Source organism: Triturus cristatus, chromosome 4_2 (genome assembly GCF_964204655.1).
Source record: "Triturus cristatus chromosome 4_2, aTriCri1.1, whole genome shotgun sequence".
NCBI lineage: Eukaryota > Metazoa > Chordata > Amphibia > Caudata > Salamandridae > Triturus > Triturus cristatus.
The window spans coordinates 897,586,242-897,730,420 of NC_140586.1; the positions used below are offsets into that span (position 1 = coordinate 897,586,242).

General features: G+C 46.7%; 1 long non-coding RNA gene across 1 annotated transcript; it reads left to right on the forward strand.

Moving 5' to 3' along the window:
• Positions 1–14,628: 14,628 nt before the first annotated feature.
• LOC146835371 (uncharacterized) lies at positions 14,629–99,305 on the forward strand. Its single transcript, XR_014960428.1, has 4 exons — positions 14,629–14,690; positions 98,434–98,518; positions 98,603–98,683; positions 98,960–99,305. It is a non-coding gene; the product is annotated as an uncharacterized LOC146835371 (long non-coding RNA).
• Positions 99,306–144,179: the final 44,874 nt, after the last annotated feature.

Consider the following 144,179-nt stretch of genomic DNA (forward strand, 5'->3'; position numbering starts at 1 on the left):
CTGGCACAGCTGGACCACAGGACCCGTACCGTGAGATCTCCAGACTCAGGAAGAGACAAAGAGGAACCCGAAGAAAGATCTGGCACAGCTGGACCACAGGACCCGTACCCGTGAGATCTCCAGACTCAGGAAGAGACAAAGAGGAACTTGAATAAAGATCTGGCACAGCTGGACCACAGGACCCATACATTGAGATTGCCAGACTCCGGAAGAGACAAAGAGGAACTCCAAAAAAGATCTGACACAGCTGGATCACAGGAACCGTACCGTGAGATCTCCAGACTCAGGAAGAGACAAAGAGGAACTCGAATAAAGATCTGGCACAGCTGGACCACAGGACCCGTACCGTGAGATCTCCAGACTCAGGAAGAGACAAAGAGGAACTTGAATAAAGATCTCGCACAGTGGGATCACAGGAACCCTACCATGAGATCTCCAGACTCAGGAAGAGAAAAAGATGAACCCGAAGAAAGATCTAGCACAGCTGGACCACAGGACTCGTACTGTTAGATCTCCAGATTCAGGAAGAAAGATAGAGGAACCCAAAGAAAGATCTGGCACAGCTGGACCACTAGCCTGTACCATGAGATCTCCAGACTCAGGAAGAGACAAAGAGGAACTCGAATAGAGATCTGGCACAGCTGGACCACTGGACCCGGATTGTGAGATCTCCAGACTCAGGAAGAGACAAAGAGGAACCCGAAGAAAGATCTGGCACAGCTGGACCACAGGACCCGTACCGTGAGAGCTCCAAACTCAGGAAGAGACAAAGATGAACTTGAATAAAGATCTCGCACAGCGGGATCACAGGAACCCTACCATGAGATCTCCAGACTCAGGAAGAGAAAAAGATGAACCCGAAGAAAGATCTAGCACAGCTGGACCACAGGACTCGTACTGTTAGATCTCCAGACTCAGGAAGAGAGATAGAGGAACCCAAAGAAAGATCTGGCACAGCTGGACCACTAGCCTGTACCGTGAGATCTCCAGACTCAGGAAGAGACAAAGAGGAACTCGAATAGAGATCTGGCACAGCTGGACCACTGGACCCGGATTGTGAGATCTCCAGACTCAGGAAGAGACAAAAAGGAACCCGAAGAAAGATCTGGCACAGCTGGACCACAGGACCCGTACCGTGAGTTCTCCAGACTCAGGAAGAGACAAAGATGAGCCCTGCTCTGGAATTCTAAGTGCTTGAGTAGGTGCACCTGGCGACATCACCTCACATTCAGCGAAAGAGTTGGGGTCTTCTTTTCATCACGCTTTCTGCGGGTCAGGGTTTAGCTCCCTGGAGCCACCCTTGGACCGCAGATAGCACTCTGTAATCAGGAATGACCTTAACAGAAGATACTGTAAGGTAACATAGTATGACATGTCATGAGCACCTATAGAACCAGCAAATCTTACAAGATGGGCGTCCACCCTGATCTCACCTGAGCCTTTATACACACAAATATTGTGCACACAACCATCTCCTACATGTGTGTCCCAGAGGCCTTCAGGCGCATCCTGTAGGGTAGAAATGGCAAACTGCGCCTCTTGCATAGTGAATATACAAAAATGTCAAACAGCTCCCCCCTCCCCGCCCCCGGCCACCCTGCTAGTCACCTTGTGGACGTTGATGTTCCTGACACACCAGAACGTCGGGCACATGTAATGTATAAGGTGATTGGCACAGTCAAGTGTATAAACAGTGAAGACATGTCCCCCTGCTGGCACAGGGCTCTGGTACAGCTGCTTCCAAGGCCCACAGCGAGGCTTCTCTAGGACATAATTAGCGCGGCCCAAGGTCACACCGTGTCCCTGTAAGCGAATATCTCAGTTTACACCACAGTATCCAGGCTATTGCCAAAGTCGCAGTGTGCACGGGCCGTGGGGGCCTCGTGGTCATGGCTCCAGCTGTGACACTGATGGATATCTGGCTGCTGGAAGATGTCCAGCACATCTCGCAGTAAAAGCCAGAAGATGTCTTCACACAACTGTGACAACTAGTGTATGTGACCTCTTGACATTGCCTTTGAACTTGAGAGCTCAGAACCTGGGCATGCGTGCGCCGTGCGGCTGGCGAAGGCCATGACGCGGTGTCCTGGGTGATTTGTGTGTTCAGCCTGCAGGCTCCTTTCTGCTTTCGACATCTCTCGTGCAGTTCGAACATCTGTGCGCCTAAAAGCCGTGACTCCAAGCACATTGGGGAAGACGGCGGTGCTGCAGGCGTGCCTCTGCGCAGCACTCTGTTTATAGTAGGCAAGGTCGACTTGCACAGGAGACAAATAACACGTACCCACTTTCTCTTTCCACATCTCTCTTGCACAAATCAATCCACATTTTTAACACATCACTCAAGACATAAACTGCAGTGTAAGGAGCACAAACCTACGAGAAGTGCCAGTATGTAAATTTTAAAGGGATCACCCAGTGAATGATGTCACAATACATCGCAAAAACCGGCTGACGTCATTAAACAAAGCAGCATTATAGAACGCCTGTTGTTGATGATTGTTACAGGAGAGGGTAAAGAGAGCTGTTTTTAGGTTCCGCCTGAACAGCGCACATGCGCTGTCAGGAAAATCTTTTGTCAACACAAAAGATAAAAGAAACTGGCTTAGACTGAGGCTGCCCATTACTTACCATTGGTTGGCTTCCATGTCACTCTTGTTTCCTTGCTTCCTACAGGTGACCGCCTCTTCTCACCTTCTGTTCCCTGCTGAGTCGTCAAGTGTTTATCCCTGCTGTGGCGCACGGAACAAAGGACAGTTTCCTGTCTGTGACCAGTGTTCTTCCGCGGGCTGCACGCACCTGCTGGGGCTTAAAAAAACAATTCCATGCACTTTATTTGTGTGCATGTGTCTCCATCTCTTCCTCCTCTCACCATCTGTGCTCTTGTTCCACCAACCGCCCCCTCTACATTGTGCTGCTAGTTCTTCCTTCCTCCCCCTCACCGCCCTCATGTTGCTTGCACCTCCTGCGCTCCCCTGCCCTCCATTGTGTTGCTGCTTCCTCCCTCCTCCCCCACACCTCCCCGGTGTTGCTTGAACCTCATGCACTCCCCCGCCCTCCATTGTGTTGCTGCTCCCTCCCGCCTCCCTTACACCTCCCTCGTGTTGCTTGCCCCTGCCCCCAGTTCCGCTTGCCCCTCCATTCCTCCCGTTCCTCACAAAAAACATTAAACAAAGTTAAATAGTTCTTGCGAATGTGAACGCTATTTGGCTTTGTAGACATATTGCACAGCAGCGCTGGCTGCTGTGCAACATGACTTCATGAATTATACCGTGGTCAGCAATGGCTGCATCATTGCGCTTTTTCTTTTTAGGTCTCGCCTAGCAAAAGCAGCGCATGCGCTGCCGTCGCTGCTCTCGCTATTGCGAGTACCTTTTGTAATCGATTCTCCGAAAGCCTTACATGCACGTGCAGGGATGGACAAAGATGGCTGCTCTTGCCATTTGTCCAAACCTAACAGCATGCGCGTGCATGTAAGGACAGTGGACAGCCCGCCACCATCTTGTTGAACATGCGTGCTTTCACTTTAAACGCAGTTTAAAGTGAAAGCACGCAGCCATGCACGCGCGTGCACTGCACGCCAGCCCGGCCGTCCTCCCTTGTTTTCTTGTTTTACTAGCATCAGCTCCGGTTGTCATGGTAACAAAGCACCAGCTTTGAAATGTTTCTAGTTCACATTTGCCTTGGCTCCCTGCGCGCCTTGGCAATCTCTGGAGTACTCCCAGGACCTGTCATCAGATGAGGGGCAGGCAGCCGGAAGAGGGGGTGGGGGCTGCATCTGCAGAATAGCAAAACTATGCCTAAAATTCAGAGCTAGAAGGGTCTGCTTAGACCATCATGCCCTCCGCCCGCATTGATGCAAGAAAGCATGTACCTCCGGCTCCATCTTTGGAGAAATGCTACATAAAGCATCCACGCCCGATTAAAATGCAGAGAGATGAGGCTTCCGGACCCATCGCATCTAACAATCTTACTGCCTGCACTGCAGACGTTTCACTAGTGTTAGATTTGACACTGTGATGTGCTGATTGCGATGGACAGCACAGCAGCCTAGTTGCATTGACGGCGAGGACAGCATGGACCAGTCTGTGCTACAGGAACTAATGCTATAACGTGATCAGGTCTCTGGTGATGGAAGCCACAGACCGTGTGATGCACTTACAGGGAGGGTACCATGGACAAGTCTGCCGAACCCCAGGCGGATCTGCAGGAACCAATGCCAGAATATGGTCATTGCCCGATAAAGGTATAGTACAGAACCAAGGTAGATGCAAAAGAGTGAGTAATCTACAGCACTGCAAGAAAAGCTCCTGTGCTACATTCAGGGTCAAAGGAGAGATGACTTACAATCCTTTCTCGCACTGATGGAGGAGGTTGCTAGACCGCTGCCTGCGTCTACTCCCTAGTTCTGTAGGAGCAGTTCAGATACTGGGTTGCTTCTCAGCTGAGAGGCATCACATGGACCTGTTCTTTCTGATAGGTAGACTGACGTGCACCACTATTCTCAACAACAGTCCTACACCGCTGCTCGCCTCGCTTGAGTCAGAGCGATCAGAAGACTATGGAGCCAAGAGGCAGAGGCAGGCTTGCAAGCAGCTGGAATGAAGATCTGTGCAGCTCTAGGGGCCTGAACAGAGCTGGGTTCAATAACTGGACTGCGCTCCTAGTGGGAGTACAAGGAAAGACAAGCGGCGCAAAGGCTGTGGATGCCTCTCCCAGCTCAGTGCATTGGAGGAACCAGCCTGGGAACCTGCAAAATGTTTGGAAGGGGATACAAGGGAGATATCAGCGTGCTCACCCAATCAGTGAGGAAGGTGCCTTTGGGGCCGTCCTGAAAATTCGTGCCTGTTTCATGCCTTACTCACTCCTCCTCTGGTTTGATGAACATGCAGAAAGGGTTCGCTGAAGCCACCTCTTTTCTTCATTCATCTATTCATTTATTTATTATCCTTCGCGTTTTTCCTCTCCTATGCACAAATGGGGCAAAGATACTACGCTCTGGCTTGTTAAACAGAACACCAATTGCTTAACTACTTGAACAAGTTGTGAACTCTTGAACAAAACTCTTTATTCCCTGTGTGCCTGTTAATTGTCATGAGTGCCAGAAAAACTGAGATCGAGAAACACAAATGGCCTCTTTCTCAGCTGTTTAGTTTGGGGGGAAAAAAATTGAGAAATTGTGCTTGCACCTAATTTTGCAATCAAGGGTTTCTTGAAAGCTGCTCACTCACAGGATTTTCCACACACAAATTCATCCTGGAGGAAAGTGGGCAGGCAATATTGTGCAGTATGTTGGGACATTGTGTTGAAAACACAGACACAAAGACCGTTTCTGTAGTTTAGCCCCTATTTGAGCGTGAAAACTTGCAAGAAGGCGCAAAATCTTTCCCAATACCATGCATGGATTTCCCTGGGTTTTATAGCGCCTGTCTCAATTGTTGCACTCAGGAAGAGGCCAATAGCATTTCGCAACAAAACTGCTCTTACTACCTTCTGTTATCTCACAATTGTGTGCGCTTAACTTTGGTAAAACACCTATGCATATGGTTTTTATAAGTAGTAATGGTGTTTGTCTGTCCTCCCTCGTTAGAATACTTCGATAGAATTGAAAGTTTCACTATTTCGATCAAACCTTGTGCTTAATTAAAAACCACAATAGTAAGAGCAAGAACCGAAACATGTTCTTAGGAGCCTGACACTGAGATTTCTGAATACTAGCCCAGGTGTGAATCCAACCCATGCCTCTTTCTCCCATCTCCCTACACGTCCTGTCTCTTTTTCTCACTCTTGCAGGTTTTTTCCATCTCTGCTTTCTCCCTTTACTACTGTTCTTTAGTTTTTAGGTTGAGCATTCGGGACCTCTTGTATATACTTTAGTATATACTTATATGTGTATGTACTTTGTGGGCTCTGGAGATCAGCACTAGGACATATCTGCTTCCGCTTAGGGACTTTTTTGTTGTTGTTCAATTACCTCTATTTAACTGTCTTGATAGAAAACGACCAGTAGAGGTCAGTAAAATACCAGAATTGTGTCCTCCTTGTTCAACTGCCTCTATTTAACTGTCTTGATAAAAAGCACCAGTAGAGGTCGGTAAAATACCAGAATTGCTTTCTGCTGAGGGACTTTCTTTTTCTTTCTTTTTCTGGCAACTGCCCCTATTTAACTTTCTTGATAGAAAACGACCAGCAGAGGTCAGTAAAATACCAGAATCACTTTAGCATTCTCTAGATTCCAGTCCATTGAAATTGTCTTCCATGAGCACCCAGAGACAATAATGTTTTCAAATCTTGTATTTTCAGTGATATGACCATCCAAGACACTGGTTTTATATTAAAAACAGAGCTTTGAACTATACCATTTCCCGTTGAAAGGCAATATTTCTCTCCAGGTGTTCCCATGCCTGGCATGTCATGCAGTTTGATGATTACTTTCCCTTCATGTTGAAGAGCCGTAGATGTTTCAGCATCCAGGCTAATGTGCTGCATAGCTAAATACATATAAGGTCCCAAAGGCGAGACCGATTGCATTGCAAATGCTTGTGTACTTTAAGCCATGTTGTACAGCAGCCCACACTGCTGTGCAACATGTGTGAAAAAACATTGACAAAGCCAATAGATCTTGCATAGGCAAAACATCAATGCTTGTTTTCTTTACAATGGAAGGGCCCTTTAAAGCAGTCTGTTGTGGTGTCATCACCAGAGAGCAACTGCCCACCCCATGCTGGAGACACATTTGTTGAATCCTGTGAACAGCCTTGGGTTTTAAGGGTGACCATGGGCTGTAATCCGAGGCAAGGCAGAGAGCACGCAAAGATTATTCACTGGTCACAGTATAACACGCACAGCAGAAAGTGAGGCCTACATGGAGACAGGGGCAGTAGCAAGCATGCTTGCCCTACTAACAATGGGTGATTACCCCATCACGGGCCATGAAACACGCAGGCAGTCATTGTGAAACCAGATGGGGTTCTTGGGGGTTGTTTTGGGGTCGTGGGTTGCTTGAGGGTGTTTGTGAGCTGTACTGTACCCAAGCCATGCACATTCTATGGAACAATCGGGGCTTATGCAATGGTGCACAGCAAAGTATGAAATGAGAACCCCATGTGGTGAAACCCCCACTCCACAGACTCTCCCAAGATCGACATAAAGACACATCAGGAAGACAAGTCCATTGACGAACCCTAATTTGGACTTTTCATGAACTCAGCCAGGGTCTGGAAGCCAAACTGCAGGTCTGGAGCAGGACCAGTACACCTGCCAGGTGGAGAGCACAGCAGGTGCAGGTAGAAACTCACACCCCATGACTTCAGTGCACAGCATCCTCAGAGGATGACTAGAACAGATGGAGAACCTGAGAGACACATCCTAAAAAGGAAGGGCCTAGTGACAGCATAGTGACTTATGTCAGGAGCAGAACGGACAGAGAGGTGGCAGCTTCTTTCAGAAGTGTGCCAGGGGCTCGCGGATCTAAGGGCGGGTGGAAGACCAACCTAGCGCAAGGGAATATGGCGAGAGAAATCCTGGGGAGATGTTTTCAAGGATTTTATGCAGCAAACCAACAGTAGCTGTTATATAGCTGGATTGAGACGCGCCATACTTTCTGCTAGATAGTGACTCAGCAGACTTTATTTTACTTACTGACTCACCATACTCTCATCCGAGGCATGATGTACCATACATTCTTCTGGAGAGTGACTTACTCAGATTTTTTCTTCATTTTATATTAAGTGCAAAAACCCATGAAGACCAGCCCTGTGCAAACGAAGGTCCTCACAGTGATACCACCCCACCCCGCGTGGAATAAGGGGCCGTTTTGCACTGTTCCTAGCAAGTGCAGAGTAGTTCCTTAATAAGATGCCAAACTTCTTGGTTTCCTTCTTTGGCAATCTTTTCACATTCATTCATTGAGCGACAGAAACTGCTCAGTACATCCATGGCCTTCACCACTCTGACAGGTGAGTCCTGATTCATTCTAGAAACTGTCAACTGTGCAAGTAACTGGTGTTTTGTGCTCTCACTATAAGAAGACGACGGAGTGTGAAAAGGAACATGTCATTGCTGGCGGCAGCAAGTGGGATCAGAGTCTGTCTATAAAGAGAACTCTGAGCCACCTTCAGCCTGGCCATCTTTCAAGATCATACAGAACACATACATCTTTCAAGATCTTGAATTAGTTGGGGGCCAGAGAGTGATCCAGAACACGGATCACTTTCAAGATCTTGAATTAGTTGGGGGCCAGAGAGTGGTCCAGAACACGGATCACTTTCAAGATCTTGAATTAGTTGGGGGCCAGAGAGTGATCCAGAACACAGATCACTTTCAAGATCTTGAATTAGTTGTGGGCCAGAGAGTCATCCAGAACACGGATCACTTTCAAGATCTTGAATTAGTTGTGGGCCAGAGAGTCATCCAGAACACAGATCACTTTCAAGATCTTGAATTAGTTGGGGGCCAGAGAGTCATCCAGAACACGGATCACTTTCAAGATCTTGAATTAGTGGTGAACAAAAGAGTTGTCAGGAACACAGACGCCTTCAAGATCTTGACTCAGCAGGGAGGCAAAAACATATCCAGAACACTGATTTCTTCCAGGATGTTGAATTAGTGAACAACAAGGGGAGTTGTCCAGAACACTATTGTCTGTCAAGATCTTGAATTAGTGGGGGGCAGAGAGTCGTCCAGGACACTGACATCTTTTAAGATCTTGAATAAGTGGGGTACTAGAGAGTAGTCCACACCACTGATGTCTTTCAAGATCTTGAATCAATGTGGAGCCAAAGGGTCATCAGGACACTGATATCTTTCAAGATGTTGAATTAGTGGGAACAAGAAAGCAATCAAGAACACAGATGTCCTTCAAGATTTTTGAATTAGAAGGAAACCAATGAGTCATCCAAAACATTGATGACTTTCGAGATCTTAAATTTGTGGAGAGCCAGCGAGTCATCCGAATAGTAGTGTTTTTCGAGATCTTGAATTAGTGGGAGCCAGAGAGTAGTCCACAACACTAACATCTTTCAAGATCTTGGATTGGGAGCGTACCAGAAAGTCGTCCAGAAGACTGATGTATTTCAAGATTTTAAATTAGTATGGAGGCAGAGGAGCGTCCAAAGCATTGACATGTTTCAAGAGGTTGAATTAGTGGGGAACAAAAGAGCCCTCAAGAACACTGTCATCTTACAAGAACTTGAATTAGTGAGCAACCAAGGAGTTGTCCAGAACACTAACGCCTTTCAAGATGTTCAATTAGCGGGGTACCAGAGAGTCATCACGAAAACTAAAATCTTACAAGATTTTGAATTAGTTGGGAAATACAGAATCATCCAGAGCACTGATGACTTTCAAGATCTTGAATTATCTGGGTAACAGAAAGTCACCTAGAAAACTGATGTCTTTTAAGTATATGAATTAGCGTGGAGCCAGAGGGTCGTCCAGAAGACTAACATTTTTCAAGATCTTGAATTTGTGGGAGACAAGAGAATCAGCAAGAACACTGACCTCTTTCAAGATCTTGAATTAGCAGGGAGGTAGAGAGTCATCCATAAAACTGCCATCTTTCAGGATCTTGTACTAGTGGGTAACCATGGAGCTGTCCAAAGCCCTGATGTCTTACAAGAATTTGAATTAGCGGGGAGCTAGAGAGCAATCCAGAGCACTGATAACTTTCAAGATTTTGAATTAGTTGGGAATCAGAGTCATACAGAAAACTGACAGCTTTCAAATTGTTGACATTTTTGGGAACCAGAGAATCGTCCAGATCACTGATGCCTTACAAGATCTTGCATTAGTGGGCAACCGGGGAGACATAAAAAACACTGACCTTTTTGAAGATGTTGAATTAGTGGGCAACCAGGAAGTCATGCAGAACACTGATGCCTTTGTTTTGAGGATTTGATTTAGTGGAGAATAAGAAAGTAATCCAGAGCAGTGATGACTTTCAAGATCTTGAATTAATGTAGAGCCAGTGTGCCGTCCAGAACATTGATGACTTTCAAGATCTTGAATTCGGGGGGACCCAGTGAGTCGTCCAGATCACTGATGGTGCAGAATGGGCATCAGTGCATTAATTGTCTACACTAAAACTCTTTTTTGTCTACAAAGTTGGAAAGATTGTGAATTCTACTCTGTCAGAATTGCGGCAGACAAGGTCTGGAAAAATTATTTTCCTAAAAAGAGAATAAATATTTTTCCCGCTCGGTTCACTATGGAAAACCCTATTGTTAAATTTAAAAATGAAAAATTACCATGGAAATCATGGATTAATAAAGGTATGTTAAAAAAAATAATGGTCACATGTGGCTACTGTCGAATTTGCTGGACTTCCATAAAAAACAAGATGATGGTAGAGTGAGCCCACCGTGTGTTGTACCATGGAAGTCCACATATACTGGGAATATTTTGTGAACAAAGATCCTACCCTCGTGATGCTGTGGTCTGCCTCTGTGCGCTATTCTTGTACACATGGACCGTGGCCTTCATCTGTGTTGACCCCATCAGCTCATCTTGTGCAGACTCTGGTTTCTGGTAGCATTAGTTGGTGTCTGATGGAACAAGGTGGGAGACATGGACTGCAGTGATGTTTTGTGGTACTCCTACACTACACCGTACACATAATATACATGTCCTCATAGCAGTCCTGTATTCTTGCAGGCCTGACACTAAGGCCTCCTCTGCTCAGTGCATGCACTAGTGTGGCATCCAAACACTGGGTATCTGTGTGTCATCCACCCTTAGGTTATCCCAATTTACCTCCACATGGGCACATTTTCCCATACCAACAGCAATCACGGATGTTTCCCAACCAGCCTTTTGTTAGGGTATGGCCCGAGGCAGATCCAGAGGAAAGCGGCGAAACCAACAAGACTAAGTGCATTAGTCCAATTCTCCGACAGTACGAACAACACGGAGCATGACGGAAGCCCAAGCAGGGACTAGCAACTAGACGACTTAGTCATCAACCTAAGCATGCGGCAACTGAACATGGAAGAATATGCCCTCTTGAACAAGAGATTGGGCTTTGTTCCCTCTCACAGAGGGGATACCTTCGTGATTAAGCAAGAACATGCCTGTTTCTTTTGCAAAATTTGTCTCAATTTATTTTTCAGAGATAAGATACAAGAGATCCATGAGGAGACTGACATCAATACAGGGTTAAATAACAAATCCACGTTCAATCCACCCCTACATCAGATTCCCCCCAAGTCCTGACCTTTGAAAAAGCGGTCACAACTCGAGTAACCACTATCTGTGAGGGGTCTGACAGACAGTACCGGAATCTGACGAAGAAGGAACGTCAAGCTATGAAATCACTGGCCAGTGACGACTCAATCACAATCAAACCAGCAGACAAGGGTGGTGCCATTGTGGTAATGGACACCTCTGCCTACCGTACTGAGTGTTTAAGGCAACTCGGCAATACCCTTTACTACACACCCCTAAAAGAGGACCCGACGAAGAGGTTAGAGAATGAGACACTGGTGAATGAGGCACGTTTAAATGGTTGGATAACCACACAAGAAGCCTCTTTTTTGATCAAAGCTCACCCTGTTATTCCATACTTTTATGCACTGCCCAAAGTGCATAAAGAACAGAGACCGCCTCCAGGCCGCCCCATTATCTCCGGTCTGGGATCCCTGCTAGAATCTCTTTCCACTTTTATGGACCATTTCCTTAGACCTTTGGTCATGGAAATGCCGACATACTTGAAAGACACTAAAGATGTTTTGTGGCTGGTGGAAGACACACAATTTGACATCGACAGCGACTTCCTGGTATCTTTTGACGTGAAATCTTTATACACATGTATTCCCCAGGATGAGACCCTAGCTGCCATACAAACTCTCTTGACAAACAGAGTTTTGGATACCATCACTCCGGTGCAATTTATTATCAACTGTGCCCGTTTGGCAATGAAAGAAAAAAAATCAAGTTTGAAGACCAGCTTTTCCTCCAAATCTTCGGCACTTCGATGGGGAGTGTTTTTGCCCCAAGCCTGGCAAACCTCTATGTACATATCTTTGAACAAGATCACATCTTCGGTAGTAACAATCCATACAAAGATCACATGCGTCTATGGAAGCGCTACATCGATGATGTGTTGGTTGTTTGGAGAGGTACTCCTGGTACCATCATCGAATTTAAGGCATGGTTGAACAGCAGGAATGACTTCCTGAAATTTACCTGTGAATACAGCAATATCAGCTTACCGTTTCTAGATGTTTGGATTTTTCCTTCAGAGGGTGGATTGGGAACTGAACTATACAAGAAACCTATGTCCAGGAACTCGCCTTTGTCATACGAGAGCCTTCATCCCAAAACTCTTCGTGATAATTTGCCGTTCGGACAATTCTTACGAATCAGGAGGAACTACTCCTCGACCTCCAAGTATCAAGAACATGCTCAGAACCTGGCGGTTCAGTTAAATGCTAAGCATTACCCTAGGAAGCTGGTGAAGAGATCAATGAAACGCGCAGTTAACAACAATAGGTAAGTTCTCATTGAACCTAACGTACCTAAAGAAGCCAATACCAGACTCACCTGTGTGAATACTTTTTGTAGCTTCTCTAACAAAATCAAAAAAAGTATTCTTTCTAACTGAAGACACTGAACATTTGCAGCACTCCTTTGCCGCGCCCGCTTTTTGCCTTCAAACGTAGCGCCAACATTAAAGATCAGCTAGTGCACACACGTCAACGTATGACTAAGACAGGACATCAAAATACTCTTTGGGATTTACCTCCCATGAAAGGCCATTTTCCTTGTGGCACGTGTGCAGCCTGCCCACAAACAGTACACACAACTGCAATAGATATTGGGTCGACCAGACCGTTGATATTGTCCAATCACACAAATTGTAACAGTGACAGGTTAATTTACCTGATCACGTGCCCTTGCACCTTGCATTACGTGGGCATGACTACATGTAAAGTTAAGACTAGCATTTTAGAACATAAAAGCACCATCCGGTGCAAAAAAACTTCCACCAAGCTGACAAGTCACTTTTTAGAAGTCAACCACTCTCCAGAAGATCTTAAATGGACGGTTTTGGAGAAACCATTTATCCCAACTCATGCCACTGATATTGCCAGATACCTATTTAGGCGTGAACAACGGTGGGTGCACAGACTAAATAGTGACAATATAGGACTGAATGACGAGATCCCATGGGTCTCTCTATGAGTATTGAATCTGGTGAGGCCATACTGTGCCGTCATGTCAATAAATGAATGGGTTCTAATAGGAGCCAACTCTAATAAATTCCTTCTCTGTGTACATTCAATGATTTGAATATTGATACAACGTCCCATCTAAATAATACAAAGCAGAGGCAGTATGCTTTACTATGATGAAACCATTGAGTCATGACAGTATATACTACAATTGCCGTCAGGATTTTTGAATGTATTCTAGCGCAACTATTCATTCCAGCGCGATTTTTTAACACTTTTCCAATAGCAGCGAACATATCGAGTTTTTTGCTGGTGCAATTGGTTTATACGCGCATACAACGCGCTCCTTTTGATACTAAAACTCCGTCAGGATTTTTTTCTGTATTCCAGCGCGACCATTTATTCTAGCGCGACTTTTTGAAGTTAGGAACACTTGTGCAATAGCATCGAGCACATCGAGTGGTCTTGGTTTTCTTGGTGTAATTAGTTTACACGCGCATCCAACGTGCTCCTCTTGATTTCCGTTCACGGTTGTGCACTGCAATTCCCGTTATGCTATCTTGCGTTTGCGGATGCGCTGTGGAATAGCAGTATTTCCTGACGCATGCGCGTTGCGGACTGAGGGATGGTTTTCACACACCGGCTCCGTGTTTCCCAATTGATTCAGTCGCATATTAGAGTGCCCCTCATGTCCAGTCACAGGCTCATTCCAGTGCGGAGTACCGACGGAGAGGTGAGTGTCGAGGGCGGGGCTCTGTAAACCTGTAATTTCCTGACATACGTACCGTTTTGGCGATTTTGCTAACATGGGGCCAGGGAAAGTTCTGCCGTGCGTTTACCTAGAAATAGTGGATAAAACAAATGGTAGCAACTAGTCAAGATTCCATGCGAGAACGCTTTATTTCCTGAAGCCATGTTATGGTCCCAGCATCTTTCACGGTGAAACTCAGGCTAGAGCAGAAAATCTGTGCCTGTGCTTCACCTTACTTTTTACTCAACAGTGTCTAGAATGGACTATTTTGCTATGACCACGCTACGATTACCATATGCATGGCGTGTAAAAAGATTGACATTATCTAGATATTGTTGTAATAAAGCATAAAGCCTAGAGCGAACTTTGAAGATGGGACTTTGCTTCCTGTGCTCAGGGTTGATAGCAGGACATTTTACCAAAGAGTGGCATAACTATTTTAATATCAGCGGTTTTGTCACTATCTCATTGTAACATTTGCTAAGTACAGCTATTCAGTCACTTCCATGCATCGTCACGATGTATGCTTGCGGGGTACACTTTTATTATCGCGTTAGCCCCTTTTTTGAACAATGTGTTCTCTTTCTCACACATTCTCTTGTACCTGTGCCTACCACGGTCAGTTCACTTAGAAGTATCTGTAATGATTTGTGGGTAGTATATAAATGTGCGATTGACACAGGCACCGCCAATGGTTTTCTTTGTAGAGCGGTGCCCCCTTCCTGAGCCGTTGCCAGGTTGAGGTGGAGTTCCTTACCCAGCAGTTGCGGGTAAGAGTCTCTCTTTATCTTTTTCTTTGATTTCTCTTGATCTATGTTTGTATATCAACACAGTCAATAGAGTTATTGTTTGTCTAAAATTAAAGGCCACTAGTTATATATCACTCACCTATGGTTCTGTTCCTATTAGGTACAAGAACCACAAGTAATATTGGTTCCGTATTTCTTACTTCACTAAGACACTTTAGCAGCAGCATCACAATAAGTCCTGACAAAAGCCTTGCCCGAGCTTGGGGTATTATGGCTGAAACATGTTGACCATGACATTCCATTAACACACATGCAGTTTAAATCCATACCGCAGGTGCACTGTTTTCAATCCTGGCAGGGAATACATCGAAATAAACCTTGCATTTTGTCCTCTCTAGCTAGTTTTATTATCACATCCCTCACATTTATTTTTCTTTGCGCTGCACCCTCTCTCATACTCCAGTTCTCATTGCTTGTGGATTTAGAATATCCCGGTAGAATGGACACAAAAACATCCCTGAGCTCCTCCCTTTCAGAGATGGGGTTGTAACCCTCAAAGGTACTAGGTTTTTCCTTTGAGAGTAAATCCCAAATGATGAAGCATGTCACCTCTGGTGAGTGGGATTTCGTCCTGAAAAGGGAATTTCCCACAGCTAGGTCTGTGTGATATAGTCCGTGGCTTTTGTGCTTTCTCCCCTCTCAATACCGCCCCCTTTTTTTTTTATAAGACCCAAGGATTTCAACACTTTTTTGTCATTCACGTTCTCACCAGTTGGAGTCGCAATTACTACACATCCGTTTGTTGTTCACAGCACTCTGTACGATCCCTTAACACTCTCATGAGGTGGCCTCACATCCACTGCGCTTCCTCTTGTAACTCACAGCACTCTGTACAATCCATTCACACTCTCATGAGGTGGCCTGCATCCACTGAGCATCAGTCTGTATCACACAGCACTTTGTACAATCCATGCATATTCATACTAGGCAGCCTCACATCCTCTGTGCATCCACTTGTGACACAAAGCACTCAGTAAGATTCATGAGCGCTCTCACCAGGCGGCCTCGCATCCGCTACACATCAGGGTGCAGAATACGACTGTCGTTTGAGTGATGCCTCCCCAGATGTTTGCCCTCTCGGGGTTGCTGGCTACAGAGCTCTTCACACTTTACTCTTGCTAACCAGTAGTGAAGCGAAAGTGCTCCACCCTTTAAAGATGGCTGAATAGGCCTATTCCTAATTGGCAAATGTAATTTGTCCATAAGTCCTCAGTATATGGTGTACAAAGTGTCCCCAGGGCCTATAAGTTAAGTGCCTCTAGTGGACTGCAGCTCCTATTGAGCCATCCACTACAGTGGCAAAACAAAAATGGCCTCAGGCCTACCCTGTGTAGCCTGACTTGTGCAGTGCAACCTGTTAAAATAACCCTTTTTCACAGGTAAATACCTCTCTTTTAAATATTAGCAAGTCACCCCTATGTAAGTATGGTGCATGGTATGTCAAAGTGGGACATGTACAAACTTAATATTTCCATGTCCCTGCAGTGATATGTAAATGTAAATGTTGTAGTGCTTATATAGCGCACGTAGCACCCCCAAGGGGTATCAAGGCGCTGTACACATACCGCTGTGGAACCCTAGGGTCTTAAACGTTATCTTCACTGAGTCAGGCCTAGCTGTTCTACGTAGAAACACAGAGTACAGATTACTAAACTAATACTGTAACTCAAGGAAGGGACCAGCTAGAAAAATAATGAAACAACTATTTTTAACAGTTATTAAACATCCAATTCAATGGCAAAGTTGGATTTTTAATAAATATTAAGGGAAAGTACCTTTTAGAAAGTTACCCTTTACCTGCCTCAGCTGTCAGATGGCTAATTAGCATAAGCCTCTGCCAGCACTAAGCCTGAGTTCAGCACTGAACTGGTGTGAAGAAGGTGTGAAATTCCTTCTAAGAGCAAATTATCCGCTGACCTGAAATGGCAGAGATGACTCCTCTGAACTCCACAGAATATTCAGAGTGGAAGCTATGAGCATCCGTGTAGACACTACAGTGGCAAATCTGCTCAAGTCTGTTGAGCCACATGTAACATTTGGGGCACACTTGAAAGGGAGAGAACATGATGCCAAGACGATTCTTGTGTAACCACTGCCTGGCTGCTGAAGGCCCCTGCTTTTGTCCTACTAGACTACTATCTCTGGATTTCTTGTGGGTACAATGCCCTCCTCAAACTGGATTTTAGTATTAGATGTGAGAGGGTGCTAGGATTACCATAGTACACTCCTCACACACACGCTCACTCACACACACTCACACTTAACCCTCAGAGCCCAAGTTTAGTGTGGTTGAAGACTTTCGTCATCTTTGAAATGACCTGACACATGGCTTTTGAGTTAGTTTGCAATAAGGCAAACAGGAAGTCTGAAAATTGGGTAGGATTGCCCCTGGGAACTTCTCCCCAGTTGGTTAGGGTGTCTCCAGGAGTCATTCCGACCCACTAACTAGCATCAGGCATAAATGTGGACCTCCAAGCACCCACTGCAAAACACTTTCTGGTCCTGCAGAAGATCAGAAGAAGACTGGACCTGCGAGGAGCCCTGAAGGACTGGACCTGCTCCCTTTTGTACCCTGGACAAAGAAGTGGACTCCAAGGTTCAGCTGGCTGACCTCCTGTGTGGCTACAGGGAGACACAAAGCTGACTTTTCCTGGAAGTACGCAGTAGGCCTGGGCAGAATTTGCGGAACTCTGCGAAGTGACCAAAAAACTCCTCTGCACTACGTGGAGTTCCGCAAATGACAGAGTGTGTTAGGTCGCGCTGTTCACGCTGATTTTTAGTGCTGGGTGTTTGTCCCGTGCTGGAAAATCAGCACAAATGGCACTATGCTCAGCGCAAGAGGGTGCTGCTTCTTTCAACTGCTCAAGTTGATTTTTTACTCGAGCGGCAGCTTCCTCAACGGATGGTTTCTCAACGCGAGCGGTCGCGACCATCCACGACCGCCCACGTTGAGAAATATCGCTGGAAGGTGGTCCAGCATTGGATTTTCCTCACTCGCGTTTGCCAACTTAACATTGGCGCTCGAGGAAAAAACTCTGATCCACATGGTTTCGGAACTCTGCGTGCTCCGCAGAGTGCAGAAAACTCCGTGAATGGAGCGTATTTACCAACCCAGGCCTAGTACCCAGTTGACTAGCAGCAACTGGACCTGGCTGGACCCTGTTTCGGCCTCTGCCTGTTACTCTGTCAGTCTCTGTGCATCCGCTGAGGTACTAGTGGGCTTTAGAAGAGTACTCCTGCATCAGATTGGGACCTAAAAGAATATGTTTGAAGATAAAACATTTGACCAGGATGGGTCTGGGTGGTGTATACGACTCATGCTTCATCGTGCTCAGTCTGAAATTACGCCTAGATCCCAGTCTACTGTGACCAAGGACTATCATTGGTGTTTTGGGTGGTATTTTCGGTTAAATGTAAAAATTCATATTTCCATTTCTCTTTATTGGATTTTTGTCATTTTATTTATTAAACTGCCCACTATTATTCTAAATCAGTTTGGTATTCATATTGTTTTGCATGTTGTCTTTATTACTGTTTTGCTACGTACTTTACACATTGCACTAAGTTAAGCCTGTCTGCTTTGTGCCATAGCTACCATGGTTTGAGCTCATGTTAATTTAGTGACCTGAGGGTTCTCCCTGACAAAGGTTGTGATTATTCCTTGAGCTGTTAAGTCACCCACCCCAAATAATAATCCAGTTTCTTACACAGGGCACTCTCTACAAGCCAGGCATGCTCTCACCAGGTGGACTGGCATCCATTGCGCATCTAGTTGTAATGCACAATACTCCATGATCCATCCATGCTCTCACCAGAAAGCCTCACACCCGTTGCCCATCTGCATGCAACACGCGGCACTCTGTATGATCTATGCACAGTCTCAACAGGCATTATCTTACCTGTTGCGAATACTATTGTAATGTACAACACTCTCTCTGTACCATCCATGCATGCTTTCACCAGGCGGTCTCACATCCTCTACGCATCCGCTTCTGCCTCATGGCATTCTGTATGATCCATGCACGCGTGCCACACTTCTATCGCATAACATTCTATACGACTCATCAGGGGCGCAACACAGACCCCCGCATCCCCCGCGGTGCAGGAAGGCCAGAGCTGCAGGGGGCCCCCTCAGCACAGTATTTAAACCTGAGCGCTCCGCATTCAATTAGGAGCGGGGGGGGGCTCCGTGTAGATTGCAGGGGGCCCCTTAAACTTTTGTTAAGCCACTGCGACGCATGCATGCTTGCACAAGGCTTTACCACAGATGTGCTCTATGTACATACCGTACACAGGTACTGACTGATACTCTGCCCTAAGCCCTTCACCAATGCTTTGACCTGTCTCCTTTAGGAGTACACAATTGTTTTCTTGTTTCAAATGTAGTTTATGACATGACCATTCAAAAGCATTGCAACAACACACATCTCAATCAACGCACAAACATTGAATACAATTGCATATTACCCATAGCCCTACAATATAGAAACTAAAATAATGGTTGTAAAGTAAAAGTGCCAATACTTGTTTATATATTACACAGGGCCACTGGAACTATGCGGCAGAGGAGGGTCAAATTAAGCAGCAGAGTTGAGTAAATTATGCAGCAAGAAAAGGCAGTTGTGCAGTGGAATGCGGCACATTTTGTGATAGTAATACTTCATTTTTTTTGTCATTTTTACACTTGTTAAAACTGTCAGGGCATTGATTGCATCTCATTAGTACCAGTTTAACAGGCAAAAATATCAGTAAGCAACCGAAAGGTGGACAGTCAATCTATGCACAGGGCCTTCCACTGATCTTCAACACGTCACCCCCTTTTTAGTAACTTTTGAACCGTTTGAGCTAAAAACATTTTTTATTTTAATCTGCAGATTATGCAGGAGATCATAGATTATGGGGCAAATGCGGCACATCTTTAATGATGGGAAAAGCACAGCGCCCGCACAATCGGATAATTCCATAGGGCCTGAAAATATATTATTTAAGTCTATGCTCAACACCGTCCATGAGTTAAAAAAAAAAACATTGGCAAGGCCAATACAATTGGCTTTAAAGGAATGCTGTATGGTAATGTGAAGCATTACAAGTAAATAGCATGGGAATAGATATGTATTTGTATGGAAGCAAAGAACTGCAAAAAATATTGGTGTAGGTTAATAAGCCCGGTGACAGTTGCACTGTAAAGCCAGACCACAAAATTCATGCAGGCTAATGACTGCCATCCTCTCATCTGTGCTGCTGCCACACAATAGGAACATAAATTATAAGATACCTAATAGCATTACAATGTCATGTGTTTGTGAAAGTTTAAGCTCGGGCAGCTGAATAAATAAAGCAAATGATCACAGCCGTGTAGAGGGCAAGCACTTTTTTTCTAGAAGCATACAACTTCTGCCCAATTGAAACATGTACTCCTGGGTGCCAACATGTGGGTGGCGCCAAAGCCCCTCTCCTGGTGGTGCTCACATAATTGTCTGGCGACAGCTGGCCTCTCAGACGAGAACATAAAAACGGCTGGTTAGTTGAGGCTCAGTAGTGCTGAAGCAGAGAACGAATGCTTCACTGCAGCACTGTATAAGCCCTAAGCAGCTAGAAATGGGTTTCAGTGAGCGTTTCCAATCTTCAACCAGTATAAGACTGATGTAGAGGCATAACACATTTCCCTACAGCCCCTGTGGTACAGGGGAGGCCCACCCCTCTGGGGTCATTCAGCCCAAGGCAATGAATATATAGGAGATATGGAATCAATCAATCACTATTTCTATAGCGCAGCTTATCACCTGCGAGGATTTCTTTGTGCGGGGCTGTAGGTCTCTGTAGAAGAGCCAGGTCTTAAGTCCCTTCCTGAACTCTATCAACGAGGGTGATGTTCGAAGGTGGAGGGGAACTGCGTTCCAGGATTTGGCAGCAAGGTGGAAGAAGAATAGTCCTTGGGTGCAGCAGCGGTGGATGCGTGGTATCCATGCGGGGGTGAGGTAAGGGGAGTGGAGGTTTACGGAAGAGTGGTGGAGGTTCAGGCAGTGATTAATGAATGCCGGTCCTTGTTTGTGGCGGGCTTTGTAGGCGTGGATCAGAAGCTTCAATTGCCAATCTTTTCTAGATGGGGAGCCAGTGGAGATCTCTCAGGTGCTGGGTGATGTGGGTGCTTTTGGGCAGGTTGAGGATCAGTTTGGCTGCTGCATTCTGGATCATTTGGAGTCTTCTAAACAGTTTGCTGGTGGTGCCTGCATAGAGTATGTTGCCGTATTCCAGACGGCTGGTGATGAGGGCCTGCATCACTGGTTTCCTGGTGGTGATGGGAAGCCATTTGAAGATTCTGACGAGCATGTGGAGAGTGTGGAAGCAAGTCGAGGAGATGGCGTTGACCTGCCATTCATGTAGAGTTCGCTGTCCAGGATGATGCCGAGGTAACGTGCGTGGTCTTTCGGAGTGAGGGTAGGTATGAGTTCTACTGGCCACTAGGAGTCTTTCCAGAGTGAGCAATGGCTGCCAAAAATCAGCACTTCAGTCTTGTTCATGTTGAGCTTCAGGCAGTTGTCTTTCATCCAGGCTGAGACGTTCTTCATGCAGTTGTGGAAGGTGGTTTTCATCATGGTGGGGTCTGCTGAGAGTAAGAGGATGAGCTGGGTGTCGTCGACGTAGGAAATGGTGTTGGTGTTGTCGGTTCTGACGATGTCTACTAGCAGCATCTTGTAGATGTTGAAGAGGATAGGACTGAGGGCTGAATCTTGCAGGATGCCACAGATGGTACTCTTTGGCTGTGCCGTGAAGGGTGGGAGACAGATTCTCCGGGTGTGTCCTGTATGGAAAGATGCCTTTCATCTAAGAGCGTCGTCTTTGATTCCGATCTTGCTCAGTCGGTTGATGAGAGTATGGTGGGAGACGGAGTCAAAGACTGCGGAGTACTCGAGAAGGATCAGGACATCTGATTCACCTCTTTTGAGTAGGGTGCAGATGTTGTCTGTCACAGCGATAAGGGCCTTCTCAGGGCAGTGGCTGGCTCTGAATCCTGATTGGGAGGGGTCTAGCAGGTTGTTTGCCTCCAGGTGTTTGGTGAATTGGAGGTTGACATCCTTCTCAGGACTTTGGTGGGAAACGGGAGCAACAAGATGGGGCAGTAGTTTTGGAGGTCGCTGGGGTTTGCGGAAAGTTAATTGAGGAGGGGTCTGACCTCTGCTTGTTTCCGCTCCAGGGAGGACCTGGCCTGGCAGTTGGGTCTGGACTGTTCCCATGGGGCACAGGGTCAAGACTGATTTGCATATGGCTGGGTCCAAACTGGGGTGGCGTAGTGGCAAAAAAATTATGGATTTAACCCAGATCTTTTGACTAGGGGAGAATGTTCGCATTGTCAGCATTCCATCCATCATTTGTTTGCTGTAACACATTTGATTTGGTGGTGGTAATTGCTGAGGGCCGACTTGAAGGTGGCTCGATCAGTGTTATTTCTGCTGGTGCACCAACTTCTTTCCAGTTGTTTGCATCTGTACTTAGCCTCACTGAGTTCTGGGGTGTACCAGCTGGCTTGTTTGGTGGGTCCATGTGTTCTCAATGGTTTAGTGTGGGTGACTCGCTCGGCAGCGCTGGTGATCCAGGCGCTGAAGTTCTCTACTGCCGGTTGGTGGAGACATCGGCTGGGTGATGCTGAGAGTGTCGGTCCATTGGTTCTGAGTGACCTTGGTCCAGCTGTGGAAGGGGGCACTGTGGTGGTTGGGGGTGGTGCTCGGGGTCCAGCGATGCTGATGTGTACGATAGAATGGTCGGACCAGGTGAGTGCTGTGGTGTGGCGGTATCTGATTCTGTTGCTGGACGTAAGGATGGGGTCCAGCGTGTGTCCTGTTCTGTGTGTCGGGTCAAAGATCAGCTGCATAAGGCCAATGTTGTCCATTCATTCTAGAAGTAGCGTTCAGATTCAATAGCGGGCAGGGTGATGAATTCTGTGATGGTGTCGCCAAGGCAGTGCATGGTCCTGGGTGTCTATATGTGAGTGTACCTTTGGTGGTGGTTTTGTCATCGGTGTGGAGTTGGAAGTTCAGGTATTCCATGATTGGTGTGGTGTCATCTTCGGTAGTCGTACAGATGATTGATTCCTTGCGTACGATGGCAATGCAACCTCCGTGTCTGTTGGTGCGCTCGTGGTGTTTCATTTTGTAGCCAATGGGAGTTGCAATGGTGATGTCTGGTGGCGATGAGGGGGTGAGGCAGGTTTCTGTGATGAAGGTTATGTCAGTCGAGACGGTGGAGATGGTGTCCCAGATTTCTGTGGCATGTTTGCACAGTGATCTGGCGTTGATCAGAAGGCATCTGAGTTTTTTCGGGGAGGTCTCGACTGGCGGGGACGGCATGATGCAGGTTCTCATGAGGGCGGTTGTACTGTGAATGCGGAAGAGGGGTTGGTTCACTCATCTCACCACATATTTGACAATCGGGGTCACTGCTTGTGCATTCCTGCAGCGGAAAAAGGCAAAACTCGACCTTGTGAATTTAGGCCTTTTTGCGAATGACATGAGAAAATTGAAATATTTCTAATTTTTGTTTTGCTTTCGTCTCTGCGATCATCCAGGCATGTTTTCTTTTCCAGGAGGTCTCAGTGTCCTCCTTAAAGAGATCAGTCTTTGTTTCTTTATATGAGTTTTTTAATTGAGCGGGGGGGGGCAAGGGGGAAGGCGGGGGTTACTTATCCCACACTCTCTCGCTGAAGGTTGGGAAGAGCCTACTCCAAGCGTAGCCTGAGCGGGCCGCGCTCCTCTCTGACCAGGCTGAACTCTTCACAAACTCTTCAGTGAGCCCCGTGGGGCACTCCTGAGCTTGTGGCTGGTAGACACCAAGTTAACTTCTTAAAAGTACTTCAGCCCTCATTTGCTATATTTTTACGCGCAGCAGGCCTTCCAGCTGCACTGCTGTGCGTCAAAAGAAAAGTGCAGCAATGTACCATATCTACAAGATACTGCCCATTCCTGTCCTTTTCCCCTGCGCTGGTGCACAATGGGCTGCCATGCGCCAGTGCAGGCACGCTTGCGCCAAGGATGTCTGTGTTGCAGGGGTGATTGTTTTTGTGCGGGAAGGGACACCTTCCAGCACAAAAACAATCATGGGAGGTGTTTTCATCTTTCTATGTTTAATGCAGAATTCAGCACACATAGAAAAAGGAAAAATGAGGCGAAATAAAGGTATTTCTCCTCATTGCACCCCCCACCCCTTATGCCTCCCCTTGGGAGGCGTGGGAATCTGGCACATTCAAAGACTGACAAAACCTTGTAAATCTGGGAATGCGTCAGATTTCATGAGTGTTGTGTGGGAACACCCACAGTAACACCCATGGAACTCCCCCTTTTTCCCAGTAGTTTTATTTAGAGCATACATGACTCGAAGGTATAAGAGTGCTTTACATGAGCACCAGTTGCGTTACACGAAGGCACAGGGAGATTAAGGGATTTGCCTAGAATCACAGGATGTTGAGCTTCATTGCCGAGACTCAAACCCGATTCCCCAGATTAGAGCGTGACCTCCCTAGCCGTTAGTCTACATCCTCTCCCCTTTCACGCAGAGTAATGCGTGAAAGGGAGCCGTATTTACACGGCCACGAAAAGCCATGCACGGTGGCTTTATGTGGCTTTTTTAATATGGCCAGGCACTCTGCACCACTGGTGTGTGAAAAAAAGTGACACGCGGGCAACGCATTGGGCTTGTAAATAACTCCCTTGTTTGTACAGTCTCAATTCAAGGCGCACCTGCGCTGGATCTGGCTGTGGCCCCTGATAGCCTGAATAACATTCTAAAAGTTCTACCCTGCACCATATCCACCTACTGGAAGAATCTTCCCAGGAAAGCAGCCAGGCCGTACACCAAAGATGGCATAAGCTCAGCTGCTGCAAACTTTAACAAACAGCGGCAAAGCCAATGGGTCTCATGAGTTTGACCCATTGGCTTTGTCAATGTTTTTAGCTGGTGCGGCACTACGCTTCTTTCTCTCAGTCCACTTCTCCACATCTCTCCTTCTCATCTCTCCCCTCTGTTTCGTCTGTCTCTTTCTCTCTCGTTTTTTTCCTGCCTCCATCTCTCATCTCTCGCTTTTTTCTCTTTCTCTTGTTTCTCAATCTTTGCATGTATGCGTGTATGCATATAGTCTTTCTGTAGCACAACGTAGCCAAAGGTAGTGGTGTGCTGTACAGGGTCAGAGACAAGCACAGAGTCAACGAGTAATAGGGGAGGGTGCTGGGTTGTCAATGGTTAATGCCGTATGACCTAATGTTCTTTAAAGAGGTGAGACTTCAACTCTTCTAATCGAGTGTTGGAACAATACAGATAGACACAGGGATGTTGTTCCAGATCTTGGAGGCATAGATGGAAAAGGCCTGTGTCTTGTTTCCACTATTTTACTCTTCGTAGCCTGCAGTCTGATGGTGTCCTGCCTGTGGATGTGCCGAGAACCACCAGAGATGGTAAGCTTGTCTGCAAGATAAGCGGGTGGCACTCGTCAAGATAGCTTTGTAAATGATGCAGCTGGCTTTGAAGACGGTGCGGGCCGGCAAGGAGAGTCAATGGAGTTCCACCCGGATGAGGATGATATGATCATATTTCTTAAGGCCCTGGTTGATACGTGCTGCGGTCTATAGGCTGCCCTTAAAGGCAGCCATTGTGGAGTCTGGGAGGCCATGAAGCAGGGCATTACCACCATCCAGATGCAAGAATACAAGGGCTTCAATAGGAGGTTTGAAGTCTCTTTCTGGAGAAACAGTTTGACTTTCTTTAAAAGAGAAAGCTGGTGCCAAGGCGTCTTTGTGTTTTTTGCCAATGTGTTCCTTGAGGGTGAGATAGATATCCAGGGTGAATCCAAGTGACTTTGCATTTGGTGAAAACTGGGGTTCAAAGCTATCAAGGTACATGTCATTGAGCCAGGTTTGCACTGTTTCTTGTTTGTTGTTCTTGTCAAATAACAGGAATTCTGTTTGCAGTGGGTAGAGCTTCAGGTAGGTATTATACATCCAGGTCTGGCTGATGTGCAAGCAGTATTTGACGCGTTGGATATCTGCAACAAAAGAGACTTTCAAGTAGAGTTGTGTATCATCAGTATACTGGTGGATGTTGATGCTTTATCTGTGATTAGAGCAGCAAGCAGCTCCATGTATAGGTTGAAGATGACAGAAGGAGACAGTATGGCGCCTGAGGCGTCCGCTGGGATAGGGGTCTTTTGTGACCTGGAGGTGCCAATGAGAACAAACTGGTGTCAGATGGAAAGGTAGGAGGAGTACCAGTGAAGGACTTGGCCGATGAATTGCATTCAAGACACCAGGGTCCGTATGAGGGTGGGATGGTCGACTGTGTCACAGGCCGCTGAGAGGTCTGGCAATATCAGGAGGTCAACCTCTTCTACAGTGGAAATTACAGAAGGTCTGACAGCACATCAACAACACAATGTCTGCTTTATCCATTCCACTAAACCCTTCCCATAGAATCCTGCAATGGTCAGCATCAAAGTCCTCTCTCTCGCAGATCTCTCCAACATACTCAACCCCCTCAAAGCCACTTCTTAAGAAGATTATGTCTTACCCACGTCATTCATCAAAGATCTCTCAGGGGAAGCTCTCATATGCTTACTTCTCATTTCCAATGCCTCCTTTTCTGTGGAGTGAGGAACAGGTGTGTCCTGCAGGAGGATCATGCAGTGCTTGATTGTCTTGAATAGCATTCTGCTTCTATTGACGGTGTCATTGATGCTGTTGGTAACTTTGCCTTGGGCTGATGTGATGAACTGTCTGCGTGTTCAGTGGAAAGACTTCAGTATCAAGAGGTCATTGTGAGTTCTCTTTCTCTCCCATTGTCCTTCCTGTCTGTAGATGGATAATTTATTGTTGCTAATTTCGTTAGAGTACTAAGGTACTGAAGGCATTGGCTTGTGTTTGCATGTTGCAATTGGGACATGGATGTTCCCTTAGCTTTAACAAAGAATGTTGAAACTGTTAAGAAAGGAGTTGGCGTCCCACGTGGAGCTAGCAGTCACAGATGAGATCAAACATTGGGTTGCCCACTAAGAAGTCTTTGAAGGATCTGAAGGTTTGATCTTATCTTTTGTGTGGTTTGTTGGTAGGATGCGGAGCAGGGAGATCTGGACTGGAAAATGGTCAGGCCAGTCCAGGGTTATGGGTGGCTTGTTTTGGATTGTTGGTAATGTTGAAAAGACATGGTCGAGTATGTGAGCTTTGGCGCATGTTGTTTGTGTGACATGCGGTACCACGTTTATAAATCAATGAGGTTGAAGAGGGGATCTCTTGTTTTCTTTGAACTTATGTTGTGTGGGAGGGTAATGTCTCTGAAGATGGTGGTATGGGCATGTCAGATGGATGAGTTAGTAAAGAGGTCTGAGAACTCATCATTGAAGTCAGTGTTCTGCTCCCATAGAAGGCCCTGAAGAGTTCAGATGGATGATGGGAAATCCAGTGATGTCACTTCCTGTGCAGATGGATAGGAAATCCAGTGATGCCACTGCCTGTGCAGATGGATGATAGGAATTGAAGCCCTCTTTCTTGGTTTCTTCTTTTAAAGATGTTTGTGGCAGGAAACCAATCATGTCACTTCCTGTGCAAATGGATGATGGAAAATGCAGTGATGTCACTTCCTGTGCAGATTGATGGGGAAAATGAAAATCTTTATCATACTCTCCCTCTTTTCCTTCTTACCTGTCTTTCTCTCCCCAGCCTTGTTTCACACTTGTATCTTCGTTTCTTCCATCTCATCCTCTCTTTCTATTCCTCACCCCCTTCTCTACCTCTCCTCTTGTTCCCACTCTTCTCTCTCGCCTTGTCCCCTCATTCTATCTCTCTTGTGCTCTCACTCTCCCCTCCTTTATTTCACTTCCTCTCTAATTCTACTTCATATTAGCCTTCCTCTATGACTTCCTGTCATTCTCTCCCAATCTCTCTCTGTTACTCTTACTTCTTCTCTCTCTTTTCACCGGTCCATCATGAATAATCTATTTATGAGAGTCATAAATACACGTATGGATCTGTTACATTTAGTCGCATTTATTCATTTTTTTCTCATAAATTATTTGTTAAAATATGGTTGATTTTAAACCAAGGTAATGTGCAAAGTGTTTTGGTAAAAATGGTACTAGTTGAAATGTGCGTTAAAAATATAATATAAAAAACTCCAATACTGAATAAATCTGTCCAAGACAAAAGATTTACATAGATGCCTCTCAGACGGTGCACAACTAAGCTGACTCGGACGCTAGAGGAGGTCCCTTATTCATTGACTTCAATTTATTGATCGCATTGGCGGCTCCTTAATGATCAATTCCACCGGCTGGTGAATGCGGAAGTTATGTTTTAAACAGACCACAATCCCCGGATACGAGTCTGAGGTGTCGGCTGACACCTCCCTGAAAATTGCTGCAAGTTGAATGCCATATACAAGGACCTAAAGGTATTGGCTGTCATTGTTCTCCCCCCTGTCCTGATGAAGACCCGCTTCTGATCCATAATCCATTGCACAATTGTCAAGGGTCGAAACGTTGACGTTACTGTCTCAATTAGTCCACGCAACTTCCCTGACTTGAACAAAAAATCATAACTACTGTTCCGATTTATGCACTTTATTTTGGACCTGCAAACTAAAACATCTGTTTTCGCTATCTATGTTATTTATGTCACTTTTGTACAGCATTTTGTCACATATCACCACCAGTCACTAAATGTACAATATAACCAGTGGTTCTTTCACCGTATGTGTTTTATGTCACAGACAGCCGTTTTATTGATTTCGCATCTATACTAATATGAAGTAAAGAAAACATTTGTTGAGCATAAAAAAGTTGTTTTTCTTTGTGTGTTGCTTGGATATATGAATGAGACATATTTTTCTTTAAACGTATAAAATACCTGGTGCAAATCAGTGTATCTACCCGACAGAACCATTGTTTTCTTTAGAGTCCTAACAAGCACCGCCCAGAACCTAGGGCGGTCGATCCATGATGTCCACAGTGGTCCCTTGCAGTGTTTGTTACATTTGTTTGAGTGCCAATAAATGTAGCAATCAATCAATTCATAATCAAGCATATATATCTACACAAAGGCCAGACATTCAAACAAATCGATAAACGCAGTGATGCAACATTTAATTTCGTTATACACATGAGAAGAAAAAGGAAAATGAGGTGCACGATGCTCAGGTGACGTCATGATGTGTAGTTCAAAGGAACAAAACTCGGGTACACCGAGCATGACAGTGAACCATACATAAGCTTCAAATATTGGTACAGAAGTAATCAATGGCAGCACAAAATGTGCCGAATGAGTTAGATCAGTTTGAGTGTGTAGTTGCCAATTATGTCGACGGTGTTTCCACCCATATTGATTTAGAGGGTCTTCATCAGGTCAATCAATTATTGAGCATAAGCGGAGATAACTGAAGAGGGCCAACGCCATGTGGCGAGATAGTAATGCTCCTTGGTGTGGAACCAAAGCTCACTCTATGTATACAGCTTTGGCAACAATACACCGTCCAGTTGCACTTTCAAGCCAGACCTGAAAATTGTGATCACTGTGTTCTTTGCTCACCTAATTATGTTTCCAAGTGGAGTCTTGAGCAAGTGCACGAAACGTTCTACTTCTTGTAATAATTAACATCTTGGAATCTATCGCTGAGAGTCGAAGACATTGCGCACGTTTATTGATTGTATCTTTTTATATAGCACCGACACGTCACGTGGCTGCATCGAGGCACTGGAGCCGGAGACAGGAGGGTGGGCTGCCGGAGGGATGCGGTGCAAAGAGAGTGCAGAGCAATTAAAAAGAAATTTGGCGGAGCGATTGGAGGTGGACGCGAGTTTTCAGAAATATCATTTTCAAGCAGAAAATTTAGAACAGATGAATTTCAAAGGAACAACTGGCAACCAGATGTGGGGAGGCCGTATCTGGGAGGTGGTCATGGGGCAGCAACGTGAGGGAATATGAGTCAAGAGAAGGCCTTCAGAACACCAGAGAAGCGGAACTCTGACTTTATTTACCCATTCATAAAACCGAAAAGGTTATACACGTGAGTCAATGTATGGTCTCACCAAACCAGTCATTACCAGAGGATCCGACACTTTATTTTCCGAGGATGTCTGAGTCGTGACTGGGGGTCCCGCGTGTAGTTATTCTAGACTATTCTAGACACAAGCTTGTGTTTAATGTTGACAGGTGTTTTATCACTAAAACTTTTGTTATCGTTTATAGATTTCTTGTCCTTCCCGAACCCCAAAGTCTTCAATGCTGCTGGTATTTTCTCACTGGTATTAGGGTCGTGCAGTGAAAGGCACGTGAATGGGGTCGTGACTCGTGACGTGTCTGCGATATATTGCACATCACGACCCCATTCCCCTGCTTTTCACTGCACGACCCTAAAACTAATAAGAAAATACCAGCAGCACTGAAGACTTAGGGGTTCGGGAAGAAAAATCTAAAAACTATAACAAAAGTTTTAGAAATAAAACAGCCGGCAACATTAAATACGAGTTTGTGTCTAGAACCAGTCCTATTCTTTTAAGAATTAATCTAATCCGTGGAGGTGGGTGAGGAACAGAAAAACGTACTGAGAAATAAATGGGTCTAGAAAATACCTAGAAGGGATAAAAAAAAAAAAGCCAGGTGTGATCTACTACTTAAGAGGACTTGAAATTTTGGGACATTTCAGAATTATTCTTGATGTTTTATCAAAGAGAACTAGCTCTGGAGTGGGTGCTCCTAGTGTATGTTTGTTTTGGAAAGGAAACACATTATGTTTATAGTAAGGCCCTCACTCACCAACTCATCGGAGCATGCCTGCCCATGCACACCCAGGCAGAGGCACCCCAGCCCCTCCTGCCGCCCATCGGAGCATGCCCGCCCATGCACACCCAGGACTCACTGCTCGCCTTCCCACACCGCTGTGTAGACAGGATGTCCCACCACGTGCCGCTGCAAGCCATAAGCCCAGGGCCCGCGGACATGGCACCCTCCACACCATGCAGCCATGCTCCGCAGGCCACCAGGTCTCACGTTTGGTGCTGGGTCTTGATTACTCCATGGCATAGGACATACCAGTGCACCCGGCAACACCTCAGGCTGCACACCCACTCAGTTTTGATTTGTTCAGCATTAAGTACATCAATTGTGTGTTTTTTGCACACCCGATCAGCCCAATGGGTGCCACTAACTCTGTGAACCCGGAAGCGACACCACGTGGCGGTAGGCCCGCGCTGCCCGCTGGATCTGGCCTACACTGCGGTCCAGCAGGGCACATGAAACCTGAGTTGTCCAGACCGCCAGGATGGGGCATCATCGCAGGCTGCACACCCGCTCAGCAGCTTAAGTTGCCACTGACTCAGTGCACCCAAAGTCACCGTCCCGTGGCGGGGTGCCTGTGCCGGCCAAAATGCTCCGGGTGCGACTAACCCTGAGCAACCCCAGTCAGCACCACGTGGTGGTAGGCCCATGCCGTACGCAGACCTCGGTTGCCACTAACCCTGTGCGCAACAACTCTTGGGCCTTTTATGATTGAGAACCGTGGCGTTCGTCATCCAGTCACCGCCGGCAGAGGGGAATGTGACGTCGTCGGCCCCTTATGTTGGCGGAGTCACATGGTCTGTGACGCCTGTGCCGGATGGGTGTGGTGCGCATGCAAACCTGCACTCAGGGAGTGGCTCTAACATGCTGACAACTAGACCAGTGACCTGCACACCACCAGCGAGTTCGCCTGCAATGGATAGCAATGAGAGCCCCCCCTCGGAGCGTAAGCGGAGTAGTCTGGCCTGCCATACGCCAGACCAGCGCAGGGCTTGCAACAATGACTCGTGGGCTCTGGGCGTGGTTCAGTCCATGTCCGGACAAGGAAGTGAGTGATGTATGTGTCCCTGTTGTAGTGTCCACGGGACCCGGTACACAAAATGCAATGTAGCACCCTCTGACTGACATCCCACAGGATGAGCAACATTGACGCAAGGGAAATCACTGTCCCTACATTCATCCACACATGCATACATGACTGATGAAAGACATGACACAGCAGTTTATTGCACATCCTGTGCAGTTCTGCAGCTGGAGCGGTACAGGGCAATGCCGAGCACACTACACAATATGGGCCCGTGGAGGACCAGCCAGAGTCCACCCGGGGATGGCTAGTCCTGCGGAAGGGCAGGGTACAGTCCGCAGTCTGTCCGCCGTGTCATTGGTCATCGAACAGGATGTGGCAGTCCATGTCGCTGTCCAAGGTGAGTGCATCGGAGTGTCTCGGGGATCAGTGGAAGGTCATGAGGCCATGTGGGCACCAAGCAGAAACAGGTCAGGTGGCAGTAATGAATGCTAGTGCCTCCTGATCACAAACCCATCCACGTATTCATCCCCGGATGTGTGCTCTGCCCCACCTGTGGGTGTTGCAGTACCGCCGGCTGCACAACTGTGTGCCACTGACACATCAGGTGCCTGAGTGGATGCTCCTGCTGCGCTGGGAGGCACTGACACACCAGGGGGCGGGGATGTTGATGGTATGGGGGCAGCAGCAGTCATCAGCGCCACGTCTTGTGGCGGCAATGCCATGATGGAGGTCTGCAGGTCATGATAGATCCCAGCTACATTTCGATGATGTGCAGCGGTGGCTGCCAACCTTTCCGCCTCCATCCGCACCATGTCCTCCATGAGCTTTCGCATTTGTGCCAGCTCATGGCTGGCATCGCTGGAGCCACTCTGAGCGGACAGCTGTTCTTCTCTCTGTGTCATGACTCCAGCGATGTCAGTCAGGGCTCGTTAGAGACCATGGGGCAGACATAGACACCCAAGGATGGCATCCAGTTTGGCAGCCATGATGCCGAAGCCCATCCGCACCTGCTCAGCCATCTCCCTCTGGCCCTCCAGCACACAGCGTTAGAAGGCCATGTGTTGTTCCTGGGGGTCTTGGGAGAGTGCCGGGCTGTGGGTGCCTCCTGCTGGGTGGTTTGGGTGGTGGGTGGGGTCTCATCGATGTAGCTGGGCTGCCCTGATCCTGGAGGTGCGTAGCGGATGAAGTCAATGATGTCTTGGATGGTCTGGGTGTCGATGCTGGCGTTGTCCTCCTCGTCATCAGTGAAGAGTGGCTGGGACTGCTCTGCAGGAGGTGTTGACGATGCCCCTGCGATGTGAAGGGGAGATGGTGTATTACAATGTGTCCACATGTATGTAGCCGCATGGTACAGGTTGACATTCAGACAGCATGGCATTGTACATTGTGACAGTCTGTAGGTCTGGTCGAGGAGCCAGGGTCATTGTGGGTGTGTACTGTGCCCTGCTTGATTGTGCATGTGTGCCACTGTGCCCATCTCCACCCGTCCCCCCAGTACCTGGTGGTCACTCACCCTGTTGCGGTTGTGTTGTGTCCTGTCGAGCAGTTTTCGCTCCCCCGACTCCAGCCATAGTCTCCACACTGATGACTGTCGACTCCAGCTCCTCCATGTCATCCAGCTCCAGCTGTGGCGCTGGGCCCCGACCTCCGGTCTGCATTGCTGCCTTCTGGTTGGCGGAGAGTTTCTCCTTAGTCTTCCGCTTGATGTCATTCCTTCGCCTCTTGACCTCGTCCATTGTACGCTTGTGCTCTCCGACGACATTCACCTTGTCGACGATGTCCCACCATATTCCAGTTTTGGTGCCCAATGACACGCTGGAGGTGACAAAGAGTTATTGATGGTGTTCCATCATCTCCGTGACTGCGGACTGAACTTCGTCTTCCTCGTCTTCTTATCCTTGCCCTTCCCTGTCCCCGAGGTCCCAGGCTGGTCGTCCAGGGTGCTTGTGGGGTTGCGCTCGTCCTCTGTGCCTGCTCTGGCTGCCTCGATGGTGCTTGGGTGTAGGTCAGTTTGTGTTTGTTTGTTTTTTCTACTTTTATGGTGATTTTCCTGCCGGCTAGGTGTGTGTTGCAGGCCTGGCGGTGCTTATCGCTGATTTCCTCATCACGCTTTGGCCCATCGCTGGTTTTTTGGTGTGGTTTGTGTTTTTATCTCCATCGAGGTGGTTGTAGGGCCCTACACTTCCAGGATGATGAGACCGTGCGGAGAGAAGCACACGCTTAATAGGAAATTCATCAGGGTTTCTTACTTGGACTGGTTGGAAGCGGCCAATAATATAGACATCATATCCAACCTTATCAGGGTAGAATGCACATGTTACAGGAAGGGAGGACATCGATCTTAAATTGTAGCACGACCAGGATGGGCATAAGCAAACCGATTAGAACATTAAGAACGTGGAACATTCTTCAAAACTACCAGTCTCCGACTGTACGCGGTATCTTTGAAGATAACTTTTGTTACTCTTAACCATTCGACCGTGGATATAGCCTTAAAGAAGTCACTTTGTAAGCGTAATGTGTCAATTTTATGGCTGCAGCATTTTCTTCTTGATTATGGACTTGCTGCATTTGCCAAATACTCTATCATCTGGTTTGTAATCTGCAGATTTTAATAAAAAATACTGTCCCCAGCTCAAACGGATCAAAAGTTACTAAAATGCGGTGACACATGTTGCAAAGTGGAAAGCCCTTTGCTAAGGTTGACTGGTCACCTTTCTGTTGATTATTGCTGTATTTGGGTCTTTAACTGGTATTAATGAGTGCTATCATGTATAAAAAAGAGAAACTTCTAAAATAATACTATTGCAAAATGTGCTAAATTGCACCACGTAATTTGCCTTTTCTTGATGCATAATTTAGTCCTCCCTTGTCGCATAATACCAGCGGCCCTGGCTATGACCATAAGAAATTCAATAAAGGGGCTTGCAGAGCTACTGAAAGCGTCCATCTGACTGAAAACCATAAGCTGAGCGCCTCTCTGAGGGTTCTTTGTCCCTCACACTTCTAAGCGCTGCATCCCATAGCATGATAACCTTGGTGGCCATCACTCACAACATGACAACATGTGCCACACAGCATCAAAACTAAGGCAACACCCTTTACAACTGCACGGTGTAGTGTGCTTGTGCTTCCACGTAGGTAAGCGCTTCAGTGCCTCCTAATGTCACAATACAGCACGGCGGCCAGGGTCGGGAGCTGGCAGTGGCCTAACAATAGCCCCCGCAGTGTGGGGGGCTCCCCTCTGGCACTGTTCGTGGCGGGCGGGCCAGTGGCTTGAGAGCTCCTGACTGGGTCCAGAGTCTGTACTTTGCACGGGGCCCCCTTCAAGTTTTGTTACGCCACTGGGGGCTGGTGCAAAGGGCTTGCTGTGAAGGCGCTCTTACAAAATGGCTGCCGAGCAGAGCCTGCCTACCCACTGTCCTTTGCTTCCGGGGGGGGGGGGGGGGGGGTAGTATAATAGAATACTTGGTGAGCCCTGTGCTCATTACGTGGTTGAAACAAAAAAATAAGAGGTTGAGAGACACTCGGCCCTCCCTCCCCCAGGGCTATACTTGCCCACCCAAGAGCACATTCATACACACATATCTGCATTATCAATCCCGCACGACCTTACGCAGAACATGAACAGTTTGCTTACGTTTCACCAGAAATGCCCAGGATTCCATTCTCACACACACTATAACAACACTCCACAAGGCAGGCCGCCTAAAAACACTAGAGGGTTTGGTGGAATTGAGACATGCAACTCTCACAAAAATAGTGTTCACAAAGGATCATTTCGTTGATGCACACAGTTGCCTTTCTAAACTTGCACCAATCAGTTCATTTAGTGCACAGAATTTTAAGGCGCAAAGACATATTTTTGCTGTGCATAAGACAATTCTAAAAGGCATAGAGCCATTCTGACATTTCATAGGCACGAATACAACTGGTGCCTAAGCGTATTTTGAAAGTTACTTATTTTGAAAGCTCACTGGCTTATTTTTAAGCCCAGAGACATATTTTTAAAAATGGGCACAGGCCGGTTTCGAAAGTGGTCATAGATATCTGGAAACATTGCAGGCATATTTCGAAAGTAAGCAGGCGTATTACAAAATGCACAAGCTTATTTTGACAATGCGCTGACTGGCACGGAAATTGCGGGAACTTCACTTTAAAAGAGCCCAAAAAGAGTTCGCAATTCTGTTAAAGGAGCTGTAATATTATAAGCACACATCACCTCTCAAGGTGCTCAGATTCCCGCATTTTATGTAGTTGATTGTTGCAGTGAGGATTTCAGATGCTAAAGAGGGAGAGAATGTCAATTTCACCACCTAACATTTGGTAAATAGTTCATTGATTTGTATAAACGTAGTAAAATTAGTATATTTAACAGTTAAAAATGGAAAGCAACTACATGTATCTTTGAAAATAATAAGAGTACATACATCACAGCCACTTCATTAGTCGAACAGATTTTTTACAGCCATCCCATATCTGTCCAAACAACCAGTGCAGAATGAATCCATATATATATTGTGTAACAAATGGTGTCAACACATTTCGGCACCTTGGAATCTCTCTGGCAAACCCTCATCAGGATGGCCATACTTTTAGGTTATGTAATCTACATTTGATCACAAAAATGAGAGATTGACTTTGTGTATGGAAATATGGATGATGTCCTTTAGTAAGGCATTGAAGCTTCAGAAAGTTATGTTTTACTATTCCAGAAACAGAGGGGCATATTCTCAAGAACCTGTGATAATCATCGCATAATTAGCCTAACACACCTTTGCATATCGCAATCTAAAACAATGCCGTGTTAACGTAGTATTGTCAACCCGGTGGCACCATGCGATAGTCCCACGACAACGCATCAAATGACACCGTTAAAAACAACGCGACGCCGCAAAAATGAGAAACACGAACGCGGAAAAAGTTGCGATGAGGCCAATCGTGATACAAAAATCAGCAAAAACCAGCAAAAGGCCTGCAATTCCCACGCGTCATGCGGGAAAATGCACCATAAAAGCAGAGTGAAAAAACGGTGAGATGACAATGTACGAACACAACCACACATCCGTGACGTAGAACAAATAACCACTGTCGCGCATCAAATAGGCATCTCCTCACAGTCACAATGCACATTGACATGCAGTCTGCATGTAAACTGCGCCAATACTGAAACATGCATGGGACACGCTGTGAAACCGCATCTCCCCATCACATTGCAGAGGGACAAGCAACCCCACCTGCACACAGACGTGTCATGACCATGATCAATCAATTATGAAAGCGTGTACGAATGTAGGGGCAGTGACTCCCACTTACCTACATGTTAACCATGTTGTGGGACTTGAGTCACAGGGGGCATCCCTGCATCATGGTGGTACATATCTGACCCCAAAAGGAGCCCTGTTGTCACCTGTAAGTCACAAATGGCAGCCAAAATGGAATGATTTTGGACACATGTGAAGCGCCGAAGAGTGGGATTCCCTACGAACTGTGACATGCACTCAGGGAATGTGTTTTTGGAATGCATTTATTTGCACATGCTGTGCCTGTGGTCATTTTGTACTGTTGCATGATAGCTAAGGGCTGTCACAATGTGATGTGCTCATGTGATGATATTGTCAATGATGATGTTCCTACGGGCTATTCCTGCTGCGGCTGCAGTGGGGTTTGGTCCACCTGTCTCATCTTCATCATCATCGTCCGGTGCATCTGGCACTCGTATCCATGTGGCTTTGGTGCGTACCCATATGTTGTGCAACACACAACATGCAACGATGTTCTTGCATCATGATGTCTGGGCTGTACAGGAGCCTTCCACCTGTGAGGTCTAAGCACCTGAAACGTGACTTCAACACGCCAAATGTGCGTTCCATGATGCCCCTGGTGCGTTTGTGGGCTGCATTGTACTGCCTCTGGGGCTGTGTGTTCGGGGCTCGATCAGATGTCATCATCCAAGCGCAGAGTGCATATCATTGGTCACCTGTGACAGTGCACATGAGTCAATAGTTGGTTCTACATGATGTGTTGGCAGGCTCACTGGTTCATTGGTGTGTGATATGTGTGACTTTGTGATTCCTGTATGACATGTACTGCTTGTTGCAAATGAGCAGCATCAATGTGTATTACGCAGCCTCACTGCTGCTCCCCCTCGAGCCTATTCACTAGTGTGCGCAGCGCGGTTGCATCACTTGCACCCCTATGGCTCACCATTGTCATGCCTGTCTGCGCATGTACACAAGCCTGACAATGACACAGTGATGTTGTGCACTGAAGGTGAGCGGCCACGTGTGTGTAGGCCTATGGTAAGGACAGGGCGGACACAGATGTAGAGTTCATGCCTGGCTAAACTCGCCATGCGGTTGAGGGTAGACCTTTGGCTTATGCTGCGGGAATAGCAACACACACAACAGTTGGCATGTCTGATCCCTGACCGCGATCTGGCTTGTGCACCCTCACTTACCCCTCGGCCGAGCCCGCAATCTGGGGGCATGCTACATAGCAACATTGTATATTGCGTGACAGGTGGCACCGACACTACAACAGAGACACACACAATAGTAACTCCCTTGGCAAGGCCTAAACTCAACCATGCCCAGAGCCACGTGTTGAATGACCACACCCCTACGCCGTACTGCCGTACGCCGGTCTACTCCCTTACGCTCACAGAGGGTCCTACACAGCTACATGTCCCAGGACTACCCCACTGCCTGAGGTGACAAGGTTGTGCCCGCTGTACACGGCACAATGTAATGTGGTATGACCCGGGGCCCTCATGCATACATAATGACCACACAGACACACTGAGATAATTTGTGGAACTGGCTACGGGCACGTGCACCCGGCACCTTTTATTGCCAGGGTCACCCGTCCAGTGACGCCTGTGCTGGATGGGTGTTGGGTAGTGTAAGCCACCCCTCGGTGGTTGGTTGGTGCTGTCAACAACTACAACAGTGATCAGACAATCAGAACTTTAAAGTGCAAACAGCAAGGGTCCATGACTTGAGCTGCACAGAGTTAGTGGCCCCGCATGCACTGTGGCCGGCACAGGCACACCCGCAAGGGACGGTGACTTGCGGTGCACTGAGATAGGGCCACGTGAGCTGAGCGGGTCCTCGTTGATGTCCAAGGAGAATGTCGCGAAGTGTTACGGGGGACAGTGGAAGATGTTCATCCAGGGCATGATGCAGAGGGAAGAAGCAAGCAGAAACAGACAATGTGGAGGAGTTGATTGCTACAGTCTCCTTTTTCCCACCATGTCAGTATCAGCTACATGATGATGAAGACAACCCACAGGCCATAGACTCAGACGCCACCAAAATTCAACCAGAGAGTGTCCCTGACTCCCGTGGCACAGAGTCAGTGGCACAAGAGCTGGAAGGGGATGCAGTCTGCTATGAGGCCTGTACAATTATATGAACTCTGCCATGAAGAAATCAAGACTCAGTTCCAATTGTGTGTCCTACTCGACCGCAGTGTGTGCCGGAGGCAGCGGTCAGCAGTGTCCCACAGCCACATGTCGTTGGCTTGCGATGCACAAAGTCAGTGGCACCAGTGCAGTTGTAGGTAGTGTTCGATCACCTCTGTAACGGAGATCCTTTTGTCCTCCAGACTGAACCACTTCTTCCTCTTACTCCTCTCCTTGCGTACTGTGATATGAACTCTGCCATTGTGTAATCAAGAATCGGTTCCAAATGTGTGACCTACTTATCCGCTGTATATGCTGGTGGAGTACGTCAACGAGAAAGTAGTACTGCGCACCTTGCTCGCGGAGGCCGTTGTCCGCTGTGTTGATACCGTCAGCCTGTGGGCTATGATGTTCAGGATGCGGAGGATGGTTGTCCTTTTGAGTCTGTAGTGTGCAATGACATACTCTGTTGTTAAATCTGTGAGGCTGGTGCGTTTCCTGAAGGTCTGCTGTCTTTGTCTGCACTGCCTCTGTGATGCTCCAGGGGAAGAAGCGGGGGGTGTCCGGGGGAGGGCGGCGGGCCTAGGGGTGGTTGCGGTGGGTGTTGTGGCCCTGTTGGGGCTCCGAGCTGCATGATGAGTAGCTCCATGGCATCTGTTGTTCCTCGGGTGTGGCTGTGGGCTGGGTTCCCTTTTCTGGTGCAAGTTGTTGTCCGACTTTGCACCAGGTCAGAGCAGGTGTTAATTTCCTGCTGCTAACGCGCCTCATCGGCTGTTTTGTGTTTTTATCGCCGATCTGGCTGATCGTTGAGAATGTTAAGGTGTGGTGTTGTGGCGGCTTTTTTCTCGGGAACACGTACTCTGCATCTCATTAGCGATAGTTGCCAGGGTCATCTGTGGCGATATTTTTTGCGGCTGCTATCGGGGGTAAACTGGTGATATGGGCTGTTAGCACCAGCTTGTGAATGGGGCGATAAATTTATCGCGATTTTGGCTGCGATAAGGTGCCGATAACTTGGCGATAAGTCCTTGAGAATATGCCCGAGAGTGTCATGAAGCGGGCTCTGAAGTCCCTGTTGTGACACAGTTTACCAACGATAATCCACAAGCTCCTCTCGTTCCAGGGGAAAATTAGGGGAGAGGGAGAGAAACACTGAATAAATGACCCACGAGCTTGTTCTTTTTGGTTCGCCTCAGTTGTCCAGTAACTCCTCCTGCCCCTCCTATTGGGCAATGGATTCTCACATATATGAACTGTTAGAAATATAAATGAACATTGATTATATTGTTCAAATACTTTTAGCATGCTTCTATACATCTCTGAACACTCCTGATGCTCATAATAAGTTTGTGCACTATGAAAAACAGCTGCTGACTTTCAAAATAAGTCTAGAAAGACACCAAATGGGAGCAGAAATAATGAAATTGGGAAATCCTTTAGGGAGTTGAACTAAGGAGGAAAGAAAGAAACAGAGAGAGAGGGATGAGAAACACAACAAACATGTAGGTGAGCCCAAATGGTAAACAAACTAATTTTTCGATCAACATGGAGGAGAGTAAAGTCCATATTCATCCCAATGAGCTCTGACTCGTGGTCCAAAACCAATGGTGCAGTGTGTTCCCTGTCCTCCAAAAGTGCTTGAGCTCCTCGTCAAGAGTATAAAGCGCGATATATCTGCCATTAAAATGCAGTGGAACCCAGCACTCCCAATAACATCTCACATCTTCCCTTTACTAATCCACCTCAATTAATCTACCAGTGAATCTATCCCAATTTAAACCACTACAGCAAATCATCTTGAGAACACAAACTTCGCAAACTAACCCCAGCTAGCCCTCCAGGGGAAAAGGGAGCACATATTACTAATCTACCACCTATTTACATCTCAAATTTGGGGCCTGACTAGCGTGCTATATGCTGCAAAGCCGCGTCTGGGGTTGTAAGCCTTATATAAATGCAATCTACAATTACAACTATGTAGAGCTGTTTATTATTTGTAAATGATACTTCTAGAGGCCCAAAATGATAAACAGAGAGTAAAATCAAACCCGCAGGCAAGTCTTAAAGTATAGCTGAGCAGCTCAGATTAAAAGAGCCGCACCTTTTATTACAAGAATCGTGTGCCTGCAGGCTTCCCATATGCTGTGTGCAACATTCAGTATGCTTTAACACAGTCTTTTCAGTTGAAAATGTCAGGAATTCAGCAGGGCATGGCACATTAGACTCTGAGGGAAAGTGGCTTGTGAAAGTATCACTCGTGCTCGCACGCGGCATGTGCACAGATTCGGTACTTCCTGGGTCACGTTGAGCAGCGACTACAGAAAAGATGATCGCCGAGAACACCCAGGGCCTGATGACGTGGCGAGTGGTATCCACGGTCTCCACTATCATTGCAGTTAATACCTGCAATTTATTCCTCAAATGTATTACTTTACCCTCATCATACTCTACACCGGTGGTAATTTGAGCTTGGGGTTACAGGTGGGGCCTAGTTCCCTGGATAGACCATGCCTTCATCAAGTTCAGCATCCTGTTCTGGTCCAACACACACACACACCACCTCCATACCAGCCTGCTGAAACTGGAACAGTATTACTGAAAAGGAATGGAACACCATTTTCAACACCCGCTGGCCTGACCACAGCAACAGCCTCCCCAAAGCCATCAAGAATTTCAACAATTGGATCACCCCCTGTGCCGACTCCTTGGCCCCAATCAAACACAACAATACAACAAAATCTAGACCCCCAGGCCAGTTTGTACGTGGAGGAACTCAGACTGATGAGACAACACTTCAAACAACTGGAGCGTAAATGGAGAACGAGCCAGGACAATACAGACAGGAGCACATTCAAATCTGCCCGGAGACGCTACCACCAAATGATGCAGACCAGAAAACGTGCCAGTCTGGCGACTACATCGATGCCAGCACCAATAGAAGCAAAAGAAATCTTTGCCATTGTGAAAGATTTCACCTCACCATTGACCGCCTCCAACTAAATCACTCCCTCGCAAGATCTCTGCAATAATCTCTTTCAATGCTTCAGTAACAAAATCACCACCATTAGCAACGACTTCAGCCCACAACCTGACCCGACAGACCTCGAAAAATGCCTCGCGATCTTCTCCAAAGAAGCAATGCTAATCACAAGGCCTGTGATCACCCCAGAAGAAACCTCCACAACCATAAAATCAATCCACTCAGGGGCCCCATCAGACCCCCACCACGCCAACTTCAGAGGACTGCAGCCCATCGTCAAACTCATACCCATTCTGAATGCCTCCACCTCTTCCGTGACCTTCCCAGATGCTTGGAAACATGCAACTGTCCTTCCATTACTGAAGAAACCCTCTGTAGACCATTCAACGTTTGCCAACAGCAGACTGATCTCCTTGCCACCATTTCCATCCAAGGCCTTAGTGAAAATCATCACCAGACACCTCATAAAATACCTCAACAACCACCAACTCCTCGACACCACTCAGCCTGGTTTAACCACAGCACAGAAACTGCCCTCATCTCTGCCATGGATGACAGCTACATGACTCTGGACAAAGGAGATACAGCAACCCCCATCCTCCTGAGCTCACTGCAGCATTTGACACAATCTCCCACCCCATCCTCAACCAATGCCCACAAGACATTGGAATCCATGGACACGCACTCCGATGGATCTGCTCCTTCATGACTGGAAGGACCCAGTCAGGCATCCTGGCACCGTACACCGCAGACGCAAGGGACCTCATCTGCCAATTCTACAAGGATCCTCCCTGAGGCTGACCCTCTTCAACGCATGCTATCAACGTCCTCTCCTACGCCGATGGCACGCAACTCATTCCCCCCCTCACGGATAAGACACACAGTCCACGGGTCAAGTTCAATGCCTCCATGACTGAAATCGCCCACTGAATGAAGAGCCAGGGGCATATTTACATTATTTTGGCGCAGGGCAGTGTCCTCAGCCTTCTAGCTGCACAGCCCTACGTCAAAAGAAAAGGGCAGTAATCTGCCGTATCTACAACACACCGCACACTCCTGTCCTTTCTGCTAGCGCCGGCACTCAAAATGTAGCCAATGCAGGCACACTTGCACCATGGAGCAGGGTTGTCTGTACTGTTGGCATGGCTGTGATTGTGTAGGAAAAGACACCTTCCTGCACGAAAACAATCAAAGAAGGCATTTTTCTCATTCTAAGTGTGCTGCATAATGCAGCACACCTGGAAAGAGGAAAAATGCGGTGAAATGTAAACATTTCTCCTCGTTATGCCTGCTTTGGAAAGGCAATAGATTTGGCACTGCACCAGATTTACACTGTGGTGTAAATCCGGGGCTGTGTCAAAAACCACAGCAACACCCATGGAACTCCCCTTCCACGCATTGCCTTACTCCATATTTACAAGGCCATGAAAAGCCACTCAGGGTGGCTTTGCAGAGCCTGGCAAATATGGGCCGGCACACTGTGCATCCAAGGCGTCACAAAAGTGATACTCCGGTGGTGTAAACGTGCCACAGGGGCATTATAAATTGCCCCCCACTGTCTAAAGCTCATCACCGATAAGACTAAAATCATGATCTTCAGCAGGAAGAGCTCCATCCACCCGGTGGCCAACTGAGCTAAGAATGACTTGCACCACCCACGCCAAGATCCTTGGGATCATCAGCGACAGCAAATTTGACATGACCGCTCAAGTCAGTGCTATAACTGCCTAAAGATAGTGAAGAAGATTTTCAAGTGGCTCCCAATCAGTACCCCGAAAACCTTCATGCATGCCCTGGTCACAAGCGAGCTGGACTGTGGGAACTCCCTCTGCCGGGATCAACAAAAAGCACCAGAAGGCTGCAGACCATTCAGAACTCGGTGACCAGTATCACTTTCAACCTCCCACACCACACTCACATCGCACCGCACCTGAAGGAGCTCCACGGGCTCCCCGTTCACACTCTCCACCTCCCACACCGCACTCACATCGCACCGCACCTGAAGGAGCTCCACGGGCTCCCCGTTCACAAACAAGCACGATTCAAACTCCTCACCCACACTTTCAAGGCACTACATAACACTGGCTCAGCATACCCCAACAATCACATCCGCCCTCACAAACCTTCCAGACACCGGCACTCGTCCAGACTCCTACTTGCACAAATCCCACACATACAGAAAACCAGATCCGGCGGTCGAGCCTTCTCCTACATCGCACTTTAAACGTGAAACAACCTGCCGCTACACATAAGTGGAGGAGACAGATGGAAAAACGGACAAAGAAAAAGGGAGGGATGAAAAAGAACCTCCAAAGGAGAGGTAAAGGGGTAAGGAGTGTGTCGTGGGGGTGAAAGAGGCATGAGGTGGACTCAGGACTATTCAGCCTTGGTATTCAGCATCGTCAACATTCAGTCGCAGCAGCTGCAGGCTTTGGAGCAGAACGTTGTGCCACTGACACCACCTCCCCCCCCCCCCCCCTCCCCACTTCTGCAGCCTTGTCATTTGTAAGGCGATTCATCTGTTGCTTGACAGCCTTCCTAGTAGGCTGATTACTTCCCTGGATTCCCCTTTGAGGCCACTGGTCACTTGCCCTTCTGGACCCACATTCCATCACCTCTACCCGGGCAGCGGTTGGTTTCTCATTTTTGCTTTTGATTTACATGGATTGGTGCAGACTCTGAAATTTTCTTCCATGCTGTCTTTTCATTATAGTTATGTTGCGTCCAGAGCCAGAAGTATTTTGACGATTATTAAGAGGCTGTCCCCAGCAGTGTTTCTTCTTTTTCTCGTCTTGCACCTCCCTGGAGGTATGAGCAGATATTCGTTTCCTCTCTCAGGTTGCCTGGTGCTTTCCCAGAAGTGGGTGAGATAGCCTCAGAGTTCAGTGCTACCAGTCCATTCCCCTCAGAAAGGTCAAAAACTGTTAAAATAAGCCTTAACAAAGCAAACAGCTCTCTACTTTGAAAATAAAAGGCTGAACTATTTGCTTTGTCAATGATTTTCGCCACTTGAGTGATATCACAAGCATAAAGATACACAGGCATGCATAACTGCCAGTCTTGAAACGGGGCTTGTTATTAAAGGAAACCCAATCCAAGATGGCTGCAATTGCATATCCTTGTGAGTCATGATGCGAGCATCGTGATGTGTCCGCATGCGTGCATTGTGGCACGCGCACCATGACGCATGAGGCTAATTTTAATTTATCATTCTAACAAGGCAGGCCATGTTAGAACAGTAACTTAAAATGTTAATAATAAAAGAAAAATGTGTGAGCAAATCACTCACAAGAAAGAGAGAGACCCAGCAGCGCTTTGCAGCTGCAGTGCTCTGCAAAAATGTAATGAAATACAAAATATATCCAATAGCATGGAGAGCGGGCCTGGAAGCTACAGGGAGCTGTCGGGAAGGACTAGAGACCGTGCTAGTGCATAGATGCAGAAGATAAAAGGGGCTGGAGAAAAGAAACAAATGCATCACCATGGAGTGTACAATAGTAAATAATGAAATAGTGCACTAAGGTATGCTGTGGAAGGATACAGTCACAACACTGGAAGACCAAAATGCTCCTGAGCTGAAAATACAAGAATAGAGAGGAAAGTCATTGAATCAATAGCAGACAACTGGGCTAGAGCGCAAAGTCATCCAATCATGAGCAAGAGGTTAACCCTAGGGAGAGGAGTTGGCCTAACGGCTAGGGCGGTCAACCTCAAATCTGGGGAACCTGGTTCGAGCCTCGGCAAGAACATCCTGTGATTCTGGGCAAATCACTTAATTTTCCCGTGCCTGACAAAAAAAAAATTAATGTGTCCTCATGTAATGCAACTGGTGCTCGTGTAAAGCGCTCTTATACCTAATAACTTTGGGTCAAGTTTGTGCTACATAAAACTCTGTATAAAACAACCAAGCCCTTCTAACATCAGGTCCAGCCAAGAGGCCTCTAAAGCTGTTTGCAGTTGAGAACTAAAAATGGTTTTCCGGTCCTTAAATTGAAAACAAAACCGTTAATTGTCGGTGAATCACATTTGGAATATGATCTGATGAGTATGTATCGTTTTTATCCTTACAAACCCTATTTATTTCCTACAACAATGGGAACCCTTTTGTATCAATATGTGTTAAGGTATCCAAATAGCTGTGTATAAGTGCTACCTAACAAAATGAGGTGCATAATGTCTGTGTCTTTTAATGCGTATTGTGCTGCATAATTATCGCCGGCTATCGCTGGATTTTATCGTAGAGATAGCGTGCTATCAGCAACGCTCATCTCCCATGCGAGAAAAGATCCAGAGATAACTGCTAAATGTGCGATTATCGCTGGAAATCCAGCGATAATCGCACAGCGATAGGTGATACATTGATGACAGGGCAGGGTGGTCTCATCCTCAGAATCCACCACCCATTGGCTATAATGGCTTAGTCAGTTTAAAAGCAGGCGTAATGAAATCTGCGATAAGCACGGTTAGCGCTATTTTTTATCGTCGCTACACAGGTTAGCGATTTGCTTGATAATTGGAAAAATGTCTGTTAGCGACATTTTCCATGTTATTTTAGTAGGGTACGCCCACTTTGCATATCATTGGCGTTGCAAAGATGGGCGTTAGGGAAACCGGCGCTGAGGCATAGGAACACGCGTTAGCGTGTTCTTGCTGATAGTGCAATAGAATTATCGCCGCTTTTCGCCCGAAAACGGACGCTAAAGCGGCGATAATTATATCTCTTCCCCTTGATGATATGCCCCGAGGTTTTTACCTCGTTGTGCCTTTAGCACGCATTTTTTAGCACACATATTTTATCGCGAATATGCATTTACAACGCAGGCCAATAACACGCATTTAAGGTAAGTTGGAGGGGTTGGGAATCTAAAAACAATGCGTGGTATTGGCATGCGTTTTAAATGCATATTCGTGGTAAAACATGCGCTAAAAATGCTTGTCAAAGCCATGCAAAGTAATTGCCTGCGTTGTACTGTCGTACAACCAAAATCATTATTTACATTCAGGTGCCTACATCTGCCTGCAAGTGGCATGTGACCCCTAACAAATGCCTTGTGTTGGTGCCTGCCACTCACAGGACTGGACTGGCCTATAGGGCAATCAGGCAAAGCCGGAAGGGCTGGTCTGACAGATCAGTGCATAGGCCAGTTTTATGATCTGCAAGGCCTGTTTTCACTGTAGATTTCCCTGATATTAAAACAAGCATTGCCTACTGCAAGCTCAAATCCATGCAGTCTTCCATACCTTGCAAAGCACTTATACAGCATATCTTTGCAAGTTTAAAACTTCCCCAATATGCAAACCTGGGCCACTTTTTTAGCTATCTAATCCACTTTAATCTTGGTGCGCGGGCCTAATTTCTGTCCCAGTCCAACCCTGGCCACTCCCTCCAAACACACATCCCATAGATGTCCATTGCAATACATATACTCGCCTTGGCAGTTTATAGGGTGAGGACTGTCAGACCAGCCCTTATCAGAGGCCTTCGAGTCCTGTACGGATGGTGGAGTTTGACTTTACAGACTGGGTGTCTCTGCAGCAGAAACCACACTACTTTTTGGGGTAATAATAAATACTCATTTATGTGGGGAGGTATGTTTGCAGACACATTTAAAGCTGAGTTTTATATTGTGTACAATCCCTTGAGGGGTCTCTTCACACTATTGACACATGTCAGTCACTTGGGGTTCTGCTCCGTCACTTCAGCCCCAAGAAGCCCTTTTTTGGGCAATCAGGTGCTGTGGATAACATATTCATTCATTCATCCCGGATGTTTACTGTACTCATTTTATCAACCTCAAGAGGATGAAGAACTAAGTGGACCTTTGAGATCCGAATCTGCAACCAGCGAGTGAAATGCAGATCTCTGCATTGGGATGTTATCTCACTGAGCCACAACTAACACGCCTGCAGCACAGCAGACAAGTGTTATAAACAACCACCATTATAGCAGAAATAAAACTTGCTAATGACATTCAACTAACTCCCAAACGTTTTTCAAGAAGGGGTGAGAGAACGCGCCGCAATGCTGTTGGGGAACGACGATACAAATGCTATTTTGTGTTGTACACATTTGTGTAGCATTTATAAACATTTCCGTGGCTTCTTAGCGCCTTTTCCCTGTGCGCCATTTTGTAAGGAAATAGGCGGCTCCTATTTCTATTTGTCTAAGTGGTACTCATTTTTTCAACCTCAGAAGTATGGAAGTCAGAGTGGAGCGACACGGATTTGAACCTATGACCATGAGGTCAGGCACAGATCCCTATAGTGCACGTATTAGTCCACCAAGCCATCACAGGAATTAATGTCACAGTAGGAAGTGCTGTCACATGACCTCTGTCACCAAGGGCATTTCAGGACGCGAAAGTGAACTAGGGTGAGAAACCTAATTACAGTCCTAAGGAATATTAGCAATAATAGCAATATATTAAGACCTTACTAAAATAGACAAGCATTGAGCGCTTCATGGTCAGGTGTGTAAAGCACTATCTAGGTGCTATGTACACTACAATGCACAATGATTGTTTTTTTAATTAAATGGATATAATAAAGGGCTATTGAATAAATGTGATCATATGTGGAAGAAAAGAAAGTATATCAATCAAAAGGAAAGTAATCACCCTCCCTAAGCCCCCTCAACATCCTTTGGTGGTTGAGCCACAGATAAAAACAAGCACTGGCAACGGCAATAGGTTTCGCTTATGCGAGATCTATTGATTTTGTCAGTGTTATTTTGAAGTAAAAGCCAGCCTTGACCACGTCATAGTGCTTTTTCTTCTTTTAAGCCCTTTGCACCACAGCCTGCGTTACTCTGCAACATGTCTAAAAAACATAGAAAAAATCAATAGATGAAACCTATTGGCTTTGCCAGTGCTTCTTTCATATTGTGCTGCGGTTGTCTGCGAGGCTGCAGGCAGCGGAGACACATCAGACGTTCAAAGCAACTGGCTGGGTATGTCACATAAAAACTAATTTCAAACCCATACTGCCAGCTCGGCTGATAACTACGGTCCCTCGGGAAAGCAGCTAGTTTTTTGATTGCAGTGTAAATCAAAAACCGAGTTATTGTACATGCTTGGAATTCTACCTGCTGCAGGTATATCACAGTTGAAATGCTGCAATAACAGACGAAAGTGGAGCTGCCAAAAGAGATGATGGACGGAGCTCTGAAACTTTTCAGACACTCACCCCTAGTCACAGATCTGGGTTGAATCCTTCATTGTTCTTTAGCTCACTTCGCGAACCCAGTTCAGACCCAGCCATATGCAAATTAATCTTGACCCTGTTCGTTGTGGGAACAGTCCACCCCGAACTGCCAAGCCAGGTCTTCCCTGGACTGGAAACTAGCATCCTGGGACCGGTTTCGTGGTATAGCCCCTCATCAGCCAGGCTAGCTTGAATCAAGTGGCAAAGTGAACAAGGGACCCATGTCTGGGCATACCCTGCCAATTTAGGGCGAACAAAGCAAACACAAAGAGATGAAAGAGGGAGTACTGAAACTTTTCAAACACTCACCCCCAGTCACAGATCTGGGTTGAATCCATCATTGTTCTTTAGCTCACTTCGTCCCATCCTTCTGGGGTGCCGTCCGCTGCGCCTCCTCTAAATGGGCCTCCATGGAGGGCAAGAAACTTGTGGGCACCTCCTCTAAGCAGGCCTCTCAATATGCCACCTGTCTGTCAGACCAGGAACCTGTCCAGTCAGGAGTGCAGCACGTCCTTCCGCCTGTCCTAAAAGGGCTCATGAGACGGGCTGCTGAGGCAGGAGCAATACTACTATTACTACTACTAGACATACTACTGCTCTTGCTACTACTGCCGCAACTACTTCTGCTGCCACTACTACTGCTTCTACTACTACTGCTGCTACTACTTCTGCCACTGTGGAAATGTGCCTTTTCAGGGGCACCCCGTTGCAGGGTTCACCCTTAAGTTTGTCCACGGGTCCTTAGACTAACAAAGAAGAGATTGGCACTGAAGCTGAAATTCAAAATAACAAGTTTATTAATCACTCCTGAGTGGGACTACATCAATACAACACCCTCAGGCACTGTAAGAGGTAGTACATGGAATACAGAAACCATGGGCCTTTTATGCACAGTCTGTTGCAGAGTAAGCATGTAGTTACAAATAGCAAATACAGGCCTACACAGGAATACCTATCGACTAACATGGGCAGATGATTATCACTTAGTCAGCAAAGTGGGAGGAGAAACAGAACTGCTTACATCAGTAGGATATGAAAACTCCCTCCATGTGGCATAGTCAGCTACTAAACTGCACCTACAAATGCTTTGATAAAGCAACTTTACATGCTAAAAAGCATGTAACCAATTCACAAAAATAAATTTTGAAAATGAAAAATATGAGGCAATGAGAGAGGTGATGATTTTGGGGTATCCCTTAACCTAGGGGGAGGACCAAGTAGATGCCTTGAACACAAAGAGCATATCATGCTGAATGATTCAGTGGTGGCCCCATCCTCTTAGGACCACCCCAAGCACAGTTATGGCCAAAAATACAATCCCAACCAAAGGTCCTGCAAAGCATTGTGGGATGAGATTAGCAGTGGGCAGTGAATATTATAGTATCCAATATCAAAATAATTCTACAAAAAGCTGCAGTTAAACTAGTCGTTATTAGGCGTCCCTCACGAGTCAAATTCAAAAGCATTGAAATTATTACATCAAGCTGCAGTTCAACTAGTCGTTGCTAGGTGTCCCTCAAGTCAAATGCTTTTCAAGTCAAATGCTTTTGCATTTGACTCATGAGGTACACCTATTAACAACTAGTGGAACGGCAGCTTCATTAAAGGGTTTCAATGCTTTTGCATTTGACTCGTGAGGGACACCTAGTAACGACTAGTGGAACTGCAGCTTGCTGTAATAATTTCAAAACTTTTGCATTTGACTCGTGAGGGACACCTAGTAACGACTAGTTGAACTGCGGCTCTTTATAGAATTATTTTGATATTGGATACTATAATATTCACTGCCCACTGCTAATCTCGTCCCATAATGCTTTTCAGGGCCTTTGGTTGGGATTGTATTTTTGCCCATAACTGTGCTTGGGGTGGTCTTAAGAGGATGGGACCACCACCAAATCGTTCAGCAAGATGTGCGCTTTGTTTTCAAGGCATCTGCTTGGTTCTCTCCCTAGGTTAGGGTGGATCCCAAAATCATCACCTCTCTCACTGCTTGCTAGCTTTCATTTTCACTTTTGTGAAATAACTATGTGCATTTCAGCATGTAAAGACAGAGATACTTGTTATTTTACCAAAAGTATGTGAGGTTTCTGTTTAATTGGGAGACCAACAGAGCGAAGTTGCGGGAATTCGCAGAGTTTTTCAACTTCATGGAATTCCGTGTAGTAGTACTCCGCCATCACAAACTTTTGCATCAGTTGATTTCTTCTCCGCAGGCATGTTCATCTTGCCGTTGAACAACAGAACAGGTGGTGCCCTAAGGTCCTGGGCAGACATTGGTTTCTTTGCTGAGGTTGAGATGAGTAGCCACTAAAAGAGTACCCCCCTTTGTAACTCAGTATTTCACTACCCAGGACAGTGGCTCAATCAGTCTTTTTCAGCAACGAAGTGTCTCTCTTCCGGGGTTGCAGCTGATATCGAGATGTACCAGGGATTGTGTGGTCCAGGAAGACTCCCTCAGGTCCTTCAGGTGACGTGGCTTGTCCTTTCTCTGTGTCCAGGATGTCGCAATGATCTGCCTAAACAGTTGGGCTCACTTGGTCCTGCAACACTTCAACAGTGTGTCGCGTGAACCCAGTTATCCCGGTTGGTCACTCGAACCACAGTCCTGGTAGCCAAGAGCACCTGCTCAGGGCCACGCCAACGAGGCTCCAAGGAGCTGGTTCGCTGAAAGGACTTTGTTAGGACAAAGTCCCCAGGCCTTAGATTATGGCCCTCGCCTTGCAAGCTGTCTGGAAGAGTCTCCCGAACCTGTTGATAAATAGAAGACAAACTGTAAGTCAACTGAGACAAATAGTTGTTCATCAATACATAGGGTACATCATGTATAGGGCGTGGCTTAGGAATCCCCCAAATATTCATTGGCCTTCCAAAAACCACCTCATATGGTGTGAGGCCAGATCGTGTATGTGGTTTTGATCTAATAGATAGCAACGCAAATGGCAGTGCATCAGGCCATTTCAAAGATGTGGAAGCCTGTATTTTAGCCACTTTTAGCTTGAGGGTAGAATTGTAACGTTCCACTAGCCCTGCTGATTGTGGGTGAAAAGCAGCATGGAACTTCTGTTTAATTCCTAACCCTTTCATGAGGTAATCAACAACTTGCCCAATGTAATGGGGTCCATTGTCATTCCACAAAACTTGTCAAACGCCGAAACTGGGGAAAAACTCCTTTAGGGGCATCTTTGCTGTAGTAAGAGCTGTATTATCTTTCGTAGCGTATGCCTCCACCCATTTACTGAAGGCGCAAACCACTACTAAGACATACTTTAGGTTGTTACAACGCTCAAACTGTATGTAATCCATTTGCAGGACCTCAAAAGGTGCAGTAGGTATGGCAAACCCTCCTGCTGGAGTTCGTGTTCCCTTTCCAGGATTATATTGGAGACACATCAGACAAGACTGGACTGTCTTTTTAATTGTGCCGGCAATATCTGGATGATCCCAAACTTGCATAAGTTGCTTTGCCATTGGGGATGCTCCAACATGTGCCGGTCCATGTGCCATGTGAATCATAGGATGTAAATAGGCTGTGGGTAACTTCCATTTTGTCATTTCTTTATTCCTCCAACAGCCCTCATCATCTAATGTTCCCTCCTTAGACCATTGGTCTAATTCCTCAACAGAAGCAGTTCGTTGCAAATCCAGTACCTCTTGCCTGGCATCATGCTAACGCTCAACCTGTGACTTAACTACATACATGGGTGTAGTACTTCGCTTCATTACAGTCTCACGAGCTGTGTGATCTGCAAAGGCATTGCCTTTTCCTATTTTATCAGTCACTTTCTTGTGTGCGCTACACTTAACAATTGCCACTTTCTTAGGATATGTCAAGGCAGTAAGGAGATTGTGTACTAATTCCCCATGCACTATTTGCGTCCCATGTGAAGTAAGAAAGCCTCTTTCCTTCCAGAGTTGCCCAAAATCATGAGCCACTCCAAAAGCATATCGGCTATCGGTGTAGATTTTAACAAGTAGATCTGTACTAAGCTCACATGCTCTTGTCAGTGCTATCAACTCGGCTGCTTGAGCTGACTTCTGTGGAATGCGAGCTGTCTCAACTACTGTCTGAAGTGTTGTGATTGCATAGGCAGCGGATGTCGTGCCATCAGGCAACTTCAAGCAGGACTCATCAACCCACAGTTCCCCATCAACACTAGAAAGGGTCATATCTTGTAGTTCAACACGACCCTTTGTTTGTTCTTCAGTAAAGGATATACAATCATGTAACTCTTGTGACTGAGACTAAGTGGCTGTGAAATGGCAATAAAGTAGCAGGATTCAGAGTTGCGCATCTTTTCAGTGTGAGCCAAAAGTGTCAATTCATATCCTGTCAAGCGGGCACTAGTCAAATGTTGTGTTTTCGTTTGATTTAAAAGAGCATCAACTGAATGGGGTACTAGCACAAGCAATCTGTGTGACAATACTATTCCCTCACTTTGACGTATGGACACAGCTGTCGCCGCCACTGCTCGAAAACACCCAGGCAGCACACGGGCGACTGGATCAAGGACAGCTGAGAAATATGCACAAGGACGCTGCTTATCACCGTGTGTCTGTGTTAAAACTGAGAGAGCACAACCGTCCCTCTTGTGTACATACAGTGTGAAAGCCTTAGTGTAGTCTGGAGTTCCTAATACTGGTGCAGAACAAAGAGCTTGACTCAACTGTTGGAAAGCATGCTGGCATTTAGTAGTCCATGGGAGGGGCAACGGAGTGTCTTTAGTCAAAAGGCCCAACAAGGGTTTAACAATGTGAGAAAAGCTAGGGATCCACTACCTACAGAAAGAAGTAAGGCCAATCAGTGAACGAACATCCTTCTGAGTACGGGGCAAAGGTGTGTCTAAAATAACTTGAATGTGATCTGGTGTAAGTGCAAGTCCCTCCTTAGACAGGAGGTGACCTAAATAGGTAACCTGCTGTCTACAATATTGTAATTTCTTCCGAGAGACTTTGTGATGATGAGAGGCAAGGAATGATAACAATAACAGTGTTCCTTCTTCACACTGTTCAGGGGTATTGGCAGCCAACAAGATGTCATTGACATATTGAATAAGAGCCACCCCTTTTGGCCCAGGGAAAGAATCAAGCTGCCTTTTCAATGCCTGGCTATAAAGGCTGGGACTCTCTGTATACTCTTGTGGAGCTCTACAAAATCTGTATGATCGATTATTCAAAGTGAAGCCGAACAAATAACGGCTGTCAGGATGAATAGGTATAGAGAAGAATGCATTCTTCAAATCGATCACACTGAATGTAGTTGCAGTAGGAGGAACCATAGTAAGAAGTGTTGTGATGTCAGAGACTACCGGATATTTGGGCACTACGATCTTGTTAACTTCTCACAAGTCAATGATGAATCTATAAACTTTAGAATCATTGTCTTTTTTCAAAATAGGAAGAATAGGGCTATTACAGGTATTGTAAGGGACTTCTTCCACAACCCCCACCTTAATCAAATCCTGAACAATGTGTATCAATGCTTCTTCGCCTTCCTGAGATATTTTATATTGGGGCAATCGAGGCAAAGAAGCACCTTCTTTCACTTGAATATGTACTGGTGGGATAGCCATTTGTCCCACATCGGTATCTGATGTAGCCCCCAAGGTAATAGGTAACGATGCCAAAGCAATATCCTCTTTAATAAGACAAGACCTCTCAACCATTGGATAGTTATCATTTAAAATAACACACACACCCTCTGGGAAACAACGTATTGTAGCATGAAAATGTTTAAGCATATCGATACCCACAATGATATCCGGCATGTTAGGGGAAAGCAGAAATTGACATGTTGCAGTAAATTTATCAAGACTAAATGCAAGTGGCTGTGACAGTGGGCTACGTGTACGTGTCCCATTGAACCCTATCGATGTTATCATTGTGCCAGACAGGGGAGCCATAGGAACCAATTGTTTAGACAAAGCACTACGAGTAGCTCATGTATCAACCAGAAACTGATCAGTAGAACCCAAGATGTTTGCATCAGCATAGGGACCCTTCTGATCTACTGGGACCTCAACCGGTTCTTTACCCCATCAAAGGCATTCCTATGCAGAATCTGAATCCTTAGGACCATCAGCCGAATAATCAGACATTTGGTATTGGTTTTGTCTATCAAAGGTATTAAAAGAATTTGGATTTTGTTCAACTGCCTCAATTCTGGTACGATTATCCATGCCTCCCCTATTTCCTGTGTTCCCTGGGCGGCTTCTCATACTTCCTCTACCCCGCTGATACTGCTGACCTTGCAAAAGGGGGCACGCAGCACGCCAATGTCCATTTCTTTACAATAGGCACACTGATCAGAAGACAAAGTTGCTCGAGAGAAAGGGGGTACACCAGGGCGATACATCCACCTCTAAATGAGGGACCATAGACTTGAGCCAACATAACTTTGTTTTTTAGATCCTTAACCTTTTTATCCTCCTTGCCTTTTGCTTCCAATTCCTGTCGCTCATAATACTGAGCCATAGTCAAAAGAGAGCCTGGGGAAGACATAGTCCATGAACTCTCTCGGGCCTTTAGGCGACTAGCTATTTCTGACAACATATTAGCGACAAATTTGTCGACGAACAGATGCTTACCCACGTCAACTGTCAATGACTGCCCACTAAAATCATGGCATGTCTCTTCAAATTGTGTAAAGAAATTAGAAACTGACTCATCCGCTTTCTGTTTACAAGACGCTAATGTAGTCCAATCTATTTTCTTAGGGGGTATGAGAGTTTTCAATTTAACCACAGTAGCTTTGGGAAGATCTAATATCTCCTGTCATGGTTTCTGCGCAGGTTCTCTAGCCGCATCTATTTGCTCTAAATGCACCCAAGTATCGCCATAGGCTACATTATCATCTACATTTCAAATTGATCTCCACATATCAGGGGGCAAAATAAGTCCAAAAAACATGTCAATATCTGGCAGAGTCATAGTACAGGAGTTAATTGCTCAATCCACTTCTTCATAAGAAGTGGCCGGATTTTTCTGTGGGTCGGGCAAAGCAGCTTTAAGAGTCATACCATCTGCTCTACTCCAAGGAGTGTAAACCCAATTATTAACAAAATATCCCTTTGCATCATCTGAATCTTTATCATCATTTGTTCTCGCTCCCTTTGGGGGAACATACAGAGGTGCTGCTTCACGCATGGGTTTTATGGTAACTTCAATATCACTAGTATCTTCATCTTTCCCCGTAGCTCCCTCTTGTCGCTCCGGGGTCTGAACTCTTTGTTCAGTTGTAGCTTTACCAGCTGCTTTTTTCTCCTCTCGCAGACGGAACGTATCAGTGCGCAATTTAACCACTCGCCTAATTAGATCAGGCACCTGTGAAGGAAGAAAGGTGTCATCACTTAATTGTTTATAATTCGAATTTATATCAGAAGGCTCTAGAGCACCGGAATGTTGTCTAAAACTGAGTATTACTTCCCAAGTAAACGTCTCTACAAAATATAACTGCTCTAAATCTTTCTACTGCTGAACCATTGCTATGAGTTCTGGGGCGGAGGCACTCCCACGAGCTGCTTTACGAGCAGCGGATCTAAGGGTGGCCTTGCATTCAGTAGTCAAAGTAGAGTGAGTCTTCTGCCCGTCCTGCTCATCTTCATCTTTTTCTTCTGAAGATAAATGCTCTTTATCAGAACCTTCATTCTCAGGGGCACTAGGGAATTTATACGGGAGTGGAGGTCTATCTAGTAAGATGAAATCATCCTGAGGTTTATTAAGTATGGGATAAATGGGGCGCCTAATAGGGTACTGGCCAGTTACCTCTAAACGACGCTCCCTATCTTCTTTTTATTTCATTTCCTTCATCTCCTTATTTTTCAATTCCAACGCTTTGGGACATATCGTTTGTCGCTGTTCTTTTTCTCCTATAGCTTCTTCTTTCCTCACTCTCTCATGTAATTCTTTCTCCCACATTCGTACCAAATTAAAGTAAAATATTACTTATCCCAGATATATCAAAGTAGAGAAAAATATCCACTTTACCTGCCTTTATTTACTGCAATAAACAAACAAACAAAACCAGAATCTTGGCCAAGCAAATCCAAAATCAAGAGTGCCGCTTCAGCGACCTTACCAAACAAAAGTCTCCAACCTCCAACTGCCAATCTCTTGGTCGACCTAATGGTCACTACAAAACTTGCGCCAAAGGAGATCTCAGTTGGGACCGGCCACCACCTGGAGGGTCAAATCGGGAAAACCACTTCGGTCTGCAAAGACAAAAGGTCTCCTCGTGCAGGACGTCTCCTCAGTAAGATTCCATTCCTCCGTCAAGACCACTCCTTCGGATGGCCGCGTCGCCGATGAGCCCCACGAGTCGGGCGCCAAACTGTGGAAATGTGCCTTTTCAGGGGCCCACCGGTGCAGGGTTCACCCTTAAGTTTGTCCACTGGTCCTTAGACTAACAAAGAAGAGATTGGCACTGAAGCTGGAATTCAAAATAACAAGTTTATTAATCACTCATGAGTGGGACTACATCAATACAACACCTTCAGATGCTGTAGGAGGTAGTACATGGAATACAGAAACAATGGGCCTTTTATACACAGTTTGTTGCAGAGTAAGCATGTAGTTACAAATAGAAGGTACAGGCCTACACAGGAATAGCTATCGACTAACATGGTCAGATGGATATCACTTAGTCAGCAAAGTAGGAGGGGAAACAGAGCTGCGTACATCAGTAGGATATGATAGACAGTTACATTCTCAAACAGGTGCATTCTAGCAGCTACAGGCCTTTCTGAGCTCATACATTGCTCTGGCTCAGTACAGAAGGAGTAAACTAAGGTTGATGAATCAAGCAGAATAGAAAAGCAGGCAACAGTGAAGATGGCAGAATCACAAGGCTAACAAAATGGATGCTGCAAACAAGATGGCTTCAGCTCATGTTAACAGCAATTATTTTCGATTTCCACACCACAACTACTACTGCTGCCACAACTACTACTACTTCTACTACTACTACTGGTACTACATCCATGACTACCATTGCTACCACTACTGCTTCTACCACTGCTGCCACTAGTAATACTGCCATGACTGGCACTACTACCATTCTGCCACTACTACTGCCACAATTGCTCCTGCAATACTACTAAAAATATCACCTTGTTTTTGTACAGTGGTAAATGCCACACTTATGCAGTTTCTAAGCACTGTAAATAGCAGGTGTTTCTATTACCCAGTTCATGGTACTCCGTTTACCCACCCCTCAGGGATAGAGGGTGGGGTCTGCTTTGGCTGGATTTAAACCCGCAGTAGTAGGTCTTTTTTCTGGCGCTATCTCCCAGCCCTCTGATCCATCCTATCACCACCTCCCCGGAGCAGGAGCACCACTGCGTCTTGCACCACCAACCCTCAAAATATGGGCACTTTGCTGCTTTCTCCTCTGTGTCACAAAGAAGGGCAAAATACAGGTGAAAGTAGCATAATTTCAATTCTCCACTATAACAGGTGTGACGAGAGGGAGATGAACAGGAAAGATAGAGCCTTGCTTACTCCTTTGTTTTTGAACCTATTCACAAGGTGATGGATGGAAGGCTGAATTACCCTCAGCTACTGCTAGTCCAATCCATTGTTTTTCGCCCACCATTCCACTCTAGACAGAGACCCACTTTATGCGAATCAGTACTCACCCCGCTCCTCATGGGAGCAGTCTAACCTCTCGGCCAGGCCCACTCGAGCAGGGTCCCCAGGCAACCCCCAGACTGGTTTCAGCCTATCTGAGGCCTCACCTGCAGGATCTAGCTTGAGTCCTGCCGCACAGCGAATGTGGGCCCCGCATTGGGCATAACTGTTACAGTTAGAGCGTCCACAACAGCAGACAACACAGTGATGGAATGAATGCTTGAATAAATCACTGGTCTGGGATTGCTTGTTCCCATTCAGAGCGGATCAAAGCTTACAGTTGGGGTTGGACTGTTCCATCACTTTTTTGTTTTCTTCAGTGCAAAACCCTCAGTGTGACGGGTATGTCCAGATGTGGATCCCATCTCACTGTGCCACTGGAATCAAGCCCCCTCCTATTAAAGAGGTCCAAAATAGGCAAAAAACGGCCTGGATTGCTTGTGTTCCAGTTCAAGGAGGACCTGGCCTGCCAGTTTGGGCTGGATTGTTCCTATTGGAGCAGGGTCAAGGCTGATTCGCATGTGACTGGTTCCTGTCTGAGGTAGCCTGGTGAGCAAAAAAACAGATTGACTTGGATGTGGCCCTGAATACTTACCCGTGGCAGAGATCTAGTCAGCCATTCCACACATCAATTTGTTTGTTTTCCTCAATTATTTTGCAGTCATAAGGTGAAGTCAAAGTTAGTGTGAGAGAGTGGAATGGATGCTGGCTTCTGCTGGCAGGAGAAGAAGACGCCCTCATTTATTGATTGTTCTGTTCCACAAGGGAGTAAAGGAGCAGCTGGTGGTCTGTATTGGCTGCCTGTCCCAATCAGAGCAAAACAATGATGTTCGATTTAAGAGAGTCTCAAACAAAGTGAAGTATCTGCCACCTACTTCTCGGATCTCCAGTCAGACACACAGACTAGACAGTGACTGCGAGAGCCGGGTGAAAAGCATTCATGGGCTGCATATTGATGCTCGGCCAGATGTTGGACAGGTGTGTTTTATAGTGTGCTGATTATGTGCCTCCTATGGAAATGTCCTCTCATTGTGTTCCAGCTAATGTTCCCCTGCCCCATGTTGGACTGCTGGTAGAGTCACGGATTGTTGCACGTTTTCTTTTTATCTCAGTGGACATGACTATCACACATTTACCAAAAGCATCCCATGTGACAGGACGAAGACGCAAAGGGTTGCTCTGAGTTGGCCAGATTCCACCTCTGTGTACCAGTGAACTCCAGCCCAATGAACAGTCAATCAATCAATCAGGTTTATAAAGCGCTACTCTTCACCTCTGAGGGTATCTGGGCGCTGATGGTAAGGAGAAAGAGGCGGTTTAAGCCCGGTTCTCCATTGTCTCAGTTCCACTGTTGTTCCTGATATTGAGAGGCCATTCCTTGCTCGTAAAGCGTGGTACGACCTCCCACTCCACATAGGAGCCTCCTCCTCTTCTCTTGAGTTCCGCAAGAAGCTGAAGACCTGGCTTTTCAATTGACCACCCTACCATGGGCAGGGCTCGGCACACACCTGCTCAGCACCAGGATACCTTCGCAGGTGATAGTGCGCTTTACAAATGCAAATAACATAACGTGACCCACTCTAACACACTTTGCCTCCCGGTTTAGACGTCCATTAGTATCAGGTTCATCCCTGAGTGGTGATGCAGATCGGGTGAACTTGGCTTTTGTCTACCAGGGCTGTATTGTCCCCCTCGGAGGGTTCACTCTACGCAGAAAACCGTACCCCGAACCTACCCGTAGGTTTAGACCACCATCGCACCAATCACGAAGACCAGCAAGAAAGAAGTGCAAAGAAGCCTGTACCCAGCGATGGTGGGGTGCAGATTCTGTTCTCCCCCATGAAAGATGGGTCGACAGCAGAGCTCCCACCCCCCTGAATCTTGAGGTGGTACTGAAAGAAGTGGGTCTGAATTAACTCCATCATACTGTGCCCCTTCTGGCTCCCAAGTGGACCTTGACATTAATAGGATCTTTATCCTGGCCTGGAGGGGATTAGTGGGGTTATTAGCTAAGGGTTTCCTAACCAAGACCCCTGGAAAATGCCTGGCATCTTGTTCAGCAGTTGCAGAGACATTTCCCTCAAAGCCCTGCTTTACAAGAGTCTGCCCTGCTGTGTCTCCCAGCTCTGTGGGTGCAGGAAATACTCCAACCACCTACAGCCCTTTCTTAGGTATGGCCTTTGGCAAGGTGTCCCTGGGGACTCCAGGGCATGGTACTGGCCATCAGCTTCCCCCCTCCCCCATCACGAACTCCCCTCTTCGCCAGGACCCCTTCTATCAAGGATCATTGCTGTGCCCCATGAGAAGTCCCAGAAAGGCAGGAGAGGAGTTTGGCTGGGCAGGGGTGGCACAGGTGCAGTGTTCTATTTCCGCAGGCAGTGCAGCGTCTGCCCTCTGGCCTGTTTTGTGATGGTTTGTGCATGCACACAATAGTGAACCAGACTCAGACAAGACTGCAAAGACACAGGTGGAGCTTGTATTGTACTGTACTTGCATTTATACAGCACTTGCTACCTCTGACCAGGCATTGAAGCACTTATGGTGAGGTGCTCGCTACTCAGGGACCCAAGGCTAGTGTTTAAGCCAGTGGGTTTTGGTCAGCGAGTCTAGTCTTGGGTTCTGAGAAGAACCCCTTAGATGCATTACCCCAGTTTGTTGGGGAAATCAGGGGAAATTAGATGTCATAGCTAGGGAGAGGTGAGGGATATGTTCGTTGTGTGAATGATTGGTTGGGACAATAGATAGTGTAGCGGAATCTCAGAAGATTCATAGATTGCAGCCAAGTGATTACTAGTTAGTTATAAGGAAAGAGCTAAGGGCTAAATGTCAACATAGGGCATGTAGAAAAGTAAGTCTGAATTTGTACAGCTTTGTCAAGTCAAATAAGGACATGCAATTTGGAATAGGAGCAGGATAAGGGGAGATGGGCATGCAGAGGACTGTAGGTGGTTTGTGGTCGTAAATCGAATTTTTGTGAGTTTGAGAGTAGGTTTATTTTATATCTAATTATAGAGAAACTGGGTGAGAGGAGGGTCTGTCAGAAGATAGGATTGGCTGAGTTTTTGTATAAAATCTTCACATTCCGCCAGAGCCTCTGATTGTGGGCGGAGCGTGCTATATCAGGGTGTGTGTTGCATTTTGTAGAAGGTGGTGTATCGGGGAATCCTTGATGGCCAGGTTGGGAAACGCCGGCTCTGAGACAGTTCACGAGTTTAAAGTTGTATAGGGCTTTGGGGCTTTCCAGTGTGTTATTTGTGTGTCATCTGCATATTTGTACCAAATAAGGCTAAAAACGTTGATTAGCCATGGTAATGGTTTCATGCATACCTTAAAGGGGAGAGATGACAGGTCCTTGGGGAACTCCTGTTTTTATTCTGTAAGGTGTCGAGAAGAAGGGGTTAATATATCACATTACCCTGTCATCAAGGAAGAAAGAGATCCAGGCTAGCTTGTGAAGTGCAGCCCCCACGCGCACCTCCCTTCATTACAAAAGCACGTGACTCCTTCCCTACCTACTCTCGTTTGTCAAACTGAACGAGAAGAGGGTCATTGCATGGACTAGATCCCTGTGCCAGAGATGGGAGGCCTAGGTGGCCCATCACAAGACTCCCCACATCACACACAATAGACGGGGACTGACCTATTGGGAAACCCTGCAATGAAAGCAGTAGGATCCGGTGAAGACTTTGGGCCTGACATCCGTTGAACTATAAATTCCATAGGATATAATGGGATTTACATTTCGGTGGACATGATATCCGTCACCGTTGTGATGGAGTAACCCATCCGTCGAGATCTAAATCAGGCCATATGTGTCAAAGTCAACGGCCAGGGACCATTGTATTGTGAAATGGCAGCCTTGTGATGCCTGTTATGTTCTTGTGTACAATAGTGTTTTTCATGCGTTATATTTACGTGTGTGAGTGTGTGTGCGTGTGTGTGCGTGTGTGTGTGTGTGTGTGCATGTGTGTGTGTGTGAATTAAAATACTCTTTCTTAAAAGGGCTTGCCGTACACTGGTTTATTCATTATTATTTTGAGTTTCGCTGAGTTTGTAGCCTCTAGCCCAGGCCATCTCCCTGAACAAGCATTGGACTACTTCAAATGCATTTCTGACCATTGCCAGACGTCTTCAGGGCACAATATATATTTCAAAATAATGATAGCGTCATCCTCCAATGATAGGAGCATAGAAAGTCCACCCATGGAATCATGAGGGTATTGGTGGATTATCTAGTTGAATCAGAAGAGCTTCAAGATACAGGAACAGTGCATGTGTGACACCTTCCTGCAGGGCCGGCTTTAGTGCTGGTGGCACCTGGTGTGACAATCTTTTTCACCCACCCCCCATGACCTCCTTCTCCACGGATTCCATCACTATCCCCCTCCAACAGGTGCCACTCATCTCTCCATAGCTCCTCTCTCACATGCATTTCATTTGTTTTATAGCGCTCCTCATACCAGTGTAGGGTGCCAGAGCACTTCACATCACTCACCCATTATACAGAGACAATGAAGCATATGTGTGTAAAATCGGTCTATAGGAAATGTTACATAAGTCAATGAGGATTACAAAGTGTAGGAATCAAATATCACCATGCTAGTAGGCAGTATATTTTAATAATGTTTTGTCTGGAGACGCACAAACTCAGGATTTAAAACCTACTTCAGTGGTTGGGGTTGGATTTACTAATAAGAATGCATTTGTACCCAAACAAACCCTTTTTTTTATCAACATTAGGCTAATGAAGGATTGGGGAAAAACATACATAAACATTCTAACCTATACCATCCAGTTTGCATGCACCACTTTAATGGCAGGTCATAGGTTAACGTGCTATATTAGTATTGTAACTTATGTACTGCAAATAACAAATGGATCTCTGACAAAAGCAGTAACCCACTGAGCTATCCACATAAAATACAGCTCTGTGATCCACATGGTACACATTCTTTGCAGCAGGCATATTAACCCTCTGTGCTACTTTATGACGAGTCAAAACTGCCACCACTAGACAAAACTCCATTCTCTTGCCAACAGGAAAATGAATCATTATAGCTATCTTGAAATTTTTTATTGTTGCCTGAAAACTGCAGGACACACAAGGAACTCTGTAGTAGGAGCTTTTAAACCCATGCATTATTTCTAAACACAGCACCCCCGGAGGTCAGCGCCAGGTGCTCTTGGAGGCCATTAGCCCCCGACAGCCCTGGCTCCCTGAACCAGTACCCACATACAGCTCGGACTGTGGTGGTGCATCCGAAAGCTGCCTACTGACTTATCCAGGACTTTGCCTTAGCAGTGAGTAGTGTAACATTATCCCCACTGCCCCCGTGGTGCAGGGGGCCCCGAGCTCCAGGGGGCTTCTTCCTGCACTGTGCATGGGCAACAGGCCTCTGGCCTGAGAGCTCCTGCAAGTTTTGTTATGCTACTGTTACTCGTGATGTTCTGTGGGACTTCCTGAAGGAGATGATGGTGTCTGGTGGGAGAGAGAGCAGGACAGAAAAGAGGGGACAGCATGACAACTTTAGAATCATCATTCTCTTGTTGGAGGGAGTAAGGCAAGGTTAGGACATGAGTTTAGGGATTACCTTTCAGTGTCTAATTAAACCCTATAAAGGCCCCTTGGCAGTCGAAATGTCGGGCCCCCCCTCGCAAATTAACTCCTAATACGTTTTTAATTTTACCAACCCAACATTTTTAATAAACCAACTTTATTACACAAAACTAAACTTTAATATTATTAAACAAAAAATTATTTGGAAACTATTTAAGAAAGCTTGTTTGTAATTTTCTTTCAAAATCAAATCAATATTATTTTGATCCGTTGTGGTGGGCCCCTAAAAGGAGTGGGGTCCATAGGCCGGTGCCTACTTTGCCTATTTGGTAATTCGGGACTTTTACCTTTTATAAATCTTAGAGTAAATATTACAACAATTCAACATAAAATAGAGCGTCAGTGTGTCACAATGGTGCAGCACCTCTATAGAAAACTGCCAATTAAATCCCACATGTTTAATTGCTTCAGAGCACACCCCTCCCCCGACCTTAGAAGGAGTCGTGGTGGCACATGCCACCCTCCTGCTTCCTGGCTGCTGTAGAAGATCACTATTCTTGACTTAGTGGGGTTCAGAGTCTTTTTCCTTTCCTTGATCCAGGCTGGTGTCATTTATTAGTCAAACTCTTGTCTGCCAAAAAGTCCCTGCAACAAAGCATTCTGTGTCTCCTACAATCCACTCGCTTCTCACCGACCCTACACTTCTCTGACATCCCGCGTACACACTCCGAGCCTCAGCACTTTCCAGACAAGCGACCATCAAAGGCAGACCCCAAATATCACATCACAGGCACCAGCCGCCGCCAGACCCGCTGCCCACAGGAGCCCCAAACCACACCAAGTGAGTCAACTGTCCACAGAAGTCTCCAAAAATTCCCAACCTGCTCCATGTGAGGATGCTGCCGGAGCTGACCTCATTGGGACAGCGGCATTGGGCAAACTCTGAATCATGGCCGCCTGTCTATGAAAACCCCAAGAAAGAGCCCACAAACACTGGAGAACGGCCAAACACCTTGGTCTCGAAAGTAGAAGGAAAAGGCACACCAAACAATATCTTCAAAAGTGCAAGGCTAAATCCAAAAGTGATTGACCCAAAACACCAATGACCCAATGGAAACAATGGACTCAAATGGATGGTCTCTGCTATGTCCCAAAATCACAAACAGCTAACAACTGTGGTCCCCGCAGGGTCTTCAGAAACACAAGACTCGCCTACAGACACAGAAACTAACAAATAGTCAGAGCACTACAGTGCTCTCCCCTGAATTCCCACAAGCAGATCACAAAGAAGGGTCCTTGCTCTACAACAATGCAATCTGGTACTTCTGGCACTCCATATTCTAATAGGAAAAGCTAAATACATGTCAGAAAGCAAGAGAGAAAACCGGAGTTGTTGACCCACCTGAACCCAGCATGAGACCAGCCAAGATCTGAGTGCTACATTGATGGTAATATGAGATATACCCCTTCCTGAAGGACACACTTCTTGCCACGCTGAGGAAACAAGCAACCAACACAGAAAGGAGAGTACAAAAACAAGCAATTAATACAGAAAGTGGAGTACAGAAATAAGCGACCAACACAGAAAGTGGAATATAGAAACAAGCAACTAACACAAAAACTGGAGTACAGAAACAAGCAACCAACACAGAAGGAGAGTACAGAAACAAGCAACTAACACAGAAGGAGAGTACAGAAACAAACAACTAACACAGAGAGGGGAGTACAGAAACAAGCAACCAACACAGAAACTGGAGTACAGAAATAAACGACCAACACAGAAAGTGGAGTACAGAAAGAAGTAACTACCACAGAAAGTAGAGTACAGAAACAATCAACCAACACAGAAAGTGGAGTACAGAAACCAGCAAAACAAGCAACCAACACAGAAAGTGGAGTACATGAACAAGCAACCAACACAAAAAGTGGAGTACAGGGACAAGCAACCAACACAAAAAGTGGAGTACAGAAACAAGCAGCCAACACAGAAGGAGAGTACAGAAACAAGCAACTAACACAGAAAGTGGAGTACAGAAACAAGCAACCAACACAGAAGGAGAGTACAGAAACAAGCAACTAACACAGAAGGAGAGTACAGAAACAAGTAACTAACACAGAGAGGGGAGTACAGAAACAAGCAACCAACACAGAAACTGGAGTACAGAAATAAACGGCCAACACAGAAAGTGGAGTACAGAAAGAAGTAACTACCACAGAAAGTAGAGTACAGAAACAAGCAACCAACACAGAAAGTGGAGTACAGAAACCAGCAAAACAAGCAACCAACACAGAAAGTGGAGTACATGAACAAGCAACCAACACAAAAAGTGGAGTACAGGGACAAGCAACCAACACAAAAAGTGGAGTACAGAAACAAGCAGCCAACACAGAAGGAGAGTACAGAAACAAGCAACTAACACAAAAACTGGAGTACAGAAACAAGCAACCAACACAGAAGGAGAGTACAGAAACAAGCAAATAACACAGAGAGGGGAGTACAGAAACAAGCAACCAACACAGAAACTGGAGTACAGAAATAAACGACCAACACAGAAAGTGGAGTACAGAAAGAAGCAACTACCACAGAAAGTAGAGTACAGAAACAAGCAACCAACACAGAAAGTGGAGTACAGAAACAAGCAAAACAAGCAACCAACACAGAAAGTGGAGTACATGAACAAGCAACCAACACAAAAAGTGGAGTACAGGGACAAGCAACCAACACAAAAAGTGGAGTACAGAAACAAGCAGCCAACACAGAAGGAGAGTACAGAAACAAGCAACTAACACAGAAAGTGGAGTACAGAAACAAGCAGCCAACACAGAAGGAGAGTACAGAAACAAGCAACTAACACAAAAACTGGAGTACAGAAACAAGCAACCAACACAGAAGGAGAGTACAGAAACAAGCAAATAACACAGAGAGGGGAGTACAGAAACAAGCAACCAACACAGAAACTGGAGTACAGAAATAAACGACCAACACAGAAAGTGGAGTACATGAACAAGCAACCAACACAAAAAGTGGAGTACAGGGACAAGCAACCAACACAAAAAGTGGAGTACAGAAACAAGCAGCCAACACAGAAGGAGAGTACAGAAACAAGCAACTAACACAAAAACTGGAGTACAGAAACAAGCAACCAACACAGAAGGAGAGTACAGAAACAAGCAAATAACACAGAGAGGGGAGTACAGAAACAAGCAACCAACACAGAAACTGGAGTACAGAAATAAACGACCAACACAGAAAGTGGAGTACAGAAAGAAGCAACTACCACAGAAAGTAGAGTACAGAAACAAGCAACCAACACAGAAAGTGGAGTACAGAAACAAGCAAAACAAGCAACCAACACAGAAAGTGGAGTACATGAACAAGCAACCAACACAAAAAGTGGAGTACAGGGACAAGCAACCAACACAAAAAGTGGAGTACAGAAACAAGCAGCCAACACAGAAGGAGAGTACAGAAACAAGCAACTAACACAGAAAGTGGAGTACAGAAACAAGCAGCCAACACAGAAGGAGAGTACAGAAACAAGCAACTAACACAAAAAGTGGAGTACAGGAACAAGCAACAAACACAAAAAGTGGAGTACAGAAACAAGCAGCCAACACAGAAGGAGAGTACAGAAACAAGCAACTAACACAGAAAGTGGAGTACAGAAACAAGCAGCCAACACAGAAAGGGGAGTACAGAAACAGGCAACCAACACAGAAATTGGAGTACAGAAATAAGCGACCAACACAGAAAGTGGAGTACAGAAACTAGCAACTACCACAGAAAGTAGAATGCAGAAACAAGCAACCAACACAGAAAGTGGAGTACAGAAACAAGCAACCAACACAGAAAGTGGAGTACACAAACGAGCAACCAACACAGAAAGTGGAGTACATGAACAAGCAACCAACACAATAGTGGAGTACAGGAACAATCAACCAACACAAAAAGTGGAGTACAAGAACAAGCGACCAACACAAAAAGTGGAGCACAGGAACAAGCGACCAACACAAAAAGTGGAACATAGAAATAAGCGACCAACACAGAAAGTGGAGTACAGAAACAAGCAACTAACACAGAAAGTGGAGTACAGAAACAAGCAACTAAAACAGAAAGTGGAGTTGGTAAACAACCAACCAACACAAAAAGCAGAGTACAGAAACAAGCAACCAACATGGAAAGTGGAGTAGAGGAATAAGCAATCAACACAGAAAGTGAAGTACAGGAACAAGCAACCAACACAGAAAGCAGAGTACAGAAACAAGGAACCAACACAGAAAGCTGAGTACAGGAACAAGCAACCAACACAGAAAGTGGAGTATAGAAACAAGCAGCCAACACAGAAAGGAGAGTACAAAAACAAGCAAGTGACACAGAAAGTAGCGTACAGTCTGGGACCTGACATGGTACATCTTCAGAGACTTCAGCTAGAGATGTGCCTTTTTCTCATGTCATGAGCAAACAGCGCGCCCGCTGCTTAATATGTGCCAGTGCTTGTAGGTAGGCCCGACAGGCACTCATTTGTGGAGACTAGGGCTTGATTTTCATCATCGGACTTTGATCCAGAGCAAGAGAGAGGAAGGCGTAAAAGGTAGAAAGGAGGAGGGATAGAAGGGAGCAGTGGTGATGGGAGATGAATGATCACCTGTAAGATTGAGATGAAGAGGCGGGCAGTCTAGGGCGGTGGAAACAAGACTAGGCCGCCCTGGTGCTCGGCAGCGCTGGCGGCGGCATCTAGGACAAACCTTGGCCCTCTGCATTTAAATGAAGTACTAAGCCGTTCCATTACTCCCTCCACCAACAACCACATCAGTCACACTCCGGGAGTTGTAAGCACTGGCATTCTCACCAGAAACACAATGAAAACACACGCCCTCTGGTGCAAAGAGAAAACACATGATCAGACTTCGCAGCAACCCACTAACGATGGCTTTGAGGGTCTGGTGTAAGTGTTCGGTTTTCAGCTGTACTGGTGGAGCCTTAAAGAAACTCTCTGGACATAGGACACAGGTCTGGGGGAAGCGCCTTCATGCCAGGCACCCCAGGGGCGCCGGTGAATTTAGGCGCCAATCTGAACCCGCTCTCTGAGGAATGACAGGACTCCAGTCAACATCAGGCTGGAGACATGTGTTAGCAAGTCCTGGAAAATTCTGGAAGCAATGTCTGAGGAATCAAAAAAAGTCCAGGCGGCGCTTATAAAAATATTTTTCTTATTTAAAACAAACGCTTTTCATTTCAGAGGGGGTTTGGGCACAATGGGGATAATCTCAGATGGTTGTTTCTACTCACGAAGAGGAATTTTGACAAGACAAAATATGTGAAGATTCTTCGCAGACTGGCGGCATACTGCTTGTCCCCTCGCAGCCACAAGAGCTCCTGGAAGTATGTTTTGTAGTTTCTAGGATCATGGGCGTGGTGATGAGCTAGAAGGAATCACCGATATTTCATCACTGGAGTAAAAAAGAAAGAGTGGCAAAGCCAAGAGGTCTTCCCTTCATAATAAGAGAGATGGGTTATTGGCTTTGCCAATGATTTTCTGTAAAGTCCTGCTTGAAAAGTAAAACAAAAAACATGAAAAAATACTGGAGGAAAGGCAAACACATATCTAATGGTATCTCAAAACTGTACATTTTGCTCAATGTTTTTAGGCTTTGTAAATGACATGTTTTCTTTTTCAAATGCTTTTCACTTAGGGAACACTAAACAGAATTTTAAAAGATTATGGACGTGTCCGAATATAAAGGGAAATGCTTGCCAAGACCTAATTTACTTTTCACGGGATTCAGCCATTTGGTCCTCTGTAGTAGCCCAAGGAGCAGATTCATAGACCTCTTGAAGAAGTGTTATGTTAAGTACACCTTCTGCCTCTGATGCCAGGTGAATGAGTGCAACAGATGGCCTTTCCCCAGCACCATAAAAGTCTTTGTGTGTCAAAGCTTGTTCTCCACACAATATGTAGAATGCAGGAGATATAACTTAAAGTTTGCTCTTCGGTGACACCCCAGCAAAAATATCCCTGTGCTTTTGTAGACAAGCTGGCAAGAGTGGGGAGCAACACAGTACGGTTATTTAAGGGGGTGTAGCGGCACGCGAGGGAAAGAGCTAGCTAAGTAATTCCCTAAATGTGAGTAATGGACGAATAGAAATCAGCCAATCAAAAGAATTGTAAAGAGCTTATTCTCCAGGGGCAAGACCAACATTGAATGGGTGGGCTCTTAGCCCGAAGTAAGTGCACAATATTTCATTTTGCACTGTCTGGTAGGTGGGACCTAACAAGTGATCTGGGGCTGCATCCCAAAGGGGTGCTCTAGGGCGATGGACAGCTGTGTGCTGTGTCCCTGTGTTTATGCGACTGCACTTTCTAAAGCACATACATTAAACTCAAAAGGGAAGGTTTGGTCATTTTTCACACAACGCAGCGCAGCAATCAAATTTGCTGCGCTGCACAATCAGGAAAACAGCGCTGAGCCAGATGTGCTAAGATCGGCCTGCTGTTGCTATCACCCCTGTCCTGGTGCTCTACACTGCCTTGCATGACGCACGGCCTCACAACATTGTGCAGAGCTGAGTGTGCGCTCTCTAGCATACAAATTGTTCTGGAAGCCTACCTTTCTTCTATGAATACCTATGTGTAGATACATTTCAGAAGGATTCCCCACATTGGATGTGTGTTGTACACTTCAGCACACATGCAATGTGTGTTTTTTTGAGCAATGAAGCGTTTCCCCTTGTTATCATCTGCTTCAAGGAGTCCTTCTTTTTTGACACAAAGTCCAGTTTTGCGATCTCAGTAGATTTGATTTTGCGTCTAAACTTATGGTCGCTTGCACAGATCTGCCTCAGTAATGGCCTGTAGCACTCCTCTGATGCAAAGCAACACAAAGTGAAGCAAAGTGATGTTTTTGCACTGACAAAAGGCCCCTTCCAGTGGAATTTTGTGCCACTTTGCCAAGGTGGAAACCCTCAGTAAATCTGGGGTGTCGTTGCTGTGCGTTAATGCATGTGCAGAGGCGAGCACAGCTCAGAAACTGTAGACGAGGATCTCTTATCTCGGGTTCCAATCTCTGTTGGCAGCTCCTTTGAGAAATGACGAGTTAAATGTATGTTCTTCACAAAGAGCAATGGCATAAAGCGGGAGCACAGCTGCTCCTGGCGAGCACACATCTTCACGACAGGGCTACAGGTGTACAGATTATCTGGGGTACCATGGACCCCCAATGCTTTATTACCGCTCCTTACTTTATTACAGTTACATTCTTTATTCATTCGTTTATTTGAGGCTCAGTATTTGAGTTGTGGTCACTCATTCATCCCACCCCTATCTCTTACTTAAGGTGCATTGAGGTACATCTGTGCACCCCTTTACCTGTGGAGGATGGAACATCCATGTACATGGAAACAAGTGTTTTGTCAGCTAAGGGAGATGGGCATGCTGCAGCTCAAAGGCATGGCCTGAAGGGTGGTGGGGAGGGAGAGAAGGGGTGGAGGAGATTGTGGACAGTGGTGATTCCTCTTGAAGGGCAGAGGAGCGCCGCCTTGCCTGCTGCGAGCGCGGCGGTAAACACAGATTAATAAAATGCTTGTTTCCAATTTTAGGTCTCGCCTAGCATTGCAGCGCGCATGTGTTACTCGCTCTGCGAGACATATTGTGGATGAGGAGATTTCAGGAGGGGACTTGAAGCCCCGCCCCTCATTTTCATTGGCTGGCGTCATCATTTATGTAAAACGGTGGCCTCCGATTGAAACTGAGGCTTTTTGGTTTCCCCCCTTTTCCCTTTTCATCCGGCCCATCCGGACTGGATCGTCTGCTTTTCGGCTGTCGTGAAGCAATTTCTTATCTTTGGGAGGCGTGCACTGCCGGATGATGTTTCTGACAACTTGTTTTGAATCTGCTCTGTTTCTCTTTCTCCCTCTTCTGTGTATCTGCGCAGTTCCTGAAAGCAAGTGGGTAGAAGAAGTTCAGCCCCATTTCAGGGAAGAGAACATTCTGTACTAGTAAAGAACAGGCAGGGCTGAGGCTGCGGCTGGTACGGTTGCTGTTGAACTAGATCAACAACAATTTCAGGAAAGCGCCACACTGCGGCACGGCCGCTTATGACTCCCCGCCACTGCGCTTTGTTTATTATTATTTTTTTTTGCTTTGAGTCAGAGCGCGGTGCCGCTTTAGGATCACCGCGCTCATGCATACCTTATCCCAAACGATTTTTTGAATGTGCTAAGTATTGACGGTTAGAGTTGGCTAACTAGATATTAATACGCTTTTGAGCATATGCCGTCAAGCTACTGTGTGTCCTCCACGGGGTGAGGTTGGTAGGCAAAGAAGGGTAGAACAAGGGGTTGGGTCCTTGTGCAATAGACACAGTCCTCCAATTTCATAACACACTCGAGATTTTTAGCCACCTCACTGGCTTGTCTCTGGAATGAGACAGGCACTCTATGCTTTGAAGCCCTGGAGGGGGATATTGGACTGGCGATTTATTTGCCCGTGTTTTTTTTTTTTATTTTATCGCATCCAAAAACTCTTAGTAATTTGAAGGGAAATGTAATTAAAAATGGGTGTTCTCACGCGATACATTAATCATGGACAGAGTAGGAACACTTGAATGTGTTCTACGACATGTAACTGCGCTGAAGTACTTGGCAAAGTATAGAAAACTTCACGGGTGCGGCCCTGCTTTGGTTTAGGGGGCTAGAAGGAGTGGTGTGGCACAGTAGAGCCTCTCGCAGAGAACCGGTGCAGCCGCTGCCGTGTCCTGCATGGATGCCCTTGGACGCTGGTACCGTGGATTCAGCATCCGCGCTTCTGGGATGGGAGACCTCCAATGTGCACGTACAACTAGACCAGGGTCACACCGCTCAAACAGTCGAGGTATGCCGCAGATTCTTCCCCTAGCGCCTTGCGGCACTTGCGCGGTTTTAAGCTAGCTCGCTTTCCGTTCCTGTGGGCTGACTTTCAGTACACAAAACACTTTTGTGTTTATTTTAGTAAAATAAATGCAATCACTTCCACGTGTGCTGCTTTGCACCCTATGGGCCTGCGATTTCTACACTATGCCCCACCAGCCTCTGCGGGGGAGGGGTGAGAGGTGGAGACAGGCCCTTGGGTGAGGTGTGAATGCCGCGGGTGAGACCTTCCATGTGGGGGCCGGTGGTCATTCCCTTCAAAATGAAAATCGCTGTTCAGGCTTTGGAAAGTGAAGCTTTCTCGGTTATTTAAAAAATGTCCTTGTTTTCTGCAGCTGAGGTTTTAGTGAAACGTTCTCGCGGCCTCGGAGGCTACCCAAGAAGGGAGGAGGCTGCAGAAAGAAGACCCGTGTGTTGGTCCTTTTGCATCGGGGTTCACGCACCAGGGCTCTGAAAAAACGGATGCGAGCAGCCGGTAAGGCAGAGGTATTGATGTGCGATGGCTTTCCATGTGGGTGGAGGGGTCCCTCGCCCAAAGCTAGCCTCACGGACCCTGTCAACATACATTGTAGGTAACTTTGGGGAGGGGCTTGTGGGAGAGGTAAGCGTTAAAGTGAGGGTTATCTTGAAGCGGGGGCCGGTGGTAATACAAGGTTGTCCGGAAAACGCTGGTATCGAACAGGGGACACGTCTCTCTTTGCTGTGTGGTAAAGTTATAAGTGGTAGAGGGGACACCAAGCATTGTGTACAGAAGACTACTGTCCCTTTCCTGGGCGTAGAGTGGACATGAGTGCATTGTATATTTTTAGAACTATCAATAGCGTAGCCAGTCCTTTTGAGCCATGTCTCTAGGAGTGATGCTGTTGCCCCACCCATGTAAGGTTCTGCTATTATGTATATGCCCAGAATATAGTGTCAATATTCAGTGTATGTGTGGAGTAAGTGTTTTGTTTACACCCCTCACTCTTTTTTTGTTGTTCTTTTTTTTACTTTAATATGCAATGCAATAGGTGTTGCTTTTGGTATTGTAAATAACAATGGCTTTTCATTTTTTAAAAGGCATTGCCATTTACAATGCCAATAGCGCCAAAATACGCAGTTGCGAGACCTATTGCATTGTACATGCTTGTGTTATTCTGTGTGCTGCTGGCCCGCACTGTTGAAGTGTGAGGGTGGGGGTGGGGCAGATTCCTGCAGATTGCAGGGTGACTGTTGCCACAGCCAGGACTCAGTGTGCATAGACAGAAGGCCTATCCGACATGCGCTCTTCAGACACAGCAATCCCAGCACAGGCCCATAGCCTCAAAATGAGCACTCGGTGAGCCTGCTCCAACCAATCGTGTCATGCTGAAAACAGCATGAGAGCAGTTCCAGCAATGGGTGGATTTGCGAGCAGGAAGTCCATCACCTTCCTTCCTTTTCCTGCTCATCAATCCCGGGAGAGGAGAGACAACACAGACTGAGTGCCTTCAGCATCTTGGTGAGTCTTTCGGCATGGCGCCGTGCCCCATCAATGTTTAGTGTTGCCAGCCGCACCTGGTTGTGGAGCAGCATGGCATGGAGCTTGACCGGAGAATCTGTTCTGAGGCTGTGAAAAAGTTCTTAGAAGAACATCATTAGCAGGGGAGCTTTTATTCACTGGAGATCAGTCTAAAGATGTTTCCCGAGTGGCTCTCATGTGGTAAGAATCATGTTTTTATACCATGTCACACAGTTTCAGTTTGAGCTCGTGAGCTGGTCTTTAAATGTGTAGATGAATAATACAGAACTTGGCAGTAGGGATTTCTGCTTTATTCTTTAATGATGCAACATGTGTTCTGGGAGGAAGCGGGCACACTGCAACCTCTAGAAAATTCCCATCCTTGGAAAAAGGGATTTGTCTTTCTTATACTCTGCATAGAGCTAAAACAAAAGCAATCTACAGATCTGGAAACTTCTTTGGTTTGAAGCATCTGTGGCCCAGTCTGTGGTCTGTGCAGCCCTCTCAGCGGAATCAGTCTATTTATCGATCAGCCCTAAAGACTGTCTCTGCTCAGACCCCATGTTACCTCCCTGAAACGAGGATTCTTCACAATAAAGACATCAGTGAAACACTGGTGACAAGGGAACTTTGGCAAGAGTGGAAAACCTGAGTATTAAACCCACGTTGGACCAAAACCCAACTGGTCTGACCATTGCAAGCCAGTGCACAGGATTTCATTTTTAATTTCTTTTTTTACTGCAAGCATATGCCAGAAAACTAAAAACAAGAGAAAAGGAAAATATGATTCCCATTTTAAAAAAATGGGGGGAAAAGCATTAATAAGGAAAAATAGTAAACAAAGAGAAAACGAAAATATTATTCACATAAAAAAATGGGGAAAAAAGTATTATAAAAGGAAAAAAATAAAGTGACAGAATTTAAAAGTAAAATAATGGCCTACCAGTCTTGGCACTGAAATGTGCTACTTTTTTAGGTGGATGTGCCCATATGATCATGCAAAGGCCATCGCTCATAGTTTAAGAGAGTGAATGGCGGAAGTTGCGCAGCCCAATTGACACCTTATCTGTCGGGTGAATGGTAAAAACTATGAATAACAGTTGAATAGACCAATGGATGAAGAGGGCTGACCAAAGCCATATCTATCTATCTATCTGTCTGTCTGTCTGTCTGTCTATCTGTCTGTCTGTCTGTCTGTCTGTCTGTCTGTCTGTCTGTCTGTCTGTCTATCTACACACACACACACACACATATATTTTTTCACTTAAAAAACATAGTTAAAGAGCAGATATGGTTCCAATGCTAAAAACCACTGAAATTCACAAGTTATCACCAGGATCACCCTTCGTAACTTGCACACCAGCCATGAAAGCCATAACTAGCAAACCTAGGCCCTCATGTACAAAACCATTTTACAGTCAGTAAGGCTCCCAATCAATTTTTTATTTTCAAATGAAGGATTTCTTTATTTAAAAGCAGTCACAGATATGGTGGTTTGCTGACCCAGCAGACTACCATGTCTGTGAATTTAGCTAATCGTAGTGGGTCGCAATGTACTGCCTACCTCATACATATTAATGAGGTATGTCGAATTGTGACCCTCTACAAATCAGTATTTTGAGAACCAACCTATTAACATCAATGGATTTGTTAGAAGTCGGTGCGGAAATTGCAACCACTTCAAACAAATCCATTATGTGCATTCCATTTAAGCAATCGCAAATTGCGAATCGTTATTTATTGCATTTTACGATTCCTTCAATGGCATCTTTGTACATGATGTCCCAGATGCATCGCGCATGGTGTTACCCGTAATGGAACAGATGCAGTTAAAAATGTTCCAAATAATCTTACAGGTGAGATCACATAACACATTAACCTAACCAGTATGTAAGAGACAACTATGAACATAGCATTGTTTATTGGTTTGAGGATGTGTTTTGCTTTTAGGTGTTATTTATTAGTATAGACGTTGTGGGATCATAACTACAGCATTTGGTGTGTGTTATATTTGTGTGGCTGTTGTGCGACTTATAGATTGTGGTCTCCCAACCATACCCCACAATATTTTAGTGGTTTTTCGCTTTCAATTCATAAACATAACAGCACTGTAACAGTGTTTATTTAAGTGAATTTCTGACTTTTTTAAAGCATACATTGAGGTGCTATACCCAAAGCTAACCATACCTTCACTTTATACTTTGTTTTTTTCAGTGACTTTTGGGGAATTTATGTCCTATACCTCATCCAACAGTTCCATGTGGCCAACCCCGCAGGCGGTCAGTCCTTCTGCACTCTGCCGTGCACAATGGGGGTTGGCCATGGGGCCTTGCCATAAGCCAGGTGCTGGGCCCAGCCCACCATGAGTGGCCTTAGAGCCCATTCATTGGTTAAGTTTGTTTTCAGTCTCATTTGCTTGCTTCTTATTCGTTAGCTTGTGTAGGCTTTACTTCTTATTCTTGTGTTTGGCCTGCCCCAGGAGCATGGCCATGTTCCTTGTATCCTTCCGCTCACTTTTGAGGTACTGCTCTTTTCATTTTGTTAAACACTCCACAAGAGGGCCTGTGATTTCCAGCTGTCCTCCTTTTGTACTTTTTTCTCCCCTCAGCCATGCTCCATGTTGCTCTCTCTTTCACCCGTGTGACTCTCCCCCAGCCCCATACTAAAAACAAACTAAACTGTGCCACTGGAACTCAGCTGCACCCAACTGATGAGCCCCAATCAGGGTGAAATCGGTCTTGGGCTGTTTGAGTTCTGGTTTGGAGAGGGCCTGGCTTGGCAGTACAGAATGGACTGTTCTTATTGGAGCAGGATCAAGGCGGATTTGCATATAGCTGGGTATAATCTGAGATGGCATGCTGAGCAAAATAATGATGGACTGAGATGCGGCCCCGTGGCTGAGATTAATTCAAGCATTCCACCCATCTCTGTTGTTTACTTTACACAGGCAAACAACTCTCCTACTCATCAGCAGATCTCTTCAGTGTGATTTTACCTTGCTGCACAAATGTAACCCCTTTCAGGCTGGTTTAAGCTAAATGAAACACACAAATATGATGGGAGGCTGCTTGCAATAAGTCAAACCATTGACAATAGCTCGGAGTAGCACTCCAATCCGTTGTTCTTTTGCTCAAACAGGGGTTTAGATCCATGGAAAGTGCAATTAACATCCCCGGCGTCCAAATCCTATTCTCTCCCTACCCCCACTCTACACACAACTGCTGGTCACACCATTGTCTCTCAGTATGCAATCTCACCATGAGCATAAGGAGATCTGATGATCAATCTGAGAATCCGGAGATTCGTGGAATCCACATTAAATCCACATTGAATAGATGTCTTGATAAACAAAAGAGGAAAACAAATGAGTTGTCTCGAAGAGAATCACAAAAGTATGAAAATGAGGACAAATTACACACAGAAAATAGACCTTAATACAGATGATCTGCCATTGCGATTGATTGTTGATTACCTACAGCTTTCACAAGACTTCTCAGACTTTGTCCCTTATCCACTGATAACACAACCTTGGTACCTTCAATCTCCCAGACACTCAGAACAAGACAGCCATGAGAGATCTCTTCTTCAACCTCTCGGTCTGGTTCAGCCTCTACCTGGGCTGTGGAAATGTACCCTAAATTGAGCACACTGGTGCAGAGTCACCTTCTCGTCCACGGGTCCAAAGACCAACAAAATAGAGATCGGCACTGGAGTTGAAGTAAAATAAATCAATTTTATTAATCACTCATGAGTGGGACCATGTCCACACAACACTCTCAAGTGCTGCAGGAGGTAGTACACTGAACTCACAAACCATCATCTTTATATACTCTTTTTCTGCAATGTAAGCATGTGGACAGAAATGGAAGGAACACGTTTAGAAATAGCTATCAGCAAACAAGGGCAGACGAATAACCACTTGGTCAGCAAATAGGGAGGGGGAGCAGGAATGCTTATGGCAACAGTAAACAGTCAACAGATAACATCTAAGACCAGGTGCACCGGCAGCTACAAACCCCCCCAGAACATACATTGCTTAGCCATGTCAAAAGGGGTCAACTAAAATAGATGACACAAGCAGAGTGAAAAGGCGAACAGCAGAGGACGAAAAAATTACGGAGGAAACAAAATGGACACCACAGCCAAAATGGCTGTAGTTTATGCTAAGTAAAATATTACACGTTTCCACAGACGACCCTTTTAGCATAAGCTAAGATATTTTCTTATCCCTTCAAAGGGGTATAATATACATCATGAATATCAATTGACATCATTTCACAAATTTCTCGTTCCATTGCTAAATGGGCAATTACATTTCGGACATTCGTTTTAGATGGTACACAAGTAGTACAAGTTGAAATACAGAGGAAACAGAGCATTGGCCCACATTGAATACTTAAACAACAAGAGAAGAGAATTGCAATAATTATGAATAAGGCCGACAATACTTTCAGACCCCATACAGAAAATATGCTCCAGAACCATCCAGTCCAAGTCCATGTTCCTGAGTCTTGATGTATCTCAGTGGCTATTTTATGCATTTTGGAAATGGCATCATAAACAGAAGGTGAATCGTCCGGTATGAAGACACAACAGCTGGATACGATGATACGGCATGCTCCACCTCGATCAGCCAGAATAACATCTAAAACCATTCTATTTTGCAAAGTTACAATTCTCATAATTTGGAGTTCTTCTGTAATATTTCCAAGCGCCATTGCTGTCTGATTAGTCACAGCCTCTACTACACGGGTTAAGCGTCTTATTTTCCTGCAATTTAAAGCTGCACCAACAAAGAAAAAGAGTCCCAAATTAAAGTCAACATATTACTGTAATGCAGTGTCAGTTTGATCCACTTCATCATTATTTATAGTTCTTTTGAATCGGTTCAAGGAAATGTCATTAAACAATTTTTGATCTTTATGATAAGATGCAGTTACTAAGAATACAGGAAGAAGCAAGAAGGACACATAGCATATTCTAGACCATCCAATTGGTAGATGATAGTAACCTTTACTTCCACAAATGAAATAAGTGTTATGCGAGGATAGAAAACTGCTATTGTTCGTTCCAGTAATATTCAATACTGTAGTACAGTCACTTTTTCCCACTGGGATACTGCCAAAACTGCTCACACAAAGATTTGCTCGGGTTCTAGTAACAGCGATAACAGGAGGCCCGTTACCCTTGGCCGTTCGAGTGTTGGGGAAAACAGCTTGTGGAGGAATCTCCTTTGCGATACTCCTCCATTTCCCATACAGTTGCTTTGGCTTGTGGGTCCCCGTCCTCATTGGGGTAACAAACCTTGTTTAATCGTGCATTAAGTCCTTCTACATCAGCTAGAGTAATATTACTAATTTCAGAGGCCCACAACAGTGTGACCCAGGCTCTACAGGAGCCATTATGCGAGAATGGCAAGGGAATGAAAGGCGTTCCTCCCTGTTTCTGATGGGCTTCCATCATTCCACATACCCAGCAGTTGGTAGTGTTCGTAGCATTATAAGTATGATGCAACATTTGTATGAAAGTGTTATTGAGATATGTCATTCGGTGCTTCTTTTCATGATAAGGGAGAGTGAGGTAATAATGTTCTGTGGGGACAGGAGTAGTAGCAGACAGTAAGTTTCGAGACGGAGTTGCTTCCTCCACAACCCACATCATCACAGCAATGATGACAGCAGTCAGAGTTAGTCCAGTGATGAACCCTGTGCATTTGCTACAGACTTTTGCAGCATTCGATTTCTTCTCCTCGGGCATGTTCATCTCGTTGGCAAACAACAACGCAGATGATGCCCTAAGGTCCTGGGTGGGCGTTGATTTCTTCACTAACGTTGAGACGAGTAGTCACTAAAAGACTACCTTCCTTTGTAGTCAGTCTTTAAGCTCCCAGGACAGTGGCTCAAACAGTCTCTTTCTGCGATGAAGTGTCTTTCTTCCAGGATCGAAACAGATATCTAGATGCACCGGGGATCGTGTAGTCCAGGAAGACTTCCTCAGGCCCTTCAGGTGACGCAGCTCGTCCTCTCTCGGTGACAAGGATGTTGCAGTGATCTTTCAGCGCAGTAGGTTCCACCAAGGCGAACGGAACTTTTCGGCAATGGCTGGCATGGACCCAGTTCTTCCTGTTGGTCACTCACACTACAGTTCTGGTAGCAAGGAGGACCAGCTCTGGGCCACGCCAGCGAGGTTCCAAGCTGTTCGTCCGCTGGAAGATGTTTGTCAGATAGAAGTCACCAGGACGCAAACTGTGTCCATCACCCTGCGACCTGTCTGGAAGAGTTTCCCGCACCTGCTGATAAATAGAAGACAAGCTGTCAGTTAACTGGGACACTCATCAATACTTGGGGAACATCATGTATAGGGTCGAGGCTTAGGGACCCCCCAAATATTCATGGGCCTCTCAAAGATGATCTCATGTGGCGTAAGGCCAGATCGTGTATGTCGTATCGATCTCATAGAAAGCAAGGCTAAGGGCAGTGCATCAGGCCATTTCAAAGACGTGGAAGCCTGTATTTTAGCCAATTTCAATTTCAGGGTCGAGTTATAATGCTCCACCAGGCCTGCTGACTGTAGGTGAAAAGCGGCATGAAATTTCTCCTTAATCCCCAACCCTTTCATGACATATTTTACAACTTGCCCAATGAAATGAGGTCCGTTGTCACTCCAAAGGACCCGACAAACGCCAAATCGAGGAAATAACTCCTTTAGGACAACTTTTGCTGTAGTGAGAGCTGTATTATCCTTCGTAGCATACGCCTCCACCCATTTACTGAAGGCACAAACCACTACTAGGACATATTTTAGATTATTACAGTGCTCAAACTGAATGTAATCCATTTGCAGGACCTCAAAAGGTGCAGTTGGTGTTGCAAACCCTCCTGTTGGAGTTTGCGTTCCCTTTCCAGGGTTATACTGGAGACAGACCAGACAAGACTGGACTATCTTTTTAGCAGTGCCGGCAATATCAGGATGAATCCAAACTTGCATAAGTTGTTTTGCCATTGAGGATGCACCAACATGTGCCGGCCCATGTGCCATGAGAATCAAGGGGTATAAGTATGCTGTGGGTATCTTCCATTTGGTCTTATCTTTATTCCTCCAACAGCCCTCATCATCCAGTGTTCCCTCCTCAGACCATTGATCTAGTTCATCAGCAGAGGCAGATTGTTGCATATCCAGCCCTTCCTGCCTGGCATCATGCCAACGTTCAGCTTGTGACTTAACCACATACATAAATGTGGTGCTTCGCTGCATTGCGGTCTCATGGGCTGTGTGATCCACAAAGGCATTAGCTGCTCCTATGTTATCAGTCACTTTCGTGTGTGCACTACACTTAACAATTGTCACTTTCTTGGGATAGTTAGGGCAGTAAGAAGATTATGCACTAATTCCCCATGCACTATCTGTGCCTCATGTGAGGTGAGAGAAACCCATTTCTTTCCACAAGCAGCCAAAATGGTGTGCCCCCCCGAATGCATACTGGCTGTCGGTGAAAATGTTGACAAGTAAGTCTGTACTAGGTTCACATGCTCTCGTCAGTGCAATCAGTTCAGCCGCTTGGGCCGACTTCTGTGGGATGCGAGCTTTCTCAAATACTGTCTGAAGTGTCGTAATAGCATAGGCAGCAGATGTAGTGACATTGGGTACTTTCAGACATGAGCCATCAACCCATAACTCCCCATCAACACTAGAGAGAGGTGTATCTTGTAGGTCATCACGACCCTATATTTGCTCTTCAGTGAGGAATATACAATCATGTAACTCTTGTGACTGAGGCTGAGTAGCTGGAAATGGTAGTAGTGTAACAGGGTTTATGTCAAACATCGTTTCAATGTGATATGAGGGGCCAAAAGTGTCAATTCATAGCCTGTCAAGCGAGCAATAGTCAAATGCTGTTTTTTCGTTTGATTTAGCAAAGCATCAACTGAATGGGGTACTAACACAAGCAGTTTGGTGACAAAACTATTCCTTCACTCTGATGTATAGATACAGCGGTTGCTGCCACTGCTCAGAAACATCCAGGCAGCGTGCGGGCGACTGGGTCAAGGACAGCTGAGAAATATGCACAAGGACGTTTTTTATCGCCGTGTGTCTGTGTTAAAGCCAAGAGGGCACAACCTTTCCTCTCGTGTACATAAAATATGAAAGTCTTAGTGTAGTCTGGAGTTCCTAATACTGGTGGAGAACAAAGAGCTTGGCGTAACTAATGGAAGGCATTCTGACATTCAGTAGTCCATGGGACGGGCGTCGGAGTGTCTTTAGTCAAAAGGGCCAACAAAGGTTTAATAATGTGCGAAAACTGGGGATCCACTGCCTACAAAAAGAAGTTAGGCTTCTGAGTACGGGGCACAGGAGTATCTAAAATGGTCTGAATGCAATCTGGTGTGAGTGCACCTCCCTCCTTAGACAGGAGGTGACCTAAATAGGTAACCTGCTGTCTACAAAATTGCAATTTCTTTCTAGAGACTTTATGATTATGTGATGCAAGAAATGATAACAATAACAGTGTTTCTTCTTCACACTGCTCAGGGATATCTGCAGCTAACAAGATGTCATTGACACCCCTTTTGGTACAGGAAAGGAATCAATTTGTCTTTTTAATGCTGGACTGTAAATGCTAGGACTCTCTGTATAGCCCTGTGGAGCTCTACAGAACCGGACTGATCTATTTTTCAACGTAAACCTGAAAAGATAACGGCTGTCTGGGTGAATGGGTACTGAGAAAAATGTGTTCTTTAAGTCGATCACCAAAAATGTAGTGGCAGTGGGAGGGACTATAGTGAGAAGGGTTGTGTTATCAGAGACTACTGGATATTGGGGCACTACAATTTTATTAACCTCTCGCAAATCAATAATGAATCTGTAAATTTTAGTGTCAGTGTCTTTTTTCAAAATAGGAAGGATACGACTATTGCAATATTTATGCTGCCTTCCTACTGTTTGTTTTGGTTTCTTTTATACTACCTCATTGTAATATTTTGCCTTATTTGCAATTAATACCCATGTAAAGCGCTCTGATACCCATGGGTCCAGCCAGCACTATATAAAACCTTTTAAATAAAAATAAAATAAATACTGTAGGGGACTTCTTCCACTACCCCCACTTTAATCAAATCCTGAACAATACCTGCTGGTGCTTCTTAACCCTCTCGGGATATTTTGTATTGGGGCAGACGAGGCAATGAAACACCTTCCTTTACTTGGATGTGCACAGGTGGAATTACCATTTGATCCACATCAGTATCTGATCTAGCCCACAAAGTACAAGGTAGGGACACCAGAGCGGCATCCTCATTGATAAGACAGGATCTCTCAACCATTGGATAATTGTCATTTAAAATAACACGCACACATTCCGGAGAACAACGTATTGTAGAACACAAATATTTAAGCATATCGATACCCACAATGTTGTCCGGCGTGTAAGGGGAAAGCAAAAATGGACATGCTGTAGTGAATTTGTCAAGTCCAAATTCAGGTGGCTGAGAAAGCAGGCTAGGTGTAGGTCTTCCATCGAATCCTATCGATGTTATCATTGTGCCTGACAGGGGAGCCCTAGGAACCAATTTCTTAGAGCACTACAGGTAGCCCCTGTTTCAAACAGAAACCGATCAGTAGATCCCAAGACATTTGCGTCAACATAAGGACCCGTTTGATCTACTGGCACCTCAAATGGTCCCTTACCCTATCCTAGGCATCCCTATGCGTAATCGGAATCTGCAAGTGCATCAGCAGAATAATCAGACATTTGGTATTGATTTAGTCTATCAAAAGTATTAGAGTAATTTGGTCCTTGTTCAACTGCCTCAAACCTGGGACGAGCTCCTGTACCTCCCGTTTCCTGAATTCCCTGGGCGTCCTCTCATACTTACCCTTCCTCGCTGGTACTGTTGACCTCGCAAAAGAGGGCACTCAGAACGCCAATGCCCAGTCTCTTTACAATAAGCACACAGATCAGGGGACAAATTTGCTTGAGTGAGAGGGAGCACTCCGGGTGTATACATTGCACGTCCGCCTCTTCCACTTCCCCTAAATGGTGGACCATATACTTGGGCCAACATAACTTTTGTCTTTAATTCTTTAACCTTCTTATCCTCCCTGCCTTTTGCTTCCTGTTCCTGTCGCTCATAATATTGGGCCATGGTCAAAAGGGAAACTGGGAAAGATGTGGTCCAAGACCTCTCACTAGCCTCTAAGTGACTAGCTATTTCCGGTAACATATTAGCTACAAATTTGTCGACAAACAAATGCTTACCCGTATCATCGGCCAATGACTGGCCGCTAAAATCATGGAATGTCTCCTCAAATCTTGAAAAGAAATCAGAAACTAACTCATCCTTTTTCTGTTTACAGAATGCTAACGTAGTCCAATCTATTTTCTTAGGGGGTATGAGAGTCTTTAACTTAGTCACAATAGCTTTAGGAAGATCTAATATCTCCTTCTGAGGTTTCTGCGCAGGCTCCCTTTCCACATCTATTTCTTCTAAATGTTCCCAGGTATCACCATATGCCACATTATCATTTATTTTATGTATTGTTCTCCACATATCAGGGGGCAAAATAAGCCCAAAGAACATATCAATATCTGGCAAGGTCATAGTGCAGGAGCTAATGGCTCCTTCCACCTCCTCATAGAAGGTGGCGGGATTTTTCCGGGGGTCGGGCAAAGCAGCTTTAAGAGCCATAACATCTGCTCTGCTCCAAGGAGTATAAACCCAAATATATATAAAATATCCCTCTGCATCATTGGAAGACTTATCATCATTTGTTCCCGCACCCTTCGGGGGAACATACAGGGGTGCAGGTTCACGCATTGGTCTCATAGCAGACTCACTACTGCTGGGATCATTCGCATCCACCGGAATATCCGTCTTCTCTGTCTGAGATTCTGTTGTCTCAACACCTGCTTGCTACTTTTTAGCTAATTCTTTTTCCTTTTGCATTTGTAATGTATCATGCCGTAAATTAACCGCTCGTCTAATTGTGTCAGATATATTTTTGGAAGGGTAAGTCCCATCTCTTAACTGCCTTTAATCTGTCTTCAAATCATGTTGGCCTGATTCGTCAGAGATATGTTGCCAATTATATAATATCTCCCAACAGAACTTTTCTAAAAAATATAACTGTTTTGCATTTTCCCAAGCCCGAACTGTAGTTGTGAGGATCGTCGCAGTAGTCTTCGGAAGAGATTCCTCTCTAGCACTGCCCTTCAATTTATCTTTATCTGCGCTAGACAGAGTAGAGGGAGTCTGTCACATGGATCGCTGATCTTTTTCCTTATCATCTGACGAGGCGATTTCCTCTTCAGAAGCACCTCCCTCAGGGGCACTTGGAGCGGGGAATTTATACGGGGGTGGGGGTCATTCTAATAGGATGCAATCATCCTGGGGCATATTAAGAAGTAGATAGATAGGGTGTCTAATAGGGTACTGTCCATTTACCGCTAATCAACGTTCTCTATCTTCCTTTTCTATTCGTTCCTTTGTCTTTTAATTCCACCACTTTTTGATATATCGTTTTCCGCTGCTCTTTCTCTGCTATAGCTTCCGCTCTCTTTGCTCTCTCTCGCACTTCTTTATCCCTCATACGTACACAATCAAACCTATCCTGTCAACTTTTTCTTTTAAATAAACACTGTTCTACATATTGAACCTTTTTAGAATCGAATGACCTATTCACTGGCCATTGTAAATCAGACTCTTTCTTTGTGTATTTGTTCCACAATGAACCATACATTATGGGAGAAATGCCATATTTGATATACATCTCGCTATTTGGGGTCCCTTCCAGGGGAGCCGGCTGACTTTGTTCCAAAGCTTTCTTGGTATCACAAGAGCAGCAACACCACTTACGAAGTGTGCTGAGAACAGGCATGTTTTTACAAGTATATGTAAAATATTACTACTCCAAACAAATATTCCAAAAGGAGAAAAATCTCCACATTACCTGCCTTCAGTCGTTGCAAAGAATGAATACAAAAACTAAACCAAAAACCAAACCAAGCAAATCAAGAGTGCCACTTCAGCGACCTTACCAAACAGAAGTCTCCAACTCCCACCTGCCGATCTCTGGTCGACCTAAAGGTCACTGCAAAATACGCCAAAGAAAGCCCCAGTCGAGACCGGCCACCACCCGGAGGGTCAAATCAGGAAAACCGGAAAAGTCACATCGGCCTGCAAAGACAAAGGTTTCCTCATCCAGTACGCATCCTCAGTAATATTTCGATCCTCCGTCGAGACCACTCCTTCGGACGGCCGCATCTCCGATGGGGACCCACGTGTCTGGCACCAACTGTGGAAATGTACCCAAAAGTGAGCACACTGGTGCAGGGTCACCCTCTTGAGCATGAATGCTTATGGCAGCAGTAAACAGTCAACAGATAACATCTAAGACCAGATGCACCGGCAGCTACAAACCCCCCCAGCACGTACATTGCTTAGCCATGTCAAAAGAGGTCAAGTAATATAGATGACACAAGCAGAGTGAAAAGTCGAACAGCAGAGGACGAAAGAATTACGAAGGAAACTAAATTGACACCACAGCCAAAATGGCTGTAGCTCATGCTAAGTAAAATATTACATGTTTCCACAGGGCATCCCAGGCCCTCAATACTCTTTGGAAACAGCCATGATCTGATCTTCTCAGCCTCTGCCTCTCTCACCTGCCCACCACCCCTCCCTTTCATCTGGATATATGTCTGTGCTTTACCCTTACTCTGGCATTTCCCGAGTGCTGCTCCAGGAACAATTCAAACTCTCTTCCATTCCACCCACATCCTTCAAGTACGTTTACGTCGATGCTCCTCAACATAGTTTGCTTTCCCTAAATCACAGCACAGCCAATGATGTTTCCTCCTTCCTTAACACTCTCAAAGCCCCTCTTGATTCAGTCTGTGAGATATGCCTTCTGTCAAGCACATCACCCAAACAGGATGGTCCTTAGTCTTCTCAGCAGCTACATACTGCCAGACACACTGGGGGGTTATTTACAAGAGGCCTGCGCTGCCGGAGCATTACTTTTTATGATGCTCCGATAGTGCAGGCCTCTCAATCATATCTATGAGGCAACACAAAGCCATTCTGCTTGGCTTTGAAGTGTCTTACTCAGCGTCAAGGAGGGGTTACATGGGCGCTACTGTGGGTGTTCCTACTCAACACCCATGGACTTTGACACTCCCCCAGATTTACAACATCACGTAAACCTGGGGCATCACCAAAAACTTCCACCCCCCTAGACAGGGTTAACGAGCAGAGTATTCTGCAGCCAACAGAGAACAAGGAAAACTCCTATTACCATTGTTCTTGTGCAGAAAGGTGCCCCTTCCTGCACAAAAACAATCGTGCCACCAATAAAGACACATTTGCACCACTGTGCAGGGGTGCCTGCATTGGTGATCGGCTGCAAATTGTGCGCCGGCGTTGGCTGAGAGAACAGGTGGATTCAAGACAAACCACCCTTGGTATTCTGCTCCTCGGCCTTCAACAGCACCTGCCACTGTCTTCTGAGCAAACCTTTGGGTCTTGGGATTTATTGTTTCATAAATGAAAGTCATGACATTTCCCTGACGGTTTTGGAATTTTGCCTCTGTTTACACAACAATCACATGTGCACTGGTTTGAGACTACAGAGCCTAGACCTGAGGTCAGAAGGGGCACACAACATGCACCTCTTTAAACGAGTGGCCACTTTCCTCTCACAGGGCTGAGAGGGACAGGCAGTGATGGAGCATATGTTGGCATTACAAGAGATGGGCCCTTTTGTCTTTTACCTTCACAGGAAAGATACCGAGAGGGTGCTTGGCCTCATCCGTGTGAGACATAGATGGAGAAAGCATGTTTATCAGTGCTTAAGTTCCAGGGCCCTTGTCAGGAGGCAACTGCAGCTTGCGACACTTATGGCCCCTGCCAGAGCTGCCAATGACAGTACTGATGGTTGTATCATGGGACAACGCAGGCCTCAACAACGCATGCCTGAACCACGCGGTCTTAACCTCAACCGAGTCTTTACCACGCATGCCTACCCCACGCAATTCCATGGTAAATACATGATTGGTAAAGGGACATGTGTGATAAAGATCACACGCCTGCCCCTCTGCCCTGAGCCCTAAAATTCAGCCCTGCTGTGGTCTATTCTGCACATCCCAGCCCTATAAACTTTCCTGACCCCCTACCCTGAACCTTAATACTCGACCCCCCAGCCCCTAAAAACGACTCTGACCACAGCCCCCTCCCTAAGAACTAAAACCTACCCCCACTTCCACCCTGCCCAACTGCCCCCTCAACCTGAAAACTGCCTTTTTCCTGTCCACTGCCCTGAGCCCCAAAACTCAGCACCCCAAAAACTACTCTGACCCCAGCCCCCCTCGCTGAGCCCTAAAACCAGCCCCCATCCCCTAAAATCTGCCCCCACCCAAACCCCACCCGAGCCCACTGTCCCCTTAACCTGTGAACTTCCCTTTTCCGGTCTCCTCCCCTAAAACTCCCGTCCCCCCAGCCCTGAAACCTACCCTGACACTCCCACCCTCAAAACTACCCCCACCCAAACAAACTACCCTGCACCCTGTCCCCTAAAAACCCCGCCCCCTAGTAACCCCACGTACCTCACCACCCTGTCCCGATCTTTCCTCTTCCTGCTCTTCTGCCGAGCTGCAGCCAGCAACTAGACGACACATATGCCTTAACCACGCATATGCGTGGTTAAGGCAAGCTTGGTTACGCTTGCGATGTTGGAACACGCGTGGCTGAGGCCGCGGTTTTCCGACTGTTTCCCGTACTGACACAGCTACTAAATATCACACTGCTACAAGTTTGACAATTCAGTCTATTCCAGGCCCCCAATGCTATAAGAATGGCTTGGGCGGCAGGTATTAGTCATTTCTGCTGTCTATTGAACGAATAAACAACTGTTGTCGTCCTCATCTCTAAATTAGATATACAGCGCCATCATGTGGCGTACTGTCATTTGTCCCGGTGTTGACAATTAAGTGCTGGTGCAGAGCATCGGAAACCAGCAGCTCAAATTAAGCACTGATGTTTACTCTACATGTATTTTAGGGTGGGCTTGAGGGTTCCATGAATGAACAAAGAGTGTGGCTGGAGCAACCTTTGTTAAACCCTCCAACAACCCAAAAAATTAGACTTAATCCAAAACAGAGAGGGACTCTAAAATTCACACCTGTCAGTCAAGGATACATTCAGGGCAGAAATCTTAGGTCATTGTTGGAGGGGTTTCTCATTGACTGTTGTCCAGGCTTCACATAGCACTGGAGAGGGTAGATATGAGTTCTGGGGCTGATTGTGTCAGCTTGGTCCCCTGTAGGTTGGAACAGAACCTGGCCTCCTGCTTCAACCTGCTTGAAAGGAGGGTGTATCACTCGGCAATCACTGATAAGAGGGATTTGAGGACTCGCTGTGGCCAGCAAATGCCTGAAAGAGTGACCCATGGCCCAGCTGCCGGAAGAATAAAGGAGGTGTCCATGGAGGGATAGAACAAAGGCTGAGTACTTCATGGATGTTGGGGACAGAGCCATTTGCCCAGTGTGGAGGGCCTGCTGCTGTCCCCACCTGCCACTGTGTAGACTGCCTCTTTCTGTGGACCTTGGGCCTGTACTTGCATCCGGCATCCTGGACGGAGACATCTGACAGGTGTAGTCAGGTGAAGGCATATCTCAACCCACAGGCCATGCCGTTTCAGGTCTTGTGGTGGTGGAGTGGAGTGGTCATAATCTGAGTGTGACATGTTTACAAAAGTGCTGCCACACTGACCATGAGAGACAGCCTTGTTGTCCAAACCCCCTTCTACCTGAACAGTGTCACAGCCAGAGGACCATGGTGCAGGTTCCAAGTCTAATCACCCCATTGGACGGCTGTGAACCTCCTCACTCTCCAACCTCAAGGCCCAGATCTGGTGGTGGCTTTTGTTAGACCAGAACATTCTTGGAGGCCACTCAAAAAAGATACCACCATGCCATCTCCAGATAGCAGGAGAAAACCACTGTCAGCATTCCCCCATCTTCCGCACACTGAACCAAATGAACATTGGGTGGCCGAGCTGGCTGTTGTGTTGACCAGGCCAGGCCAGGCCAATAAAAGAATAGGGGCCTGCTTTACATCTTGGCAGATGGATAGCCCTTCCACCGAAAGAAAAAACGATTATAATCTATGGGACTTATATTTTGGCGGACAAGATATCCGTCACTGTTGTGATGGAGTAACCCATCCACTGAGATCTAAATGGGGCCCTTAGACACAAAACTGCTTCGACTTGGGAGGTGTCTGGGTAACTGAATCTTCGTAAAGGTGAGTTGGGTTTGTGGGTGGGCACCCATACCGAGTGCGAAATGCTGCTACAAGACTACAAGTCCCAGGTTGCACCATGGCAGTTCACAAACAGCTAGAATGCACTGTGGGCATGGCGACTGAGGATTCCAGTATGAATGTGGACTGTTGCAGTACCAATAACTAAAGAGTTCCTGTTTCCCAGTCAAGCTTACATATTTAAACCTAAATCTGTAATGATTGCAAGAGTAGTAGAGATGTGAGTAGATTAAAGTACTTCTATTTATAACATCAAGTTGTGGTTGGACAGTCATTTATTACACGTTATTCAAATTGTGCTGATTTCTAAGCCTCTAACATACACCATGCCCAGATACCCTGAGGGTTGAGTATTAAAAGGGTGGATTTGATGTTCAGTTTTGGGTTTAGCAGAAAGGTGGCCCCAGGACATCAGGGATGAAAGGCCCAAATGCCACTGTTGGTGCTCAGTAATGCCTGTATGCTTTGTGGCAAACACCCTTTCTGCCATACTCCACACTGGCATCCACTGAAGCTCCCGAGGACCTCCCACCAATCACAAACATACCCTCAGTTTAAGAATACACCTTCCAGTCTGCCAGATTTTACTATTTTTACAAACTCATAACAGAGCTGGAGAACAAAAGTAAAGTTCCTTGTAGGGCAGCCCACACTGCACAACCCCACGCCCTTGCACCTTGCAGTGCATGTTCGGTCGAGAAGCCGACAAGCACAGTAGTTTCTTTATCAACAATACTAAAGCCCTACTCAACAACCTAGACCTCAGGAGTGTCCTCAACACACCTGCCAGTGACCCATCACACGCCCCTTGTGACCTCCGCACCTGCACTCCTTCCAACTCCTCTCTCAAGAAGACCTCGGGAGTGCCCTCAACACACCTGCCAGTGACCCACCACACGCCCCTTGCGACCTCCCTATCTGGCACTTCTTCCAACTCCTCTCTCAAGAAGACCTCGGGAGTGTCCTCAACACACCTGCCAGTGACCCACCACATGCCCCTTGTGACCTCCGCACCTGCATTCCTTCCAACCCCTCCCTGAAGATCACCTCGGGAGTGCCCACAACACGCCCTGCCTTTAGCCCACCACATGCCCCTTACGTTCTCCCCACCTGGCACTCCTTCCAACCCCTCCCTGAAGAAGACCTTGGGAGTGTCCTCAACACACCTGCCAGTGACCCACCACATGCCCCTTGTGACCTCCGCACCTGCCTTCCTTCCAACCCCTCTCTGAAGCTCACCTCTGGAGTGCCCACAACACGCCCTGCCTGTGGCCCACCACATGCCCCTTATGTTCTCCCCACCTGGAACTACTTCCAACTCCTCTCTGAAGCTCACCTCTGGAGTGCCCACAACATGCCCTGCCTGTGGCCCACCACATGCCCCTTACGTTCTCCCCACCTGGAACTCCTTCCAACTCCTCTCTGAAGCTCACCTCTGGAGTGCACTCAACATGCCTGCCAGTGACCCATCACATGCCCTTTGCGAACTCCCCACCTGGCATTCCTTCCAACTCTCCTCGTAAATCACCTCGGGAGTGCCCTCAACACACCTGCCTGTGACTCACCACATGCCCCTGTGACCTCCCCACCTGGCACTCCTTCCAACCCCTCCCTGAAGAAGACCTTGGGAGTGCCCTCAACACACCTGCCAGTGACCCACCACACGCCCCTTGTGACCTCCGCACCTGCCTTCCTTCCAACCCCTCTCTGAAGCTCACCTCTGGAGTGCCCACAACACGCCCTGCCAGTGACCCACCACATGCCCCTTGTGACATCCGCACCTGCCTTCCTTCCAACCCCTCCCTGAATATCACCCCGGGAGTGCCCTCAACACACCTGCCAGTGACCCACCACATGCCCCTTGCGACCTTCCACCTGTCACTCCTTTCAACCACTCACTGAAGATGATCTGGCCAGCTCTCTCCTGTTCAAGCTTTGCACTTGGACCACAGCCTTCTACAAGGTTCCTTCAACCATCACCCCTCCACCCCAGCCCGGATTTGCCCCTAATACCACCCTCAGCTCTCAGACCCCGGGACCTTTCCTCCTCCCTGGAAGCTGGCCAGACCCTCGGCCCGTTCATAAAAACGAGTTCGACACACGATGATCTTGTCAACCATCTCCCATAGAATAGGTCTCTGCTAGGGCGGTCTCTATCCCACTGATCCCGGCGGTTCTGTCTCTTGTTAGGGCGGTCTCTATCCCACTGACCCCGGCGGTTCTGTCTCACTGTGATGGCAAAGGCTGCAGATGTGTCTCTTGTATCTGTGGTCCCGCTGACCCCGGCGGTTCTGTCTCACCGTGGGGGCAAAGGCTGCGGATGTGTGTCTCTTGTTCGGGCGGTCTCTGGTCCCGCTGACCCCGGCGGTTCTGCCTCACCGTGGGGGCAAAGGCTGCGCATGTGTATCTCGTGTTCGGGCGGTCTCTGGTCCCGCTGACCCCGGCGGTTCTGCCTCACCGTGGGGGCAAAGGCTGCGCATGTGTATCTCGTGTTCGGGCGGTCTCTGGTCCCGCTGACCCCGGCGGTTCTGCCTCACCGTGGGGGCAAAGGCTGCGCATGTGTATCTCGTGTTCGGGCGGTCTCTGGTCCCGCTGACCCCGGCGGTTCTGTCTCACCGTGGGGGCAAAGGCTGCGCATGTGGTTATTGCTTAGATGGCCCCAGGCTCTCTGGCCTCAGAGGGGATTTCAATGGGTGAAGCCGCACTATGGATTCCATAGGGTGTGAACAATGGGGCTAATACATCACATGAGAGTCGGAAAGAGCTGAGTAAGGCCGGCTCGAGAGGCTGCACACAAAAGGAGGCCCAAGAGAGTGAGCGATGTACTGTACATGTCCTCAGTGCCCCCCCTGCTCCTCGTCTCTGGGAAGGGATGTTGTGGTCTGCTTGCCATTTCACTTTCTTTGCGTCTCTCTTTATTCTCTTTTTTTCTGAATATTTCTTTCTATTTTTTTCTTATTAGCATTTTTTCGACTTCCTATTCTTTCATCTTACATTTTTATTCCCAGTCTTTACTTATGATTTTTGGTTCCCTCTGTTCTCTTTTCCAATTTTGATTCCTTGTTTTAAGCTTTCTTTCTTCCTATTTCTTTCATTCATTTCCATCTTCTTTGCTCCCTCTTTCACTTTGTCTTAGTTCTATAGTACCATCATTTTATTTTATGCTTTAGATCATTTTTCTACCTGTTTTTCCTGATTTCTCTGAATTTCCAAGGCTTCACTGTCCACTCATTTTATTATATTTCTTCTTTCGATTGTTTCACTCTGTGCTGTCATTTCTGCCTTGTTTTTTCTCCTCATCTTTTCTTTTTTTGTTTAGCTCTTTATTCCGTTTTTATACTGTTTTTTTCTGCATTGGATAGTGTGCAACTTCTTTCTCTATCTCCATTTTCTTTACTAATAATAAGGGCAACTTGTTATGTAGAGATTCACCCTCGGGTACGGTCATTCAACGTATTCTCAGTAACCTTCCCATCTGTGCACAGTTTGTCCAGCTCGGTTGACTCCTGAGTCCTGCCACTGGCACTTGAGACTGCCATCGGTTCTCTGCATTTTACTGTCCCTTGCCTCTTTCGTTTTTTTTGTGTTCTCTCTCCATTTATGCTAACCCACGCTCACAAGGCCCTCCACGACACTGGACCAGCATACCTGACTAGCCAACTCAAATTCCACGCACCCCAAAGGACCCTACGATCAGCCCAGCTATCCTACGCCGTGGTCCTCCGCACCAGAAAGCTACTAAACGTAAGAGGGCCTCTGAATCTTTAATGACAGGGAGAGGAGGGCAGGGGAAATAACTGAATACAAACAACAAACCTCCCCCTATTCAATTCTTAATAGGTAATATATCCAAAAATGATTAAAAACATCTTTGTCCCACAGAAAATATTTTCATTTTGATTTATTTTATGAAAAAATTATGTTTGATATAAATTCAATTTAAACAATTCTTAGAGTTTCTGTACATAGATATCACCTGAGCAACCCCTTAAAACCAAAATATACAATAGGTACAAAAATAATAACAACCTCAAGATACACACACACACAACATACATACCAACAGTACATAGATGAAAAGAGAAGAAAGGAAAAAATGCATCAAATGAACAATAATGACAAAAATCACAATTGAGATCTTTTAACAGACATAGGACTACAGATAGCAAATAGGAACCATCATTTCAAATGATTAACAACAGAGCGCCGACGTGCGTTTCGGAGTGGACCTAGAGTCCAACAGTTCCTTCGTCAGGGCGCAGAAGGTAGAAATCATCAGGTGGTCACAAGTCCCATCCAAGGTTTCTTTTTATTTGTGTATATACATGTAGCGTAGTGAGGGGGCTCCTTAATAACACAGTATATGACCGCACATATATAATCTGTAGACAATAATGAGGGACAAAGCATATATATAAGTATTAAAAACAATGCCAAATATATCTTTTGGAGCTAACCACAACCAGATAAAACACCCAAATAGTGGAGTCAGAGAGAGCAACCAATCAGATTCCCAAGTGAAATGTAAAAATAAGCTATGAATAGTGAACTGAACTACCTCAGTGAAAGAAGAGAAGGATGAAAGAAAAATGGGAGAAGCAAAAAATATAAATAAATAAAGAATCCTCATGTCGGACTATTCTTCTATGATTTTGAAGTAGAATGTTGGACTTGGCCCTTTTTGCATGGTCATCCCTGAACATTTTTCCTTCCTCCTGTATTTTGTCTGACCTGTATTTGTTGGTTTTATGACTCTGGGCACTTTACCACTGCTGATCAGTGCTAAAGTACATATGCTCTCCCTATTGTAAATTGATTTATTAGTGATTTCATGATTGGTTGGTTTGGTTTACCTGTCAGACCCTAGTACAGTGCACTAGGAGTGCCCAGGGCTTGTAAACCAAATGCTGCTGGTGGGCTTGCAGCACTGGTTGTGCCACCCACAGAAGCAGCCTTGTAAAACGTATCTAAGGTCTGCCATTGCAGAGCCTGCGTGCAGTCTGGTACTGTCATGCTGACTGGGCAAGTGCACCCACTTGCCAGTCCCTAAACCTTCCCTTTTCTTCATATCAGACACCCCTATGGTTGGCCCAAGGGCAGGGTGCATTGCAAGGATAAGGTAGGACATGCCCTGGTGTGTGTGGCATTTTCTAATAGTGAATTACAGCCATTTTCATTTTTCACTATTGCAAGGCTACCTGTTCTCCATAGGCCAGAATGGGCTGTTAGATTATTACATTTTTATAATCTTAACTGACTCAGAGACCATGGTAGAAATTCGAGTTTAGTATGCCTGAACTCAGAATGATAAAATGCATCTTTTAGTGAAGTTAGTTTTAACATTCTGTGTTTGAAAATACCACTTTTAGAAAGTAGGTATTTTCTTGTCTAACTTTCCAAGCCTGCCTCTGCTAGGTTGTGTATTCCTTTGCCTGGTTTCTGTGAGTGACAGGGCTGGGGAATTCCAGGAGACAGGGTGAGTCCGCCCTTGTTCGCTTTCAAACGAAATGATAATATTCGTAAGAATATTGTTCATACATACAGGGACAGTGTCCCTATGAGACAAAATACTCTAAATGGAGACAGAGCGATAGGTAATAACAAATGCAGTCATTGCTCAATTTGTAATAACTGCATTGTGGCTAAGTCACTAACCTACAATGGCTATACTGTTAAATCAAGAAGCCTAAACAACTGTAGGAGCACCAATGTAGTTTATGTCTTACGCTGCCCTTGCGGTTTAGCGTATATAGGTGAAACTGGACGTGAAGGGTCAGACTTTTTGAGCATAGGTCGGCCTTAAAGACGGGCAAACTTAATGCCCCCTTGGTAGACCATTACAAAAATATGAAGCATGGCCATACCGAATTTGAATGGTTTGTAGCTGAGAAAATTACCCTGAATAAAAGAGAAGGACATTTTGAAAGGAAAAGAAAGAATAGGGAACAATGGTATATTTCAACACTAGACACGATAGCGAGGGGTCTGAATACAAAGGAGGACTGGATGAGAATTGTGATTTAAGAGATCAAGTAGTAGTTGATAATGTTGAACTACTCCTGTGCAGATAACTATCATCTCTAATTCTTACCCTAATAGGCAAGAATATATCAAAGAATAAAATAAATGTAGTGATTGTCCAAGTATGAATAGGGATTAAATTAATAAAATATGGTGTTTATTCATAGAGTTATATGTAACATCAGGATAGGCACTTGAGGAGTTTTACCTCTAAGTTAATTATACCGGGTAATGAGTGAAGATCTTATGGGGGTTTTTTTTCAACACGATAAGATACGGAATTCGGGTACTTATTATACAAAAAAACACAAAAAGAACATCTAGTCAATCTATAATCAAGATCCGAGCAGTATTCATGTAAATTTACCAATGCAGGACGACTTTGCATGTATAAACGACAGGAACTAATCCAAAATGGTGGCAGAGGGAGGATTGGTCCATGGTTTAATATCAAATAATAGCGGACGGTAATGGAAGTTGGAGTAATAGTAGAGAGATATTAGTCTACATTCTCACATTGAGATAGCTTCAACATAATAAGAGTTATGGGTAAGTCCCTTAATACTATCTATGAGCAGAGATAAAGAAAACTAGTCCAAGATGGCGACTCTGCTGATTACACTATTTCCGGCAAAACGCTAAATAAAGTTCATAGTAAAAAAGCGTAACTCAATCGCCAATAGGCAGATGCTTTTTCACCTTGATTGCTACACAAAATGGATATAAAAACAGTCGCATTCACGCAGCTCACCATTCTACACGCGGACTACAGACGCGGTGAAAACTCTGGGCTAGACTGTTTCGTTGGATATACAAGGAAGGAAAAAGAAAGGGGAGGGCAACGTGATAACTTCGCTTATTCCCCGCGATAGATAGCTAATACCCTTTTAAGCGCAGTTCGAGGACCATGTGGCACTTAGCTACCGCCTGTCATTAATTGTTATAAATATTTAGCCTTTCGTAAATGCCATGAGCAATGTTGAAGTAAACATCATAGGTCTAAGTTTTGGACATATAATGAGGGCGGACGATCATCTTCTACTCTAGACTACGAGTCATCTTTAAAAAATTATTTTAAATTATAGCGCAGGCTTGGCTAAGCAGGTATTTCTATTTATATTTACCAGCTACGAGCAAGTGAGCCCATCGTATAGGACGCAGGGATTTATTGACATCCAACACGTACGGTTACTACATGATCGAAGAACGAGCCTGATGCGAAATAAGTCCAAGTGTTGTTTTAGGTTCTGATAACGCACAGGTGAGGATATTGTAGTTTCTCACACCCTCGTGAAAACGATTACTGTGAATTAATAAATAAGTGCTAATTATGTGTAGCCAAATTGCTACGATAATTTTGGTTTTGTCTTACAATGACAGTTTTGATGTGGAGGTCAAGAGCTCGGGGAAGTGCCCCAAATTGACACCGACTTGCTGGTATCTATATAAGGATTCAATCCATAAGGTACCAATTAAATGAATATATATAAGAGCTTCACTATTATACGTAAGCGATGACAAAGCTAACAGATATTTCTTAATATTGTAGATACGACTATTTTTCTCGTGATCATTATATCTTGGTATTGAGATTCGTAAGAACATACTCCAACTGAGTGCAGTTGCACCGGTGAGTGTTGAGATTGAATAGTCTATAAGATAAACATTAGGAAAAAGATAGTATGAGTTATGTGAGTGTATGGTTTTTTCAAAATTATGGCATAAATGGATGACTGTTGCACTTATATTTCTAAAAAAGCCTTTGCTTTGAAATATTTTTTAGTTTTAAAAAAACTTTGGGCAAAAATATCATCAATGTTACATGTGAATTGTTGGATATGTGAAGGACTATTACGTTGAAAAAATGTCATATATGGTTTTTAATTTTTGTATTTTGACTATTTAGGTAAATATAGGATTCGGCCTTTTAAAAGTTGAGGAAGGAAAAAAAGTATTGTCCTGAAGAAGGTGGTGTTTATTGGAACTATACCATCGAAACGCGTCGACGCTTACATATGGTGTTAAAGTTGGCGAAGTCAGCAAACAGTTATAGACAGGGAAATCAGACCTATGCTTGATGCTGCCTATATAAATGTCCAAATTAACGTTTTTAAAGACACAGTGTATTGTCTTCTTTTCTGTATCCTTCCCTTTTTTATATGTTTTTTAATGATTTTGGAATATATATGTTTTAATTTGGTCAAATTTATTGTTGATTGTATATGAATTTTGATGAATTTTAATGTGATTGAATTTATATGTGCAGTTCATATTCTTTTTTTTTAATATTGATTAAAAAGTCATTGATATCTTTATAAGGCTGTAGTTGATTTATAAGTGCCTCAATCATCAACACTGTGTGGGAGATGTGTGGTCTATAAGAAAGTTATATGTGAATGATAAATGTTGATTATTTGATTTACCCAAAAGGAAAACTTGTTTTAACTTGTTAACAAATGCTTTACACACTGCCTCTGAGATAAGCCTGTTTGCTCGTGCCAAGCTACCAAGGGGGTGAACAGGGGTTATTTTAGGAGTGTACCCCCCTACCCTGACTAGAGGCAAGGGTCCCTATTTGTCACAAGTACCTACCAGTGCCAACTAGAGACCCCCAAATTTAACATAGACATACTAAAGCAAGTTAAATTGAGTATACTAATAAAGAAGATGAACAAGAAAAATCCTGTATCTATACCTACTTCCTTAATGACAGGCAAAAATAAGCCAGCAGTTAAAGGTGGATCGAATCAGACGTAAAATGTCGTGGTGAGAGGGCCCACTACGAAATAACACAATACAGGTATCAGAAAAAAATGAATATGGGAATGGTAATTCTGGCAGATATATGTACGTGAGTTATCAAAGTCAGACTTACTAAAATTCTATAGGTCATCAACTTGTAAAAATATCCGAGAATTAGAACCTATGGTGATAGTCCTCGAGTTGAAATACAAAGGTGCCCTAAGGGACAACAAACACGGTTCAGTGTCCGATTCCAGTAGTACGCCGTCAATAAAGAATTAATGGTTACAAACTAGGACTCTAAAGAAATAATAATAGCAAGTAGAAAAGAAAGGCTAACCCTACAAATTACTTACTTAATCAGAGTATGTTATTTGGGCGTGCCAAACAGAGTCCACAACTAATTCGTAGCCATATGTTATGGGGACATCTTAGACCCAATACTTAGTGGAGGCTAGGAACAAGCAAGACACGGGTTAATTGTAGTGTCTACTTAAGACTAGGTCTATTTTTTTAATAAAAAACGATAATTTCTAAAAATGCCCTATATCGCGTAACAGCTGTCTCATACCTGGTAGGTCTTGTTTAAATCCGACACGTACGTTTCCAATGTCCGTCAGGGAATCCATAGTTCATGCATCGCGTCTGCGTACATAAATACCGAGCGGAGTGTGACACACCTGTGTTACGTATTCACACGGAGTCGTGGAATACTAGTCCGCACATCTACATGTGCCATCTTGGGGGTATACGTAAATATATTAGCACAAACAATTATTCAAAAGGCTAATAAAAGGAGATATTAGTGTTCAGCCTCCTGGATACATACTCGTCCATTAAGAGGTAGGCATAAAGGTCTCAATATCAATAGAGCAATGAATATTGACCGATGTATGGGCTGTCTGACAAGATCTTAAAAATAGAAGACAGACAACCGATGGAGGAAACAGCAATCTGAATGAAAAAGCGCAAACAGGACTCCCGGACATGTATAATTACCTAATACTCGAAAAAGTAAGGCATAGCCTGAATCGAGAGATGCCTATACAATGAAATATAATATATTTGAGTAAATATTTTATATAAACAAATAGGTATACCCTAATAAGTCCACGCAAGATCTCCGTATAAGCAGTACAAACAGAAAGAAGAAGAATCACCAAAATGTGTTTTCTTTCTATGTGTCTACATTGGTAAAATACCCCAAAAAACATCATGAAGAATTCCTTATCATAGATCTAATAGACCTAAACGAAGGTTAAGGGTCCATGTAAATCATATGGATCAAAAGACATATTATGCAAAAATGAATGTAAGGTGAACAGCCTATAGAGAAATCATTATAATAGGGCATTCTGCCAAGGGCAGTGTTCATTGAGTCCTGTGACCGAAGTCTGGAGAGTGTATATCCAAAACACTTCTCTTTTACCCCTAAGGCCATTGATGTTATTGTCTATGGGATTATAGACTTTTTCTAAGATTATCCATCTAAGGTCAGTGTCAGGATGTTGTTTGTCCTGCCAATGTTATACGAGAGGAGCCCCTCTTGGTTTATTTTTAATCGCTGATTTGTGCTCGCTGAGGCGGATTCTGAACTCTCTACCCGTTTCACCCACATATCCCTTATTGCAGGGGCACAGGATTAAATAAGTAACATTAGCAGATCTGCAGTTCGTCATTTCTTAAAGTTGGAATTTTTGCTTGTCCCATAGGAGTTCCGTTGAAACCATGGCCGTGCTGCAAGCATGGCAATTACCACATTTGTGTTTGCCCTTAACCGGTAAAATACCCGTGACTCCACTATTCGGGTGTTTTATTTGGTTGTGGTTAGCTCCAAAAGATATATTTGGCATTGTTTTTAATACTTATATATATGCTTTGTCCCTCATTATTGTCCACAGATTATATATATGCGGTCATATACTGTGTTATTAAGGAGCCCCCTCACTACGCTACATGTATATACACAAATAAAAAGAACCCTTGGATAGGACTTGTGACCACCTGATGATTCCTACCTTCTGCGCCCTGACGAAGGAACTGTTGGACTCTAGGTCCACTCCGAAACGCGCGTCGGCGCTCTGTTGTTAATCATTTGAAATGATGGTTCCTATTTGCTATCTGTAGTCCTATGTCTGTTAAAAGATCTCAATTGTGATTTTTGTCATTATTGTTCATTTGATGCATTTTTTCCTTTCTTCTCTTTTCATCTATGTACTGTTGGTATGTATGTTGTGTGTGTGTATCTTGAGGTTGTTATTATTTTTGTACCTATTGTATATTTTGGTTTTAAGGGGTTGCTCAGGTGATATCTATGTAGAGAAAATCTAGGAATTGTTTAAATTGAATTTATATCAAACATAATTTTTTCTTAACATTCGGGACACTGATGTTTTTAATCATTTTTGGATATATTACCTATTAAGAATTGAATAGGGGGAGGTTTGTTGTTTGTATCCTCCGCACCAGAAAGACCAGATCGGGAGGCCGCTCCTTCTCCTGCCGCACGGGCAGAGCCTGGAACGACTTTCCGCTCCACCTCTGACAGATAACATCGCTCCCCATCTTCGCAAGAAACCTCAAAATCTGGCTCTTCGACAGACCCCCTCCTTGATGGACTGGAACCTGCGAACCACCCCCCCCCCACTCCCCTCAGCGCCTTGAGACCCTTACGGGTGAGTAGTCTCGCTTAACAAACACCTGATTTGATTTGATTTTATTGGTGACCTCTTGAGACCGGCAGAGAGCCAAGGCTGGGAGGGAAAACTGAGAATCTGTGGGCTCGATTCACAAAAGTAATCTGAGACAAAATCCTAACTTTACTACTTTCGGTATTCACAAAAGGCATTTAGGAGTATTAAAGTTAGGATTTTGTCTTAAGTTCGTCTTAAGTTTTGGTCTTAAGACAAAATCATTTCTTAAGTTTAATTTAAGATTAATTTAAGTTAGGATTTTGTCTTAAGACCAAAACTTAAGAAAAAATCCTAACTTTACTACTCCTAAATGCCTTTTGTGAATCCCGAAAGTCGTAAAGTTAGGATTTTGTCTCAGATTACTTTTGTGAATCGGGCCCTGTAATTGTATTTATTTAGGCTTTATAAAGCAGCACTTTTAAAAAAACGTCACCTGCTTCATAAATTGCAAGGTGTAAAAAATTTCAGTAATACGAGCCCTGTCAACCTCACCAACCCCGCCCATCACTTGAGGTCTACCGCTCACACTCCAGCCCTACCAACAGCCCATCACCTGTAGTCACACTCCAACCCTACCAACCAGCTCATCACCGGAGGTCACACTCCGACCCTACCAACCAGCCCATCACCTGAGATCATAGTCCAACCCTACCAACCAACCCATCACCTGAGGTCACACTCCAACCCTACCAACCAGCCCATCACCTGAGATCATAGTCCAACCCTACCAACCAGCCCATCGCCTGAGGTCACACTCCAACTTGCATGAAGGGCTCTCAGATTCAAAGTTGTGAGGTGTCTGATTGGGCATCACACATGCAGTACATGCATGAAAGGCCCTCAGATCCAAGGTTGTGAGGGGTCTGATTGGGCGTCACACGTGCAGTACATGCATGAAAGGCACTCAGATTCAAAGTTGTGAGGTGTCTGATTGGGGATCACACATGCAGTACATGCATGAAAGGCCATCAGATCCAAAGTTGTGAGGGGTCTGATTGGGCGTCACACGTGCAGTACATGCATGAAAGGCACTCAGATCCAAGGTTTTGAGGGGTCTGATTGGGCGTCACACATGCAGTACATGCATGAAAGGCCCTCAGATCCAAGGTTGTGAGGGCTCTGATTGGGCGTCACACGTGCAGTACATGCATGAAAGGCCCTCAGATCCAAGGTTGTGAGGGGTCTGATTGTGCATCATACATGCAGTACATGCATGAAAGGCCCTCAGATCCAAGATTGGGCATCACAAGTGCAGTCATAGGCGGATTGGCCAGCTGGGCAAGCGGGCAATCCCCCGGGAGGCGGGAGCCCCAGGAGGCCGGTTTTGACACTTGGAGGCCGGTTTCGGCCTCCAGGAGTGGTGGTGCACGTTACACGATTCCAGCAGCAACTTTAAAAAGTTGCTCTGGTTCTAGCACACATTAGCACGTCTGCACATGGGGTCTGAAGTTAGAAATTTTGCCAGGACTGTTTTAAGTTCCCAGTCCGGCCCTCCATGCAGTACATGCATGAAAGGCCCTCAGATCCAAGCATGTAAGGGGTCCGATTGTGTGTCACACGTGCAGTGCATGCATGAAAGGCCCTCAGATACAAGGTTGTAAGGGGTCCGATTGTGTGTCACACGTGCAGTACATGCATGAAAAGGCCCTCAGATCCAAGGTTGTGAGGGGTCTGATTGGGCGTCACACGTGCAGTACATGCATGAAAGGCCCTCAGATCCAAGGTTGTGAGGGGTCTGATTGTGCATCATACATGCAATGCATGCATGAAAGGCCCTCAGATTCAAGGTTGTGAGGGATCTTATTGTGTGTCACTGTTAGAAAAGGGGGTCTCTAGTTGGCAATGGCTGGCCACTGTCCAAGTAGGGACCCTTCTTCCTAAGTCAGAGTAAGCAGCCTACACCCTTTGATAACCCCTGCTCAACCCTGTGGCAACGTAGCACGAGCAGCTAGGCTTATCTCAGAGGCAGTGTGTGAAGCATTTATGACCATACACAGTAACACAATGAGGAACCCTACAAATGGACACCACTCAAGTAATTATAAAAAAAAATAAGTATATTTATATAGACTTAACACAAGACCAATAACAGTAAAAATCCACAATACTAAGACCATTTCCTCATGCTAACCAGCGATGCGTTGAATCCTTACCGCAAGGGAGGATGATGCGCTGGGTTGCGCGCAGGACAAAACGACAAACTTCTGCACGCTAAGCCGGTGATGCGATAAAATCCTTGCCGCTAAGGGAGGATGATGCGCCGAGCCTGTTGCGTGTGCGAACTTGCTGCGATAAAAGAAAATGGCGCTCCGCGAGAGAGCGACGATCCTGATGCGATGCGGGGAAAATGGCGAACGCACGGCGTCCGCGCTGCGATGAACTTGGTGCGATGGTTAGTGAGCGTTTTGGGGCATGCTAACAAACAATGCGGCAATCTTCGGGTTTGCGAGCGTTTTCAGGCCCGCAGTCAGGCGATACAATAACTTAGGTTTAGCGAGCGTTTTGGAACCCGCTGACAGGCTCTGCGATGATCTTCGGGATAGCGGGCATTTTCAGGCCCGCAGATAGGTGACGCGACGTACTTGGGTTAGCGGGCGTTTTGGGGTCCGCTGACAGGCAATGCGGTAATCTTCGGGATAGCGAGCACTCTTAGGCCCGCAGACAGATGATGCGATGCACTTGGGTTAGCGAGCGTTTTGTGGCCCGCTGACAGGTAATGCGATAATCTTCGGGGTTAGCGAGCGTTTTCAGGCCAGCCGACAGGTGATGCGCCGATCTCTGGTAGCGAGCGCTCGGCAGTAGCCGAGCTACGATTTTCCTCACGCTTTCCAGCTGCAGCGGCTCGCTAACGGGGGTTAGCGACGATTTTCAGCACTCTTTTCTCAACAGTAGAACTAGAGGCCCTGGAACTCACAGGAGCCTCACCTGCAGATAGAAATCCTTGCTGGGAGGAAACAGGAGGCTGGTGGTGGAGTCTGATGTGCCTGAGACTCCTGCAGGAGGCTAGCTCTCTTCTAGCCCTTGGGTGATTGCTGTAGCCAAAAATAAAAGTTCCTTCCAAGTATTTTTCCTCTTCTTCCAAGTCCAGTAGTAACCACTGCAGGCCAGTCCCAGAAACAGCACACAAGCACAAGGACAGTCCTTCTGCAGATTCCTGTAGTTACATGGACAGAGGTTCTTCTTGTTGTCCAGGAGCAAAACAAATTGTAGGGGTTTGGGCACAAATATTTATACCCCCAAAGTCTTTGTTCTTAGGAGTCACAAGTCTCTGAACCCAGCCAGAACCAGTTCTGCCCAGCCCTGGAGCACTTTGTTTACCAGGCTGCATCCTTCCTTTCAGAAAGAGGGGGTCTGCCTTTAGACGCACAGTGGGAGGTGGAGCCAGCATTCACCTTGTCAGGCATAGCCCTATTCAAGTGCAGGAGCTACCCCTCCCTTCACTCCAAGGCAGATCTCTCTATTCAACCTAGGTCTGACTCAGCCTGCCCTGTCCCTCCAAAACCAGACAGCCAATACACATAATAGCAGAGCACACTGGAAGGCTAAGGCAAGAAAGTACCTATACTCTAAAAGTGGTAGTTTCAAACACAGAATATAAAAATAACCTTCACTAAAAGATGTATTTTAATATTCTGAGCTCAGGCATACTAAATTCATTTTTCTACCATGTTCTGTGGGTCAGTTAGGACTATAGAATGTAATAGCCAAAACCTCCCATTCTGGCCTATGGAGAACAAGTAGCCTTACAGTAGTGAAAAACGAAATTTGGTGTAATTCACTACTAGGACATGCTACACACATTAGAGCATGCCCTACCGTACACATACAATGCACTCTATCATAAGGGTGGCTTACAGGATGCCAAGGGAAGGTTCAGGGGCTGGGAAGTGGGTGCACTTCACAGCCAAGATGGCAGTGCTGGACTGCACGCAGACCCTGCAGTGGCAGGTCTGAGACACACTTTACAAGCTGCTTCTGTGGGTGGCACAAACCAGTGCTGCAGGCCCACCAGCAGAATTCGGTTTACCAGCCCTGGGCACACACAGGCCACGCTACTGGGGACTAACAGGTAAACCAAATAAGCCAATCATGGATGTACCGATTCACATGTCATCTTTACAAAGGGAGCATTCACGCTGTGGCACTGAATGGCAGTGGCACAGCGCCCAGAGCATCTATAACCAGCAAAAACAGAGGAGACACAGCGAAAAATGGAAGGGAGACTCACGCCAATGGTGCGAGGTCTAACACGCGTCCCCGCCAGCTGAAATGTGGGGAGAACTACCCATCCCCTTGGAAGTTCTCATCACTAAGGCGGAAAAATCTGGACAGACCATCAGCATTGGCATGTTCTGTACCAGGGCGATGTTCCACTGTGAAGTCCATACCCTGTAGGGAAATGGACCACCTTAACAACTTGGGATTCTCACCCCTCATCTGCATCAACCATCTGAGGGGCCTGTGGTCTGTCTGAACCCGGAAGTGAGTCCCAAACAGGTAGGGTCTCAGCTTCTTCAGTGCCCAGACCACAGCAAATGCCTCATGCTCAATTGCACTCCACCTCTGTTCCTGTGGAAGTAACCTCTTACTGTTGAAGGCTAAAGGTTGGTCTAGTCCCTCCTCATTCATCTGTGACAGAACAGCCCCCACCCCATGCTCTGAAGCGTCTGTCTGGACAATAAATTCCTTAGCAAAGTTGGGCGCCTGGAGTACCGATGCCGTACACATGGCAGTCTTGAGGGCATCAAAAGCTTTCTGACAGGTGTCAGTCCAGTTTACAATCTTTGGCCGCTTATTGGAAGTCAGCTCAGTCAAGGGGGCAACAATGTTGCCATACCCCTTGACAAACCTCCTGTAATAACCTGTGAGTCCTAAGAAGGCCCTCACCTGGGTCTGGGTCCTTGGGGGCTCCCAAGCCAGGATGGTTTCAATCTTGGGCTGTAGGGGTGCCACCTGGCCACTCCCTACCTGGTGTCCTAAGTACACCACAGAACCCTGCCCAATCTGGCACTTACTGGCCTTGATTGTGAGGCCTGCTCTGCGCAGCGCCATCAACACTTCCCAGAGGTGGTGCAAGTGGTCCTCCCATGAGGAACTAAACACTGCAATGTCATCCAGGTAGTCGGCACTGAAGTCCTCCAGCCCAGCCAACACCTGGTTGACCAACCTCTGAAAGGTGGCAGGGGCATTCTTCATTCCAAAGGGCATCACACGGAACTGGTAGTGCCCATCTGGTGTGGAGAATGCTGACCTCTCCTTTGCCCCGTCAGTTAAGGCAATCTGCCAGTACCCAGACGTTAGATCAAACGTGCTGAGGTACCGGGCAGCCCCTAACCGATCTATGAGCTCATCAGCTCTGGGGATGGGGTGCGCGTCGGTCCTCGTGACCAAATTGAGACCTCGGTAGTAAACACAGAACCGAAGTTCTGGAGTGTCACCAGGTGCTGCAGCTTTTGGTACCAAGACCACAGGGCTGGACCAAGGGCTGCTAGAGGACTCAATCACCCCTAGGGCAAACATTTTGGAGACCTCCTCCTTAATGCAGGTTCTTACCCTGTCAGTCACTCTGTAAGCCTTGTGCTTGACAGGAGGACTGTCCCCGGTGTCTACCTCAGGGACGCACCAATCAGTGACACCAGGCACCAGGGAAAATAAATCAGAGAATTGCCCCAACAGCTGGTGGCAATCTCTCTGCTGCTCAGGGGTCAGTGTGGTGGAGAGGACCACACCCTCCACTGACCCATCCTTCTCTCCTGCACACAGGAGGTCAGGAAGAGGCTCACGCTCCTCCTCCATCCCTGCATCTGTGGCAAGAAGCATGCCCACTTCAGACCTCTCAAAGTGGGGCTTTAGGCGATTCACATGCAGGACCCGCAGGGGGTTCCTGGGAGATTTAAAGTCCACCAGATAGGTAACTGGACTTTTGCGCTCCACCACCTCAAAGGGACCGGTCCACTTATCTTCGAGCGCACAAGGCTCCACTGGGGCCAGTACCCAAACCTTCTGACCAGGTTGAAATTCGACCAGAGTGGCATTCTGGTCATGCCAACGTTTCATCTCCTCCTGGCTGGCTTCCAGATTTGCCTCAGCAATTTTTCTGAAACGCCGAGTCTGCTTCCTGAAGGCCAAGATGCAGCTAAATACATCCTGGGGAGGTTTCCTGGGAGATTGCTCCCAGCCTTCCTTGACCAGACTCAGAGGTCCTCTTACCGGATGGCCATAGAGCAGTTCAAAGGGACTGAACCCTAAGGACTTCTGTGGCACCTCACGGTATGTAAACAACAGGCATGGCAAGAGGACGTCCCACTTACACCTTAGGGGCTGCTCTAGGCCCATAATCATGCCTTTCAAGGTCCGGTTGAACCTTTCAACCAGACCGTTGCCTTGGGGGTGGTAAGGAGTGGTGAACTTGTAAGTTACCCCACACTCCTTCCACAGAGACTTCATATACTGGGAGATGAAGTTGGTCCTCCTGTCGCTCACCACCTCTCTGGGGAACCCCACACGGGAGAAGATCCCCATCAGTGCACGTCCCACCATGGGGGCCGTCACTGTCCTGAGCGGGATGGCTTCAGGGTACCGGGTGGCATGGTCCACCAAGACCAGGATGTACCTGTTGCCCATGGCTGTCTTGGGGTCCAGAGGCCCCACAATGTCAATGCCCACTCGCTCGAATGGGGTACTAACAACTGGAAAGGGCTGGAGTGGGGCTTTGATATTCCCCCCACTCTTCCCACTTGCCTGGCAAGTCTCACAGGTCCTACAGTATGTATCTGAGCTCTTGCGCATCTGGGGCCAATAAAAGTGGGTGATCAGCCTCTCAAAGGTCTTGGTCTGCCCCAGATGTCCTGCCAATGGAATGTCATGAGCCAACCCCAGTAGGAAGGCTCTGAAGCACTCGGGTACCACCAGCACACGGGCTGACCCTGGCTCAGTAGCCTTAGGCTCGCTATACAGGAGACTGTTCTCCCAATAAATCAGATGTGAACCAGACATATCACCTGCTGCCTGGGCTGCAGCCTGTTGCCGCATACCCTCAAGAGAGGGGTAAATTCTCTGCTGCTCACAAAACTCCTCCCTGGTGGGCCCTCCTTCCTGCTGCCACTGGGTCAGCTCAGGCAGGTCCCCCAGGTCGGCACTCTGCTCCCCGATAGGCTCCAGGGCATCCCCCTCAGGGTCTGCTCCCTCCTGGGCCGTGGGAACCAAGGGGGCCGGCTTACTGTGCCCCCTGCCCCTTCTCTCTAAGGCAGGAACCTGGGCCATACAGTAAGGCTCCAGGTCTTTCTCAACACCCTTCTTGGCTGCCATGGACCGAGTGGTAGCAAACGCCCACTCAGGCAGACTCAACATCTCCAAGTGAGATTTCCTCTCCACCGTAGCCCACGGTGAGTTCTCTAAATCATTGCCCAACAGACAGTCTACAGGCATGGCGGGCCTCACAGCCACCTGAAGAGTTCCTGAGACCCCCCCCCACTCAAAGGGAACCTGAGCCACCTCACATTGGCTCTCTTTGTTGTCTTCAGACACTACTGGGTAGAATGCATGGGGAACAACCTGCTCTTTGGACGCCAACCGGGAGCTGACAGCAGTTACACTGGCTCCTGTATCCCTGAGAGCCTCCAGTCTATGGCCATTGATGGTTACCCACTGCCTGTACTTTTTAGTGTTATCAGGCAGTGCAGGCTTAGGAACCATCTCAAAGTCTCCTAGTGAGACAAGGGTCAATTCTACGGGGTCCCACACACCTTGGGCATCCATCTCCTCATCCCCCAGGGCTACACTAGCAAGCTGGCGGGGTGGTGCACCGGGTGGTGCAGTAGTATCCCTTTGGGGACACTGGGGGTCAAAGTACCTGTGGCCCACCTGGCCACACTTAAAACAAGTAGGGGGCCCCCTCTGAACAGGTCTACCTGTTGGGGGCATTGGCTTCTTATCCTGGGGAAGCTGGGACACCACTGCCTGGATCCCTTGGGAATTATTTTGGGGCCATCAGTGGAACTCCCTTGGTTTACCCCTGTCCCCCCCACCTCTCTGCTGGGGACCCTGCCCACCTTTGGTGAAGTCTCCCACTGGACCCTTGCGAACCCAGGTGCTCACCCAGAGGTCCGCCTCCTCAGCAAGCTTCCTAGGGTTAGTTAGCTTGCAATCTATCAGATGCTGGCATAGCTCAGGAAAACAATTACTAGAGAAATGCTCCCATGCAATCAAATCATACAGTTCCTCAAAAGTTGTTACTTTACTACCTTTTACCCAGCGCTCCATTGCTCTGCAAAAAAAAGACACATATTCAACCCACGTGGTACCCTCTAACTTCTTGCGGGTTCTAAATCTCTGCCTGTACCTTTCAGGGGTCAAACCATAGTGGGTAATCAAAGCTTCCTTCATGTGAGCATAAACCATCCTACTTTCTGGGGGCAGGTCCAAGAAGGTATCCCTCCCCTCACTCACAAAGCGTCCCCACAACCCAGCCCCCCCCAAATCCGTCTCAGGGACCCGGTGGGAAACCATAGCTAATTCATAAGCGGCAAACCATTGCCCAATATCTTCACTTTTATGGAAATCCTTAATAACCTCTTTAGGTATATGTACTCTACTCTCAGTATGCACTACTGGTATGCTGCCACCAGAGGGGGAGATCTATATACTCTTTGCTTTAATCTCCAACTCCCTCAAAATTCTCTCATGTTCAAGTTTCCCTTTCATCATCTCAAATTCTAACTTCTTATTCTCTAGGTCTCTCTGACCATCCAATTTAAGCTTAGCCATCTCCATATTATGCCGCCCTGTCCTCCAGTCTCTCTGGAGGCGTGGGTTTGAATCCCACCGCTGCCACCAATGTTAGAAATGGGGGTCTCTAGTTGGCAATGGCTGGCCACTGTCCAAGTAGGGACCCTCCTTCCTAAGTCAGAGTAAGCAGCCTACACCCTTTGATAACCCCTGCTCAACCCTGTGGTAACGTAGCACGAGCAGCTAGGCTTATCTCAGAGGCAGTGTGTGAAGCATTTATCACCATACACAGTAACACAATGAGGAACCCTACAAATGGACACCACTCAAGTAATTATAAAAAAATAAGTATATTTATATAGACTTAACACAAGACCAATAACAGTAAAAATCCACAATACTAAGACCATAGGGTTACTTTAAAAATGCTGCAAAAATAGTTAAAGGTGCAAAAAATGATGTTCAGTTCAATGCAGTGGTTTCTGCGACCCATTTACTCACAAGGTATCTGGATTCTGTAGCAAAGCAACAAAAATGTCGCTAAGGAGTTATAGCGATAAATTTCCTCACGCTAACCAGCGATGCGTTGAATCCTTACCGCAAGGGAGGATGATGCGCTAGATTGCGGGCAGGACAAAGCAACAAACTTCTGTACGCTAAGCCGGCGATGCGATAAAATCCTTGCCGCTAAGGGAGGATGATGCGCCGATCCTGTTGCGTGTGCGATCTTGCTGCGATAAAAGAAAATGGCGCTCCGCGAGGGAGCGACGATCCTGATGCGATGCAGGGAAAACGGCTATCGAACGGCGTCCGCGCTGCGATGGACTTGGTGCGATGATTTCTGGTTAGCGAGCGTTTTGGGGCACGCTAACAAACAATGCGGCAATCTTCGGGTTAGCGAGCGTTTTCAGGCCCGCAGTCAGGCGATACAATAACTTGGGTTTAGCGAGCGTTTTGGAACCCGCTGACAGGCTCTGCGATGATCTTCGGGATAGCGGGCGTTTTCAGGCCCGCAGATAGGTGATGCGACGTACTTGGGTTAACGGGCGTTTTGGGGCCCGCTGACAGGTAATGCGATAATCTTCGGGGTTAGCAAGCATTTTCAGGCCCGCCGACAGGTGATGCGACGATCTCCGGTAGCAAGCGCTCGGCGGCAGCAGAGCAACAATTTTCCTCACGCTTTCCAGCTGCAGCGGCTCGCTAACGGGGGTTAGCGACGATTTTCAGCACTCTTTTCTCAACAGTAGAACTAGAGGCCCTGGAACTCACAGGAGCCTCACCTGCAGATAGAAATCCTCACTGGGAGGAAACAGGAGGCTGGTGGTGGAGTCTGATGTGCCTGAGACTCCTGCAGGAGGCTAGCTCTCTTCTAGCCCTTGGGTGATTGCTGTAGCCAAAAATAAAAGTTCCTTCAAAGTATTTTTCCTCTTCTTCCAAGTCCAGTAGTAACCACTGCAGGCCAGTCCCAGAAACAGCACACAAGCACAAGGACAGTCCTTCTGCAGATTCCTGTAGTTACATGGACAGAGGTTCTTCTTGTTGTCCAGGAGCAATACAAATTGTAGGGGTTTGGGCACAAATATTTATACCCCCAAAGTCTTTGTTCTTAGGAGTCACAAGTCTCTGAACCCAGCCAGAACCAGTTCTGCCCAGCCCTGGAGAACTTTGTTTACCAGGCTGCATCCTTCCTTTCAGAAAGAGGGGGTCTGCCTTTAGACGCACAGTGGGAGGTGGAGCCAGCATTCACCTTGTCAGGCACAGCCCTATTTAAGTGCAGGAGCTACCCCTCCCTTCACTCCAAGGCAGATCTCTCTATTCAACCTAGGTCTGACTCAGCCTGCCCTGTCCCTCCAAAACCAAACAGCCAATACACATAATAGCAGAGCACACTGGAAGGCTAAGGCAAGAAAGTACCTATACTCTAAAAGTGGTAGTTTCAAACACAGAATATAAAAATAACCTTCAATAAAAGATGTATTTTAATATTCTGAGCTCAGGAATACTAAATTCGTTTTTCTACCATGTTCTGTGGGTCAGTTAGGACTATAGAATGTAATAGCCAAAACCTCCCATTCTGGCCTATGGAGAACAGGTAGCCTTACAGTAGTGAAAAACGAAATTTGGTGTAATTCACTACTAGGACATGCTACACACATTAGAGCATGCCCTACCTTACACATACAATGCACTCTATCATAAGGGTGGCTTACAGGATGCCAAGGGAAGGTTCAGAGGCTGGGAAGTGGGTGCACTTCACAGCCAAGATGGCAGTTCTGGCCTGCACGCAGACACTGCAGTGGCAGGTCTGAGACACACTTTACAAGCTGCTTCTGTGGGTGGCACAAACCAGTGCTGCAGGCCCACCAGCAGCACCCGGTTTACCAGCCCTGGGCACACACAGGCCACGCTACTAGGGACTAACAGGTAAACCAAATAAGCCAATCATGGATGTACCAATTCACATGTCATCTTTACAAAGGGAGCATTCGCGCTGCGGCACTGAATGGCAGTGGCACAGCGCCCAGAGCATCTATGACCAGCAAAAAAAGAGGAGACGCAGAGAAAAATGGAAGGGAGACTCACGCCAATGGTGCCAGGTCTAACAGTCACATGTGCAGTACATGCATGAAAGGCCCTCAGATCCAAGCTTGTGAGGGGTCTTATTGTGTGTCACATACAGTACATGCATGAAAGGCCCGGAGGTCCAAGGTTGTGAGGGGTCTGCTTGTGCGTCACACGTGCAGTACCTGCATGAAAGGCCCTCAGATCCAAGGTTGTGAGGGGTCTGATTGGGCATCACACGTGCAGTACATGCATGAAAGGCCATCAGATCCAAGGTTGTGAGGGGTCCGATTGTGTGTCACACGTGCAGTACATGCATGAAAGGCCCGGAGGTCCAAGGTTGTAAGGGGACTGATTGTGACACCCATGTGCAGTACATTTATGGAAGGCCCTCGGATCCGAGAATGTAAGGGGTCGGATTGTGTGTCACACGTACATGCATGAAAGGCCCTCAGATCCAAGGTTGTAAGGGGTCCGATTGGGCATCACACATGAAGTGTGTAGGAAACTGGGGTCTCCAGTCCCTATGGCGGTAACGTGACACGAGCGGCTGGGCACCCAAAGGCCTGTGTGTAAAGCAACCATACAACACGCACCTCTCATGGAACGGGGAACACACACAATAAGGGACGCCACACTGTATACTTTATGCAAATACTCAAGTTTATCCAACAGTTAAAGATAAATGCAGTTCAGGATTTGTACATGCAGTTCATGGGTTTTACATGCAGTTCAGGAATTGTACATGCAGTTCATGGGTTTCACATGCAGTTCAGGAATTGTACATGCTGTTCATGAGATATCACGGCACACTTCGTGGGTCCCTAGTAACCTGGGCGCCTCAGGGGGGGGGGCGACTACCACTAGCATTGGACACTTCTGAGCTGGGCCTGTGATCTTAACGCTACTCGTGGTAAGGGCGTAGGGAACTCCTGTGAGCGGAGCCTATCACCATAGCGGTACTCGTAATAATGAAGCATGTAACAATTCAATAGCAGAACCTGCGAACATAGTGTTACTCGTATTCATGAAGCATGTGACCTTCAAGAGCAGAACCTGCAAATATAGCATTACTCGTAATCAGCAAAGCGTATAACATTCAGAGCAGAACCTGCAAATAGAGCATTACTCGTAATCAGTAAAGCGTATAACATTCAGAGCAGAACCTGCAAATAGAGCATTACTCGTAATCAGTAAAGCGTATTACATTCAGAGCAGAACCTGCAAATAGAGCATTACTCGTAATCAGTAAAGCGTATTACATTCAGAGCAGAACCTGCAAATAGAGCATTACTCGTAATCAGTAAAGCGTATAACATTCAGAGCAGAACCTGCAAATAGAGCATTACTCGTGATCAGCAAAGTGTATAACATTCAGAGCAGAACCTGCAAATAGAGCATTGCTCGTAATCAGTAAAGCGTATAACATTCAGAGCAGAACCTGCAAATAGAGCATTACTCGTAATCAGTAAAGCGTATAACATTCAGAGCAGAACCTGCAAATAGAGCATTACTCGTAATCAGTAAAGCGTATAACATTCAGAGCAGAACCTGAAAATAGAGCATTACTCGTAATCAGTAAAGCGTATAACGTTCAGAGCAGAACCTGCAAATAGAGCATTACTCGTAATCAGTAAAGCGTATAACATTCAGAGCAGAACCTGCAAATAGAACATTACTCGTAATAAGTAAAGCGTATAACATTCAGAGCAGAACCTGCAAATAGAGCATTGCTCGTAATCAGTAAAGCTTATAACATTCAGTGCAGAACCTGCAAATAGAGCATTACTCGTAATAACGGAGCAGGGACTGTTTCAGTGCGGTTCGATGGGACCACGCTACTCGGAGCGAGCAAGCTTCAAGTGTTCCGTCGGTGCAGTTCGTGGAGCACCAAGGCTCCGAACAGTCTGGGGGGAAAAGGGGGCAAATCCCTCGGAGGGGTGTCCACATCATGGTGAACGGGGGACTCCCACGGAGAGGGAACCCGGGCCCAGGGTGCGGTGTGGCTCCCAGCCTGCAGGGGGCGCACCGGGGTCAGTCCCAGCCTCCGGGCTTACCTTGCTCTCGACGTCGGAAGGCGTCCACTCCGGCGACGGGGGAAGTCGTCCACGGCCTCGCGCACCTTCTCCAACAGCTGCGACGGCAGCGACGGGGCCCCGGGCTTCTCCGCGGGCCTCGCCACGATGAAGGGGCACTCTCCCAGCTTCCGGGCCGCCGCGGTGAGTGCGCACTGGTCTTCGCGCCATGGGGGTGCTCAAGTTAAGCAGGGGAACTCCGCGCTCAACGGAGCACGCTGCCGGGGGTCCCAGGCCAGGTCAGGGAGCGCAGGGGTCACAGCGCTAAAACCTGGTCGATCCCCAGCGATTCCACAATCTGCTTGGCATAGGGTTTCAGTGTTCAGTCTGGACACGCAGTCTCAGTGCTTGGCATATGGTTTCAACGTTCAGTCTGGACACGCAGTCTCAGCGCTCAGTTTCTGTACTCAGTTGCTATAGGAAGTCTTGATGGCGCAGATGTCTCTGGTGCCCTTAAGGGGTTCTGTTACAGGTGGGTAGGGAGTGAGTTGGCGACTAGGTCCTTCCTAGTCAGGCTGGGCAGAGGTTCCCTGGGTCCTCCTACTGCTGGGCAAGATCAGTGGGTTTCACAGGATCCCTCACTCACTTAAGAGGCAGCACCTAAATCCTGTCACTCTCAGAGGCATAAGTCTCTGGCTAGGCCCTACCGCCTACACTCCTGCGTGGATTCTCCAGCTCTGCTTTACCCCACTGGCCAACTAACTACAAAAAGTTCCCTCCCTCACTTAAGTAGCCCTAGGTCAGGTGACCTCCAGCCAAGGCGGCAAAAGTAAAACCACACCTCCCTTCTAGAAGGTTGCAGCACATTCCAGGAGCTTCTCCATTCTACCTATGGGACAAAAAAGGCGGGCTGGTGTTGCAACATTGTTGTGGGGTTCCAGGCAGCTCCTGACAGCTAGGGTGCTACTAATAAAGACCACTCTGCAGTAGCAGGGGCCTGTGACAGCCATATTGGGAGAAGGGAGCACCTGCACCTTAACACTGTAAAAACGAAAAAATTCAGGGAAAAAGGGCCAAGTCCAACACAACCCCCTTCCAGCCGAAAGCCAGGGTAGACCGATCAATGCCTTGATGGGCTTCCCTGCTTGGGGCGAGAAAAGGTGGACGCAGGCCCGCAACGGCAGGAGCACCCGCAGGTTCTCCTCCGCTCTGGAACCCGATGGTTCCCTCTCAAGCCTCCCTGGACCAACAAAGCCACCCCACTGGGGCTCCCCAGCTAGTTGTGGCCAGGACCGGCCCCCGGTCCATCCAGATGTCAGTGGCCCTTGTGGTCTCTCAGAGTGGGGGGCAGTAGCCCCAGGCCTGTAGTGCCCGTTGACCACTCTCCTTCTCCTCCTTGCAGTCCCAAACTGCCACTGGTCCTTCCACCTGGGGTCCGCACCCTCAGGCTGACCAGCCTTCAGGGGCGATGCTCTCCTCCCCCTAACTCTCCTTCTGGGGTTCCTCACCCTACCATGCGAGGCACCCTCAGACCACCACTCTCTCCCCAGTCCAGGGCCTTGACCCTTCAACTGGTTCCCCAACCTAGGGTCTAAACCCTTAGGCTGAGGCGGTGCCCGAGGTGAGACCTTCCTCCCTCTGCACTCCCTTCCAGAGTTCCGCACCCTCCCAACGGGAAAAGTACCCCTGGAAGTCAATCCTTGGGGGACACTGTTAACAGACGTCCCACCCGCCAGGTCAGGCAACCCCTGAGCCTGGCACCCCAGCCCAGGATCCAAACCCTGCGACTGGGCCGTCCCCAGAACCTCGGGAGCTCTGATGACAGATGCTCCGGGTCCTCCTGACACTAGGGGCTCCCCTTCCCTGGACGGCACATCCGGACAGCCTAGGCTCCCAACCTGGGGCTCACTTACAGAACTCTCCAGGCCCTGAGACTGCGGTTGGGGCACCTCGGGACACCTCCCCGTCTCACTCCTTCCTATGGATAGGTCGTGAGGCCCTACAACCCTCTCACTTTCCTGGGACCTAGCTGGGCTATCTGCAACCTCCCCCACCTCGCTGGGTTGGAAGATCCCTGCACCACCCCCTTCAGGGTCACACCCCAATGCCTCCTCAAACACCCTGGGTAAATAGAATGTTGGGTCTTGGGGATCTCTCGTTATGCTGCCACCATCGTCCCTATTGGACGCACTTAATTGGAGGGCGCGTAGCTCCAACTCTTTCAGCTGCAGCTCGTGCGCCATCTTCTTTTCCTCCATTGCCCATCTCTTTTTTCTCTTTCCCTTTCTCTTTCATGTTCCAATTTCGCTAGCTCCCACTTTAACTGCCTCTCCTCCCTCCTGTGCTCGTACTCCTCTGGAGACGCGCTCCTCCTAGACCCTGTCCTACTACTGGCCCCAGAACGTCTCCCTGGGGGCACATCTTCAGACCCATCCACATTTGGTATGTCTAGTACTTCCTGGGCGCTCTCCTCCTGAGGTGCATCTGGCGCCTCCTGTCCCTCATCCTCTCTCCCTTCTGGGTGGGCCTCTACCCATGCCCTAATGGCGGTGCGGAGCTCCGGTCCTTTGGCCTTCCGCACCCCAGGCACCCCCATCCCCTGCCCGAACTCTCTCAGTTGCTTTACAGTGTACCCCTCGAGGTCAGCTAACCGGAATTCCATTCTGGCAGGTGGGGACCTAGATACTAAGGAGAAAATTCCTAGGATATGGGTGACAGGTACCAGCTAATCAGGATTCTTGCACTCTCAGCCTGGACAGTGGAATCAATAATGCAGCGATTAATGGTTTCAGAGCTTTAGAACAAATAGGCAATTAATTGTGGCGCCCTCCGCTTCACGGAAGGGTGCTGTATGGTCACAGGTCCTAAAATCCCACCGCTCGCCAACAATGTAGGAAACTGGGGTCTCCAGTCCCTATGGCGGTAACGTGACACGAGCGGCTGGGCACCCAAAGGCCTGTGTGTAAAGCAACCATACAACACGCACCTCTCATGGAACAGGGAACACACACAATAAGGGACGCCACACTGTATACTTTATGCAAATACTCAAGTTTATCCAACAGTTAAAGATAAATGCAGTTCAGGATTTGTACATGCAGTTCATGGGTTTCACATGCAGTTCAGGAATTGTACATGCAGTTCATGGGTTTCACATGCAGTTCAGGAATTGTACATGCTGTTCATGAGATATCACGGCAGACTTCGTGGGTCCCTAGTAACCTGGGCGCCTCAGGGGGGGGCGACTACCACTAGCATTGGACACTTCTGAGCCGGGCCTGTGATCTTAACGCTACTCGTGGTAAGGGCGTAGGGAACTCCTGTGAGCGGAGCCTATCACCATAGCGGTACTCGTAATAATGAAGCATGTAACAATTCAAAAGCAGAACCTGCGAACATAGCGTTACTCGTATTCACGAAGCATGTGACCTTCAAGAACAGAATCTGCAAATATAGCCTTACTCGTAATCAGCAAAGCGTCTAACATTCAGAGCAGAACCTGCAAATATAGCATTACTCGTAATCAGCATAGCGTCTAACATTCAGAGCAGAACCTGCAAATAGAGCATTACTCGTAATCAGTAAAGCGTATAACGTTCAGAGCAGAACCTGCAAATAGAGCATTACTCGTAATCAGTAAAGCGTATAACATTCAGAGTAGAACCTGCAAATAGAGCATTACTCGTAATAAGTAAACCGTATAACATTCAGAGCAGAACCTGCAAATAGAGCATTACTCATAATCAGCAAAGCGTATAACATTCAGAGCAGAACCTGCAAATATAGCATTACTCGTAATCAGCAAAGCGTCTAACATTCAGAGCAGAACCTGCAAATAGAGCATTACTCGTAATCAGTAAAGCGTATAACATTCAGAGCAGAACCTGCAAATAGAGCATTACTCGTAATCAGTAAAGCGTATAACGTTCAGAGCAGAACCTGCAAATAGAGCATTACTCGTAATCAGTAAAGCGTATAACATTCAGAGTAGAACCTGCAAATAGAGCATTACTCGTAATAAGTAAAGCGTATAACATTCAGAGCAGAACCTGCAAATAGAGCATTACTCATAATCAGTAAAGCGTATAACATTCAGAGCAGAACCTGCAAATAGAGCATTACTCATAATCAGTAAAGCGTATAACGTTCAGAGCAGAACCTGCAAATAGAGCATTACTCGTAATCAGTAAAGCGTATAACGTTCAGAGCAGAACCTGCAAATAGAGCATTACTCGTAATCAGCAAAGCGTCTAACATTCAGAGCAGAACCTGCAAATAGAGCATTACTCATAATCAGCAAAGCGTATAACATTCAGAGCAGAACCTGCAAATATAGCATTACTCGTAATCAGCAAAGCGTCTAACATTCAGAGCAGAACCTGCAAATAGAGCATTACTCGTAATCAGTAAAGCGTCTAACATTCAGAGCAGAACCTGCAAATAGAGCATTACTCATAATCAGCAAAGCGTATAACATTCAGAGCAGAACCTGCAAATATAGCATTACTCGTAATCAGCAAAGCGTCTAACATTCAGAGCAGAACCTGCAAATAGAGCATTACTCGTAATCAGTAAAGCGTCTAACATTCAGAGCAGAACCTGCAAATAGAACATTACTCGTAATCAGTAAAGCGTACAACGTTCAGAGCAGAACCTGCAAATAGAGCATTACTCGTAATCAGTAAAGCGTATACTATTCAGAGCAGAACCTGCAAATAGAGCATTACTCATAATCAGTAAAGCGTATACTATTCAGAGCAGAACCTGCAAATAGAGCATTACTCGTAATCAGTAAAGCGTATACCATTCAGAGCAGAACCTGCAAATAGAGCATTACTCGTAATCAGTAAAGCGTATAACATTCAGAGCAGAACCTGCAAATAGAGCATTACTCGTAATCAGTAAAGCGTATAACATTCAGAGCAGAACCTGCAAATAGAGCATTACTCGTAATCAGTAAAGCGTATACCGTTCAGAGCAGAACCTGCAAATAGAGCATTACTCGTAATCAGTAAAGCGTATAACATTCAGAGCAGAACCTGCAAATAGAGCATTACTCGTAATCAGTAAAGCGTATACCATTCAGAGCAGAACCTGCAAATAGAGCATTACTCATAATCAGTAAAGTGTATACCATTCAGAGCAGAACCTGCAAATAGAGCATTACTCGTAATCAGTAAAGCGTATAACATTGAGAGCAGAACCTGCAAATAGAGCATTACTCGTAATCAGTAAAGCGTATAACATTCAGAGCAGAACCTGCAAATAGAGCATTACTCGTAATCAGTAAAGCGTATACCATTCAGAGCAGAACCTGCAAATAGAGCATTACTCATAATCAGTAAAGCGTATAACGTTCAGAGCAGAACCTGCAAATAGAGCATTACTCGTAATCAGCAAAGCGTATAACATTCAGAGCAGAACCTGCAAATAGAGCATTACTCGTGATCAGCAAAGTGTATAACATTCAGAGCAGAACCTGCAAATATAGCATTACTCGTAATCAGCAAAGCGTATAACATTCGGGGCAGAACCTGCAAATATAGCATTACTCGTGATCAGCAAAGCGTATAACATTCAGAGCAGAACCTGCAAATATAGCCTTACTCGTGATCAGCAAAGCGTATAACATTCAGAGCAGAACCTGCAAATAGAGCATTACTCGTAATCACGGAGCAGGGACTGTTTCAGTGCTGTTCGAGGGGACCACGCTACTCGGAGCGAGCAAGCTTCAAGTGTTCCGTCGGTGCAGTTCGTGGAGCACCAAGGCTCCGAACAGTCTGGGGGGAAAAGGGGGCAAATCCCTCGGAGGGGTGTCCACGTCGTGGTGAACGGGGGACTCCCACGGAGAGGGAACCCGGGCCCAGGGTGCGGTGTGGCTCCCAGCCTGCAGGGGGCGCACCGGGGTCAGTCCCAGCCTCCGGGCTTACCTTGCTCTCGACGTCGGAAGGCGTCCGCTCCGGCTCCGGACTTCGCGGTTGCTCCGGCTGCGACGGGGGAAGTCATCCACGGCCTCGCGCACCTTCTCCAACAGCTGCGACGGCAGCGACGGGGCCCCGGGCTTCTCCGCGGGCCTCGCCACGATGAGGGGGCACTCTCCCGGCTTCCGGGCCGCTGCGGTGAGCGCGCACTGGTCTTCGCGCCACGGGGGGGGGCTCAAGTTAAGCAGGGGAGCTCCGCGCTCAACGGAGCACGCTGCCGGGGGTCCCAGGCCAGGTCAGGGAGCGCAGGGGTCACAGCGCTAATACCTGGTCGATCCCCAGCGATTCCACAATCTGCTTGGCATAGGGTTTCAGTGTTCAGTCTGGACACGCAGTCTCAGCGCTCAGTTTCTGTACTCAGTTGCTATAGGAAGTCTTGATGGCGCAGATGTCTCTGGCGCCCTTACGGGGTTCTGTTACAGGGGGGTAGGGAGTGAGTTGGCGACTAGGTCCTTCCTAGTCAGGCTGGGCAGAGGTTCCCTGGGTCCTCCTACTGCTGGGCAAGATCAGTGGGTTTCACAGGATCCCTCACTCACTTAAGAGGCAGCACCTAAATCCTGTCACTCTCAGAGGCATAAGTCCCTGGCTAGGCCCTACCGCCTACACTCCTGCGTGGATTCTCCAGCTCTGCTTTACCCCACTGGCCAACTAACTACAAAAAGTTCCCTCCCTCGCTTAAGTAGCCCTAGGTCAGGTGACCTCTAGCCAAGGCGGCAAAAGTAAAACCACACCTCCCTTCTAGAAGGTTCCAGCACATTCCAGGAGCTTCCCCATTCTACCTCTGGGACAAAAAAGGCGGGCTGGTGTCGCAACATTGTTGTGGGGTTCCAGGCAGCTCCTGACAGCTAGGGTGCTACTAATAAAGACCACTCTGCAGTAGCAGGGGCCTGTGACAGCCATCTTGGGAGAAGGGAGCACCTGCACCTTAACACTGTAAAAACGAAAAAATTCAGGGAAAAAGGGCCAAGTCCAACACAGTGCATGCATGAAAGGCCCTCAGATCCAAGGTTGTGAGGGGTCTGATTGTGCATCATACGTGCTGTGCATGCATGAAAGGCCCTCAGATCCAAGGTTGTGAGGGGTCCGATTGTGTGTCACGCGTGCAGTACATGCATGAAAAGGCACTCAGATCCAAGGTTGTGAGGGGTCTGATTGGGCATCATACGTGCTGTGCATGCAAGAAAGGCCCTCAGATCCAAGGTTGTGAGGGGTCCGATTATGTGTCACACGTGCAGTACATGCATGAAAGGCCCTCAGATCCAAGGTTGTGAGGGATCTTATTGTGTGTCACATGTGCAGTACATGCATGAAAGGCCCTCAGATCCAAGCTTGTGAGGGATCCAATTGAGTGTCACATGCAGTACATGCATGAAAGGCCCGGAGGTTCAAGGTTGTGAGGGGTTTGCTTGTGCATCACACGTGCAGTACATGCATGAAAGGCCTTCAGATCCAAGGTTGTGAGGGGTCTGATTGGGCATCACACATGCAGTACATGCATGAAAGGCCCTCAGATCCAAGGTTGTGAGGGGTCTGATTGGGCGTCACACGTGCAGTACATGCATGAAAGGCACTCAGATTCAAAGTTGTGAGGTGTCTGATTGGGGATCACACATGCAGTACATGCATGAAAGGCCATCAGATCCAAGGTTGTGAGGGGTCTGATTGGGCGTCACACGTGCAGTACATGCATGAAAGGCACTCAGATCCAAGGTTGTGAGGGGTCTGATTGAGCGTCACACGTGCAGTACATGCATGAAAGGCCCTCAGATCCAAGGTTGTGAGGGCTCTGATTGGGCGTCACACGTGCAGTACATGCATGAAAGGCCCTCAGATCCAAGGTTGTGAGGGCTCTGATTGGGCGTCACACGTGCAGTACATGCATGAAAGGCCCTCAGATCCAAGGTTGTGAGGGGTCCGATTGTGCGTCACACGTGCAGTACATGCATGAAAGGCCCTCAGATCCAAGGTTGTGAGGGGTCTTATTGTGCGTCACATGTGCAGTACATGCATGAAAGGCCCTCAGATCCAAGCTTGTGAGGGGTCCAATTGAGTGTCACACGTGCAGTACATGCATGAAAGGCCCGGAGGTTCAAGGTTGTGAGGGGTTTGCTTGTGCATCACACGTGCAGTACATGCATGAAAGGCCTTCAGATCCAAGGTTGTGAGGGGTCTGATTGGGCATCACACATGCAGTACATGCATGAAAGGCCCTCAGATCCAAGGTTGCGAGGGGTCTGATTGGGCATTACACGTGCAGTACATGCATGAAAGGCCCTCAGATCCAAGGTTGTGAGGGGTCCGATTGTGTGTCACACGTGCAGTACATGCATGAAAGGCCCTCAGATCCACGGTTGTGAGGGGTCTGATCGTGACGCACACGTGCAGTACATGCATGAAAGGCCCTCAGATCTCAGATCCACGGTTGTGAGGGGTCTGATCATGACGCACACGTGCAGTACATGCATGAAAGGCCCTCAGATCCACGGTTGTGAGGGGTCTGATCGTGACGCACACGTGCAGTACATGCATGAAAGGCCCTCAGATCTCAGATCCACGGTTGTGAGGGGTGTGATCGTGACGCACACGTGCAGTACATGCATGAAAGGTCCTTGAGCAGAAGACACAGTGACAAAGAGCAGTAAGTAACATCAAAAAACCCTGCGACAAACACAAGAGACCGGAAGTATTCAAGCACTGAGGGTAAGGCTGGCGAGCATGGAGGTTCTTGTCCCACAAGAGCAGGAGGGAGATGGGCAGACTGAGCATGCGTGTCAGTCAGCCGTCTCTGCCACCATCCCCAGGGAGTGAGTGAGAACCAAGCACAGCAGGAGGGTCGCTGTGGACCCTAAAACCTATAGATATGGAAGAATCTTCTTTTCCCAGGCGACCTTCCCGAGCCCTCATCTTGTTTTTCACAAAGTGAGACACCCTTACCTGCGGAGGGAGGGGTGGGGAGGGGAGGGAGCCAGAGGCACGTGGAGCAGGTGTGCGCCTAAAGACCCTAAACCTACACATATGGAAAGAATCTGTTCTTCAAGTATAGCTTCCGCCCCAGTTAAAGAAAGTCCTTCGGGGCGCTCTCTGATGGGCGGCGCAGCCTCAACACGTGTACTTTTGTCCCACATCCGTTCATTAATAATCCATGGAGCTTTTCTTCCATATATCGGCATGCTTCATTTATTTAAATATTTATATATAAAAGCACAATTTAAATTGTCCAAAATTGATAAAAGCCTTCACAGTTTTGTAAATGTGACCATTTCGTGTAGTCATATCCGAATCTCCTCTCGTCCTCAGGAGGGGAGTCTGAATTTTCCATGTGACCTGCCCAAGCCCTCACCCAAACCTGCTTGACTCTGCATCTCACCCTGACCCTGCTCGACTCTGGATCCCATCCTCTTCGACTCTGCATCTCACCCTGGCCATCTCACCCTGCTCGACTCTGCATCCCATCCTCTTCGACTCTGCATCTCACCCTGGCCATCTCACCCTGGCCGACTCTGCATCTCACCCTGCTCGACTCTGCATCTCACCCTGCTTGACTCTGCATCTCACCCTCTTCGACTCTGCAACTCAGCCTGGCCGACTCTGCACCTCACCCTGCTCCAATCTGCATCTCATCCTGCTTGACTCTGCATCTCACCCTTCTTGACTCTGCATCTCACTCTCTTCGACTCTGCATCTCACCCTTCTTGACTCTGCACCTCACCCTGCTCCAATCTGCATCTCATCCTGCTTGACTCTGCATCTCACCCTTCTTGAGTATGCATCTCACTCTCTTCGACTCTGCATCTCTCACTGCTTGACTCTGCATCTCACCCTTCTTGACTCTGCATCTCACTCTCTTCGACTCTGCATCTCTCCCTGCTTGACTCTGCATCTCACCCTCTTCGACTCTGCATCTCACCCTGCTCCAATCTGCATCTCATCCTGCTTGACTCTGCATCTCACCCTTCTTGACTCTGCATCTCACCCTCTTCGACTCTGCATCTCACCCTGGCCATCTCACCCTGGCCGACTCTGCATCTCACCCTGCTCGACTCTGCATCTCACTCTCTTATACTCTGCAACTCAGCCTGGCCGACTCTGCACCTCACCCTGCTCCAATCTGCATCTCACCCTGCTTGACTCTGCATCTCACCCTCTTCGACTCTGCATCTCACCCTGCTTGACTCTGTATCTCACTCTACTTGATTCCCCATCTCACCCTGCTCGACTCTGCTTTTTACTGTACGCCGAGGTCTATGAACAAGGTGAGAAGCCGCCTGGTGTCCTTACCTGGGGCAGGAAGGGCGGTGAGTGGCGGGGGACGAGGGGGCACGCGGGACAGGTGGGTGCCACGAGGCGGGGGCTGCTCCCAGCCCTCCCTCGACCCTCCTAGTTTTAGTTCTCTAAGTTGGAGTGGAATCTGAGCTCGTGCAGGTTCATTTACACCTGCACTGGGCGCGGCCGCCTCCGGTGACTCCGCGTCCACACCCTGGCTGTTTACAGATTGAAGCGGAGGGACATCCCAGGGGATGGGAGAAGAGGTGGGCAAGGGGGCTGTGCCTGGGTGGAGTAGAGAAAACATACCGACGGAGCCGTTTACAAACTAAAGCGAGGGAGAGGGGGTTGGTGGGGGAATCCCAGGGAGGGGAGGTAGGCATGGGAGGGCTGTGCATGGATGGAGTGAATGGAACCTTCCGCCGCAGCTGAGGATGGTCTGTGTGAGGTGGCGCGTGATTTGGTCTCTCTCGTGAATGGGTACTGCGCACGTGCAACAGTCACCATAGTTTGAATTTCAGTATTTATAAGGCACTTACTCCTATTGTGATCCTATGAGGGAAGTGTTTCCACGTCGTGCGTGATGACCACTGACGTGCATGTATCACGTTGTGGGACGCATCGCTAAGCAGCGTGGTGGGTGAGGGGGTATGAAAGACAGACGTGCAGTTTATGGGCAGGTGTGGTCAGACAGAGAAGTCGTGGGGGATCTGCTGGGTGGGCTTTATTACACCACCCCAGATCTGAAGACCATTCTGAGGTGTAAAGAGGCGGTCACAGTGTGGAACTAGTCGGGACTTGCAGTGCTGGACTAGACTCCAGTCCTCCGGTGACTAGCAGCATGTGCCAGGTCTCTTCAGTTATTCCATGACTAGTTAGTTGTTTATGGATGGTTTATTGGCTGGGACAGTACTGAGTGGTGGAGACCTGTTGCATATATGTTTTACGTGGGTGTAAGTGGATTCAGTCACAGTTGGTTGATGTGCTATGGTACGTGCATTAATGTGGGCCAGAAGGGTTATATATGAATTGACATTACTATAGAATACCCAGGCTAGCCATTGGTCAGCCATTCTTAGCTCACCTGGGTATAGGAAGCTGATTGGGCCGTTGGACATCTCTGGGTTGTCAAGTATAGATTGTACGTGAAGGTGCCATTATCTTCCCGGGGTCTGTCTCAGGATTGTGGAATGATGTAGTTATCTTGGAAATAACCATGTGTCAAGGGGCTTCTGAAGTGTATGTGCTCCTGAGTGGTTCGAACCTTGACAGGTAGTGAGTTCCAGATCTTGGGAGCTTGTACTGAGAACGCCGTGCATCCTTCGGATTACTTATGGTAAGGTGGTATGATGAACTCTGGGGCAAGCCCGGAGCATGGTGTTCTCCTTTGTTTTCTGCGGTCATTTGAGGCTCCTAGTCAATGCAGAGTGCCTTGAACACTTCCTTGGAGCTGTGGGTAGTCGGTGGAGTGATTGCAGGACTGGAGTCATGCGCTCTCTTGGGTGAGCCTTGCAGCGGCCTTTTCAATAAGTTGTATTTCGCATATGATGAATGGGTGTAGGAAGGTAGTCGAGCTTAAAGATTATGAGTGTGAGGATGGCTCGTAGTTGTTGTAGGTATCCAATTTATGGGAGGATGAAACTGTTTTCATTGTGTAGAAGGCATACTTTATGATGTAGTTGACAGGTGGTAGCACGGATGGGTCTGAATCCATGGTTATTCCTCGTTTTTGGACTTCTCTCGATGTTGTTGGGGGGAGCCTCAAGTTTCTTGGGCTATAAGGGAAAAGATGTGGCTTAACGGCCAGAGCTACTGACTTTGGAACTAGGGGAACCTGGTTCATGTTTTGCCATCTGCTCAACATCCTGTTAATCTGGGCATATCACCCAATCTCCCCGTGCCTACAAAAAAATGGATGTGTCCTTGTGTAACGTAACTGGTGCTCATGTAAAGCGCTGCAATACCTTTGGGTCCAGTTCGCGGTATATAAAAACTGTAAAATAATAAAATAAATATATATATATCTATATTTGGCAGAAGTGTGATATTTTGTCACTGTCCACTGGCAGCTTGCTGCTGGAGCCCTGCCGATCCAGGCTGGACTTGGGTACGAGTCTGGCAGGACGGACGTTGTCTCTGGCTTTAGTGTTGGCCTTAAGGTGGTTGCTCACCATTCATTCATTAATGACACAAAGACACTCGTCAAGCTTTGACCTGCAGCGGTCCTTCGGGCACTCCATTTTTAGAATGATTTGTGTGTCACCTGTATAGTTGTAACATGTGCGGGTCAATTATTTAATCTGGTTCATAAGGGATTAAGTGGCTTCTAAATAATAGGGGGGTATGATGACCTCAGAAGGACGCCACAGTGTTGGGTGTGAGGAGCTGATGTGAAAGGTGGCAGGTGATTCACACTTTGCGTTTCACTGGGGTAGGAAGCAGTTGTTTGGGCTTTGTGAGTTACGTGTTTCACTGGGTAGTTCTGAGGCACATTTGAAATTAACATCTGGCCATGTGATGGTGGGAAGCAAAATGGAACTAAGATACCAATAATTCCAACACCAGCAGTGTGGTTTGTATGCACGTGATGCTGGAATCCACCGATAGGCAAACATTTCACACAGCAAGCATGAACCCCCTCCTGCTGCCTCTCAGCAGGCCCTGCCTGTTCCCCAGCTCTGCCATTACCCTCACACCAGCAGTACTCTGGTTCCCAGCTCTGCCTTTACCCTCACACTTGGAATACTCTGGACCCCAGCTCTGCTTTTACCTTCACACTTGGAATATTCTGCCCCCCAGCTCTGCCTTTACCTTCACACTAGCAGAACTCTGGTACCCAACTCTAAGATACCAATAATTCCAACGCCAGCAGCGTGGATTGTATGCACTTGATGCTGGAATCCACCGATAGGCAAACATTTCACACAGCAAGCGTGAACCCCCTCCTGCTGCATCTTCTTACCCCATGCAAATTAGAGGAGAAATCCTTCCACGCTGACACGGGGTCCTGCATGCTGAATCTCCAACACGCAGCGGTCTGACATCCCTTGCGGGGTGTCATCCTCAGAACAGAGACGGGGTCCTCCATTCTCTACCATCAGGGGAGGCGTTTGGTTCTTCCCCAGGGGATTCTTGGATATATATATATATATTATCTACTGGCGGTCACCAGTAGATAGTTATAGTTAGGACCTATTTTCCATAGGAAAAGCGTTTTTTGTTTTCCCAATAACTTTGGCGCCGGTTGACGAATCTTCGCACATTTTCAAAACTAGTGGGGTGCTCCGGTCAGCTCCTATCCTGAAAGTTTCGGGGTGATTCGCCAAGCGGGGGCCGAGAAAAAAGGGGGGGTCCCAAAACGTGCTTTCTCCATTTTTATTTTCCATAGGAAACTTTAGACACGGCTACAGCCAAAACTGCTGAACGGAATTACACCAAATTTGGCAAAAAGGTAGCCCTTGGTTCAGAAAGAACTCTTTTTGTTAAATGGTGTGAATCCGTTCAGTCATTCCTCAGAAATTAAAATAAAAGAGGTCAAAAAATCAGTTTCCCATAGGAAACTTTAGACATGGCTAGAGCTCGAACTGCTGAACGGAACTACACCAAATTTGGCAAAAAGGTAGTGCTTGGTTCAGAAAGCACTCTTTTTCTTAAATGGTGTAAATCCGTTTAGTAGTTGCTGAGAGAATCAAAAAATACAAGTTTCTATATATAGAGGCGCGGTGGATCCGCGCACCCTCCCGACCACAAGCTTCATTCTATTTGGCTGTCAACACTCCAAACCAGGAAGTGTTGGCAGCCATCTTGTGACTCTGTAGAACCGAGTCACAAGAAAACAGAAAAACTAACACGCAAAACAAGAAAAGGGGGCAGGGTAGAAACACCCTAACCACATAGGCCTGCTCAGCGAAAAAGCATTTAAAAAACAATTTAGGCGAAATTCGCACTGGTCCGCGAATCCCACCGAATTTGTTTTAAAAATGAAGCGCGGTCTCCTGCGCTTCATTTGAGGACCCCGAGTGGGCCAGGTCCCGGGGGCATTTGCTAAAATTTATGCGGGGGCCCCCGCAGCCCCGGGGACTGCCACCCCCAGGGGCTTGATTGCAGAGTTGTGGGGGGGCACGCAGAGGCCTGCGTTGCAGAGAGGTGGTCCAGGCCACGCCCCTTTTTCTACCTCTCTGCAACGTAGCTCTGTGGTGCTTACTGGAGGTACCTGGTGGACTAGTTGGCCCCCAGGGACCCTCAGGATTCACGTGGACTTAATCCCCCAACTTAAAACGTGCCACGGGCGTGTTTGCACAGTGGTGAAGGGAGGGGGCCTGGCCTGAGGTGACGTGTGCAAACACGCCCTGTGGTGCGTTTTAAGTTGGGGAATTAATTCCCCTCCAATCCTGAGGGCCCCTGGGGGCCAACTAGCCCACCAGGTACCTCCAGTAAGCGCCACAGGTCTGCGTTGCAGAGAGGTAGCCCAGGCCATGCCCCTTTTTACACCTCTTTGCAAAAAAGCTCTGTGGCGCTTACTGGAGGTACCTGATGGGCAAGTTGGACCCCAGGGACCCTGAGTATTTAAGGGGACTTAATCACCCAACATACAATGCACCAGAGGGCGCGTATGCAGAGTGGTGGAGAAAAGGGGCATGGGCTTTGTCTACCTCTCACCTATCCCACTGCGTGGGGCTTCCTGGAGCTAAAAGGTAGGCAAGTTGGCCCCTAAAGGACCCCCAGAAGTGAAGGAGACTTCAATCCCCATCCAAGAGCGTGCCAGGGAGCGCGTTTGTAGAGTGGTAGGCAAAGTGGGCGTGGCCTGGTACGAGTACTTACCAATGCTGCTGTGTGGGACTGACTGGAGGTAATAGTTTGGGAAGTTGGCCCCCAAGGATGTCCTTGGGGGCCAACTACCCCTCTTGTTACCTCCAGTAAGTCCCACACAGTGGAATTGCTAAGACGTCTTCGGAGGCCATGGCCCCCTTTCTCTACCACTCTGCAAACGTGCCTCGTGGCAGACTACAGGATGGGGGATGAAGTCCAATTTAGTCTTGAGGGAGTTTGGGGGCTAAGAATCCCACCTGGTACCTCCTGTAAGTCCTACGCAGCGGAATTCCTGAGTGTTGGTTGGACGCCCATCACCCTTTCTCCACCACTCTGCAAACGCGACTACTAGTTAAAGTAGCATATTTCTGCACCTCTGACTTAGAGGAAGGTTTAATCCCCCTGCCCTATTATGTACTAGGGCCTTACAGAGGAGATCATGCTAATCACAGGGGTACCCCAACACATAGTGTTCCCTAGTGTATGTAGGTGTTTTCACTGTATTCTTAGTGTCTTTTAGCAAGCACTGGCTCTAGGCCTGGTTAGTCCGAGTCAGTTACCACCAGTACCCGTCTGAAAAAGTTGTGGGCACAGAATGATTTTGCAACAAGACCTCTTTCTGCTCCTCTGTTGGTTCTTTCTGCACGTCTTGCTTCTTCCTGCACTTTTCGTTGTCTCTGTGGACTTCTGTTGCTTCTTTCTACATTTCTTTTGCTTCTTTCTGTACGTTTTTTCTTCTTTCTTCACATGTCCTACCTCTGTAGGCATAGTTAGAAACTAGCATTTAAAAAACCTTAGAAATTCACTGAAAAAACCATAGGTTTCCGTGGCGTTATAGTTAGTTGGACATTTCACTCGTACAAAACCAGTGAAATTCCCCCGTTATAGTTAGTTCAGCTAACTATAACTCGCGTCCCCACAATGCACTGCTGATGACGTCACATATTACATCACTCATGACATGGTCAGTGACATCACTGATGACATCTCAAATGACATTACTGATGACATCACTGATGACATCATCCATGTGATAATTTCATGCATCGTCTCACACCCTAATATAACTTTAGATAGACCCACTCTAAATTACAGACTGCCATTCTCAAAATCATAGACACTCCAACACCAATAGCTACATACTGATTCTTAGGTCTACACACACATCCACTCACTCACCCATACTGTCACTCATACTTATGGTCACTCAGTACAGGATTATCATATGCACTCATACACCTATATAAACACTCACACACCGCCACTCATCCATAGAGGTACTCACACACCTAGTCAGTCATGCAAATAATTAATCACACTCCCATTTACTCACCTATACAGTTATACACACACCAGCTCAGTTACTCATACAAATCCTAGCACATTCTTACGCTGTTATACAATCACTGATACAAGCACACACTCATCCATACAGCCACTCTCACAATCACACACTCTCACTTATAGCCATTTATATACTCTAACACACATATAAACTGCCTTTCATATATGTAGTTACTCACACATGTACCACTGAGATATACATTCACTCACTAACACACCCATACACACACTCACCCACCCATACAGTCCATCACAGATGCACTCTTGAAACCATGCACCCAGTGATTCACCCACTCACACATCTATGCACAGAGTTAAACACACCACACCCACACAAACACTCAGGCACCCATACAGATACTCAGACAACCAATAAATAACTCATGTAGACACTCATGTAGTTATTCACAAACCCATGCAGCCGCTTACACACCAACAGACAGACGGATACAGAGATTCACACAGTTTAGTCACTAACCCATGCATTCAGTAAGATATGTTTAATCACTCACTTATAGAGTCAGTCCGCACCTAGTAAATCATCCATTCAGAAACGTATACACCCATTCATTCTTCAATATGCCTTTCTCAATATACATTAAACATATTTAAACTTTACAGAAACACACAGTCACTGGATGATGTCATCAGTGATGCCATGAGTGATGTAATTTGAGATGTCATCAGCGATGTCACTGACCATGCCATGAGTGATGTAATATGTGACGTCATTAGCAGTGCATTGCGGGGGCGCGAGTTATAGTTAGCTGAACTAACTATAACGGGGGAATTTCACTGGTTTTGTACGAGTGAAATGTCCAACTAACTATAACGCCCCTGAAACCTATGGTTTTTTCAGTGAATATATATATATACACACACACACACACACATCTACATGCTACAGCTACAGCTACATGGCTAGGTACATTTAGGCAAATTACGTAGGGTGCGCATTATAGGAGTATGCAAGTGCTACTGTTTTATCTGAACTGTTCATGTTCATCTTCTTAGCACTATGGTAGAAATGTATCTACGGTTTCCTATATTATTTCTTAAGATTTCTTTCGTATGCTTCTGTCTCCTGATTGTCGCAGCATATAAGTTTTACACAAGACTGATGCTGGACCAATAAATACTTATTGGAACGTTCTAATCGCTATCCTGTGTATTTTCTGAGATCAAGTAAGGATGAGTGACTGAGCGAAAAGTACTGTACTGTTTTCCACGATCCCTGAGGAATCAGGGTTGTCATGTTCTGTGGTTCCCAGAAACTACCTACACCACTGTAAGATACAGTGGAATGGTAGTGGCACTGTACAGCTTGCTGGTCTAACGGCTGGCATATCCTTTTGGGGTGTCCGAAATCGGTTTATCCACCCAGCCCTCAGTTTAGGTAATCCAAAACGCACAGGTCCTGGGGATTCCAGGGAACTACATGACAGCACTGCTCTGGTCCCCAGCTCTGGCTTTACCCGCACAATAACAGTACTCTGGTTCCCAGCTCAGGCTTTACCCTCACAATAGCAGTACTCTGCTCCCCAGCTCTGGCTTTACCCTCACAATAACAGTACCCTGGTCCCCAGCTCTGGCTTTACCCTCACAATAACAGTACCCTGGTCCCCAGCTCTGGCTTTACCCTCACAATAGCAGTACTCTGCTCCCCAGCTCTGGCTTTACCCTCACAATAACAGTACCCTGGTCCCCAGCTCTGGCTTTACCCTCACAATAACAGTACTCTGGTTCCCAGCTCAGGCTTTACCCTCACAATAGCAGTACTCTGCTCCCCAGCTCTGGCTTTACCCTCACAATAACAGTACCCTGGTCCCCAGCTCTGGCTTTACCCTCACAATAACAGTACCCTGGTCCCCAGCTCTGGCTTTACCCTCACAATAGCAGTACTTTGCTCCCCAGCTCTGGCTTTACCCTCACAATAACAGTACCCTGGTCCCCAGCTCTGGCTTTACCCTCACAATAACAGTACTCTGGTCCCCAGCTCTGGCTTTACCGTCACAATAACAGTACTCTGGTCCTCAGCTCTGGCTTTACCCTCACAATAGCAGTACCCTGGTCTGCAGCTTTGTTGTTACCTTCACAGTAGCTGCACTCTGGTCACTAGCTGTGGCTTTAGGCTCACACTTGGAACACTCTGGCCCCCAGCACTGGCTTTACCCTCACACTGGCAGTACTCTGTTCCCCAGCTATGCCTTTACCCTCACACTAGCTGTACTCTGGTCCCCAGCTCTGTCTTTACCCTCACAATAACAGTACCCTGGTCCTCAGCTCTGGCTTTACCCTCACAATAACAGTACTTTGGTCCACAGCTCTGGCTTTACCCTCACAATAACAGTACTCTGGTCCCCAGCTCTGGCTTTACCCTCACAATTACAGTACACTGGTCCCCAGCTCTGGCTTTACCCTCACAATAACAGTACCCTGGTCCACAGCTCTGGCTTTACCCTCACAATAACAGTACTCTGGTCCCCAGCTCTGGCTTTACCCTCACAATAACAGTACTCTGGTCGCCAGCTCTGGCTTTACCCTCACAATAGCAGTACTGTGGTCACCAGCTCTGGCTTTACCCTCACAATAACAGTACTCTGGTCCCCAGCTCTGGCTTTACCCTCACAATAGCAGTACTGTGGTCACCAGCTATGGCTGTACCCTCACAATAACAGTACTCTGATCCCCAGCTCTGGCTTTACCCTCACAATAACAGTACCCTGGTCCCCAGCTCTGGCTTTACCCTCACAATAACAGTACTCTGGTCCCCAGCTCTGGCTTTACCCTCACAATTACAGTACCCTGGTCCCCAGTTCTGGCTTTACATTCACAATAACAGTACTCTGGTTCCCAGCTCAGGCTTTACCCTCACAATAGCAGTACTCTGGTCTCCAGCTCTGGCTTTACCCTCACAATAACCATACCCTGGTCCACAGCTCTGGCTTTACCCTCACAATAACAGTACTCTGGTCCCCAGCTCTGGCTTTACCCTCACAATAGCAGTACTGTGGTCACCAGCTCTGGCTTTACCCTCACAATAACAGTACTCTGGTCTGCAGCTTTGTCGTTACCTTCGCAGTAGCTGCACTCTGGTCACTAGCTTTGGCTTTACGCTCACACTTGGAACACTCTGGACCCCAGCTCTGCCTTTACCCTCACACTGGCAGTATTCTGTTCCCCAGCTATGCCTTTACCCTCACACTAGCTGTACTCTGGTCCCCAGCTTTGGTGTTTCCCTCACACTTGGAATACTCTGGCCCCCTGCTCTGCATTTACCCCCACACTAACAGTACTCTGGTCTCCAGCTCTGGCTTAACTGTCACACTTGGAATACTCCAGTCCCCAGCTCTGACTTCACTCTCAAATTAGCAATACGCTGCTCCCAAGATCTGTCATTTTCCTTGCACTCCTTCTTCTGGCCTAAACTCTTTATTTTCACTCATACTTGGAAACCTCTGGTCTCCAGCTATGTCTTTACACTCACACCAAGAATACCCTGATGTCCATTTCAGTCTTTACACTCACACATGGAAGACTCTGCAACTGAGCTCTAGTTGTAGCCTCACATTAGTAATATTCTTGCCCCAATCTGTGCCTTTATCCTCACATTTTGGAAACTCTGATCCCCAGCTCTACCTTTACCCTCACACTAGGAATACTGTGGTCCCTAACTCTGATTTTACTGTTAGCTTTGGAATATCCTGGAGCCTAATTCTGCCTGCACCCGCATATTAGGAATACTCTGCCACCCTACATGTGCCTACACCGTCACACTTATAATATTATGGTCCATAGCTGTGCCTGCACCCTCACACTAGGAATACCACGGTCCCCAACACTGTCTTTAACGTCACACTAGGACTACTCTAGTTCCTAGCTCTGCCCGCACCTTCACAAAAGGAATACTTTGGTCTTAGCCCTCTCTTTACCATCAGACTAGAGAAAAGGTCCGTCTCTTAGCTCTGCCTTTACTCTCACACTGATAATACTCTGGTACATAGCTGTTTTTACCATCACACTAGGATTAACCCAGCCCCTAGCTGTGTTTTTACCATCACATTTGGAATAATCCGGCTCTAGGTTTGTCTTTCCTTTCACACTAGGAATAACCAGGTCCACAGCAGTGGCGTCACCCTCATGCTTAGAATACCCTAGAATGCAGGACTCCTTACATTCTGACAGCAAAATACTCTGGGTCCTAGCCCTGGGTCCTAGGCCTGCCTGCATCCCCACACTAGGAATTCTCTGGTCTCTACTAATGTCTTTACCCGTACATTTGAAAGATTCTGGACCTTAGCTCTGGCTTTACCCTCACACTAGAAATACTCTAGCCTCCAGCTCTGTCTTTGTACTCGTACTTAGAATACTCTGATCCCAGCTCTGTCTTTGCCCTCACACTTGGAATACTCTGATCCCAGCTCCGCCTTTACCCTCACACTTGCAATACATGTACATTTGAAAGATTCTGGTCCTTAGCTCTGGCTTTACCCTCACACTGGAAATACTCTAGCCTCCAGCTCTGTCTTTGTACTCATACTTAGAATACTCTGATCCCAGCTCTGTCTCTGCCCTCACACTTGGAATACTCTGATCCCAGCTCCGCCTTTACCCTCACACTTGCAATACATGTACATTTGAAAGATTCTGGTCCTTAGCTGTGGCTTTACCCTCACACTAGAAATACTCTGGTCCCCAGATCAGTCTTTGCACTCATACTTGGACTACCCTGGCACCTAGTCCAGCCTGTACCCAAACACAATTAATACTCTGGCCCATAGCTATGCCTGTACCCTCATACGAGGAACACCCTGGTCAGTAGCTCTGTCTTTACACTCACACTATAAATTCTCTATTCCTTAACTCTTTACTCGCACACTTGGAATCCTCTGGTTCTTTGGTCTGTTCTTACACACACTAGAAATACGCTGGTCCCAATATCTGATTTTACATTCACACAAGGAATATTTTAGTCCGTAGCTGTACCTGCACTCTCACACTAGGAGTACATATGTACATGGTTCTGTCTTCAACTTCACACTCAGAAGACACTGGTACCTAGCTCTGCCTTTACCCTCACACTAGAACTACTCTAGCCCTGTCTTTGTACTCATACTTAGAATACTCCGATTCCCAGCTCTGTCTTTGCACTCACACTTGGAATACTCTGATCCCAGCTCTGTTTTTACCCTCACCCTTGAAATAAATGTACATTTGAAAGATTCTGGTCCTTAGCTCTGGCTTTACCCTCACACTAGAAATACTCTAGCCTTCAGCTCTGTCTTTGTACTCATACTTAGAATACTCTGATCCCAGCTCTGTCTTTGCCCTCACACTTGGAATACTCTGATCCCAGCTCCGCCTTTACTCTCACACTTGCAATACATGTACATTTGAAAGATTCTGGTCCTTAGCATTGTCTTTACCCTCACACTAGAAATACTCTGGTCCCCAGATCAGTCTTTGCACTCATACTTGGACTACCCTGGCACCTAGTCCAGCCTGTACCCAAACACAAGTAATACTCTGGCCCATAGCTATGCCTGTACCCTCATATGAGCAAAACCCTGGTCAGTAGCTCTGTCTTTACACTCACACTATAAATTCTCTATTCCTTAACTCTTTACTCGCACACTTGGAATCCTCTGGTTCTTTGGTCTGTTCTTACACACACTAGAAATACGCTGGTCCCAACATCTGATTTTACATTCACACAAGGAATATTCTAGCCCATAGGTGTGCCTGCGCCCTCACAGTAGGAGTACATATGTACATGGGTCTGTCTTCACCTTCACACTTAGAACACACTGGTACCTAGCTCTGTCTTTACCCTCACACTAGGAATACACTGTTCCATAGTTCTACCATCACCCTCGCACTCGGAACGCTCTGGTACCTACCTCTGTGTTTACCCTCACACTGGAATACACTGTTCCATAGTTCTTCCTTCACCCTCACACATGGAGCGCTCTGCTACCTACCACTGCCTTTACCCTCACACTGGGAACATACTGTTCCAAAGTTCTACCTTCACCCTCACACTCAGAATGCTCTGGTATCTACCTCTTCCTTTACCCTCACACTGGGAATACACTGCTCCATACATTTACCTTCACCCTCAAACTCGGAACGCTCTGGTACCTACCTCTGCCTTTACCCTCACACTGGGAATAAACTGTTCCATAGTTCTTCCTTCACCCTCACACTCAGAACGCTCTGGTACCTACCTCTGCCTTTACCCCCACACTGGGAATAAACTGTTCCATAGTTCTTTCTTCACTCTCACACTCGGAACGCTCTAGTACCTACTTCAGCCTTTACTCTCACATTAGGAATACCTTGTTACTCACTGATGCCCCCACTCGTGCAGGAAGACAGACCCACCCATAACCCTGTCTTACCCCTTGAGCCCGGCAGGTATGCACAGCCCATGAATTGTACCCGCAGGTCCTGTACACATACCCATAAGGTGCAAGCACATCTCTACCACATTTCCCTCGTCCTCTTGTAATATACTTGGATATCACCTTACTATTAACATACTACCTCTTACCACCCCCAGTGCAGGGCACCAACAGACTCAATGTATTTACCAGGCTCTGTCGTTATTAAGTCTGGTCTTAGCCTAGACCTATTGATTTGACTGAAATTGTAGATATAATGTGCTTATTTATAGGGACTGCCATCAAGTCCACTGATTTCATTGGTCTGTTGTTGTGTCATTTACATTTTGGTTCTGCCCTCTACAGCATACAACAGGGGGCAGCATGAAAGCCCACTGCAGCCATTGGGCAGCTTACGGTGAGTGACGGCATTCAGTCCTTTCACAAGGAGCACATTCACACACAAAGTAGTGCCCTTCATTGTCAGGGACTACTATGGCAATACGTGCTTTTCTGAGAGGAATGAATATATATATATATATATATATATATATATATATATATATATATATATATATCCTGCAGCTCCCCCAGCTGTGAAGATTTATCAAAAACAGGACAAAATAAAAACAACATTGTTGACTAAGTCAAATGGCTGGTAGCCAAAGTGAGATCTTTTGGCTTTGCCAATGCTTGTTGTGTATGTGTTGCTATTTATTTTGTATAGATGTCTATAGTCTGAACCTAATTAGGTCACAGTGGAGCACTGTGCACTAATGGGAGGAGCTGGGAGACGGTTCAAGATGGTGTACTTAAATGTGGGATTCACACATTAGGACTGCACAGTGGTGTTACAGTGCACGGATTTCATATGAGTCCCACTTTGTTGTGGAGTCTCCACGGGCTCCCAGCGCAGGGAAGGATCTTCCATGCCTGGGAGGGACCGCTCACCAGTGCCGCACCCGTCTGGACACCACTCACACCTTTGGAACTAACCACACCTTGGTTCACACTTTGTCATCCTAATCAACAATTGCACAAACCTGCTGGTTCCCGGGTGACTGGCGAGTGGGCGTGGTAATCCTCGAAGAGAGTGAGTCACAAGCTGTACCATCACTACTGACAACCTAAAAAACCTTCCCAAACTCGTTAGTAGCAACAAGAGTGGAAAATATGCAGGAGGGCACCCTAGTGGGTGGTGCAGCCACACAACCAGTGACAGACAACCTTCGCCACACACTACTTAGGACTCGGGACTGCAGTGACATTCGTAGACACCTCTCAATCAATCAGCATTTGTATAGCGCAGCACTGTCACCCCTTGGGGTATCTGGGCGCTCTGGGTGCGACGTCTCAGTTGAAAAGCCAGATCTTGAGTTGCTTTCTGAAGTCCACAAGGGAGGGAGCTGTTCGAAGATGAAGGGGCAGGTTGTTCTATGTCTTGGCAGAGATGTTGGAGAAGGAACGGCCCCCGCTGCGGCCCGGTGGCCCTCTGGGGGTTTGTAAAGGATGTGCAGGATCTGCTGGACGAAGACAATCCAATTATAAACCTGCTGTGCCAGGGAGAGCTCATGTGGTGCAGTGAAAGGGTCACCCTTACATGCAGAGCACTACAGGGGACTTGACGGCTTCTGCTTATTTTGTCTGATCGTTATCCAAGGCCTTTTTATTTTACTACAATTATTTATATATTATACTTATAGGACCTTTCAGCCAGCCCTCTTTATAAAAATGTCCTGTTGTGTCATTCACATTTTTATTCCACCCACTATAACATTTAGCACGGGGAAATGGGTACGCCCACTTCAGCCATTGGCTAACTTCACTGTGAGTGAGGGCATTCTGCTCTCTCACAAGGAGCACATCCGCACACAAAGTAGTTCCCCTCAGTGTCTGGGACGACTATGGCAAGGTGTGCTTTTTGAGACCAAATATTTTTTCCTTTAACCAAATTTTTTTTCTATATATTGGCCAGGTCTGGGCATGTTAAATGACAATATAGTTCTATAAAATCCATGACAAAACAGAACTTCAAAATGAGCACCGGCAATAGTTACCGGCGCTGCATGTTGAAATTTGGAAGGACTGCGCCGTGAGGCATTTTCAAGCACAAAAGGGGCATATCATAGCCCAAGACCATGTCGAAGACTAAAACAAATATTTAACCAGTGGATTTACTGAGAAATAATACGAGAAATAAATACGTGACGCGGTCTTCTCTTCCAACAGAGAATCCAAATACATTTGAGGGAAAGACGATTACCATTTGGATTTTCTGACACTAATACTGTGTGTCATCCATTAAATACAACAATTGAAGCCTTGAAAACATTTCTAAAAGAAATGAAACACGTGTCAGCTGCCGGTCAACGCTCAAAAGGAAGATTACCACAACAAGCTGTCTATTCCCAATCACACTGTTATTGTGTTTTAAATTTGAATTTTGTGATTTAAAGATTTTGTGATATTTTCATATTAAATTGATACAGCAAGAATGGAATTGATGTCCTGCTGTTCCTTTGAATTGATCTGTGCCAAACAACTATATGAATTGATATAATAATTGAATTAGAGTGCCGAGGTTTATATTTTCATTTTGCACTTTCACTGGATCCTATGGGGCTCCAGTTGTCGGCACCTTAGGTTGTGGGGTGCAGTTATTGTAACCTTGAGGGGCACCAATACTTGGATGTCATACGTTGAATGCACAAAGAGAATAGATGTGCTACCAATCAAACCACCACTGCCATTTGTAAATATTACAAAACAGAACAAGCATTGGCAAAGGCAAAATCCTGGCAGCCAACCCCAGAACCACTAGCTTTGCCGATGCTTGTTATTGACAGCTACTCAGCTACAGTTTTATGAAAATATGAGTCTCCACAAACCTGCCCTCCCTGTTTGGGGGATTTCATGAATCTGTTGCGCAGGGATAGATAAGGCATGGGAGTATCATGCAGAACATGGCTTCACCATCCTAACCACCCCACGTCCAAGCTGTACTTTAATGTTATATATTTTCCTGGTGCCACACAAACGCTGAATATCTCTGTCCTCCCCAAATCAAATATAAAAGGAAAAAGGGTATCCTACTGCACTCCCCCACCCAAATACTAAAAATATAAACCCGTGTCCTCCCACCCTTCGTCTCAGCTTTTTCTGACCTAAGTATAAGAAAAGTTATGGAAATACAAGGACTTGAACGTACAGGTATAGTATAAAAGCTACAGCATCTCCAGGGCTTCCAGATTTAATTTATGTGTCTTGGCAAAATGTGGCCCCCTTAAGATCCTCAAGGGCCAAGCTTGATGCAGAAGGAAGGCACCAGAGGGAAGCCAGCCCCAGTGGAAGGAACACAGGATCCACCTCAAGGGCCAAACCTGAAGCAAAAGGAAAGCACCAGAGGGAAGTCAGCCCCAGCGAAAGGAACACATGATCCACTCCAAGGGCCAAACCCGAAGCAGAAAGAAAGCACCAGAGGGAGACAGCCCCAGCGAAAGGAACACAGGATCCACTCCAAGGGCCAAACCCGAAGCAGAAGGAAAGCACCAGAGGGAGCCAGCCCCAGAGGAAGGAACACAGGACACACCCCAAGCGCCAGACCCGAAACAGAAGGAAAGCACCAGAGGGAGCCAGCACCAGCAGAAGGAACACAGGATCCACCTCAAGGGCCAAACCCAAAGCAGAAGGAAAGCACCAGAGGGAGCCATCCCCAGGGGAAGGAACACAAGATCCACCTCAAGTGCCAGACCCGAAGCAGAAGGAAAGCACCAGAGGGAGACAGACCCAGCGAAAGGAACACACGATCCACACCAAAGGTCAAACCCGAAGCAGGAGGAAAGCACCAGAGGGAGACAGACCCAGCGAAAGGAACACACGATCCACACCAAAGGTCAAACCCGAAGCAGAAGGAAAGCACCAGAGGGAGACAGCCCCAGCGGAAGGAACACACGATCCACACCAAAGGCCAAAGCATAAGGAAATCACCAGAGGGAGCCATCCCCAGCGGACGGAACACAGGATCCACCCCAAGGGCCAAACCCGAAGCAGAAGGAAAGCACCAGAGGGAGCCAGCCCCAGAGGAAGGAACACACGATCCACACCAAAGGTCAAAGCATAAGGAATGCACCAGAGAGAGCCATCCCCAGGGGAAGGAACACAGGACGCACCCCAAGGGACAAACCTGAAGCAGAAGGAAAGCTCCAGAGGGAGCCAGCACCAGCAGAAGGAACACAGGATCCACCTCAAGCGCCAGACCCGAAACAGAAGGAAAGCACCAGAGGGAGACAGCCTCAGCGAAAGGAACACAGGATCCACTCCAAAGGCCAAACCCGAAGCAGAAGGAAAGCACCAGAGGGAGCCAGCCCCAGCAGAAGGAACACACGATCCACACCAAAGGCCAAAGCATAAGGAAAGCACCAAAGGGAGCCATCCCCAGCGGATGGAACACAGGATCCACCCCAAGGGCCAAACCCAAAGCAGAAGGAAAGCACCAGAGGGAAGCCAGCCCCAGCAGAAGGAACACAGGATCCACCTCAAGCGCCAGACCCGAAACAGAAGGAAAGCACCAGAGGGAAGCCAGCCCCAGCGGAAGGAACACATGATCCACCTCAAGGGCCAAACCTGAAGCAGAAGGAAAGCACCAGAGGGAAGCCAGCCCCAGCGGAAGGAACACATGATCCACCTCAAGGGCCAAAATTGAAGCAGAAGGAACATGTGATCCACCACCAGGGGCCAGAGCTCAAGCAGGAGAGACATGCAATCCACTGCAAGGGGCCAAAGCTCAAGGAGAATGAACATGTGATCCAATGTGAGGGGCCAACGTTCAAGCAGAAGAGACATGCAATCCACTGAGAGAGGTCAAAACTGAAGCAGAAGGAACATGTGATCCACAGCCATGAGCCAACCTTCAAGAAGAATGAACATGTGATCCACCACCAGTGGCCAAAGCTCAAGAAGAACAAACATGTAATCCATCACCAGGGGCTAAACTTCAAGAAGAATGAACATGTGATCCACCACCAGGGGCCAAAGCTCAAGAAGAATGAACATGTGATCCACCACCAGCGGCCAAAACTCAAGCAGGAGAGACATGCAATCCACTGTGTGGGGCCAAAACTCGAGCAGAAGGAACATGTGATCCACTACAAGGAGCCAATATTCAAGTAGAAGAAACATGCAATCCAACACCAGGGCCAAAGGTCAAGAAGAATGAACATGTGACCCAGAAGGAACCAATGCTCCACCACTAGGAGCCAATGCTCATACAGAGGGAACATTCAATAAACCAACACTGGCTGAAGCTCAAGCAGAAGGAACATAAACGCTCCACCAGCAGCACTATGGACTCAAGTACAAGCATAACAAAATGCATAATTCCCCACCAGCAGCCAAAGCTCAAGAAGAAGGAACATGTGATACATCACCAGGAGCCAAGAATGAAAATGTGATCCACCACGAGGAGCCAAAGCCCAAGAATAAATAATAAGAGCTCCAACAACAGTGAGAGGAGACAGAGACTACCTGTAGAGGTGCTAAGTTGTTCGAACGCTTGATGAGATGGCGGCAGTAATAGGAGAACCAAGTCTAGGAGACCACTGAGAAGAG